This window comes from Hakea prostrata, chromosome 2 (genome assembly GCF_041222555.1).
Source record: "Hakea prostrata isolate BN-2017 chromosome 2, UWA_Hpros_2, whole genome shotgun sequence".
Taxonomy (NCBI): Eukaryota; Viridiplantae; Streptophyta; class Magnoliopsida; order Proteales; family Proteaceae; genus Hakea; species Hakea prostrata.
The window spans coordinates 48,344,389-48,488,567 of record NC_142601.1 but is presented as its reverse complement, the minus strand read 5'-3'; the positions used below and the strand labels follow the sequence as shown (position 1 = coordinate 48,488,567).

General features: G+C 38.2%; 7 protein-coding genes and 1 pseudogene across 12 annotated transcripts; 5 read left to right on the top strand and 3 right to left on the bottom strand.

The window, feature by feature from the left end:
• The first annotated feature begins 45,705 nt into the window (after positions 1–45,705).
• LOC149024595 (protein transport protein SEC24 A-like) lies at positions 45,706–61,470 on the top strand. Of its 5 annotated transcripts, none has more exons than XM_089144822.1 (15): positions 45,706–45,872; positions 45,997–46,053; positions 49,762–50,758; positions 50,862–51,000; positions 54,271–54,461; positions 55,088–55,195; positions 55,495–55,698; positions 55,863–56,094; positions 56,180–56,329; positions 56,446–56,602; positions 57,202–57,329; positions 57,430–57,752; positions 57,835–58,029; positions 58,244–58,480; positions 61,390–61,470. In XM_089144822.1, exons 3-14 carry the CDS (start codon positions 49,817–49,819, stop codon positions 58,475–58,477), a joined length of 3,003 nt encoding a protein of 1,000 aa, XP_089000948.1. In that variant the 5' UTR covers positions 45,706–45,872; positions 45,997–46,053; positions 49,762–49,816; the 3' UTR covers positions 58,478–58,480; positions 61,390–61,470. The 5 variants fall into 5 exon arrangements, with proteins under 5 accessions (XP_089000948.1, XP_089000946.1, XP_089000945.1 ...); XM_089144820.1 differs by having other exon boundaries at positions 58,244–58,484; positions 61,390–61,469; XM_089144819.1 differs by lacking the exon at positions 61,390–61,470 and adding an exon at positions 60,158–60,809.
• A 51-nt stretch (positions 61,471–61,521) lies between these two features.
• On the bottom strand, positions 61,522–63,474 carry ANNAT4 (annexin 4). The gene is made up of 6 exons (XM_089144823.1): positions 63,313–63,474; positions 63,028–63,206; positions 62,420–62,638; positions 62,099–62,323; positions 61,957–62,028; positions 61,522–61,859 (listed from the first exon to the last, which is right to left on the bottom strand). The coding sequence occupies exons 1-6, from the start codon at positions 63,359–63,361 to the stop codon at positions 61,650–61,652; spliced, it is 954 nt and encodes a 317-aa protein (XP_089000949.1). The 5' UTR covers positions 63,362–63,474; the 3' UTR covers positions 61,522–61,649.
• A 7,767-nt stretch (positions 63,475–71,241) lies between these two features.
• On the top strand, positions 71,242–74,256 carry ANNAT3 (annexin 3). 2 transcript variants are annotated; one of them, XM_089144816.1, is made up of 7 exons: positions 71,242–71,435; positions 71,559–71,687; positions 71,842–71,987; positions 72,774–73,001; positions 73,215–73,427; positions 73,512–73,601; positions 73,716–74,256. In XM_089144816.1, the coding sequence occupies exons 2-7, from the start codon at positions 71,612–71,614 to the stop codon at positions 73,917–73,919; spliced, it is 957 nt and encodes a 318-aa protein (XP_089000942.1). In that variant the 5' UTR covers positions 71,242–71,435; positions 71,559–71,611; the 3' UTR covers positions 73,920–74,256. The 2 variants fall into 2 exon arrangements, with proteins under 2 accessions (XP_089000942.1, XP_089000941.1); XM_089144815.1 differs by having other exon boundaries at positions 71,554–71,687; positions 73,716–74,255.
• Positions 74,257–75,234: 978 nt separating this feature from the next.
• Positions 75,235–76,716, bottom strand: LOC149024592 (S-adenosyl-L-methionine-dependent methyltransferases superfamily protein). The gene is made up of 2 exons (XM_089144817.1): positions 76,284–76,716; positions 75,235–76,114 (listed from the first exon to the last, which is right to left on the bottom strand). Exons 1-2 carry the CDS (start codon positions 76,431–76,433, stop codon positions 75,476–75,478), a joined length of 789 nt encoding a protein of 262 aa, XP_089000943.1. The 5' UTR covers positions 76,434–76,716; the 3' UTR covers positions 75,235–75,475.
• Positions 76,717–84,345: 7,629 nt separating this feature from the next.
• Positions 84,346–103,744, top strand: LOC149024591 (pyrroline-5-carboxylate reductase-like). Its single transcript, XM_089144814.1, has 8 exons — positions 84,346–84,610; positions 86,528–86,742; positions 87,481–87,529; positions 92,564–92,655; positions 97,845–97,917; positions 102,629–102,749; positions 103,021–103,126; positions 103,281–103,744. The coding sequence occupies exons 2-8, from the start codon at positions 86,545–86,547 to the stop codon at positions 103,467–103,469; spliced, it is 828 nt and encodes a 275-aa protein (XP_089000940.1). The 5' UTR covers positions 84,346–84,610; positions 86,528–86,544; the 3' UTR covers positions 103,470–103,744.
• A 2,067-nt stretch (positions 103,745–105,811) lies between these two features.
• On the top strand, positions 105,812–107,314 carry LOC149024590 (UPF0481 protein At3g47200-like). The gene has a single exon (XM_089142968.1). It carries the CDS (start codon positions 105,895–105,897, stop codon positions 107,251–107,253), a length of 1,359 nt encoding a protein of 452 aa, XP_088999094.1. The 5' UTR covers positions 105,812–105,894; the 3' UTR covers positions 107,254–107,314.
• Positions 107,315–125,659: 18,345 nt separating this feature from the next.
• LOC149024589 (UPF0481 protein At3g47200-like) lies at positions 125,660–127,135 on the top strand (annotated as a pseudogene).
• Positions 127,136–128,531: 1,396 nt separating this feature from the next.
• On the bottom strand, positions 128,532–138,352 carry LOC149024588 (uncharacterized). The gene is made up of 6 exons (XM_089143500.1): positions 138,088–138,352; positions 137,756–137,884; positions 136,442–136,764; positions 136,034–136,218; positions 135,642–135,980; positions 128,532–128,637 (listed from the first exon to the last, which is right to left on the bottom strand). Exons 1-6 carry the CDS (start codon positions 138,350–138,352, stop codon positions 128,532–128,534), a joined length of 1,347 nt encoding a protein of 448 aa, XP_088999626.1.
• Positions 138,353–144,179: the final 5,827 nt, after the last annotated feature.

The window sequence follows — 144,179 nt, the reverse complement described above, 5'->3', positions numbered from 1 at the left end:
AATTGAGGTAGTCCCAAAACATGCCAGGATCCATCCCTATGGATCTTAATCCCAATGACATAAGATGCTTCACCCATATCCTTCATTTCAAAGTGTTGAGATAGAAAGCTTGTCACCTCGTGTAGCAACCCTAAGTCGCTGGTTGCAAGCAGAATATCATCTACATATAACACAAGAAAGATGGTTTTTCTCCCACTAACCTTGTAGCATATACAATGATCCATAAAATTCTCTTTAAAACCAAGTCTTGATAGAATGTGGAAATTAAGACAAAGACTTGAATGCCCAGTAATGAATCCTAGAAGAGTTACAGAGAAGATCAATAAATGCTTAGAAATCAAAAGTGCCAGCTCTACTGATGTAGAGAAAGAGTTTGAACCTTCTACACAACACAAACTATAGCACTAGACCAGGAAAACATGATTCAACAAATTGAAGGAACTAACACAACCTAGTGCCGCCCCTTAGTCCCTTCCAAAGTCATCAGGAAAGCCTTGTAGTCCCTTGAAAGTTGCCTTTCCTATGGCATGCTCAAGAGGTGCGCTGTTTCTTTTGTAATAAAGCTCTTTGATATCCTTCAAATCCTTCTCCGTAAGTGTAACAATCACGCGCGTGATATCACCTTCATCAGCCCCTGTCTTGTTAATTCCACGGCGTAACACCTGAATCATAACACCAAGAGTCCCAATAAGAGCTTCAAATTAAACTAATGATGCCTTTGTCTTAGTTTAATAGAAACTCACCTTCGCCAAGTACCTTTGAGGGGCATAAATGCACCTGATAGTTGTGGGTAGTACGCTTAAAAATTCTTCTTTGGAATCCCCTAACATGTTCTTAATACGAAACCAGAATTCAACTTAATTCATTAGATCAAAGATAGTGTTTGAGCTGCATTTGTCATTCATGGCTTGATAAATCAATACCTTGGTGATCAAAATGCCATGCTCATCCCTGTAGTGGTTGAAGGTTGCATTGAGCTGTGCTTTACTCCTTGTGCTCAGGATTCTAATTATCTCTTCATGGTTAAAAGCTGTTCCTCGAATGGCTTTGTGAAGGAAACTCGCCTCTGACTCTGCTAAACTTGTGTTTATCTCACCTCCATCATACCTATAAGTGCCCACTAACGCAACCAAAAGCTGTTAACACAAATGATCACAAATTGAAGGGAACTAGTGATCCACATAAAATAACTACATGAACCACTGTAAATAAAGTTTGTCTCCAATGTATAGAGGCATTTTCCTTTCAGAAATCTCCTTTGGTATGTGATGTGTCCAAAATCTGTTTAGCCCTTAGATCTCCTGTGGATGACCTGCAAAAACGAATGTTAGATGTGGCCCGACCACTGGGATCGGAAGTCCACCTCCAAAGGCTAAGTTAGTTGATGAACTTAATCAAAAACGGCTCTGCTTGAGTACAGAGCTAAAGAATGAATAACAAGAATACGATTCAGATTGTATGTGTCCTTCTACCTTGTGGGCAGGTGATGTCTTATATAGTGAATACCTTTCAATCTCCTTCGTTGGATGTATTTGAGCCTTCTTCGGTTATCCGTCAGATCTTAACAGATAAATCCGTTTAGTGATAGATCCGTACTAGGTTGGACTAGTAGATGACTCTTCTGATAATACGATCCTTATATGGTAGTTATCCATATAATAGCGATAAGCACCAGCCGCAAAAGCTGCTACCCGTTTCTTTGATGATTAGTCCATTCCAATCGTAGCGGATTAGGGCGTGCTTGTGACTGAGTTAATTTACTTTCTCAGCAAGCTACCTTTTGGACCCGGCCCACTTGGGAGCGAGTTGATTCCTTTCATCCCGACCGGGGTCGAGGATCGAACCAAGGTTGAACTGGGTTCAATTATATTTTCTCCATATCAGTATGAGAAGCAATGTCTTCTTCTAGGGAATGCCTGTATAGAGATTGGTAGACCCGCTCACTTGCCAAGAGCTCATCGGAGAGTGAATGCATGCGATTTCGATAATCACTCGGTAATCCTTGGTTACATGCCTTAATGCCACACTAGCTAACACTGCATCTCTGCTGGGTGGATCTAGCATCCACCTGTATTCTGCTTTCTGTTTTCAAATAAATTAAGTTGTTCATTAATGTTGATTACAAAGCACAGAACATGTTTTTTATGTGGTTGGATGTATAAATATCAACCTCAAAGTTCCCAGATAGCTCAGATTCAAGCCGCTTGATAAGATCCTCATGATGGATCTCTTCGTAAGCTTGCCTGATTTGCTTTCGTTGAACTGCATTTCTGTGGCCAAGTATTGAGATTGTAGCTTTCTCATTGGTTCCCCATCCTGATAAAATGAAGTTGGAACAATAAACTCAACTTGAAGCTAAAACCCATAAACATAATTACAGTTCTGCTTTGGAAAAAAGGTTGAGTGATGAGTGAAAAGAAAACTAGAATTAGCTTACAATCTGATGGAATGACAAGAACCCTTCTCCTTTACTTCTTATATGGAACTACAAAAACTCAAAAATATGGATTTATTGATGCAGGGAAAGAAAAAAGGGAAGAGAGATGATGCGTCCAAAATCTACTCAGCCCTTGGATCTCCACGTGATGTCCTGCAAAATGAAAGCGTCAGATGTGGCCCGACCACTGGGGTCGGGAGTCCACCTCCGAAGGCTAAGTCAGTTGATGAACTTAATCACAAACGGCTCTGCTAGAAGCACAGAGCTAAGGAATGAAGAACTGGGAAAGGTGATCTAGATAGCAGATCGCTGATAGTTTAGGTCTATTAGTATGTATATGAATCGAGTCTCCAGATAGTATTCTTTTTGATCGATTGATCCGTCCCTCACCTTGTATGGTAGTGAGGTTTATATAGAGTGTACCTTCGAATCTCCTTCGTTGGATGCACTTGAGCCTTCTTCGGGTAGTCGTTGGATCTTATTAGTTAGATCCGTTGAGCGATAGACTTCTACTAGTTTGGGCTAGTAGAGGACTCCTGAGATAACCTTTATGTTATGCGATGGTTATCCCTTCGATAATGATTATCCGCAGCCGTTAGTTTGAGTCTGCCATCATTAGGGTGATTACCCTAATCCATAAGTAAGATTAGGGCACGCTTGCAGCCGAATAAGCTTTCTTCTTCAGCAAGCCATCTTCCGGATCCGGTTCGCTCGGGAGCGATTCGGTTTTCTCCGTCTCGACCGGGGTCGAGGGTCGGACCAGGTATGAACCCGGTCTGATCATAAACTCTCCATATCACGAGCCCCCCGACCAAGCGTTCGGTCGATCCCGAGGGCTTGGTTTTTAACTCGGGTTCGTCGTCAGGTGATGATCTCTGCGTGCTTCATTAAATGTCATATCACATTTAATGCGGTGGTCACTTTTCCTCGAGCGTTGTGAGTGTAAGGCCACATATCTCGTTGCAGTTGATCTGTCGTGGCTCACGTCATCCAAGCGACGGTTTCCGAACGCCTATTTCGGATTCGTGAGTTCAAACTTTCAAAACGTCTTTCAATCTTGATCGTTGATTTTGAATCAATCTCGATCGTTCAGATTCCCAAACACTCGTGCGGGAGTTTTAAAAGCGGTTCGTTGTCTTCATAGGTTTCATTCTTCCCGCTCGGAATTTGAACCTTTGTTGTCCGCTTCGTGCCTTCCTCGCTCTCAAGCTTCCGTCTCACCTGAATCGGTAAGTTTACCGGTCTTTTTCTTTTTGTAGTTTACTAAAACGAGTAATGGCGGACGATAGGGCTTCTTTAGTACCCCATGTTGGTAATAGCAGTGATGCTTTTGCTTCTCCTGCTCCCGAACAATCGGATAGTGATAACAAAACCCTAATCGTCCTCCTGGCGGGAGTTCGCTGAAGTTTCTCAAAAAGGTTTTGAAAGAAAAACCGAAACTTCTCCTATCCTTCTCGAGTCTGGATCTTCCAAGATTGTCGAGTCTTCTAGGCAGCCTCAAACCTCCGGGTCCAATGGTGGACCCGGCTCACTCTGCTCCCTCCATTTACAATGAGGAAACTCTTCTTTCAGCTGTCCAAGATTTTGATCTTCCTTCCTCATATCGAGTTAGGGCTCCCCACCCCGATGAGAGGGTTGATTCATCCCTTTCGGGTGAATTTTCTCGTATATAGATGCACCTGGAAAGCGGGATTCGCTTTCCCTTTTTTAATCCTTTGTTCTCCGCAGTTTTTGAATCAACTGGAACATTTGTCCCGGAATGCTCCTCCCCAATAGCTGGCGTCTCATCGTCGGCTTCTTGGGTTTGTGTTTTGAGCTTGGCATTACGCCATCTCTTTCTCTTTTTGTACATTTTCATGTTCTTTCTATCTCCCATCCTCCCGGATGGGTTTTTCTTTCCAAACGCAATAAGGCTGAACTTGATTGGAGGGGCAGCATCCTTGTCAAAGGAACTTACCCTTCTAACCACAAAAGATGGCGCGAACGATACTTTTTCTATCGAGCGCCTCCATCAGATCTTAACTTCCCAACCACCTGGAGGAGGTTTACTTCTTCGTCCGAGAGTAACCGGGGCCTTCCCTTATCCGGAGAAGACGAGGCGGCCATCGGGAAGATCAAATCCATTCCGTGGTATCAAGAGATACATGGATATGAAGTGGAGTATAACTCCATCCTTCGATCTGGGGGCTTGGCTCATTGTGAGCTTCTAACCATCATCCTTTGATTTGACTGAAATGATATGTTTTGAATTCGACTCTTGTCCTTCTTCTTTGCGGTGCCTCCCGAATGAACCCCAAAGCCTGCGGGTGAAGGCCACTAGAGCCGTTGTGACAAGCGAGCAACGATCGCCCGGGGTCTTGACCGTAGATCAAGAGGCTTCTCTTCCCTCTCCCGACCCCTCTTATAGGGGTATCAGGAATATCAGGCCTATAGCTGATGCTTCGGGTAAAGGGAAGAAACCAATGGTGGAGAGGTCTAATGTCTCTTCCTCCGCCAGAACCAAGAGGAGGCATGACACAATTGATGCTCCCTCCAATAAAAAATCCAAAACTTTGACGGATGGTGAGGAGGTCTTCACCCCCGAGTGGACCCTGAAGATGACCGACAGGGTTATTCGGGATCCCGAGAAAGCTGCAGAATGGAGCTCCCTCAGTCTTGCTCCTTCTGATCACCAGGAGTTTGAAGCCCTGGATGACACCTCCCTTGTTAGTCAATCTACAAGGTACCGGTCTTCTTGGTTACTTATGTTTTCATAATTTCTTATGACTTCTCCTGATATCTTCCGCCTTCCCAGGAATGATGTGTTGAGCTTTTATCAACAAATGGAAGCATTGAGCCGGGTTGGTCGCACCAGCTCCTTGCTGCAAACTTGTGAAGAGAAATTGGCCAAGGCCAATTCTGAAATAGACCAGCTGACTGCAGCTACCGTGGAGCTGCAGAAAAAGCATGAGGAAGAAGTGATCTCCCTCAAGGAAGCCCTCGAAGCTTCGAAAATTCGTGTCACTGCTGCCGAGCGCGAGGCCAGGAAGCAAAAGGCAGCTGCCACGTTGTTTGGTGACAGCCTTGAAATCAAAAGTAGGGAGCTCAAAGAACATCTGAAGTTGGCGATCCCTAGCAAGCCTGAGCACATAAAGCCAGAACTTCGGAAGGAGTGCATTCGGAAATACCTGAACAGCGTACCTTTCTCCGAGTTGCTAGGTCTCTACAACATTCAAGCTTATCGCATGGGGCAGAACAACGTTTGGGAGCGAATCCTTGGATCGATCCCTAACTTCGACACTGCTCCTTTTCGTGAGGTATGCCACCAAGAGGTCTTCGGGAAAGTTGGTATGGATCTCCCGGACTAGGCCCAGGAAGAAGATGATCCTTTTCCAGCTGACCCTCAATATGAGGCATACCTGAATGATGAGCCGGCACTTCCAGAGGAGAAATCACAAGCCGAGTCTCAAGTTGTTGTTGTAGAGGATTCAGCCGATGCCACTCTTGAGGAAGGCTCTTCTCATGGTCCTGAGAAAAGTCCTCCTGACCAGGGTCCCTCGGGCAACAAAGAAGAAAAGGCTTAGGGAGTTGTCCTTTTGTAAAGATTTACCCTCAATTTATTGAATAGACATTTCTTTTTTCATGTTGGCCTCTAAGTTTCCCCGTCTCCTGCCGGAATCTTGCCTTGAGTATCAAAGTATTAATGATAAAACTTATCACTTAACTTTTCATTCCTCGCCGAATAATAATCTTGTAGAAATATTGTGAAGATGCGTTTCGGGAAGATGCATTAATCTTCCCCACTACTTCATTTATTGCAAAGTCCGCACGTTTCCCTTCTGCGAAATTCAAACGTTTTCCTGCTTTTGTATACCATTCACTGTTTCCGATGAATCGGAAATACATCCGTTATTTTAATGGCAGTGCGACGATTGGAGGTATCTCTGCATCAGGTGCTTGCTTCCACATGTTTCCATGTGGCATCCCTTCGACCGTTGATCTTGCTTTTTGCGGATTTCGAAGCGTCATTTCGATCTAGGTCTTCGGTTGTCCTTAGCCTTCAACCGTCGTCTTATACCTGAGGCTATTTACAGCCTTCGTGGGTACTCTCCATCTATCCTGACTTCTGCAAGTTAGATTTGCTAAAGTGCCAAAGTGACCTTTCGTCCTTCGGCCTGCTTCCGTATTCCTCGTACTCCAACAACAGCTCTATCAACTTCTGAACAAGTGAGTTTTTTGATTACTCATCTCTTTCCCCACTTCCCCCCTGAGTAAACTGCACAGTAGTTATACTTGGGGTTTAGTTTGTTGGTTTGTCAGAAGTTTTAGAAAACTAGGGTTTCCCCGTTGTTGCTTTGTTTATTTCTGTACTGATACGGCTGGTTTTTTTGTTGTTTTGCATAGTGGCTCCCAAGATCAACCCGAACTTTATCAAAGCAAAATGTTGCAAGAAAATCGTTCCGTCGGTGGTGGTTGGGGCCAGTGCAGTGGTTTCAGCTAGTGAATCCTCCAAGCGTAAGGCGACTGCTGGCGGTGAATCTTCAAGTCAGATTCCCGCAGTTTCTATTGATGCCGTCCCTGCGCCTTCTTTGCCCGAAGTGATCGCTCGTCTTTCCCAGGAAGATCTTGATCACTCCATTGCCGATGGTGCTGCTGGTGAGCCTGTTGGTGCACCCCCGAAGGAGACTCTTCGGGCATCTGAGGCAACTATGTTGGCGTCTGATGAAGGTGTGGTCCCAGCAGGTGCTGCTCCTATTTCTAACTCTAGTGCTTGTTTGGCATCCTCGTCCTCTCCTTCTGAGTTGGAGGATTTTGCCACTAGGAAGCGCCGTCGGGTGACAAGTGATGAAGCTCATCCTTCTCTTGGTGTAGTTCATCCTTCTCATCCTTCGCCTGAATTAGTGTCAAACGAGTTTGACAGAGCGTTGGAATGGTGTCTGCTGCTCGAATGACTTCGAGAGCGCAGCTTCTTTCCAAACTTCCAGATGAAGTCTTTACTGAAGTCACTTGGTGATGTAAGTCTTTCTTCATTATCCTCCGATTTTGAAAAATTACTTTTCTGCTCCTCGCTAACTCGGAAGTTGTTTGCGGGAGTCTTGCTGGTAACTTCCACAACCAAGTGGAAGCAAGTTACTAGACTCGATAGGTTGAGCAATGAGGTTTCTAGGCTTCGGGAAATCTCTCGAAGCTAAAGATGTTGAGATTGCTCGCCTTCGGAATCTAGCTTGGGAGGTGGCGGGAGAAAAAAATTCGATGATTGGTCGTCTTCGGTTGGACTTGGATGATGCCGGGAGAAGATCCAGCGATTGGAGCGAACAGTTGGAAAGTCGGGAGCCAAAGGATCTCAAACGTTACCCGAAAGGCAAGCTGTCGTTCCTTTGCCCGAATCCCTTCCAACCGATGTTCGCAGAGCCTGCGTCTTCAAGTATTTACACAGTAAGCCTTTTGTTGATATGCTGAATGCTTATAACTTGCAGGCGTACCGGGATGGTGAGAACAAAGTATGGGAATCAATATTAAGGAAGGATCTTCATTTTGATACGACTCCCTACAGTGCTGTTTGCCATCCTGAAGTATTTGCTGACCTAGGTATTCCTCCTCCCGACTGGACCAAGGATAAGATTGATCCTCCACCTTCCGATCCAGATATTATGCAATATCTGGAAGATTCTCCTGTTTATTCTCCGCTAGAAGAAGTCAATTATGACGAGCTTGTACTGAATGCGAGTTTGGTCGAGGACCATTCTTCTCCTGGACAAGCTGGACAAGAGTATGAAATTGCGGAGGATTTTATGCATACCGAAATATTTTTGTAATCCTCATTTCTTCTCTTCTTTTCCTTGAATCCCCACCAATGGTTGACTCATATGTTTGTTCTAGCAAAGTCGCGTCGATCTTGTATAACTTGTTAACAGTCACCTATACTTACTTTCTTCTTTGATCGAAGATTGTATCCAGCTCTTGTAATTGTTTTGATACTGGCCTCTTTGGATCTTTTGAAGAAATAAGAAATTACTTTATCTTGAACTTTGCTAGCCACTTGAATCGCCGTTGTATTAGGTCTTAGTTGTCTGAAACAATGCCTTTACTTAAGGATTTCCGGAGAAATACAATAAGTCTGAGAAGGAACTCACTCGGGTTTTAAACCGATGCCTTTACTTAAGGATTTCCGGAGAAATACAATAAGTCTGAGAAGGAACTCACTCGGGTTTTAAACCGATGCCTTTACTTAAGGATAATTCAATAAGTCTCGAAGGAACTCACTCGGGTTTCAAACCGACGCCTTGCAAAAGGAAATCACTCGGATTTTCATCCGATGCCCCAACTTAAGAAAGTTCGAAAAATTTCCATAAGTGTTGAAGGACCCATACGAATTTTCATCCGATGCCTTATAGTTGGATCTTGTTATTGAATGTGGTGTATGATGCCCCCCAATCAAAAGATAGTTTGTTGAAAGCCACAAATTGCATTGATTGAGTTGAAAATGATTACATCGCGAACAAAATTGAAATCATCCTCAAGGATAAAACTTTTTGAGATGCCTAGCATTCCACGAACGATCCAACTCTTTCTGGGAATCGATGTTCTTCAGCCTGTAAGCTCCTGAACCGACCGGTTTCACAACCATATAAGGTCCTTCCCAGGAAGGGTCCAACTTTCTTTGGTGAAGTGGGTCGGAAGCTAGGGTTTTTCTCAACATCAAATCTCCGGCTAAGTACCGACGATTCTTCACTCGAGTATTATAATGAGACGCTATCCTTCTTTGATAATGTTGAGTTCTTGCTATTGCCTTTGCCCGAACTTCGTCCAACAAATCAAGACTATCAAGCAGTCCTTGTTCATTTGCTTTTTCCTCGAACTCACGATCCCGTAATGTCCCCGCCATTATCTCCACTGGTGCCAATGCTTCGGATCCATATGCCAACCTGAATGGAGTTTCTCCTGTAGGTGTTCGAACCGTAGTTCTATAAGCCCACAGTACATTATGTAGTTCTTCGACCCAAGAAGCTTTGTCAGCTTCGAGTCTTCTCTTTATTCCTTCCAGTAGCGTTCGGTTAGTAACCTCTACCTGGCCATTGCTTTGGGGGTATGCCACCGAGGACATACGATGCTCGATCATATATGTTCCACGAAATTGCTCAAATTGTGGACGATCGAACCGAGTACCATGGTCGATGACAATAATCTGTGGAATTCCAAAGCGATATATGATTGATTCAAGCACAAATCTCTCCACTTTTTCTCGCTAATTGTCGCCGATGCACTAGCTTCTACCCATTTTGTGAAGTAATCAATTGCTACTATCGGATATTCCCGTCCGCTGGGATGCCTTGGTGAATTTGCCCATGATATCAATTCCCCACATTGCAAAGGGAATGGGATTTAGAATTGAAGTCATAGTTTCCGCCGGGCGCTTCGATCTTGTAGCATGAATTTGACAGTTACTACATCGACGAACGTAGTCCATAGCAGCCTCTTGGACCTTAGGCCAATATAACCCAAGTCTTAGAATTTTGTGGGCCGGGGCTCGGCCACCCATGTGAGCTCCACAAATTCCTTCATGAACTTCAGCCAAAGCTGATTTTGCTCCTTCGGGGCCTATACATCTCATAAGGGGTCCAGCATAAGATCTTTTGTATAGTCTCCCATTCCGAATGACAAATCTAACGATCGAATCTTGATCAACCTTGCCTCTCTTTGGATCCTCGGGTAATTTGTCATCCCTTAGATACTCGATTATTGGATCCATCCAAACGCGTTCGCTTCAATATAAGAAATTTCTTTCTCATGATAACTTGGAAAAGTTATCTCTTCAATGTAGAACGAAGGGTCTAGATTCTTTTCCTTGGCATTGGCTAGTCGGGATAGCTCATCTGCCACTGAATTTTCATTCCTCGAAATCTGAGATATCTTCAAATTCCGAAATTGGTTTTGAAATGCCTGCACTATCTCCCAATATTTTTGCAAGCGTGGTTCTTTAATGCCATACTCCCCCTGGACTTGGTTGACTATAAGTCGAGAGTCACTATAAATAGTAACATCTGCAATAGCTAATGCTTTTGACAACCGAAGTCCTGCTATCAGGGCCTCATATTCCGCTTCGTTATTACTTGCATCAAATGCGAATCTCAAAGCATACCAAATAATAAATCCCGCTGGACTTTTTAATAGAATTCCAGCGCCTGCTCCATCTTTATTACTCGAACCATCCACATATACCTCCCAAGTGGTTGGTATAATGGGATCCTCAATGGTGGGCTCCACTGGTGCAGTAGTTTCTACTACAAAGTTGGCTAATGCCTGAGCTTTGATTGCAGTTCTGGGCTTAAAGCACACTTGGAACTCACTGAGCTCAACCGACCAGGACCCCATTCTTCCAGACAAATCAGGTTTGTTAAGAACTTTACTAAGAGGAAAAGTTGTAAATACCTCAATTGGGTGAGCACTGAAAATATGGCCTTAGCTTCCCGGCGGCCATCATGAGAGCCGAGCACTGCTTCTCAATCTGCGAATATCTCGTCTCCGCATCTAGCAACACGTGGCTTACATAGTAAATCGGCCACTGTTTCTTATCTTTCTCCTGAACAAGTACTGCATTGACCGCCGAAAGGGACGTCGCTAGATATAGCTGTAATATTTCCCCCTTCTCGGCCTTGGACAGGATCGGTGGTTGTCCAAGTGCTTCTTTTAATTCCTCGAAAGCTTTCCGGCACTCTTCAGTCCACTTTGCTTCCTTACTTGCCCTTCAGGTCTTTAAGTGCCTTGAAGAAAGGCAAACATTTTTCTCCGGACTTGGAGATAAATCGATTCAAAGCGAAGAACTCTCCTGTCAAACATTGTACATCCCGAACGGTTTTGGGAGCCTCCATATCAATCAGAGCTTGTATTTTGGCAGGATTAGCCTCAATTCCCCTCTGTGATACCATGAAACCCAAAAATTTGCCCGAGGAAACTCCAAAGGCACATTTTTCTGGGTTTAACTTCATTTGATGTTTCCAAAGATCTTGAGAAAACCTCGATCAAATCTGCAATATGATTTGCTTTTGTAAAGCTTTTCACTAGCATGTCGTCAACATAAGCTTCAACATTCTTTCCAATCAGCTCTTTGAAAATCTTGTTGACGGCCCTCGATATGTTGCTCCTGCATTCTTCGAGGCCAAAAGGCATGACCTTGTAATAATAGCTCTCACGATCAGTCATGAAAGCCGTATACTTCTCATCCTCCTTATTCATAAGGATCCGATTATACCCCGAGTAGGCATCCATGAAACTTAAAGTTTCGTATCCTGCAGTCGCATCTATCAAGAGGTCAATCCGAGGCAACGGGTAGCAATCTTTTGGGCAAGCTTTGTTTAGATCTGTGTAGTCTGTACACATCCTCCACTTCCCATTCGCCTTTTTCACCATCACCACGTTGGCCAACCAAGTTGGGCACTCGATTGGTTCTATGAAACCAGAATTCTTAAGTTTTTCAACTTTGCTTTGAACGGCTTCATACTTTTCAATAGAGAAATTTCTTCTTTTACGTATCACTTTGGTTGGTTTCGCCTTAGGGTCTATCCGAGTTTGTGCTCTGCAATGGCCGATCGATCCCGGGCATGTCCTCAGCGAGACCATGCGAATACATCTTTATTCCGTTGAAGAAATAACTTCAACTCATCTTTAAACTCTTCCAGCTGTTCAAACCCGATATAAGTAATCTTTTTCTCGTCTTCGGTACACAGCTGGATTTGCTCCAGTTTCTCCACTGCTTCGGGCCTTTGCATCTCTGTCTCTTCCCGATCATCTCGAACTTCTATGGGGAGGGCAGTTACCTTTTTCGGACCCTCCTTGTCTTTTAAATAGGCAACATAACACTGCCGAGAGATCTTCCGGTCGGAGGAGACTTGACCAATTCCCATATCAGTCAGGAATTTTATCTTCAGGTGTTTTGTCGAAACAATAGCACCTATCTTGGATAAAGATGGTCGCCCGAGAATCATATTATAGGCTGGTAGTTCCCGAACCACCAAAAAATTGATTCGGACAGTTGTTTCCTTAGGAAAACTTCCAATGGATAAATCCAACTGAACCGATCCTTCCGCTCTGCAGATGACCCCCGCAAAGCCATATAGGTGTGTAGATGAAGGTTTCATCAAGTCCCGATCCACCTTCAATTTTTGATACACTTCGTAGGAAATTAGGTCAGCTGCAGACCCTGTATCAATCAAAACTCTATGCACTTCCCGCCGTGCAATCTCTACCTTGATGACTATAGCATCATCATAAGGTAGACATACGTCTCTTTCGTCTTCCTCGCTAAAGGTGATAGAATCTTCACCATTCAGCTTCTTCCGCTTCTGCGCCTCTCCGGCTCCAACAAATTTGGATTTTGTTTTCAGACTCTGGAATGATTCGGGCTCTGGTCCCCCGAAGATGGTAAGGATCGGCGACCGAGTAGCAGCTTCAATCACCTCCTTGCCTTTTTTAGACTTCGGGGCCTCCCTCGATCTTTCTGAACTAACCGAACGATCCCTCTTTGGAGCAGCCGCACGTGGCCCACGTGGCTCCTCCCTTCTCCTGCTAACAAAACTGGACAGATGTCCCTGAGATATCAATCTCTCAATATCTGCCTTCAGATAACGACAGTCATTAGTATAATGACTATAGTCCTTGTGGAATCGGCAATACTTTTCCCGATCCTGCTGCTCTCCGGGTTTCAAAAGAATTTTAGGCGGCCACTTTAAAATATTTTTTCTTTTGAGGATATTCAAAATATCAGCCCGAGGAGCATTCAATGGAGTGTACTCACTTTTACCGGGGGACCTTTGGCGCGAAGGCTGGGATTTTCCAACCCGATCGCGAACATTTTTCTTTGGCTTCTCGCTTCGCTCAGGAGCCTTTTGTTCCTTATTGGAGACTTTATTATCTCCTTGGCGCACATCTAGAATCTCCATGACTTCAGCCTGCTTCGGCATCTCTGTACCAACTCGGCATAAGTCGCAGGCATATCCCGTAGTAATAACTCCGGGAGTTTCCGATTAGTGAGTCCCTGTGAATAGAGCGATTCGGCTACTTGTTCATCCAAGTTTTCTATCTCCATCGTCACTTTGTTGAATCTTTTCGAGAAACTCTCGATCGATTCGCTCTTTCCTTGTTTGACAATAAACAAGGTTTCTTCCGTTTTCTTGACCTGTATCCCACTCTGGAATCGCCCTATGAATTGGCATGCCAATTCGTCAAAGTTTACAATCCTTCCGAGAGGGGAGGTTCGAAAACCACTTTTGTGCTTGCTCCGGTTAGAGATGAACCAAAAACCCGCATAAAATTTCATCGAATTACACGAAACTGCCATGGTCCGTTGGTAATAGCCGATGTGAGCTGTTGGATCTCCGGAGCCATCGAATGTTGAGAAGGTAGGCAAACGGAAGTTATGGGGAAACCGATATCCCGCAATTGGCTCAGCAAAAGGAGTCTTCCGAATGACTGAGTAAATATCCTCAGTTATTCTTCCCTTAGCCAACTGCCCTAATTTCTTATTGATGTTGGCCAATTCTTGACCAATCTGGGTCGGATGATCTTCAGCAATATGATCATGACCTCGATTAACACGATCATCCCGTGCTACTCGATCATCACGAACAGCCCGTCCTTCCCGAGCATTCCTCTCGTCACGAACTGCTCGATCATCACGAACGGTTCTTCTGACAGTGGGTGAGTGAGTTCTTACCCCTGTATCCAACCTTGTATTTGAATCAGTTGTACTCTCTTGTGGTCTGTCGAACCGATCGCCTCACCTCGGTTGATCATCGATCCTCCGAAGTCCTCGGTCTCCTTCAACGAAATTCCGATCAACATTCCGGTCTTCAGCCATTCTCTCGGTCACGTGGCAATGCACGTCTCCACGAATCGCGTTGATCGGGCTCTTGTGGTAAAACCACTCGTCTGGTGAGCATGCGGAGTGCTTGGCTCACCTCCAAGAGTTGAATCTCTACCTGATCCAATTGATCTTGGATTGTATCAGGAGGAGGATTACGTCCTCCCTGGCCATCATCCCCCTCGATAGGATTTTGGCTTTCCTGGGGAATATCCGGATTATTCACTCCAGGTATCTGAACACCGGAATTGCGTTGTGCAGCGGCTGCTGATCTAGTCACCATGGCTTTTCAAGTCGTTTCCCACAGACTGCGCCAAATGATGCGTCCAAAATCTGCTCAGCCCTTGGATCTCCACGTGATGTCCTCGCAAAACGAAAGCGTCGGATGTGGCCCGACCGGCTGGGGTCGGAGTCCACCTCCGAAGGCTAAGTCGGTTGATGAACTTAATCACAAACGGCTCTGCTAGAAGCACGAGCTAAGGAATGAAGAAGCGGGAAAGGTGATCTAGATAGCGGATCGGCGATAGTTTAGGTCTATCAGTATGTATATGAACCTGAGTCTCAGATAGTATTCTTTTTGATCGATTGATCCGTCCCTCACCTTGTATGGTAGTGAGGTTTATATAGAGTGTACCTTCGAATCTCCTTCGTTGGATGCACTTGAGCCTTCTTTGGGTTGTCGTTGGATCTTATTAGTTAGATCCGTTGAGCGATAGACTTCTACTAGTTTGGGCTAGTAGAAGACTCCTGAGATAACCTTTAGGTTATGCGATGGTTATCCCTTCGATAATGATTATCCGCAGCCGTCAGTTTGAGTCTGCCATCATCAGGGTGATTACCCTAATCCATAAGTAAGATTAGGGCACGCTTGCAGCCGAATAAGCTTTCTTCTTCAGCAAGCCATCTTTCGGATCCGGTTCGCTCGGGAGCGATTCGGTTTTCTCCGTCTCGACCGGGGTCGAGGGTCGGACCAGGTATGAACCCGGTCTGATCATAAACTCTCCATATCAAGAGATGACCTTCACAAGCTTTTCTGAGACTCAGCATCTTCAACTGGAGTAGTGTGGTCCGGAGCTTTAAGGGTAGCCATTGCTGAGTTCTTCCTACTCTTGAGAGCTTCTTTTCTTCCTCTGTGTGATCAGTTTCTACTGAAGCAATCTGAACTGTACTGCTACATCTTTTATAACACGATATTCATAGAAACCAATGATCATCTATCCATATTTTATGTTCCTAGTCTTTACTTTTGGGAAAAGTAGCATTTGATTCTCTCACTTCACTGTTTGAAATCTTATTTTATTAAGCAATTGCATTCAAACATCTCACTGCCTTCAACCTACGTCCCCACTTTCTGCAAAGGTGGTGAGAGGTAATGTCCTAAGAGGGTATGCATTTAGATATTGGAAAGCCATGCATGTAAGAGGGTTACAGGGGCGGACCTACTAAGGGGCCAGCCCCCCCATCCGATTTTTCAAAATTTTTATTAATTCCCTTAAATTTTGAATTTTTTATATTAATTTTCTTCATTTTTCCACTTTTTTCTCTTGTCACATGTGAAATGTCACTATTTGGCCCCCTCCAAATATTGAGAACAACTTTTAAATGTAAAATAATGGGTATAAAAGTTATCTCTAGTTAAAACTAACTCCTCAATTCCTATTTATTCTCCCCACTTCTCTCTCACATCTTTTCTTCCTATTTATTTGGAAAAAAATCATCTGCTGAGCACATCTCTCTGCTGTGCACATCTCTCTCCTGTGCACAGCAGTGCGGCACCACAAATCGACACGTGGCTTATTCCTATTAAATGGTTCAGATTAGAAGGAGGAATTTAAGTGAAATTGACCTATCTTCTGACCCATTTTAACAAAAAAGAAAAAATCAACCCGTTTTGTGACCCGTCTAAATATAGATGCCAATATACCTTTCCATTTTAGTTGCAATATTTTCCCTGCATGTTCCCTCTCCTCCGTCTCTCTCGCCCTCTCCTTCGTCAGATTAGTTTTAGTGTGAACGATTGCACGTTAGTTTGAAATTTCAAACACAATCGATCCTCCCTGGTTTTTTTCTTAGGGTTTCTCAATCTTCTTCAGTCTCTCCTTTGGTTTACATCCTTTTAGAAATGGCATCAACCGTGAAATGGTGAATGATATTTGATAGATTTTCCTTCCGTCTTCGTTGTACCTTGTCTGTGAAGGACTGCTTCGCTGTTGTTTGGCTTCATTTTTCTCTATAGGTTTCTTTTTCCCTGTCATCGTCGATCCCAAAAGCAAGGAAAATATGGACTTAAGCAAGCTCCACGAGCTTGATATGAAAGATTAAGCAAATTCCTAGTCCAAAAGAGATTCTTAATGGGTAAGATAGCCACTACTTTATTTGTAAAGTATAAAAATAATGATATTATTATTGTACAAATATATGTGAATGATATCATTTTTTGTGCTACAAATGAATCTTTATGTCGTGATTTTAGTACTTGTATGAAAAATGAATTTGAAATGAGTATGATGGGTGAATTAAATGTATTTCTTGCTTTGCAAATTAAACAATGTAGAAATGGCATCTTCATTAGTCAAACCAAGTATATCAAAGAACTCCTAAAGAAACTTGATGCGACTTCTCAAAAAACTAATGGAACACCTATGTGCACATCTTTGAAATTATCAAAAGATGAAGATGGGAAGCCCTTTGATGCCATTAAATATAGAGGTATGAATGGAAGCCTCCTATACTTAACAGTTAGTAGATCGGATATAATGTTTAGTGTTTGTGCTTGTGTAAGATATCAAGCAAATCCTAAACAATCCCATGATTGTGCCATAAAAAGATTATTCAAACATTTGAAGGGCACATCAAACTTAGGTTTATGGTACCCTAAGGGTAAAAAATTTAACCTCCTAAGCTTTTCGGATGCTGACTTTGCTCATTGTCATGTTGACCGAAAGAACACAAGTGGAACATGCCACTTGCTAAACCATGCTTAGTATCATGGTTTAGCAAGAAACAAAACTGTGTTGTTCTTTCAATGACTGAGGCAGAATATATAGCAGCTGAGAAGTGTTGTGCTCAAGTGATATGGATGAAACAAACCTTATTAGACTATAAGGTTCATCTTGAGAAATGCCCTAACAAGTGTAACTAGTTCCATAAACCTTAGCAAGAACCCTGTGCTTCACTCAAGAGCCAAGCACATTGATATAAGGCATCATTTCCTTAGGGATTGTATTCAAAAGAGTGAAGTTGTCCTTGAATTCATTGATACAACACACCAATTGGCGGGACATATTCACCAAACCCTTAAGTGAGGATCGTTTTGTTGAACCAAGGAGGGAACTAGTGCTCATTGATATCTTAGAATAAGTGTATTTCTCAAAATTCCCACATTTAGACTCATTTCAAAGTCTAAGTGTAATTCAGAAATCAGACGGTCGTTCGTCTGATTCCAGAGACCCATATAGATTTTCCGTTGGATACATACGGTTGTTCGTCTGGTTAAGTGAGCCTTTTTTAAAAAAAGAGGTTCATTCGAACAAAGTAACCACTTCGTTCAAACCTCCTTGCTCACTCTTTCTCTTTCTCTCCTTTGCTCTCTGAAACTAGGGTTCTTCACTCCTCTGAGTACTCTTGTTCAACATGCGTGGTGACTCTGGTGCTTCTTGAAGACTTCGATTCTCTTCTGAAAGGTAAGATTCCTCTCTCTCCTTTCTCTCTCCTATTGGTGCATTTCTCTTTGTTATTGATTGTTGGTGTTTTGCTCACCCAACTGAGATATCGTTTTTTCACCATCTGCCTAAGACTTGAGAACAACATCCCAATATGTTTGTTTTTCTCTCTTTTATAGTTGCTGCTCTTCAATCTTGCAAGACCATAAACAAACATTTTTTTTTTCTCTTTCAAGCAAATCAAATTATTTTGGTTTTTAGGTTCAAAACCCTGAAATTCCCAGTTGATTAAAAGCTCATCATATGGATTGGTTTCTCCAATATCCATTTTGATCACCTTTTTTTTTTTTTTTTTTGGTTATTCACATTGCATTTTAGTCCTCACCAATGCATGATCCAATACCTATTCTCTGATTTCAAATGACCACTTGATCTCTTATGATTTCAAAATAAGACTTAGGAATCACTTGGTTTCTTGAGACTTCAAATTTCTTAAAATCTCACCATTCCTGTCCTATTCTAAACTTGATATTTGTAACTTTACAAATTACTTATACCCTCAATATGCGACTTTTTGTCTCTTGACATGTTAAAATGAACACCTCATGGAGAAAAAATCCATCTGTTAGAGGGGGTTCTTCACAGGCCTCGTCATCTCAGGCTCCTCCACTGCCTCCTGAATCACCTGAAAATTCTCCACCTAGAATAGACAAATGGTTTAGGGATGACCTTGCCAGGGAATTACATCCCTGAACCCTTGGGAGGCATATTGAACAAGGGAAAATCGTCGATCATGTTGCCCTTGGTCGATTTCCCATTGTACCCCTCTTTAGAGACATGGGTTGGGGTCCCATGCTTAAAGCTGATGAGCCTACTTTCCCCACCCTTGTCACACACTTCTATGCTAACCTAAGGCATGAGCATGAAGGAGAGGACCTAAAATACACCTCCTATGTCAAAGGGAAGGACATTCAACTCTCTACTTGTCCTCTCCATCCTACTTGGGATCAGCACAGAGGGTGACCTCTAGTTTTGGACCTATAAAGACCCCATACCCGAGGACATTAACATAGATGAAATCTATAGTCGTCTTTTGATACCCGAAGATTGGCCCCAATACTACCGATCTATTAAACAAACCATGTTTCAGGACCAAGCTAGAGCCATCAGCCACATCACCCAGTTAAACATTCTGCCTAGGAAGGGACGCTGGATTGACCTCATCGCCTTCCAGGTCTATGTAGTCTATTATGTTCTCTTTCATCAACCCCTGTGTCTTCCATTCATCATTCTTTCATATATGGTTCAAAATGCCTAGACTGGGAATATGAGCTTACCCTATGGTAGCCTTCTTACTCGGATCTTTCGACATTTTGGAGTCAACTTCACACATGAAGTCTCCCTTCCTTCACCTCCTTCCCTTGACAAAATTGGAGCCCATCCTTCCTGCAAAAGGCCACCACAGATGCAGCCCGACATAAAAAACCAGCACCTGCAGCACCTGCCCCATAAGACATGGATGTGGAAGATGCACAGGCCGGACTATAGTTTCAGCAGTTTGACACTCGCATCTCCAGCCTTCAATAGCATTTCGATCATTAGTTTAATGCACTAGAGAACCTCGCGCATCACATGATGACTCATCTCAACATTCCCCCCCATGCCTAAACCAACTCACGACGATGCTAGTAATGAAGTGGTTGGTGATGATGACGACAATGAGGATGTTGAGAATACTGAAGCCGATGAGAGGATGATATTGAAGATGATGCCGAGTAGTCTTGACAGTCTAGTCTAAGTGTCATTTTTTGTGTGTGGTTTTCTATGTAAAGACTGAATGTTCTTTTTGAATCACTTTAATGGCTTAAATGAACTTGTCTACACATATTGTGCATGATTTCTTTATCTGATTTACTGCACATACTCTCTTACCAATGCAAATCAGTTTTCTATATTATCTCCTTGCTTCCTATTGTCATTTTCTCATGCTTGTGTTAAGGGGGAGGCCTATAATAAGGGGGGAGCATTCCATGCTTCTTCTTTCTTTTTTTTTCCCTGTTGATGACAAAGGGGGAGAAATTTGTGAAGCATGTGATGTTTAACATAATGATCTATGTTTGGGGGTATTTAAGGTACTTCATAGTATTATATTTTTTCCGGGGGCATATGAGGTACTTCATGGCGAAAATTCAAAATGATGCATACAAGGGCGGACCCAGGATTCAATATCGAGGGGGGGGGGGCGAACAATAATTACGAAATTTTTAGTACTAATATTTAGAAACGAAAGCGTACTGATAATCCTTCAAAATCTATATTAAATTCTTAAAAATACAATAATAAGTGAAAAGCCACAAAACAAGTATCTCATAATGGAACTCGACGATCTTTGAGATCGCGAAAATCCTCAATAATTGATTCTGTAATGATTTTTTCTGCAATTTCTCTTTCATTATATAACATCATAGAATCTGTGAGATAATCATCCTCCACCCTGTTCCGCAAATCAGTCTTAATAATCTTCATGACAGAAAATGCTCATTCTGAAGTTGCAGTAGAAATGGGAAGAGTAATCAATAGTTTGATTAACCGATGAATAAGTGGGTAGATGTTAGATTTTGTTGACCTCACCAACCACTGACACAAACTGCTAATGGTTGACATGCTTGGATAATCTGAACCTTTGACTACATCAATCTCATAGTGTTGTAGCTGTACTTTCAAGTGATCTCTCTCATGCTCAGTAAAATCTTGAGGATAATATTTAGCCACAAGTTTGCAAATATCATCAATTTTAAAATTCTTGCATCCGCTTCTAGGATTCAAAGAAGAACTAAGAGTAAGCAACTCTATAACGTGCTCATTGAATCTACTATTTAGCTCATTCAACTGGCTATCAATTGTAGCACAAAAAATATTTGCTCGATAATGTTGTTCAACTGTAAAATCATTATGTTGCTGGCAAGCTTGACCCTTCCTTCCAACAAACTGAACACTCATGTTAGGGACATCAATATTACGATTTTCACAAAAGTATATCACATTAGTCAAAAGCTCTTCCCATCCAACATCTCTCATTTCTTGAATAAGTTTTTTTGTAGTGGACACAAGTTGAATAGCATTTAAAATGTCTTCAGACTTCTGTTGCAAAGCTTGACAAAGCAAATCGGTGATGTTCATAATTTTTTGCATTAGATGCAAAATCATAACAAAATCAAAGGAGGCCAATGTATCGTATGCCGAATCTGCTTCAACTCTCTGCGATGAAGTAGTCCCATTAACACTGATGGCGATCAAGACCTCACATGTAGCACCATACATACTTATCAAACTTGAAATAGATCTCAAATGAGAACCCCAACGAGTATCCCCAAGACGTTGTAAAGTTCCAATCTGATTCAGCCCACTTCCAGTTTCAAGTTCATCAATGGAGATCAAGTATGCAATTTCAGAAGCATGAGCAACTTTTAACTCATCATTTCGCTTATTGGAGGCACTAGCAAGATTGATAATAGACACCAATTTGGAGAAAGATTTCTCAATTGGATCAACACTTCTAGAAGTTGCAACTAATGCCAATTGCAACCGATGAGCAAAACAGTGGATATAATAGGCATGTGGACAGTCGGTAACTACTAAGGCTTGTAACCCATTCCACTCACCTTGCATGTTACTTGTTCCATCATATACTTGGCCTCGAATATTGTGAATGTTAAGCCCATGATGAGAAAGGGTAGAAAAGATAGCGGTCTTCAAAGTCAAGGCCTTTGTATCTAAAACATGAACAAGATCAAAAAAACGCTCTTGTACAAATCCTGCTTTGTCAACAAAACTTAAAACGATAGCCATCTGCTCTCTTTTAGATTCATTGCGAGATTCATCCACTATTAAGCAAAATTTGCATCACCAATCTCTTTACAAATTTCCTTCTTCACTCTATTTGCTATAATATGTAAAATCTCCTTTTGTATCCTAGGTGATGTGTACGATGCATTTTGAGGAGCATTATCCAACACAACTGCTGCAACTTTATCATTGTAAGAAGCTATCAACTTTAAGAATTCAATAAAAATCTTCCCTATTAGACGAATATTTGCTCTCATCATGACCTCTAAGAGCACAACCTTGAGACACAAGCAATTTGATCACATCAATTGAGGCTTTCAAACGTAGTCGATTGTTTTCAATTTCTTGAGATGTATAATTTCCAATCATCAAATCAATATGTTGATCTTGTTTCATTAAGTTTACACAATCTTTTTGAGCAATGTCGTGGCATGAGTTGATTTGCCTTCCCACATGATTTATTAAACCACACTCTTTTCCACCCACTTTCTTCCAATTTTTAAATCCATCAATGGTGAATGTCCCTTGTCCAGAGTTCGCTCCAGGCTTATTGAAAAGAAAACATGGCAAACAAAATATTGCATCTTTAAAAGGAGAATACTCTAACCAAAAAGGATGAACCTTATACCATGAAGATTGAAAACGTCGAGGATGACTTGATGGCCCAGATTTTGGATACTCTTGAAGAATAGGCTGATATGGTCCAGCTTTAAGGTAACGACGCCTAATTTCATCATGTTGATTAACTGGATAATCCAAATTTGTTTTCTCAACCCTGGATCACGCTCAAAATCATTATTTTGCTCGATTTCAGGTATTGGAGACTGTTTAGGACGTTTTTCACGAGTTGAGGTCTCAGGAATAGAGGTAGGCAATGATGCATCAACCATGTCATTCTCAACGCCTTTTCTTTTGAAGAAAGAATCAATGGTAGACTTCTTTCCCATGGTTAAACAAATCCTTCTACTTTTGACGACTGCACCACTCGATTCACTCCCAAGGAAGCCGTAGAAGTAGCTCGTTCTCCTATATCCATTTGATTTGATTAATTGTTAAATTTGAAAAGTTAAATAAAAACCTTCTCCTAAACTTGTAATCAACCACGAAATAAGTAAACATAAAGAAGATTCATTGATCTACTATTAAAAAAAGAAAAAGAAAAATTCAAATCTCTTTGAATTTTTTTATTTTCCTCTCCTATAGCTATAGGTCTCTCAAGTTTTTCTAAAAATTTCATTGTATTCCAAAATTAACCAATATTACTAATAAGTGTATATAATTAATTTATGCCTAAAACTGTAAATTTTTTTTTTTTTTACAATAATGGCATAATATTATTTAATACATAATAAACTTAATAAATTCAAATCAACCACAAATAAAAATAATTAATTTAATTAAAAAAAACAGCAATAATGAAATATTATTGCTAAGTTTTCCTAGTTAGTTTTTAATTATTTTTTTTATCAAATATTATCTCTACATTCTAAGTTTTAAATACATTATTTATGAACCTTTCTCAAGTTTTGTGAGGATTTACATATGTTAATGAAAGATAAAGAAGCGAGCATAAGATTTTTCGTTTAAAGTTATTCTTGTCTTTTTCAAAAGTTTATCTTGCTTGTATTAGTATTTAATTATGATTCCTAACCACAACCAGTGTCATCGATATCTTTTCACCAGATTTCCTATAATTATTCTTATTTCCTATAATTATTCTTTGTTTGATTATGAAATCGATCAGAATCAGATTAATCTAATTTTATCATTCACGATTGTTTACCTATTTCTAGTTGAAGAAGGTAAATTTAATTTTCACTAATTATTCTTTATATATTTCAGTTTAATGTAGATTTAATCTTTAGCAAAAAAGGGGGGAAAATAAAAATAAAACACTCGAATAGTGTAAATAGTGTATTAATGGTAGGCAGACTTAGCAGAAGGAAAGCAAAGCCTAAGAATCTACTGGAGTTTATAAGAATCCAAATGAGTTTATGTAGTTGTGTTTCTAAGTTTCTAACATGGTGGAGATAATATTCAACATTAAAAAAAATAAAAAAATAAAAAAAAAGAAGCATCAAAGAAAATAAATCAAGTATGAAACCGAGAAAGGGAAAAAAAATTAAACCGAAAAAAGAGAGAGACATTAATTAAAAATACCTGGTTGAGTGGAGTGGTTGTAATCGTGTGGAGAAGATCCGGATTCTAGGAAAAAAGAAGTTGTAAAACTTTAGTCGTTAGAGAAGATGAGAGAATGAATAGGAAGAAATGAGAATAAGTAGAGAGAAATTCCAGGGAGAAATTTAGTTTCCAATTGGGAGAAATTTTATGGAGAAATTTAGTTTTCAATTTGGGAGAGAAATTCCAGGGAGAAATTTAGTTTCCAATTGGGAGAAATTTTATGGAGAAATTTAGTTTTCAATTTGGGAGAAATTTTAGGGAGAAATTTAGTTTCCAATTGAGAATTAATACTTTCCTCCTTAAAACTTGGGTTTTAAATATAACCCTTAGATAGAAAACTAAACTGACAAATAAATTCTTCATCTTAACGGTTAAATTTGTTTCCACTATTGGGGGGGGGGGGGGGGCAAATACAGGTATTTTACAAGAAAAGGAGAAAAACAAGGAGATATTACATGCATTCAAATATTTTTTTTTAAAATGGGGGGGGCCATGCCCCCCCCTCGGCCCTTGGTGCGTCCGCCACTGGATGCATAAGTGATGTAAAACTTGCATGAGTGATGATTTTACTCTCTATAATGATTATTTATATGCTATATCACTTATGTATTTGTCATCATAAAAAAGGGGGAGATTGATGGGAAATGCGATGTCAGCATTGCCACATCAGCCTTCATTAGTTTTGATGATAACAAACACAAATTACTAATGTCTATATTAAGTTGTGGACCAAACCAACTCATTGGACCAAACTCACTGGATGCTCAACCCAATTTAGGATCAAGAAAACTTGGACAAGGAACCAAAGTCAAGATGAGCATCAAGATCAAAGCACAAGAAGATGCGAAAGTCAAGTCAAGTTCAAGACTTAGAAGAATTCAAGATTTAGGACACCTCCACACGCACTCATATGAAATTGTACTTAATTATACACATATCATGTCATTAGACTGACCTAGGACATGTTAGGAAGGTGTATGAGGTTTAGGGTTGGCTAGAAATCCCTTAAAGTCCCTGAATTCCCACTATGCTTCTATGCTACAAACAAACGTCTGTTTGGTACAGCCTAAACCAAACGACTAGTTTTAAAGGCTAATTTTTAGATGGATTTTTGACTGATTCAGACGGACATCCATTTGGACTAAAAACTAGGAGAAAAATTCTATTTGTTAGGTGGTTGGGCCAAGCAATTGAATGCATCTTTGTAAACCCAACCAACCCCATTTGAGAGCATCTGCCTTGCCTATTGAGTATTTATTACTGCACAACTCTTAAATTGGTGAACAAGCATTGATGACTTGCCTTCTAACTTCACTCAACTTTGAAGGACACCCCAAAGTTGTCAAGAAAGCTCATTGGAGTAAAGCTTGAAGTGATTGAAGGCTATTGATACTTCATTAGTGGTGCATACCTTCCTTTGAGCATTCATTCATCATTGCATCACACTCACACAAGGGGTAAAGTGTCACACCCCTTGTTAGGTAATATTTTTCATTTCTTCTAATTGTATTATTGTTTAATCTTAGTCTAGGTTGATTAGAATTGATAGAGGGTGCTCTTGCCTTATTTAGATCAAAGATTGTAAAGGGTACTCTTGCCCTATTTAGAACAAAGATTGTAAAGGGTGCTCTTGCCCTATTGAACATAGACTGTAAAGGGTTTGATCTCTACCCATTGTATTGAAAGAGAATCACTAGTGGAATACTCTCTTGAGGCCAAGAAAGCAGTGGACGTAGACATGCAAAGTCGAACCACTATAAAATATTTGTCTTGTGGTTGATTGCATTATCTTAATATCATTGAAATTTACAATTTAACTTGTATTTGCAATTAAACCGAAAATTAGGCAAATCCACTAGTTGCAACCTATTCACCCCCCCCCTCTAAGTTGCTTTAACACTTACAAACTTTCAAAAACTTTACCTTCCTTGCTTGAGATGCTTTCACATAGATTACACTAGATCACACTTACTTTACAGACACATTAATACATTTCAATCCATCTTGCACAATTAAATTAAGAATGTGTGCACAACACTTATTGTAGAAAACTTCATGATTAAATAGAAGAGCATTCTTGAAATTTCAATTCCTCCTCAACATTTCAACAAAACTGAAATTAGAAGTAACATTATCCAAAGTATTTGAGAACAATTTTTCGTTCAATGCTCCAGTCATTCATAATTTGAGAAACCATGGTACAAATATGCATACCAGTATGAGGAGGTGGCATTATACAAAAATTCAATAATTTCTTATGCAACACCCAATCCTTATCAATGTAATGTACCCATCATTGGATATGGGTGTTCAAATATCCCTTGTCAAAGAGATTTTACCATTAAAATAGTAAAGTAAAGACTTGATTCTATTATTCTTTGATCGGGAAAGCTTCAAAATCTCAGTCATCTTTGTGTTTCTACTTATATGTGTGTAACCCGAAAAAAAGTAAGAAATCAATTCCTTAAACTCTTCATACTCAACAAAAGCTAATGGTGACTCATGTCTAACCACAAGCCTAGTGGCTTTGTCACGTACAAAGTCTTGATCCTTCTTTTTGTCTCTTACCATCAATTGTCATTCATTTCTAACTGTAAGCATTTTCCCTCTTTGGACAAGTTTGAAGATGTCTTCAAAAAGTTATAGTTTCATTTGTAGTACTATTAGCCTTGGATACCTTTCCACATTTTTTGCATTTAGTTCTTTCTATTTCATCCTCAAATTTTTTTACATCAAGTACATTGAAGTCATCCCATATTGTACTTCTCCTACCCCTCTTTAAAGTTATTGTAGTAGTTATAGTAGCTTGACTAGATTGAGATGCCATGGATGGAACTTTAGGATATTCCAATGCATCATCAGAAATCTCATCAACATCAGACCTAACATCAGGTTCATCTACATTGATAGGTCTTCTTGACGTTTTCCTAACCAACTAAAATATATGTGATATACTATTCAACAAAATTGATAAAATCCAATATTAATTAATAACAAAATGAAATGGAAACGTTTTAATGGTAATTTATAATTGTCACCATAATGAACACCCTCATACACGCATATTTAGAATATGATATGAAAATATTTGATAGATCATGAATACAAGGCAAAATGAAAAGAAAATGCTTTATATGGTAATGTAAATCACAAATTGGGATAACCAAGAGGTATATTCATTTCAAACACTTAGATTCTAAGAGGCATAAAGTGATTAGACAAAGTTATAGAAAAAAATTTATTAACACAACTGCTAGAAACAGGCCAGTCGATTAAGGCGGTTGGTTGGTTGATCGACTGCTCTAAGCGACCGCTCCACTCTCTGACAGAATTCCAAATTTAGACTTTTGATCACCCATCCTTGATTTGATTTTGGGTTGATCTAAATCTAAATCACGTCCTTAGAACTCCAGATAGGTCACTTAGACTGCAAATCTCAGAGAATGAGGAATTCAAATCTAAACCATCTTCTTCACTAAGATCCGCCATTGGTTTGGATATAAATTCCACTCTTCTTGCATGATCCAATCAAGATCATCGATGGTGTTGGAAAATGCCATGTCAGCATTTTGCCACATCAGCTTCCATTGGTTTTGATGATAACAAACATGAAACTTGAATTCACCATGTTTTAATAACAAACATGAATTAGAATTCACCATGGAAAAACATGTAAAAAAACATGCATATGAATGAGTGTCTATTTGTTGTTAATTATCATTCATATCTTCCAATCATTCATGTGTTTATCATCATCAAAAAGGGGGAGATTGTTGGGAAATGCCATGTCAGCATTTGCCACATCAGCCTCTATTGGTTTTGATGATAATAAGCATGAATTACTAATGGCTATATTGAGTTATGATGTTTTAGTTCAAGATGAGAACAAGTGGACCAACTCCAAGTCAAGGCCATATGCTCAAGTCAAAGCCAAGATCATGCCAAGATAGACATGAAGATGGACATGAAGTCTAAGTCAAGATGACCATGCCAAGATGGACATGAAGATCGTTGCACAAAATCAAGTCGAAGATCAAGACTTAGGCTGAATTAGGGCTTAGGACACTCTCGCATACATATTCATGTAAATGCATCAATTATATGTAATTCATATTACTAGAGTGACCTAGGATGTGTTAATGAGGTGTACAATGCTTAGGGTTGACCAAAAAGTCCAAAAACCCAAGCCATGTCCCAGCCCAAACTTAATTCAGCAAAACAGGGCTCAGACGGTCGACCGTCTGGTTTGCTGTGACTGATTCCAAGTCACAAAAGCTCAAATGGAATTTCCATCTGAGACGGATGATTGTCTGGTAGACGGCTGACATTCTGAAACGGTATGACCGTCTGGTGTAAAAACAGCCTATAACGGCTAGTTTAACGGCTCTTTTCAGACAGATGACCGTCTGACCAGACGGACGTCCGTCTGGGCTGAAAAGTGGACTTAAAATGTGTCCATTTTTTATCCGTTGGGGATTGGGTTTTGGCACTCAAAGGTGCTCTATATAAACCCAATTCACCTCATTTGAGAGATATAACACTCACACTTGATCACCCATTCTTGATCACCCATTCCCCAAGTGATCCTAAGCTCTCAAATTGCAAGAAAGCCTTGTGCTTTGCCTTTCACCTTCTCCCCAACCTTAAAGAAACATACCAAGGTGTTACTAAGCTTGTGGAAGCCAAGCTTGAGGTGATTAAAGGCGTCGGTGGTACATACATTTCCATTTAAATATACAACTCACATTGCATCACATTCACACAAGAGGTAAAGTGTCACACCTATTGTAAGGTAACATCCTTCCTTTGTAACTATTTCAATTCTAGTCTAGGTTGGTAGATTAGAATTGGTCATTGGGTGCTCTTGCCCGTGAACAAAGATCGCTTGGGTGCTCTTGCCCGTGAACAAAGATTGCTTGGGTGCTCTTGCCCGTAAACAAAGATTGTGAAGGGGTGCTCTTGCCCTACTTGCTAAACAAAGATTGTAAAGGGTTCTCTTGCCCCGTAACAAAGATTATTATAAGGGTTTGATCTCTACCCATTGTATTGAAAGAGAATCAATAGTGGAATACTCTCTTGAGGCCAAGAGAGGAGTGGACGTAGACTTGCAAAGTCAAACCACTATAAAATATTTGTCTTGTGGTTGATTGTATTGTTTAATTTCATTTGAATTTTCAATTTACCTTGTATTTCCGCACAAACCGAAAAATTGAGACAATCCACTAGTTGCAACCTAATCACCCCCCTCTAGGTTGAACCAACAGATGGAAAGAGATAAACTCTACTAAGACCACCACAACAAAACAAGGAAAGAAATAACTACTCTCTAAAAGACAAAAACTCAATAGATTAGGAGGGTACGTGGTTAAACTTATCTCCACTTGGATACAAATAGTCAAAGGAAATTCCAAAGATTTTCCATGAATAGAGGTTCTTTTCCACCCACCACATGTGCTCTGCCTTTACTCATTCCACAATAGCCTCCATGAATAAAATAACGTGAAATTAGGCCGTGGAAGGCTTTAAATAGTGACGGGGGAAAATTAGGGTTTTTAGGCATGGTTTTCCAATCAATCATCAGGCTGGCCGATCGCTTGGTCAATCGACCCGCTAGGGTGGCCAATCACTTGGTCAATCGACCGCTAGGGTGGCCAGTCACTTGGTCAATCGACCGCCTTAAGCAACCGCCCCCTGGTACTTTTCAGTATATGGGCGTTTTGCTCTCAATTGATCCCTAGCATTGCTGCAACCTTAACCCAACATGTGGAGGGGTCTTACCTTGTTTGTGGACATCTTCCAATTTGACCTTTCTCCCATTGGATATCCATCTGTCTAATCCATCCAGGGTTCCCACTGGGTCTCCTTCTTGTTCCTAGTAAGGCAGGTTCTTCAATAACAATATCCAGATCCATGGACTCTAGGGCCTAAACATGGGCCTCAATTGGAATAGCCTACAACTTATTATGGCTAGAGCTTCGAGTATTCATACCTGCAATTCGGGTTTTGGGGGTTATTACATTTGACATTGAACTTCTAAGGTTGTTTCTAACTTTTAACCAGCGTTTAAATAGGATTATTTGGGATGTGTTAGATCACCTTTTGATTACTTTGAAGAAATTCAATTTGTTTGTAAGGTGAGGCAATTCATTTATCTATGCTTATCTTCTTATTCATTCTAAACTCAAGGCGTTGGTTCAATTGGTAAAGACCAACCCCTAATATTAAGTAAAGTACCATATTTATTTTAAAGCAAATTGTTGCGACTCCCCAAAACAAAGGTCTTAATGCATTGACACCCCCCTTATATGTTTAATAACCATAGACAACCCCAAAGTGGGACTTGCGTCGAATATTAGCCCAGTCCTTTAATGTGTTCCATTAAATTATAGCTTAAATTATTTTCATTCCACAACTACCCTAGTTATATATGAAGTGAAACGAGATAGGTTATCTTAATGGCCTCCTCCTTCTTGTTGTTCCTCCCAATGTCTTCATTCTCCACCTTGGACACTACAAGAATTTGATTTCCTCCTTGACCATCATTTCCACTTGCAGTTGCACCAGGTATCCAGATTAGGGTTTTTTTGTTTTCTTCTTCTGCTTTAACTTTTCTAGCTTCTCGGCCCTCATCAAATATACTCTCGCATGTTGTGATATCAATGTCAATATCTCCTCCTCACTTTTGCATCTCCGAATCAAACACTTTGTCCACCCGTTGATTCATCTTCAGGAAATGTTAGTTCCAACTGAGCGTTAAAGAATGTGTAAGGGGAGAGAAGATGAAAAAGCAATGCCAAAAGAGGCATCATATGGGAATGCAATGAAGATGCGAATCGATGCACCCCAACTATTCGATAATAATTAGAGTAATGGTGAATTGTGAGCTGTGAATTGCAACCTCTCCCCCCTCTACGATCACATTTAGATGAAAGGTTTCAATTATGCGTCCTTTTTGGCAGTGGGCTCTACTTATCATCTTCACCGATTAATCCTTTCTCGAAGTTCATACGTCAGGTAGACATATTACATTTCTTCCCTCCTTACTCCTGTTCGATGTTTTTTCTTTTTTCTTTTTCCCCTTTCTAGTTTCTTTGCGTCATTTTCTCTTACCTTCTCTCTTCATGGAAGGATGTCACCAATTGTAGGATTGTTAGGTGTTTATTTTTTGTTTTGATGCACATAAATCCTCCTTGATGATGTAAAACCCCAGGGATCCCTTCTCAAAGGGAGGTTAAGAGGGAGAGAAGGCATGAAAACTAACCAAGAAGATAGGTTTGCCCATGGATAGGCATAACAGTTGGCACAAGATTTCTCCAGCTATTTGACTGATCGAAGGCTTTGCCTCTTGTCTCTTGTGCTTCTTCAATTTTGTGAAGTTTCTCTCTTCCCATTTCTTGTTCTTCTCTTAGTCTCTAGTCTTCAACAAGTTATCTTCGATGGAGTTGATTGCAACATTGAAACTGTTGGTAGGGTTTGCCAGAGGAATGGGTTATTGTGGTTAGGTTGGCTAGTCGGCCCAAATGAGCTCTGTAACATCCCCCATATTTCTAACCCATAATCCGTATTGCAAGTCTGATAACCCGAAGGTCTAGCCAGGTAAAGTTGTGGAGTGTCCGGATAGAAGTCCATAATCCATACCCTGAACCCATGGATATGGGTTGTCTTGTTGAAGAACCTGCCTTACTGGGAAGTTGGATCTCTAATAGAAGGCAAGTGGTGTTTGGAGATGTCTAGAATGAAGGTAAGACCTCTTCCATGTGTTGATTAGGGTTAGGTTGAGGTTGGGAGTCAACCCCTTGAGCGAAGCACCCAAGTACAACAATGTACTAGGGGGCGGTTGTTTAAGGTGGTTGATTGAACCAATTAACTACTCCAAGCGACCGCCAGGTCCTGCTTGCGGGATTTTGCCCTAATTTTGCCCCTGGTCTCTCAGTATTGCTGTTTTGGATGGTTAGGTGGCAATAGAGACATGCTGGAAGGTGAGCAAAATGCGGATTGAGATCTGGAATCTTTCCCCCTATGTTCTAGCTAATGTGGTTGAGGTAAGTGAATTCCCATTCACCTTTTCTCTTTCTTCATCTATTGAATAGTGTAGATCTATCCTCATGTTGTTTGTGGTTACCAATCTTGTTAGTGGTATTCCCTCTTCAATGTTCTAAATTGGATCCTGTCTGAAAACGAATCCTTGCATTCAAATAAAGGATGGATCTAATCAAGGGGAAGGAATTGGGTGATTGATCTGTGTTAATTTTAGGGTTTTGTTTTGCTCCTTGGTTATAGACTTGTTAAGTTTGAAATCCGGATTGAGATCATCCCAAAACCGGATTGAAATCGGATGATCAAAAGCCTGAGTTTCGGATTTGAAACTGTCTGTTTGGGGTGGTTGCTCAAGGCGGTCAAGCGACTGGTTGGGTCACAGTAGCTATGTGACTTTTGGTTTTTACTCGATTTGACTCATTTATCTTATGTTATCTTGTAACCCTATATTTAGGAGGATTCTATCTTTGTTGAAAGTCTTATAATTGTGTTTGGGTTGCATTCTAGATAACTTCTACTCAATTTCAAGTAAAGACATACATTCTTATCTATATGATATAATATGTACATGATGAATCAGTTGCTTGCTTTACTATTTATTAATCATGTACCTTCTTGTAACTGTATAAAGCATGATGATACTATTGTATACTTGTTGTTTGGGATGTTCTTTTATGTACTTTATTAATTATGATATTGAACAACTGGTTGTGGTGTGATAAGGAATGGTGTAGTGTAGTTGTGATGGAAAGGATATTCCATTGGGATATCTTGGCTTGAGATATCAGAGGGTTGTGGTATGGAACACATGTTCACTGATGCCTCCAGCACTATCACGACTACTGGATGACATACTTAGGGAGTCTAGAATTGCTTGGCTAGGTACCCCACATACTACTACCCTTTCGGTAGGAGAATTGAAGCCGGATGACCTGTGACGATGGTGACGTGACTTTGTTTCATCCTATAGCGGTAACCAGTCCGTGCAGAGATTCAGTGGTCCACTGTTGTTCAAGTATTGGTAGGGTTGCATAGGTTAGGGTTGGGCTCATAGATGTCCAAGGAGCCGATCGGGTGTCGTGAGGAGTCATAAGAGCATCCGCCCCAACAATATGTGGATGACCATAGGGTTAGGGAGTAGATTCCAATAGTGGTAGCCAGTCTGTGAGGGTTTTCATTCCTAGGTTGCGAAGGATACAGAACCGAGTTGGTTGGTGCCATAGGGAAAGTATCTGGACTTCATGTAGTGTGTTACCAGTAGGATTTGAATTGGATTAGAAACCCCGACATGGGCCAGTACTCATTGCCAATGGTCGTGGTAAGAGAGTGTTGACTTAATCCCTAGCCATGAATGCTTGATGAAGACTTTACCCCTTTACCCAGGATCCCAACAGAGGCCTCCAGTCCGTGAGGGATCAGAATGACTAGACCTTGTTAGAATATTAATTGAATATTCCACATAAGGTGGGCTTCATTGATTGTGTTACACCTTTGATTTGGTTTCTTATTGGTCTGATATGGGTAATATACGGTTACTAGAACTCTTATATGGACTGGCTAGTGTGGGCTAATAGGAACCGTTAGATCTTGATGGACAATCTAACGGATTTGCCTATATAAAGGATGCTAGGTCCCTCCTTTAACCCTAATCATAATCACAATCACATCTGCTTAGTCAGAAAGGATATACCATCAAGCCAGTGAATAGGGAGGAGTCTAGAGGAGAAGATCAAACATCAAGTTGATCATAGAATCAACTTCCACCTCAAGTTCGTTCCTAGTGGGAGACATAAAGAAGATATTCCGCTGCGCTTTGTCTCCAATAGAACCATAAAAAGGTATGCTCATCATCATCTTGTGTCATTATCATACTAAGGTGTTTTTAGTCGATCTATGCGATCTTGGATAGAAATATTCTTACATGTGGTATCAGAGCCTATATAGAATCGATTAAAGACCCATAGGATTGTTGAATGATGAACTTAGGGTTCTAGAATGGAACCTATGAAACTTGTGAATTTTTTCTCCTGATTTTTTCATCGAAACCGTGGGGTTTTTGGTCAATAACTTTTTTTTCTAGAAAGAATTTTGAAAATCTGAAAATACTACGGCGTAGATCTCGGAAAAACGAAGAAATTGATATATTATGGGTCACCATCGGACTTCGGACGCGCCGGCAATCGCTGCCGGAATCCTGAAGCAGTTTTTTGATTTTTTAAATTTGTGCAATGCTGACGTGGCAGTTTGACCGGGTCAACCCGACGCATGACCCGCCAGGGCGACCCGTTTTTGAACCCGTCAGGTCAAACGGGTCGACCCGGTTGACCGTCATCGGTCCAACCGAATGGATTAACTTGGGTGAACCGAATTTATTGTTTGAACCATTTTGGACAAAACTCGTTTTTTGACTCAGCGAGTCAACTCGCTGATTTCGATTCGATTTCTGATTTCGATTCTTCGGTTCAATTTTGATTCGATTCGATTTCTAATTTAGTTTCTTGGTTCAATTTTGATTTCGATTCGGTTTTAATTTAGATTCGATTCAATTGCTGATTTCAATTCGGTCCGGTTCGGCATAAAAAGATTCTGATTCTATTGGACCGTTTTTTATTTGCTAGTTGAACCGGTTTAATAAATAAATAAATAAAAACCAGAATACTATATGTTTAGTATTTGTTTATTTCTGACCAAACCGTAAGGAATTTTAAAGCGTTCTTCTGGGGTTTTATATTTTGGATCATTTCGAACGCAATGGAACCATTTTCAAGACCCAATTCTACCCCTATATATGTGAAATATTATATATCATGTTTTGGTTGAGCCGATAATTGGAATGCTATTTATTTAGTATTTTTTTTATTTCTGGCTAAACCGTAAGGAACTTTAAAGCGTTCTCTTGGGGATTTATGTTTTGGACCCTTCCGGACATAATGGAATTATTTTCAGGACCAAATTTCACTTCTATATATATGAAACATGATATGACATATTTATGTTGTATATGTAACTTCACCGTTGGGTGAATTTTTTAATATGGATTTTTTTATCAAATGGCTTTGTATTGTAAGCATGTTTTATATGATATTATACAATTGTAAAATATATATCATGCATGCCTTATAAAGGGTTTGATTACTTCTGGTAATTCGGAATTTTATGCAAATGTATGATGTATTTTATACATGCTTCGATTGCCTTTTGGTAATCCGGAATTTTATGCAAATGTATGATGTATTTTATACATGCTTCAATTGCCTTTTGGTAATCCGGAATTTTTTTCCCAAACAATGTATTAGCATTATTTGTGGGTAACATAAAGTATATCCCAATATGAGAATTTCATGAGCTTGATTGTGAGTGACTACCAAAGTGGCATTCATGGTTGGGTTTATAGAATGTCAGTCATATATAGTAATGTGATGTCTCTTGATGTTAATGCATTTTTATACGCCCAAAGGTGGTAATTATGTGTTAGCATTAAGAGGGAGACATGTACAACATTTGGTTAGGAATTGATCAATCTAAAAAGTTTATACACCCAAAGGTGGTAAAATTTTCGAAGGTTGGAATACTCTTATGGCCACTGACGTGTAAAGGAGTATCACAACTGTATGTCATGAATTCTGTCCAAAAGGTGTTTTCATGATGATATATGTGTACTCTTTAAAGTGATGCACTTATAAGTTATATGTTACCCACATTGTGATAATAAAGTGATGTACTTATAAGTTACATATTAAAGTGCTAATAAAGTGATGGAGTATCACAACTGTATGTCATGAATTCTGCCAAAAAGTATTTTCATGATAATATATGTGGGCTCTTTCTAGTGATGTACTTATAAGTTACATATGAAAGTGATAATAAAGTGATTGAGTATCACAACTGTATGTCATGAATTCTGCCCAAAGGTGTTTTCATGATGATATATGTGTGCTTTTTCTAGTGATGTACTAATAAGTTACATATTAAAGTACTAATAAAGTGAGGGAGTATCACAACTGTATGTCATGAATTCTGTCCAAAGGTGTTTTCATGATGATATATGTGTGCTCTTCTGTTAGTCACATTTTTTGTCTATAATAATATGATTGTTATTAAGATTCTTATAAAGTCAAACTTCAAGAAATTGTAGATGATGTGTTGTTAACCACACATTCTTTGTTACTGAGTAACTGATGGATATGACTCATAAGAGTATAGAAGACATAAGTTGATTTTTTGCAGAGGTGAAAAGTAGTTATGTCCTTTTCTGCCCCATTAAGAAGTCCATCAAGGAACACTTGATGAATTGTTTACCCACTGAATGCACTGTTTTGAAATTGTTGAATGTAGTAGCGTAAAGATACTAAGTCTCATCTAGTGTTGAAATAAGTATATTTCTGTAAGAGTTTTTTATCATAAGGTGTGATGGTTTTGGAGGAGTTAGGGATTATTTCATCAGGATGATTACTTTTTAAGATAAAACTCATGATTCCTAATGTTTCTTTTATTACCCTTGCTATTATCCATCAATGCCCTTTGCATCTTCTACTGAGTTTGGAATTATAAAGACCAATACCTTTTTCCAAGAAGAAACTTTGTTCTTATGAGCATCAATACTCATAAAAATGTTCAAGGTAAAGACAAAGAGTCCAGTCAGACTAACAATTTGGGACCTGTGAAAACTTCCTTATAAATAGAGATGATTGTTGTAAGTAAAAGTTGCATTGAGTATAAGGTTTGGTTAACTAAGTGCGAAAATGAAAGTTATGATTATTTGGTTCTTGTTTGAAGATTTGATTTTCTTTTGTCCCATTCAATCCTGGTGTCTAGATAGTGGTCCTTATTTCGCCACCTTGCGTATAAATTATTATTTCATCATATTTGTTGATGACCACTATTTGTTGATGATCACTCTTAATATGGTTTTTGTATTCAATTAAAAAATAATCTAAATCTCTAAGATCTTCAAGAATTTTTTTAGACTGAAGTTAAGAAATTGTTAGATCTGACCAGGGAGGAGAGTATTATGGCTGATATGAGGATGCTGGACAGCTTAAGGGCCCATTCACCAAATACTCGGAAGATTCGGATATAGTTGGTCTGTTCACTATGTTTGATAGTCCCGAGCAAAATTGTGTAACCGGAAGTCTTAATCACACTCTTGTGGACATAGTGAACAGTATGGTAGGAAAACTATTTTGTCTGAATTATTTTTTATAAGGTGAAGCCCTGATAACAGCCTCTTATATCCTTGATCATGTTCCTTTCCAAATATGTTCTTTTTTACTCCCTTTTCCATTGCAAATTATTCATAAATCTAACTTAAACCATTTAAGCGTTTGAGTTGTTCTGCAAATCTAATGTTGAATAATCAAGTATTGCAGAAGTTGGAACATAAAAGTTTTTCATTGTTAATTTGTTTCTTATTCAGATCTTGTTTTACCATCATTGTTAAGACAACAAAATTGTGAATTCTTAAATAGTTTTCTGAAGTTTGATATAGCCAAGAAATGTAGCTTGTTCCCAGACTACTTGATATAATGAATATGAATATAACATTCGCATTATGGTTGATCCAGTTACTAAAAAATTGTCTTTAATTAGATTTGTGATTGGGTGCAACGAGATATATGATGTAGTTGATGAGACATAATGATGTTTGGGAAGCTTGTTAAGTTGTCCAAAGGCTTTAAACCCATTTATTTTAAGTGGGTGTATAAGACTAATAAATATTCATGAAGAAAGATTGTAAGGTTTAAAACTAGACTGGCAGATAAAGAGTTTACTCATAAAGAGGAAGTTGACTAGTGAAATTTTCTCACCTATCTCTTCTAAGGACTCTTTTAGAGTTATACCAAATAGATGTGAAGATTGCCTTTCTAATTGAAAACCTTAATAAAGAAGTCCATGTCATTTATCCTGAGGATTTTGTGGTTGATAATCCTGAGGATTTTGCGGTTGATGATTTTAATCATCTTGGTGTAGACTCAAGAAGTCTAATTTGTGGTTTTAAGTAAGCCTCCAACTATGGTGTTTAAAGATTGATAATGTTGTGACTTCATTCGATTTTGTTGAGAAACTTGTAAATCAATATATCATACTACTATAATAAAAGCATGTACTCTACCTTTTTCGTAAATCTTTTTCTGTCCTTTTCTGTCCCTATCATTGTTCTAAATACCAATAATGTTGTACTATTTGTTATTTCTTTACTTATTTTTATAAGGATAATTTAGACATTTTAGTCATTAATTATTATTAATTTATCATTAATTTTAATCCCTCTCTTAATTTCTCTCTCGACCTCTTTCAATCTCGCTCAAAGTCTGTCACTCTCTATATCCCTCTCCTTCTCAAACTCTCTTTGAATCTCTCTCTAAATCTTTCTACGACCTCTATCAATCTCTCTCAAGGTCTGTCGCTCTCTATATCCCTCTCCCTCTCAAACTCTCTCTGAATCTCTCTTTAAATCCCTCTCAATCTCTCTGAATCTTTCTTAAATCCCTCTCAATCTCTCTGAATCTTTCTTTTCCCGTTCGTCTAATTTTTCTCTTTCATCAAATTTTTCCAAATTCCCAACTTTCTATTATTGCAGAATTTACCTCTGCAGAAGTTCAGTTAAAATAATAACTGAAGAGATATTCTGCACCTTCCGTTGAATCGAAGGTAAGAGCTTCCTGAAGTAAACCCACAGTTCAAGTTCTTCTTTTGGTATATTATTGTTAACGCATGTTCACAGAAAAGCAAGCTATAATGGGTAAGGTGGGTTGCCTTCTACTTCTCTCTTCCTCTCAATTTTGAAATTTGAATTTGATGTTCAGTTATATTCGAGGAATTTATTTGGTTTCTATGTATTTGTTCTCTCATTGCAGAAAAATAATCAGAAACCGAACGATGGTGAGATGGGGGAAGAAAGAAGATGGATCGATAATGGCGGTTTTGAAGGTCGACATGCATATTGCAAAGGATGTGCCAAGAAAAAAAAGCGGGTTGTCAAGGGTTTTCAAGGTATTAATCCACTCTCTGTACCATTTGTAGTGTTCGTCTTCTACATTTTTTTTGAATTTCAATTCCGTTGAAATTCAACAATTTGCTGAAAAGTTTCTTATTAGCTCTTCGAATTTGTTATAGAACTCGAAATTTGGATTCTGATTTATTGACTTCTGGATTCGCAAAACCGAGAATTAACATTATCTTATCTTCTGATACGGCACATTATTTGTTAACATTATCACTGATACGGTTAACATTATTTGTTAACATTGTTACGTTAACATTGGAAATTTGGATTCTTTTGATACGGTTTTCACTGATTTATTGACTCCTACATGTGAAATATTACTGTTTTTCCCCCCCCCCCCCAATATTGAGAACAAATTTTAAAGGTAAAATAATAGCATAAATGTCATTCCAAATTATCTTCTATAAACGTGGATTAAGGAAATTTTTGAAAGAAAAAAAAAATCTTATTTGGTATTCAAAATTTTATTCCTAATTAGAAACTAACTTCTCAATCCCTATTTATTCTCTCCTCTCTTCTCTCTCTTCTTTTCTTCCTAATTATTCTCTTCTCTTTCGATAAAAGTGGGTTAAGGAAATTTAAAAAAAAAAAAAAAAAAAAAAAAAAAAAAGAATCTTATTATGTATTCAAAATTTCATTCATAATTAAAAACTAACTCCTCAATCCCTATTTTTTCTCTCTTATCTCATTTCTCCTTATTTCTTCCTATTTATTCTCTTCCCTTTCTATATGCGTGGGTTAAGAAAATTTGGAAACCAATATACTCTACAATTGTGTACTTTTTCTCAATTTATTTATCTTTCTCTTTTTCTCCTTTTATTTTTTATTTTTTTATTATTCTTTGTATATGATTTTATATTCTATGCTTCTTTATTTCTTCACTGCCCATAGTTGGGATTGAGGATATACTCTATGGTTTTATATTCAAAATTTATTGATGACGAGATTGGTATTGAGGATATAATCTTGATATTCTAGCTCAGATTAAAACCATGGCTTCCATAAGACTGGAATGATTACAAGAGGAGAATTTGTAGTTACAGATTTCAGAACTCTCTCATGATGTTAGCCTCAACACATTGATTTACTGGTATAGTCCAATCTCCTTCATTGCGACCAAAATAAGTTTCTTCTTTTTTCCACTCTTTATATAAATCTATTGGATGTTTTGAACTTTGAAGGATTTCAAGCGTTGAGAGTAAATCAAGTCACCCAATGGCAGCTGCTCTTGTTGACTATGCAAGGTCTAATTCCATTCAACCAAAACCAGAAAATGTCACAGAATTTGAAAATTTTTCAGGAGAAGGGATATTTGGAGAAATTGATGAGAAAATCATTTTTGTTGGGAACAAAAAAATTGCAAGGAGAGCTAGTAGTGAGACAGGTAAGAACATCGATCCACTCTTGTTTTTAATTTTTAAAATTTCAAGCAAATCATATATGCACTCCTTAAGTTTACAAACTATAACATTTGTAACATTCAAATTTGCAAACTATTATGTTTGTAACATTCAAGTTGATTATAATATGGCCAGCTATGGAAATTTCCAGTTCCAGTAGGAGAATGTGATACCATTAATGGAGGGGCAACACAGTTGGATATATTTACTTACATTGATGAGAGCTTTTGATGTTATGATTGCTGGAAAGATCGCAGTTGTGGCAAGGTATGGAGATGTCGGCAAGGGATGTGCTTCCGCTCTCAAGCAGGCTGGTGCACGTGTCACTGTGACTGAGATTGACCCCATCTATGCCCTTCAAGCTTTGATGGAAGGCTTCAATGTCCTGACCCTTGAAGATGTGCTTTCAGAAGCTGACATCTTTGTTACCACTATACTGGGCACGGGGATATACTCTATGATTTTATATCAAGCTCTAGATATTTTATAAATCACGTGCCCAGTATTTGGGATTAGCCTTATGTATAACTACATAACTACATGCCCAAATGCAGCTGAAAGTTATGATTACCTTGTTTCGTGGAATGCGTTTTATACTACTATTTTAAAAGCATGTACTCTACCTTTTTTTGCAAATCTTTTTTTATCCTTTTTTTTTTCTTTTCAAATTTATAGTTGCTTCAATTTTTTTCTTTCAATTTTTCCCCCATATATCACTACGTGCATTTGCACGTATGTTTTTTACTAGTATATATATATATGGTAAGGTCAGTAGGAGAAATTTTATCTTTCTCATTATTTATGTTGATAATATTTTGCTCACTAATAGTGACGTTGGCCTACTGCATAAAGACCGAGCAATTGTTATTTGAGAATTATGATATAAAAGACATTGGTAAGGCATCTTTGTCTTGGGCATTGAGATCCATAGGGATTGTTCATGCTATTTATTGGATCTTTCTCAGAGGGCATATATAATTTATATTTAAAGAAGTTCAATATGCTATATTGTATACTTGAGAATGGTTTTGATTCTCAAGGGAGATACACTGAGCTTATTACAGTTGTCCTATAAAGGATACTGAGAGAGAACAATTGAAGAAAGTATCTTATCTTGAGATACTTGAAGAAGACAATTGATGATAAGATAATCTACAAGCTTGTTCCAGACCTATAGCATTAAGGTATATATATATAGATTTGACCTCGCTAATTGTCCGAATAATAAGAAGTCCATTTTAAATTTTTTTCCTTGATGGCAGGTGGGATAATATCGTGAAAAGTGTGAAATAAGGTAAATTTACTTATTTCATCATATAAGTTGAGTTTGCTACATGTTATGTGGCAGTTACTCAAATTGTTTGACTAAAGAATCTCATCAGATAATTGACAGTTTTATTTTAACATTCTGGATAGACCCATCCAGTTGTACTATGATCACAATTCAATTGTGTTGTTTATTAACAACAAGAAATGTGTGATCATAGGGTCTAAATACATGATGGTCGAGTATTTGACCACTAAAGAAAAAGCTGTTTGGTTAAGGAACCTCATTAGACAGTTGACATTTTTTTTATTGTGGATAGATCTATCCAGTTGTACTGTGATAACAATTCTACTGTGTTGTTTGTTAACAACAATAAGGGTATCATAGGGTCTAAACACATGGAAATTAAGTATTTGACTATTAAAGAAAATGTTAAAGAATGTGACACCACAGTGGAGCATATTTGTACAGATAATATGGTTATAGATCCCCTAACTAAGGGTCCCTGCCTTGATAGACATGCGGTAACTATGGGTTTAGGAGGAACCTTAGATGCGGTTGTTTAGTGGGAGTTTGAGAATTTTGCTCTATTGTGTAATAAGGTATTCTATCTGTACTTATCTCTTGTATGCACTGATAATTTATTTGAATTTAATAAAGTTATTTGGTGACATATTAATCTTCACATTATTATCATGTTGCATGTTATGAAAGTCTTAAGGTATGTGTTAACCTTAAGCAAAAGCTAAGGCATTCATGTACTAGCCTTAAGGTGTATCATGTAACACATAAAGTTAAAACTCGAGTTATAAAGATGACACAGGTTCGTGGGAACCATAATGTACATATAATCTCATTTTTTGTGGCATTGAGTCACAGGTTCGAACCAATGTACATGCTTTCGTGGCATTGAGTCACAGGTTCGTAGGAACCGTAAAGTATATTCTTTTGTGGCATTGAGTCACAGGTTCGTGGGAACCATAAAGTATATTCTCTCGTGGCATTGAGTCAGGTTCATGGGAACCATAAAGTGAGAGATTTGGATTGACAACAGAATGACACATGAGGATTTCTATAAAGTGTCATTAGTTGCCACACTACCATATTGCATCCATTTTCAGTAAAGTTAAGAGTATTTGTGACCATGGATGGTCCTGTGTTGCATAAAAGATGCAGTCACTGCCATGATTCGGTACTTAAGGCTCTCTGTAAAGGGATTGAGCTCTAGGATTATCCTCAGACCAATATAAAGTTGTGCACATAAAGGTCAAAATGTTTTCAATGTATCTTTTTCAAATGTTTTCTTAAAACAAAGGAGATGTTTTGTTTTACTCGACTGTGTCACAATCAATATGGCCCAAGTGGGAGAATGTTAGAATATTAATTGAATATTCCACATAAGGTGGGCTTCATTGATTGTGTTACACTTTGATTTGGTTTCTTATTGGTCTGATATGGGTAATATACAGTTACTAAAACTCTTATATGGACTGGCTAGTGTGGGCTAATAGGAACCGTTAGATCTTGATGGACGATCTAACGGATTTGCCTATATAAAGGATGCTAGGTCCCTCTCCTCTAACCCTAATCATAATCACAATCACATCTGCTTAGTCAGAAAGGATATACCATCAAGCCAGTGAATAGGGAGGAGTCTAGAGGAGAAGATCAAACATCAAGTTGATCATAGAATCAACTTCCACCTCAAGTTCGTTCCTAGTGGGAGACATAAAGAAGATATTCCGCTGCGCTTTGTCTCCAATAGAACCATAAAAAGGTATGCTCATCATCATCTTGTGTCATTATCATACTAAGGTGTTTTTAGTAGATCTATGCGATCTTGGATAGAAATATTCTTACAGACCCATCCAGAGGAGGGCTGGTGTTATATCTTAAAGCATGTAAGCTATCTAGAGACTTGCATAGTTAGATCTTGGTAGCATTCATACTATTGCATATCATTCATATCATATACGCATTACTGATTGTGTTGACATGTGGATGAGAATTATGTTATCCTTTATGGAATTCGTCGAACTCATTCATTTCTTTGTATATATATTATATAAACTGTACAGATGGTTGCACGTCATCGGAAATTGGAATGGATTCGTATGAAAGATCCCTCCCGTATGAAGAAGATGTGGCATCGTCAGTGGGAGATGGACATAGCGTGCACGAAGCCTCCTGCAGATGCTTGGAGTGTGCTTATAGTACTTATTGATGGCCGAAGGAGGCAGATTGCCTGTCATTTTGTTGATCGTATGGAGAAGAATTGGAGAACCCCCTTCCTTGTCAAGCATGAACAATATTTTTTAGCTTTAGAAAAAGAAATTGGAAAGAAGATAATTTAGTTTATTTTGTTTGCTTCCGCTAAATTTGTTATTCTTTTTGAACATTGATTCTTTCCTTTATCATTTTATTGGAGTATTTGGACTCTTGTAATCCTTTTGTTAATTATTGAACTTGCTTGTGCTCTTGATTTCTATATTTATATTTATTATTATTGATTGGTAAGACCGTGGATCCTGTGATGGATCGCACCCAAGAGTTGTCAGGCGGGTAACCGAGACCGGCGGGTGGGGTGTGACAAGCTCTCTTTCTCAACTCATGTCCTTTGGTCAAATGAAGATGCCAATGGATATAATGATCTTTTTAACTTTTGATCTTAACCCTCTTGTGAAGGTTATAGTTGTCTTTTTATCCCTAATGTTAACCATTCTAACATAAAAGGAGATGGAGCAATTTCAAATTCAAAGTGAGGTGTCATTGCATTAAGGCCTCTCTTTTGGGGTGTATGAGATATTTTCTCTATTCTTTTTGTTGAAAAGGCCAATATATATAAGATAGGCCAGTCATACAAAGTCACCCCTTCACCTCAATACCCCACCTAATGGAGATCCTCTCCACCCAGTCTACTCCTTTGCTCGTGCTTCTATACTCATATGAATATGGGACCCACACTACCCCAAGGTTGGATATGTTGGTGAAATGTTGCATGTCGTTGCTTGTCGACAGCAGTGATACGGCAACATTTCGCCGATATTTCGGTGACTTTTGGTAGGGTATCAATGAAAATTCGACCCCCATTTTCGAGGGGTATTTAGGGTTGCTTTGGCTTCAATTTTGTTGTGTATCCTAATTTGAGGCTAATAAACACATTGAGAGCATTATTTTAGCCTAAAACATCACTTAATCTGAAGTTCTGATTGGCACATGCCCGGCTATGTGCAGGTAAAATTGGAAGTCTAGAAAACTCATATAAACTAATGTAAAAATGCAAAGAGAACACAAGTACACAACTAGTGAAGAGAAGTACAAAAGTCTACAATTCATTATGCAATTATGTTGAGTATGACTCATGCTTCACATTCTATTACCGACGGACATGGGGTCCCGCTTCCTGATGAGCGGGTGGGATCCAGGAAGGCCGCCCCTGCGGCGATGTGGGGGCAGCGCCCTCGGAGCCTATAGAGTCCTACGTTACTCTAGCAAAAAACCGAATGAAAACCTGAATGAAATTTTGCTAAATATAGTGAATTTGGTGATATATCGCCGAAAATTGAATGTTGACGATATATCGCCGATTTGATCAACTTATTGCTTATGTCATTTAGGGTGGGGGATTTGTGTCACCCATCAGCTACATGGGGATATATCCTCTGTGTTGGCGATATATCGTCAATACATTGAACCATGCACTACCCTGCCTGACAAGGGTAGACTTTGTGAGTGTGGGTTCCACTACCTCACATAAGCGTGAGAGGATGGGTGGAGGGGCAGATTGGGAGAAGAGGATCTGAACTCCTCCGTCCCCCAATGCTTATTGAAGACCCTCTCTACCCAATCTGTCCCTCCACCCACATGAGGGTGGCTGGTTGGTTGGAGGGGATCCGAACTCTCCCATGCTTCCCCCCCCCCCCCCCCCCAACCCGAAATAAAAAAAATAAAAAACCGGCGATTCCGGTCTAAATCTGAAATTGCCTGTCTGATTCGCCGATTCAAGGACCTGGCAACGTTTTTGCACGTTCACGTTTGTAAAGCAGCGATTATCTGGAAACGTTACAAAAGGGGGTGGTTCAGTATTTACAGTAATCTGGGACTCTTCCCAAGATTTAAATCTCGCGAAAAAGGAAAGCAAGAAAAATAAAATCGTTCGGTTACACTCCAGCTCCTAGCTCCGCATTGATCTCTTGAAAGGTTGGTTCGATCTGTTTTCTCTTCTTATCATCTTCTCTTCGTTCTCTCAAAGACGAGGTCTTCTGCTTCAAATTCAGTTTTTTTTTGCTCTTTAGATTTACTTCTTGAACTGCCGTCGATACAGGGTAAAGGATCTCTTCTGGTTCTACTGAATTCGCCACTACTAGTGCCCTTGATCCGGGTAAGAGCCCTTCGTCTGCCTCTCTTTCTTATTTGTTTATCGTTTCTCTTTGTGTTGAATTTTGTTTTTGTTTTTGTTTTGTTCCCCCCCCCCCCCCGGTTTTAACCAAACAATCTTGCTGGATTATATTACAAACAAGTAGGGTTTTGGAAAATTGAGCAAAATTATCCTGGTCAAAATTTCAGTTTATGGAATACTGGATTTTGGTGAATTATTGACGTGCGTTTGTGATGTAACGAGTTACTGTTATAACAAGTAAAGAATTTTCTTATGAACATAAGGAAAAGTGATTAAATGATGGAGGGCGCATGATTCAATATTTCAATGAGGCTTTCTGCGGATGTATCTCCCTTTGAACTGTAAATGCGACGCATTGCAATATGAGGATGGTATTGATTCTTGATGGACCTTCTAAAAATATTAAGTCTTTAAACATGACTGTTTTGGGCAACATATTGGTAATTATCTTGCACAACCCCTTCCCTCCTTTTCCTTTGAGATCAATTAGAGAAATAAAATTATTCAAATGGCCAAAGCGAAAAGGAAAAAGGCAGTGTCAAGAACAGAAACAACAACAGCAGCCTAAACTACATCAACATATTCAGGACCATAAATTGGGGGGAAAAAAGGAACCTGGATGACAGATGAAATAGTGCATTTGATTGGTATCTTTTGAGGCTTTATTAGGTTTCTAACTAGTTTGGGACTTAGTATGAAAAACCTACCGAGGCACTCAGCAACTGCAGTAAGCCCTACAAAATCATGGTTGTTGGCATGCCTCTTGTGGTTTTGAGTTTGACTAGAAAAAATCTCTGAGCTTTTGTTAAGACTATAACCTTATATTTGCTGTCCAATCACATAAAGTAATCAATAATCAGAAACATAACTACAAATTCTACCAAGAAAAGAATTTGGAAATAAAAACTGGACTGTTATTTAAGCATGGAGGAAAAAACTAATATAGTATCTACTAATTGTTCTCCTTCAATGCAACTTTTTTTTTTTGTTGGGAAATTGAAGGACCACCAAAATAGAGGCTGTCGTGGAAAAAATAAAATGGAATCAATATAGCATTGATTATTCACAGGGGCACCTCTTTGTTTTTTGGATCAATATGTAATATATTACCCAAAGAGAGAAAATAGGTGGGAGGATATACAACGGGAGGATTTTTTTTTTTTTTTTTTTTTTTTTTTGGGGGGGGCCTGAGTGAGTAGGATAAATCTAAGCGCTGGGTAATAACAATGTATTTGTTCCTTGGGAAGTCTAGCATGGGTTTGTGGGGGGAACTAAAAAAGCTTAGAGCAGACATCCTTGCAGTGACCTTCAAAATTTAATCTGGGGATCTGAATTCTGAATTTCATTGTCCTTCTACTGAGATTCCTCTTGAACCAGATAAGGGAGACAAGTACCAGGAACCAGCTTCCCAACTGTGTCTCCAATAGAGGTGCTCTGAAGTGTGGATGATAGCCACCAGGTTTTGTGATCTAGGGGAGGGTGTCTGCACTAGTGCCAGATGGAGGCAAGAGCAAAGCGCTAGATGGATTCGGTAAAGGTGCAGGCGAAGAAGAGATTGGGGGGGGGGGGGGTTCAAAATTAGTGAATGGAAAATGGTAGAAAGGAGCAGTGATGTGAGTTATCATGCCTTCGAAATATCCTGACAGTGTGAAAGGGAAGAATATGACTAGATGAGAATTTCGAGAGCATTTACACACTATTTAGAGAAATTAAAAGCCCTGCTACTAGTACTGTAATATCTAGCATTACTGTTTCTAGGTGAGTAGGAATGAGTCAGAATACATGAAAATTGTCACACAAGACAAGTATCATGCCCAGCAGTAACTTCTTGATTTCTAGAGAATGAACCTGAATACAAATCTACCAAGTAAAAAATAAAAGAGAAAGAACAAGTAAAAAGGAAAAACAACTACATGGGCTACAATAAATATGGATGTACATTCACCAACCAGAAGAGTAATTGGCTCCACTTTTACTACTAAAGCAAAGTAGCACACAGTGAATCTGTTTGGATGTTGTTCCTCGCCTTCATACAGTTTATTATGCTTTAGGAATTTTAAATAATCTAATTAGATTTTGTATTCTTTCTGCACACTAAATCTTTCATTTTATCCAACTCATCTAAAAGAATTAAAATAGAGAACAATTCAGAATTCATCAAAGACCAATTTGAGAGATCTCTTTCTGATTTTGAACCAGGATTTGAACTTACTAATTTTCACTCCTTTATACAACTTTAGCTACTCATATGAGTTTATAGCTTCCTCCATAGACAAACAAAATTGCAACACAAATAAACTGTACATCAATTCTTAGTTGAACTAAAATTTTTCCAAAGAAACCCTGTCACATTTCAACACCCAATTAGTAAATTGGTCAAAAGTCAATACTTGGTGAAAACATATGAAGATCATATGATCTTGTTAGTATGGCAACTGAAATACTGAATGAGCATTTGATGGCTCAAATACGCTAAAAAGGATAATTTGACGTGTCTACACCATCCGATATGGTAGTGATGCAGTATCCTGCTAAAAAGAAGGAAAACTGGTTCTTAGTTTAAACTTGGCGTGCATATTGTTCATGCCAGATTCTGTCTGGATTTTGTTTCCCTGCTCTTATTACTATATTGTGATAGTTGGGATGGAGCAGGTTACTGTAAGTATAGTCATGGTTGGTTTTCCTTTTTTGTTTGTTTTTGTTCTGATCAGTATGTATTTTCAATTTTGTAGTTAGGGAGAACTCCATAAAGTTTGGGATTGGAGGTGGTCAACCTTTGTTTCTACCTTTACTTTCTGCTTTATATATTTATAAAGTGGTCTAGGCCTTTGGCCAAATCTAATGATTTGATACTAGAATGAGTTAATGTTTAGTTTTAGTTTCAACTAATGGTTGGTACCTCTCTTTCCTCTCTTTACCCTCAGTGATTGGGTTTTCTGGTCCTCATATTTCTTCTCTCTTTTCCATTGATCTGGTCCCTCCACCAATAGATGCTCTGATTAATCTGTGTCAACTTGGTTCAGAGCCTAACCTGACCATGCATAACTTACTTCAGTTACAAGACATCATCAGCTTCTAAAATGATGTATGAGTTACTGATTCTCATCGAGATTGACTTGAGTTTACCATCACCTATGCAATGTAAAAAGAAAAACTACTGCTTACAGTGTTCACACAGAAAGTAAATATTCTCAACTAGACTACTAAGGACTCAAAAGAACAGAAGACTAAAACAACCCAGGTATGCAAAATTGTTGTTGCTGATCTGGCCACCCAAAATCGTTCCTGCAGCTTCAGCTAGCCAACTGATCTCTTCTTCTTCCTTGAATGTACTTTCAGATCTGCTTCGGTCTGACATATTAAATGTATGTTCTTGTAATTATTTTAAGTACTTCTTGATGCTGTATTCTTGATAATTCTAGGATGATTCGACACGAAGACGAAAATCTCCATTATCTATGGAAAATGATGGCAGATCCTCTTGGAAATGCTGCAATTTAACAACAATTTAAAAGGCTACAAAGCTTTTAGCCTTTTGTCTGATCATATTTCCTGTGTTGCTTCTAGACACATATCATGATACTTTCTCCTTCAACCATTCATGAGCACAACTCTTTCATATGTTTCTTTCATGTGTTGTGTTTCGATTTCTTTTCACTAATAATTAAATTTATACATTTTTTGTGGCAGGTTCGGTGCTTTGAACTCTTGTCTCATTACCGGGGGATCAAGTGAGTAAAATAAAATGCAGCCCATGGCAAATGAAAAGAATGGACCACCAAATTTCCCCGGAAAACCTGCTGCCTCTCCCTTTGCGGCTGCTCCTCCGACAGTGACACCATTTTCCTCTTCCCCGGTGGTCGGATCTGAGGCTTCTGGTTACAGAGCTTCACCACCAGCTAGGCCAAATGTTCCATCTATGTCTTCTCCACCATCTTCTTATGTCCCAAAGGATGTTGGTTCATATCAGAATTTCCAAACTTCACATTTTCCTCCATCTCAACCTGCATTCCCCTCACGTGGTACATCTGTTGGGCAACCAGGCTTATTCCCATCAGTTCTTCATTCATCCAGTCAACAAATTTTATCTCCACCCCCACCTGTTTCTTTTCGTCCACAACCTCAGATCCCTTCAGTGCCTATGGGGCCTCCTCAAAATGCACCTTATACTCTGCCAAGAGGGAATATACCTCACTCTTCATTAGAGTCCTCGCTTCCTGCTTCGAGATCAACTATACAGCCATATCAGCATGGATATCCCAATGTGCAAGCTAGTCCAGGTTCACACATTCCATCTGCTCCTCCATATTTTGGTCAACAAGGAGGTTATGTACCACCACCGCCTGTAGCAGCAGCTTCGATGGGTCTTAATCCAAGGGAACAAATGCAACATCCTGGTGCAGTACCTCCTGCAGGTCCCTTTCCAGGATTGGTAGAGGACTTCCAATCCCTTTCCTTTGGTACTGTACCGGGAGCAATTGACCCAGGACTCGATCCTAAAGCATTGCCGAGGCCTTTGGATGGTGATGTAGAGCCAAAGTCCTTTGTTGAGAAGTATCCTTTGAATTGCCATCCCAGGTACATAAGGCTTACAACAAGTGCTATACCAAACTCTCAGTCATTGTTTTCTAGGTGGCACTTACCTCTAGGTGCCGTGATTCATCCTCTTGCTGAAGCTCCTGATGGGGTCAGTAACAATCACCAGATCAAGATTTGTGATTCAAAGACATGATACAATTCCTTGTGTATACGTTACTTACTTATCCATTATTGGTTTGTATTTTTTTCAGGATGAAGTGCCTACAGTTAATTTTGGATCAATGGGCATTATTCGATGTAGAAGATGTCGCACATATATCAATCCCCATGTTACATTTACTGACGGGGGTAGAAAATGGAGTTGCAACATCTGTGCTTTGCTCAATGATGGTATATTAAAAATGAACACTCTACCTTGAAAAAAGATCACTCATAATGAAAGACATGTTTCTAGTATTGTATAGTTTCCCTTGCTTTTTGTGTTCGGGACCCCTCCAACTTTTGTAGGCAATAGCTTTCTATAGAATATGATATACTAGAATTATGCCGCTTTCATTGAACATTTTATAACATACCATATTTTTATTTTTGTGCATGGTCTATCTGTTATTTTCCTTGCATTATCAATGATTTTTGAAGCTATGTTTTTTCTATCCTCTATGCTAGTGTATCATTTCTATCTAGCCATTAGTTTGTCTATCTACATTTTTTGACTGTACAGCATGTATATTTGCTTAAATACATTGCACTTACATGCATACATACATTGGTGGAATAGACATGGGTACTTCTTCAAGCATAGCTGTGCAAATCATAAAAACATTAGCATCTCATTTTCACATTGTGCTCCATTAGAGTAATTCCTTTCAAACTGTCTTGGCACAGAACTCATCAGCGAATAACTTCCTTACTACTTGGAGGGTGGTGCAATGGCAAAATGCTCCTTGTAGTCCTCCATGCCACAGCGCCTAAAAAAAGTTCTCTCTCATAAAACTATATCTAATGATCCAAAGTGAAAATAATTTCCCTTAACAATGGTGAATTGGTGATTGAAATTGAATATTTAAATGAAAGCTCGAAATGGGGAAATTCAAAATGTATAAACTTTTATATATGTGTTGAGTCATTTATTGGAAGGGGAACAACACCCAAGATGGTATTTTGGATCCAAACCTTGTGGCTTATGATTTCCCTGCCATTCTGTTTGACAAACCTCTAAAGTTCGTCACAATCGCAGTTGTTAACTCATCACTATGGTTTATGGTGTTGCTTATGCGTCCTAGTTGTAAGGTGAATTTTATAACTTGATACGGGTTAGTGTTGATTTTGATGACTTGATGTGACTTAATGTTGATTTTTGATGACTTAAGGTGACTTGATGTGGCTTAGTGTTGATTTTTAATTGTATAAGATGCATATTGTAGCACACTGAATATTGTCAGATTTTTTTTTTCTTTTTTCTTGGGGGGGGGGGGGGGGGGGTTTGGAATAACATTGGGCACTTTGGTTGCCTAGGCAGGTGCCTTGTTGCTAAGTGCTTAGGAACCTTTTCACCACCTTGGGTTACTTGTTGCCTTCATAATCCATGACTGTGACAACCTTAAAGGTGGACGTCTGGCCAAATGCTGCATTCAAACACATGCAAATTCAATGTTCCAAAGTTGACTGATAACCCTTGATTCCACAGAAAAATGAAAGAAATTTACTAAAAGATTGAGGTTTTCTAGATGTTCAGTATTGAAGGACAGAAACTTGGTATTTCGACAAGATAAGTAAATGTATGGTGAAATTTTACTTTTATACGTGGGATCGTGTTCAAAATTTTCCCGAGTGGGTTGAAATTAGTAAAATTTCATGAAATCCGGAGTTCTAGTGTTTCCTAAAATTTCATTCTGACTAGTGTCAAAACCAAATTATTTTGCTGAAGAAGATTCTGATATTTTAATATTTATCCATTCTATGTTTTTTCTTTTGGTGGGAACATGTTATTGCCTCTCTTTATTTTTAAGCGCAATTAACTGTTATTGCCTCTTTTTATTTTTAAGTGCAATTAGCTGTTATTGTCCACAATATTAATGATCCAGAAATGGTCACAGGACTCAAATAGGTTGCTTTGGGCCACCTAAGTGTTAAACAACTCAGATAGGAAGTGTTATGTATTCTGTAAAGTATGGAAGTATGGACATTGAAATATGAGAAGAACAAAATCTGGACCTAATGTGAAGTAAATTTTGAAAAGGAGTGTTCTGAAAATTGAAATAAATATAGGAGAAAATAGAACTGATGTATCAAAGCAAAGGGAACTCTAACAGATATCAAAGGATCTGGCCTTTTAATCTCAAAGAAAACACCTTGATGGTAAATAGAGTAAGGTGATGTCACCATGAGAGAGTAGCAGTAGACCATGCTGCACTTGGAAGGGGAAATCTCAGTCACAAGGCAGTACTCAACTTGGGGGTACCCTTGGAGATTGTGTAGAGGTAAGATCTGATATCCCTGACTTGTGGAGAGAGAGAGAAAGGGTAGGTAATTAGGAACTTGAGAGTTGCCACAAATGGTAAGCATGAATGCTGGACAGGGCGGGGAGAGAAATGAGAAATCAAAGGAAGTTGATAATAACTGGGGATAATTCTAGTATGAAGAAATAACAGAAGTGAAGTAAGCAGTAGTCAGATCAAATAGAAAGAAGAGTATGGGAGATGGGAGAGGGGTGGATTGAAAGAGAGGAGAGAATGGAGTGAGAAAACCAGCCACAGGCGGTTGCACCAAAGTATGGTAACCCTATAATTCTGAAATTGGCGTCAAATCTTAATATAAAATGGTTTCTCAATAAATTCATAATTCTAAAGGAAATCTAGGACAGAGTTTTTCTCTATCTTAGAAAAACAAACTTTGAACTCAACTCTACTTGCTATTAACGACTATTAGATACAATAAAACAACAAAATCAGACCCATCCCAATTTGACAGGGTTGAGACAAAAGTAGGGAAAACAGACACCAAAAGGCAAAGAAAAGCCAAGTGAAAGAGGATAAGGGAAATAAATCTGAAATGAAACATAAGAGAAACACTATTCTGCCCTTATAACTTGAGTTGGGCAGATTTTACCTGATTGGGCTAATTAAACCATTAAATAAACTATTTTCCTACTTAGCCTAGACACTCAACTTTTAGGCCCATAGAATAAGCCGATGACCCACATACACCTGAGGGACAAAGGCCCTACAGACATATCCATCAACCCTAGGTCGGGTTAAAGAAAAAAGTTCTTTCAATGCTAGATCTGCATCAACGCATTTCAACTCAAGCGAAACAAAGTTCACAACAAATGTTGCAAAGTTCTTGGTTCTTAATACACTTTTTCTGGAGGAGCTGGTTTCATGGATGTCCCTTTTTCTCTTCAACTTCTCTAAGAGGATTTTTTTTGGGGGGTTCTCTATGTTTTTGTTTTTTTGTGAGCTTGACTAGTTAGAATGGTCCTGTTGTACTTTATTTAATGCTAAATCAAAGCGTACTTTGTTGATGTGCACCTCTGGGTTAGACCCTGAACTTATTCATGGCATCGTTGAAAGAGGCTTGATTCTCTTAATAGTTTCATTTATTTATTTAAATTTCCATGTAAAGACATACAGGCTAACCTGTTTCACACTTCCATTCCAGTTCCTGGTGAATATTTCTGCTATTTGGACGCAAATGGTCGACGAACTGATTTAGATCAAAGGCCTGAACTTTCAAGGGGTAGTGTGGAATTTGTTGCTCCAACTGAGTATATGGTGCGACCTCCAATGCCACCACAATATTTTTTCCTCATTGATGTGTCAGTGTCGGCTGTTAGAAGTGGTATGCTTGAGGTAAGCACTAATTTCTAAGGATGATCCTCATATGTAGAAAAGTCTTTTTGGGGTGCAGTTATATCAAATACATATTGTAGTTAATATGTGTACAATTCATGATAAATGGCAGAATATTCAATTTAATATAAGAATGAATTTGGTTGTGGTATTCATGCTTTTCATTTACCTTGATTAATAGCCATTTGGGAATAGAAGGGCATCTTTCATTTGCCCCCTAGACTCTGACGGGTTTGCCCTCTTTTCTTATATTTCCTTAAAAGGCTGGTGCAGCCTATTTAATTACTTTTCACTGTGGCAGTGTAAAGTCGGTCCACTGTGACCTGGTGGTTGAAGTTAAGAAACAGCCTCTCCATGAAGTGGAGCAAGGCTTGCATACGCTGTGACCCTCCCTAGACCCTTCAGTGGTGGCAGCCTTGTGTACTCGGTACACATTTTCTTTATGGTAGTGCACTTGTGTATCAGTTGGTCATTGGAAAGCCTTTAAGACTTTATCTTGGTATTAAAGGAAGAGTGGGGGGGAGGGGTGGAATTTTTATTCTTCTTTTGGCTCTTATAGATGTGTTTCATTTGATATTCTTTGAAGATCTTTGAAAATGTCTTGCCCTTGAACTTTTATTTGGCAGGTTGTGGCAAATACAATTAAGTCTTGCTTGGATGAGTTGGCTGGCTTCCCCAGAACACAGATAGGGTTTTTGACTTTTGACAGTACCTTACATTTTTATAATATGAAGGTAAGTAAATTTTCACTCTGCTACTCATCCACCCCCCCCCCTTCCATTAAAAGAAGGAAAAAAAAAAAAACACTCACAAAAAAACACCATCACCAACAACAAAACAATAAATTAATAATCACTCTGCTGATTATGTAGGAAGAATCATCGATAATTGATTCTGGTTAATTTGAATTTTGAACTATCAATTTCTATTTAAGAGTCTACTAGTCATATTGATGGTTTTCCTTGGGTTGTTGATAATATATCTTCATCTAGAAAACCATATTAATATGTTGTTTTTTTTCGGCATGTTCCAGTCAACTTTGACGCAGCCTCAAATGATGGTGGTGTCCGATTTGGAAGAAATATTTGTACCATTGCCAGATGATCTGTTGGTCAACTTGTCAGAATCAAAAAGTGTTGTAGATGCATTTCTAGATAGCTTGCCATCCATGTTCCAGGACAATGCAAATGTGGAATCTGCTTTTGGTCCTGCTCTTAAGGCAGCTTTCATGGTTATGGTGTGTTACCTTTCCAATGCTATCACCATTCTTAATTTCTCTTCCCTACTGGAATCTTGTCAAATGTATTAATATATTAGCTACTTAATAGGTTTTATTGGTGCCTCTGAGGGTAGCACTTGAGGAACAACTTGACACTAACTTGGGCTGTTCTTGCACGACAGAACCAACTTGGGGGTAAATTGTTGATCTTCCAGAGCACGCTACCATCACTTGGCATTGGCCGCTTAAGGTTGCGAGGAGATGATCATCGTGTTTATGGGACAGATAAAGAAAATGCAATAAGAATACCTGAGGATTCTTTCTATAAGCAAATGGCGGCTGATCTTACCAAGTACCAGATAGGGGTAAATGTATATGCATTCAGCGACAAGTACACTGACATTGCATCATTAGGTACATCTTGCATTAAAACGATATATTTTTTTTATCTATGAATGCTCTCCTTATTTCACATGCCATGAACTATTTCCTGTGATAGGAACTCTGGCAAAATATACTGGTGGGCAAGTATATTACTTTCCTAGTTTCAAATCGATTATTCATGGAGAGAAGCTGAGATATGAGCTTGCCAGGGACCTTACAAGGGAAACTGCTTGGGAAGCGGTGATGCGTATAAGATGTGGAAAAGGTTGATTCCATACATTTCTTTCTAAGAAACTGTGAAACTCAAGATCTATTGTTTCCACAAATTATTTGTTTACTGTGTTAATATTAATAAAAGAATACTTTTACATTGCTTTTCAGGGGGCCGGGTTACAAATTATCATGGACACTTTATGTTAAGATCTACAGACTTATTGGCACTTCCAGCTGTTGACTGTGATAAGGCCTTTGCAATGCAGTTTTCTCTGGAAGAAACATTATTAACGACTCAGACTGTATATTTTCAAGTTGCTTTGCTGTATCCTTTGATCTCTGAGTAGATGATTGCAGTTTGCAGCAGTACATGATGTATTGAATGCAAAACTTTATTCCCAACTGGATCTAACATCTTTCCCTCTTGGGTGACTACGGAATTGGAGTATGGACTACTATATGCTGGAAAAATACGCTTACTTGGTTCTGCTTCATCATCTAGATGTTTTTTTTGTTCTCAAAATATTTTATAGCTGATCCATATGCTTAATTTCTCCCAATTGCAAACATCTATTGTGTGAAAAAATCAATTTCCAACCCATTATTTGTTCCTTCAGATTTTACATTTGATGTGCTTGTATTTACCCTGTCTTGTTGATGAAAGGTGATGCTATTAGCCTGGAGAAGGGCAGGATTGGTTTGTTGGCTATTTGATCTCCTATAGACTTTGAGCCATTATTGTCATGCATTCTATTTGTCGTCTTCAATTCTTGAACTACTTTATATCTTAATTTATGGAAGGTGCTTTCAATGGTTTCACTCTTTTAACTTGTTTGCAATCATCATCCCTTTAGGGGCTAATTTGTAAAGTTGTTTTTGTTGCCTTTCTTTAATAGTTGTCAAGAGTTCCTTAACAATGGCTAGATACACATCATCTTCAGGTGAAAGGCGTATTAGAGTCCATACAGCAGCAGCACCCGTGGTGTCAGATCTTGGAGAAATGTACCGCCAGGCTGATACCGGTGCCATAATTTCTTTGGTATCTAGGCTTGGTAAGATTAAATTCCCCAGTTGCTAGTCTGCGTCTATTTGTGAAACTACATGTGTTTTAGTTTACTACAGTGATTCAAGTCCTGAAAACTTGTGCAACAGCAATTGAGAAGACTCTGACCAATAAATTGGAAGATGCACGGCACTCTGTGCTGTTGAGGATTGTTAAAGCTCTTAGAGAATATCGAAATCTCCATACTGTGCAGCACCGCTTGGGAGCCAGGTTGATATATCCAGAATCACTGAAATTTTTGCCTTTGTATGGATTGGCATTATGTAAATCTACACCTCTCCGAGGGGGACTTGCTGATGCTCAACTTGATGAGCGCTGTGTGGCGGGTTTCACTATGATGACTTTATCTGTTGCAAAGTTACTGAAGCTTCTCTATCCAAGCTTGATTCGCATTGATGAATATCTTGAAAAGGTTAGGGAATCCAGTGCATGTGTAGCCTGCAAGATGTTTAACTTTTCAGATCTCATAAACTGATGCTCTACTTTGTTTTTAGGGATCTGCTAAGCCTGATGATTTTAAGAATTTCTCAAAAAGGTTACCTTTAACCACAGAGAGCTTGGATCCAAGAGGTCTCTATATGTATGATGACGGGTTTCGCTTCATTATTTGGTTTGGCAGAATGCTTTCGCCTGCTATAGCTTCCAATTTACTTGGAATAGACTTGTCTGGTCTCCCTGATCTTTCTCAGGTATGGTATTCTTCCTTCACTGTATTCTTGCCAGTTTCTCAGCATTTTCCAAATACCATAGACCACATTGAGGTAATAACAAATGGAGCTATGGGTATTGATATTGTGTACCTAGGTCAGTTTTCTTATTTCTTTGAATCATTTGTTCCAGATTTTTATTGTTACCATAGTTGACTTCTTAATGCGATTTTGCTCTTTGGTTCTTCATATTTAGGTTATCCTATGTGAGCGAGACAATGAGATGTCAAGAAAGCTAATGGGGTTGCTGAACAGATTTAGGGAAAGTGACCCATCGTATTACCAGTTAGTCCATGTTATTAAACAAGGAGAACAACCAAGAGAGAGCAGGTTGCTACTTGCAAACCTTGTGGAGGATCAAAGTGGGGGAACTAGTAGCCATGTTGACTGGATACTACAAATACACCGGCAAGTGCAGCAAAGTGCATAATGTGTAGGTACATGAATTCAAATTTTTTGTTTTTTCCATTTTGGAGTTTGATGTAGTCCCTTCACATTATTCAACATTGGATGAAACTTAAGTTTTAATGAGAGAAATAACAGAAGTTTTTGGGAATAAGTTTTCCATCTTTGGTCAATTTAGCATATGTTTTTGCGAGTCAGGTTTTTCAATCAAGAAACAATACACTGGTTTTCCATTATTAGTTGCCCTAGGCTATTTTTTTTTCTTTCTATGTTCATTTTTTCCTCGCATTTTCTTGTTCAATTAGACTGCCCCCTGTGTTTATATCCATTTTTACTGGCATGCTATATGCATAATCATTTTATATGGGTATATAAGCTAATATGTTAAATAGCTTTTTCGTTTTTGGGTTGCGGGATAGCCGGGGCTAATGGATACACTTATTGATACACACTTATACATAAAGCAGTGAGTAAAACGAGGGATGGAAATATCAGAGAGACAATATGGCTTAATGTTAGCCATTTAGATGGTTGATACTAGTTGGGGGATGCAAAAAACAAGAATCTCCATGGGTTTTATTAGAAAGGAGTTTTTGACTCTCTTATCTAGGAAGGTTGCATTTGGGTTTGCTCAATAGGATGATGAATGGCTTATGATGGTGGTATGGGTAAAAGGGTGAGGGTTGCAATGGAGGAAAGAATTTAGAATTGGTACTGGATCTGTGTAGTGAGAAAATTAGGATGTAATGGAGGGAAGAATTTAGATTTGCTTCCACCTTTCTCCATTACTAAATATGGGCCAGTATTTCACATTTTCTGTTGTCTTTTCATGTCTTTCTATTCCAACGGAAATATGCATTATGATTGGATTAGCACTACTCATTGGGATTCTTTTGTTTGAGTCTCTCACTTTCCTGAGTTTCCTCTCTAAAATTATGATCCTTAATGCATAGTGGGAGAGACGATTTCATCTAATAAGGTTAGCACAACTTTGTAGAAACTTACTCCTTCATCTTTTTTCTCTTATCATGCTCATATATGATGCTTCAATACATGATTAAATGCTTCTTGTCATTCAATTGTGGTCAGAGAGGGGTGCCACTCCTGGTCCAGTGGTGAATGCCTCCACAAGAAACCAATCCCCTCAAGTCAGAATAGTTATCCATGTTCCAGAATTAATAAATAAATGATCAGAATGATACATTAAAGTTAATGTATCAAGAAGCAGCTTGAGTTGTAAGAAAATGAAATGAACTAATATTGTTTGCTTCATACACTTCTATATCTGGGTGATCTTTCCCTTAATAAAACCTTTGCTATCATCATCTCTGCTTCTGGCTTGAAATCTTGTCTTGTTTTATTTATTTTCCTTGTTAATTTGTGCTTTCACATCATTTAGCAAAATTCAAATTGCATCTTCTGGTTCATTCTTTTGACATCCATCTGGCTACAAGTTTAAAATTGGATAAAAATGTTGCAGCTTGCAAAACTAGTTGTTACTTTTGCTTCTTTTACATTTTTTGGTCCTCTTATCTCCTCACATGGCTCATTGTGGTCTGTGTAGGGCTGTATTTCATTGGCTTGGTATAATTGGGGTGGACTGGGTTTTGGGGGGTTTGTCATATATCCTGTGTTGTATTATGGCCTGTAATTCTGGTGCTTAAGAAATATTTTTTAGTAAAATACTTCTGTAACATGCATCCAGCTGAAGTTGGTGATGGCAGTGCTCAATAGGGCAGCAACTGGATAAGCTGATCTATGCTACAATTCTTCAGAAAAGCTTGAGGGTGGATGATTGAGAGCTTCGGCATAGTTGATGCACGGAAGATCAAACTATTTTGTTGTTGTTGGTCGTCAAATTTTGTTGTTGTTGGTGATACTAGTAATAATAGTTATTAGGAGAAGAGTTGCTCTTTACATTATCATAATGTGCCAGTGTTTTGAGATGAATAGGAAAAAATGATAATAGTTTTGTATTTTTTTCTTCTTTGGGGGTAGTGTAAACTGCCCATGTAATAGCAGTGTGGTTTAATTGATTCGTGATTCTTAAAAATGAAAACAGGGAGATGATTCATTATCGCATGAGTATATTTTGTGCATTGAAATGCCAAGTACTGTTTGCAAAACCAACTTGTCTGCAATTCTGGTGGTGAATATGTCTGTTTTAGAAATGAGCATAACTGAAAGTCAGCGAGAATTTGCATTTTATGGGATCTTTACCACAGCTTCAACCGCATCCTTAGGAATGGTAGCACATAACAAGTTTACATTCAATGCCCTTCCAGAAATTAGCTACAATGTGAGCATATAATTGTGTTCTATATTGTTGTATAAAAAATTTTAAATGGCTTTCGTCAGTTTCATTTGGCAACTGGAATTTCTAACAGTCCCTTGTCCCTGTATTTGAGAGGCGCTTCTTGTTGCAGTTATGTTTTGTACGTTTGTAGTGATAATGATTGATGTCTATCAATATGATTGACTATACACTGGCTGCTTAGTGTATAAGATATGAATGATAATAGAGGTGACAGTAAGGTTTCAAATATCTCTTTCAGAACATTCAGGTAAAAGATTTGTCATTCTGGGCTGGTTGCTTTTCTGCTAAAGTTTGTGTAAAATGTAGTGCATATTCGAACATCAAGTAATGATGAATCATCTATGGAGTGCAAGAAACCCATGTTACGGTTTTTAAGGAGTAATATATCCCAATTCCTTCCAATGGTAACAGCAGATTTTGCATAAGTCTCTCCGTTTCAGAGGCAGAAAAGCCCAGGTGGAATCTGCAAAGAAGTTTTGGTTAACTGGATACGGTGAAGAAGAGAACTGATTTATTTAGTAAATGATAGTGAAACATTTTAATAAAATTTTATCTTTGTGTTGGTGTATTTGATTTTGTTTTTCCCCAGTTTTATAATTTTACTTGGTCATCCATAACAGGTTCGATGTGACATGTTCAGATTGGCAACTGGGCTATTTGTGAAACAATTTTTGAGGTTAAACCATGAAGAAATATATCCGCTCAACACAGATATCAACCCTGCTGCTGTGATCCTCAAGGGTTTTAAGAAAGAAAGAAAGGCTTTTATTTTGTAGTAACACAGGAAGTAAGTTTGATATAGAGAAAGAACACAGCTGCAATGACAAGGCAACGTATGTGATTTAACTCTAGAAATACCAAAACACATGACAGTACACGTTTAGTCTATCCTTCCAATCAAGTTGAGCAAGAAGTCCTTGTAGTTCCCATGAATTGTCTCATTGATTTTCTGGGAGAGGGAGACTCCATTTTCCTTCTGGTACTCCTCTTTGATTTCTTTCATGTTAGAATCAGCTGTGGTTACAATTACTCGAGAAAGTGCAACCTTTGTTTTCTCATCTGCACCACTCTTCATCGCAGCATTCAGTAGCTGAAACCCAGAATAAGAGATTAAATGATTTAGTTAATTCCATCCTTTCAAGGTTAGGATATTTGCAGCAGTCTGGTTGATGGGTTAATTCTCTCACCTTGCTGAAATATGCTTCAGGAAAGCAAAGGCACTGAAGTGCTTCTTTCAAGCTTGATCCATCCTCCAAACACTAGCAAAATCAGCAGATCATCAGCAACAGAACCAAGTTGATTTTGAAAGGTTCACCAATGGTAATTTACCTCATCAAGTGTCTTTCCACACAGTTGAAAGTAGTGTTTATGGATTGCTTTAAGATGAAGCTTGCTTCTGGTTGATAGTATCCTTACCACCTCTTCATCTTCAACAGGGTTTTTCTTTTCAGCATTCAGGATGGCATCACAGAGCATCTTGGCCTCTAATTTTGCTATTTCATCATTCACTTTTGAACCCTCATACCTGTAAGCACTAACCAATGCTACTAAGAGCTGGCCCAGAAACAAGGAGCTCCATATTAGAATGGCAGCAGCAGATCGAACCTTAAAATAGATTAAACATGAACTCAAGGAGGCACAAATACTGACCATGCGATTGCTGCCATGGATTTGTGAAGCAACATCTTCCTCGATTGAGTGATCAAAGAGGGAGTGGTAGGCCTTCCTCGCGCCCAATAGCTCTTCAGATGATCGGGTGCAAGCAATCTCAATGATAACATCATATAAGCTGTTCTCCTCGATCAAAGCTTCATTTAGCATACGAGCATCTCTTTCCCATGGGTGCATTGTCCATGATATCACTGCATTCTAGACATCAGAAACCAAAAAGGAAAAAGAATGATTAAAAAAATCAAGCAAATTAGTGAGATCCACAAGAGTCAAATTTGTCTTGCAAAGATGTCAACCAAGAGGCTTGAATGGAAAATCTGTGTCAAAGGACTTTTAAGCACCATAACCTATCAAGTACACTAGATCGATTTACGCTCATCTCATGGATATAGGTAGGATCAGATCCCTCTTGAATCTTACTTGGACCATGAAATGAATAGCTACCGCTACGTATCAGACGATCTTATCACTTAATTAGAATCCAGAACAGAAGAAAACCAGCATTAATTCCAAGTTTCCAACAAGAGAGGAAGAGGAAGAGGAAGAGGAAGAGGGAGAGAAGTTAAAATTCCCTGAACTTGTGTTACCTTAAAGCGAGAGAATTCACGTTCGAGGATGGCAATATGGTCAGCGTTCCATTTCTCAAAGAAATGACGATCATCTTGCGTGAAGAACATAGAGCATTCCTGCTTCCTGAAGGCTTCCTTTTCCTCCGCTTTCCATTTCCCCAATACCTCAACAATCGATTTCTCATCAACTCCAAATCCTACACCAACAGAGATCGAAATGGAGAGATTCAGATCGAATTCTAAAACCAAATTAAGAAAGAAAAAATTGATCAACAAAAGCAGGAAAAAAAAAAAAGATGGAACCTGCAGAGAATGAGTTCGTGAGAGCTTCGATTTCCTGTGGAAGAGACATTCTTCTCCTCTTCTTTGATTGATTGATTGATTTCAAGGTTCCAGTCTACTAATGCGAGGAGGAGAGAAGCTAGGGAATAGTGATCGGGGTGAGTAACAACTAACAAGTGAGTGAGTCAATGAGTCATTGAAAACTAACACTAGACTTAATTTCTTTATATCCAATCCCCAAGGGCATTTCCGACATTTGGAGTCAAATTAAAGGTTGGTTTTTCTTGTTTATAAATTTTCTTAATAATAATAATTAATAAAAAAATAAATGTGGTTTGTGTGGGTCCCCTTCAATGAATGGATAGCTTCAAAACGGACAACATGCCAGCTTGACAGATCCCACGTGTTTATACGTTTTCAATTCCTTCGATGTTATTTTTTTTTTCCAAAAATCTCTAGCCCCGTGTAACACGTGGGTTTTCTTTACCCGTAAAAGTAAAACTAAAGGCGACATATTTTTATTAATTGTAAATTAATAATTAAAATGTATTCATGAATATTAATTTATAAAAATACAACTCCAATCAAGACTGAATAGGGTGGTTGAGAGGTCAACTTAAAGGCTACTCACCTCCTTCGTCTATTAATTTGAGGGGTCTTATTTGGGTCCCGCACATTAAATGTATGGGACCATCAAGCCATACATTTTGGATTGTCGGATCGAGATTTTGATCTCGACCGTTGAACTCAATCGAGATTTCAAATCTAACGACCAAAATCTCGGCTTAATGCACATGACCCAAACTTTTTCCTAATTTAAGAAAAGGAAAGCTACTCACCTCTTTCGTGTATTAATTTGAAAAAAGGAATATTAATTAGAATCTCTTAACACTTTTTCATCACATTTTATTCAAAAAAAACACTTATTTTAAAAAAAATTAATCATAGAATAGCACGCGGTTCCTTACTTGAAGGGGGGGGGGGGGGGGGGTTTTTTTTTTTTTTTTTTTTTAAATTTTTTTTTAAAGGGGGGGGGGGGGTGAAATTACTGTTTGTGTTTTTAGGGGTGGGGTGGGGTCCTTTTTTGTGGGGGCGGGTTTGTTTTTTTTTAGTTTCCATGATATGGTGGAGTCCACCTATAAATATCGATAAAATTTGATCCTACCGCTATTATGTAATGATAAAGTATCAGAAGAGCACATGTTCTCCCTTGACGAAAAAGCGATCCGAACTCCACTAATTACTTTGGAGTTTAGTTTGGGCAGAAGTTGACATTCTTTTTTCACTAAAACAGAAATCTAACATTAGCTTTGTCTTTGTTAATACTAATAATAATTGATTGTTATATCATTATATTAGGATTCAATTGCGAGTGGTATTGGAATCCTATAAACATTGGGAGAAGGGATTAAGGTATATCACACCTAATATTTGTGGCTAAAGAGACAATTGGAAGGGGAAGACAATGAAAGAAGGTGTCTCTTAATCATTTAATATAATAAAATTTATCATTTTGTTGGCCAAAACAGAAACTTCATATTTGTAAGTCGTATAATATTGTTTACAAAAATCTCAGTGAGAAAAATGGGATATTTATATCCGTTTGGTTGTGTGAATTCTTAGATTTATGAAATTCATAGATTGAATCTATAGAATTATGGGTATGAGGTGAAATCCAGAGATTTCATCTGTACTATAAAAACGCTAAATATTTGAACAATGACTCTATAAATGTTTTTTCAAAATGAATTTACAGATTTCATTCCAAAAGTTTAGAATAACCAAACAGGCCCTAAATAAATTTTATGATGAGTTTGAAATACAAGTAAGCAAAACAAGAACTAATATTTAGCCATTTTGGATGTGATATGCGTTAATTTGATCCATAGATGTTACGTTTGAAAATTTCGAAATCTTTAATGTCATATAAACTGCCAAGAAATAAATAAATATAAGATACTGTTTTTTTATTAAAAGAATTCCTAATAACTATTTCACTATTTGATGTTTCAATATTTATTTCCCTATGAATAATGTTACTGAATTTTTATGTCAAATAAAAAATTGATTGATAGTAAATTTCACGATTTTTAATTTAGAGTATTTTACATGAACCCCCTCCATTTTCATGGGAAACAAACCGCACCCCCTCTAAAATCAAAACTTTGCAAATACCCCCTCCACCATTAACCCCGTTACTTAGGACTGTTAACTAATTTTAATATGACCATATTACTCTCAAATATGGTACGTTTGAACTTTTTATTTTCAAGAGTTTTTTACATGAGCCCCCTCCATTTGTAGGAAAACAAGGTGCACCCCTCTAAAATAAAAAAACCTTGCAAACACCCCCCTCCATATTTAGAACCACCATATTTATATGACATGCACTCTACATTTTTAGTAGAGTTGATATTTATATATTGTCATTCGTGATCCTGCAAAAGTGTTTAATTCAGTAGTGTGAAAGCAAGAGTTTGGATTTTCTAACTGTAGAGTGCAGAGATAGAAGATGATGCTTGTCTCACACTTCTTCATCGCATTTTAGAGTAAAGCTCATTTCTAAGCACCGACAATATGGACAATGGGCGAATCTCCCTCTAAAAAATGTGATCATGGAGGAGTGGAGGGGGTATGCGCCTTGTTTTCCATGAAAATGGTGGGGGCTCATGTAAAAAACTCTAGAAAATAAAAAGTTCAAACGTTACCATATTTGAAGGTAATATAGTCATATTAAAATTAGTTAACAATCCTAAGTAACGGAGTTAATAGGGGGTATTTGCAAGGTTTTGATTTTGGAGGGGGTATGCGGTTTGTTTCCCATGAAAATGGAGGGGTTCATGTAAAAAACTCTTTTATCCCATCCATTGGAATGGAACGTAGAACTTCCATACACCAATCATGATATGGACGAAGCAACCGCTGCTTAACGTAATTACCTATGGCAAACACTCTTCTCTTACCGGCCCCTTCAAGGGTGAATGACAGCCTACCAGGAATGGTAGGGCATGCAACCTGAGAGTTGGAGGGTAAATACTGACCGCAACATTTCTCAAACCAATCTAAATCACGATTGGCGAAGAATGTATTGTTGTCGTCGAAAGCATACCAAATACGGTGAGGCCAGATCACTCCCGCAGAGAAGTGATCTTGACCTGAATGTATGAAGGTTAGTAAGTCGCCAAAGGCGAACAGCTCATAATGAAGAGCTGCGCGCTTCTTTCCTTGCAGGATCCATTGTTCTAACACTTCTCAAAAAGTAGTTTAGCACTCTACGGTGCTCTTGAATTTCATTTTGCAGTTGCACCATTTCGGCAGCAATTGCAGAAAGCTATTTGATATCAGCATCCATAGCCATACGTGCTAGTACTAAATTTCTTTGATTTGGTTGTCCACTTCATTTTGAAATTAAATTTATTTAAATAGTATAAAATTTTCAATTTGAAATTATAGTGTTTTTTTTTTTTTTTTTTCATTTTGAAGACAAGAAGAGGGAGGGGGCGTTTGGGGCAAGAGGAACAAGAGGGCACATGACAAACCTCAGGAGCTCTGGAGAGACAAAAACTCCTTAGTTTTAATGTTTATATATTAGAGGTTGCTACCACCGTGATAGAAGTTTGACAACCAGAAAAAAATTGTCAACATATACCAATATGTGTATTTACTTTCATATTTCATGTCCTCTATAATTAGGAAACCATTTTTTTCGAAGAGAAAAAAAGAGTGAAATAATAAAAAATTAAAAAAAAATACAAGACTTCTATGAAGAGGAGTAAAAAAGTTTCTTTTTTATAAAGAGAGAGAGATAGTAAAAAGATAGAAAAAATAAAGAAAAGAAAATTGAGAAAAAGAAAATACAATTACTTCATATTTTTCATAAAATTCCATAAAAAATTATAGAATTTAGGGATAATTCCTGTTGCCCCCTGTAGTTTGATTTTATTACTAAAAAAACCCTGTTATTTACGAAATTACTGTTGCCCCCTTCCTTATAACGGTGTTAAGTTGTCGTTAAGTTTGAATATGTAATGTCTAATATGCCCTTCATTAAAATTAAAAAATCAAAAGATGATTCTACCTCATTTATAAAACCAGATTAAATGTCAATATTACCCTAAACTTCATTTATTTTGAATTAATGAAATGGGCAAAATCCAAATCCAATTTGGTTTTTCACCCTCACAAAACTTCATCTATTTTGAATTAAAGAAATGAGCAAAATCCAAATCCAATTTGGTTTCCCACCTTCACTAAACTTCATTTATTTTGATAAAATTTTAAGTGATATTTAGTTTCCAATTTGACTTAGAATTCGATTTTTCTTTCTCTTTGGTTTCTATTTGAGTTCTATTCAATCATTATTTCTTTATTTTGTGGGTTTTTTTTTTTTTTTTTTTGAGAATAAAACGAATTATAGTTATTTTTAAGGGTACTACTGTAACTTGACAAAAGGGTAAATAAGTAAAGAGATAAATATAAGGGTATTTTGGGATTTTTGAGAAAATATAAAAATGCCACATCATCAGTTAACTAACGGAACTTAACAGTAGAGGGCAATAGTAATTATAGACAAAGTTGAAGGTTGGATTAATAATTTTGAAAAATACAAAGGATATAGTAGTAATAAAATCAAAGTACAGGGGACCAATAATAATTATCCCTAAAATTTATAAGATTGGGTGGTCAAATTCCTTTGTTTATAGCTTTTGGTAGAAGGCGTCTATCATATCCATAAATTATTTTATTTTTTGCCATAAATTTCTTAGTGGAAGGTCCATTCCTTCTATCACATCCATAATTCAGACTTGCATTTTTTTAAATTTTTTTTGTTTATTTGGTTATCTCCAGAAATGATTGGTTACACTGACACCTCCATTCCTTTCATATCTAGTTTTCCTAATTTGTATTTTACTTCACACCAGGAGAAGGTTTCAGAATATGGATGTGCAGGGTTTTTTTTTCTTTCACGTTAATATACTACAATTATTTATTCTCTAGTCATAAAAAGTTATTATATTTATCACTCAAAAATACAAAATTGACCAAAGTTTCGGCATGGATTCTGATATGGAGAAAATATGATCGAACCGGGTTCATACTTGGTTTGATCCTCGACCCCAGTCGAGACAGAAGGAATCGACTCGCTCCCGAGCGAACCGGCTCTGTAAGATGGCTTGCTGAGGAAGAAAATTTATTCAGCTACAAGCACGCCTAATCCAACTTATGGATTAGGTTAATTACCCTAATGATGGCAGATTCAAATTGACGGCTATTGCTAATCATTATCGAAGGGATAATCATCGCATAACCTGGAGGTTATCTCAGGAGTCCTCTACTAGTAGAAGTCTATCGCTCAACGGATCTAACTGTTAAGATCCAACGACTACCCGAGGAAGGCTCAAGTGCATCTAATGAAGGAGATTCGAATGTACACTCTATATAAACCTCACTGCCATACGAGGTAAAAGAAAAAAAAAAGAGACTCAGACTCTGATTCATATACAAACTAGTAGACGTAAACTATCAGGGGCTTACAATCTAGATCACCTTTCCCAGTTCTTCATTCCTTAGCTCTGTGCTTCTAGCAGAGCCGTTTGTGATGAAGTTCATCAACTGACTTAGCCTTCGGAGGTGGACTCCCGACCCCCGCGGTCGGGCCACATCTGACGCTTTCGTTTTGCAGGTCATCACGAGGAGATTTAAAGGCTGAGCAGATTTTGGACGCATCAAATTCATTCAACCAGGTTCATAATCTTCGACCAGTAAATCAATTGGAGGGCTGGATTTGTGTCATCGGGCTAGCACAATGCGAGTATAAGACAAGAGGTTGAGATTACTCTAATCTGATAACGGGAGAAGTTGAGGAAGATCAAATTTCAGAAAAGTTTACAGCCGTATTTGAAAAGAACTTTGAATCTAGAATACAGTCCTATTAAGTGAGATATTCGAGAATAAATCAACATGGATGACATACCCACAATGAAATTAGTAAAACGATTATGAGAACTGAATATTAGGCTAAGTGGTACGTCAATTAGACTTCGACGTGTCAAATTGAAAGGGAATTAGAGTTAATGTGAAAAGATACAACAGACATTCACTGGCATATTACCTTATACAAACCACATACCTACCCTTAGTAGAGGTAATTGAAATTACATTTTTTTTATATGAATAAAAAAGTTTATATTACTTAAAAGCAGTTACATAGGTAGGATTGTAGGTTAATATTTTCATAGCCTACATCTGTCGCCATAAATGCGATTTTGGTGAAGCATTGTTAGAGCTTAGGGGATGGGAATACATCAAACCTGATTGCTAATGTTATGTTAGCTAGATTTAATAACCTATCTATTACAAACAAGGGCCAAAATGTTATGGTTGGTTTAGGTAGTAGTTGTGCTAGTATCCCCAGGTTACTCTAGACGAGTTTTACTTGAATTCCAAGATCATGCGTAGCTTTGATTTCATTAAGCAGTCCCACAAGTATTCCTTCAAGTGTATCGTTAGAATTAATCTTGCTAAAATTGATGTAGATTATATGTCCATCGACTACTACCCCCATGCTCCATCCCACGACGTTCACCCGTTTGTTAAGAACCCCTGCACACATTAAAACTACATTAGGCAAACGTGGCATATGGTTACATATGTTATCTGCCACCCATGTTGATTCAAACGTATTATTAGTTGAACTAACAGAAGGGTCGTGTGTTTCATCATGACATGTTATTTTTTGTGAAGATCTGACCCACATATTAATACTAGACATAATTATGATTGGGTCTGGCATTTTATGTGAGAATATCATTGAGTTCCTCGCTTGCCATATGAAAAGCAAGTGATTATGAAATTAGAGAAAAACCACTTTGCTGTTGCCCCATTAAATTGACGCTGAGTATTTTGACACATACTCAATATATACTCAATATCGAAGTATCACTCTAATATTCCGTTCTCAAACCTAATGGCTCTGCTGCATGGATTCTCTTTGACCAATCACATGAAACTAAACTATGCCAGCTAGTTTCAATTTTTTGTCCACACATCGCACACTCAGGTTTGATGTTGTTCCAGTGAGCTATCTTAGCTCTAACGGGTAGTCCATCATGTAATACCCGCCAAGAAAAATGCCGAAATTTAGGGTGGATTGGGATTTTCCACATAAACTTCCACCATGCCTCGTTCAATCGAGTCATTGGTGTTGATCTAGCATTCACAATTACGTGAATTGCGGATTTGACTGTAAATTCTCCATTTTGGGATAATCTGGATATCCAGATATCATCCCGGTTAGACACAGGAAGTAGTTGATGAGATTACATTTTAAGAGGGGTTTTAATTACATTTCTCCATATCATATATTTAAGAGGAATCTCATTTATATCCCTTTGTTATATATTTAGAAAATGGTCTAGAGGTTTCAAGTTCACTCCCAAGTGGATTAGTAAAACTCATGTTCTACGTTCGAATTTCTTTTCCCCTTGCTCCCTGTTTCTTGCATTGGACAGTTGTGTATTCTTTGACCTAGGCATGAGTGCTACCGGCTTCTGCGCCACTGCATCCCCTCTTTTAAACAGAAGAAAAGAAAATGTTTCACATTAGTCCGGCGTATCTGAGGTGAATCCTCCTAAATGAGTGGAGGGCAGACGTGCAGAGCTCAATTCTATGGTTTGACAGAACAGAAGTGAGAATATCAAGGCTGTCATTTTGCAGTACCCATAATTAATTTTAGTTTCATGATGAAATTAATATTCTTCGGTGATGGATAAATGTCACGTGTTTCTCGCGATACACTTTAACTTCATAAAATTATTGATGTGACGACAAGAACAATGATGTCAGAAGAATGAATGAAATTGCTCCACGCCTCCGAGAAAGTAGAAAGGACCACTCCCATTGATGTCATTATGTCAATTAGTTACAGTCGTTACCTTTCCATTTTCGTAACATCTTTTAGTTTATTTCTTGTCTTCGCTGCTTAACGTGTTTCACGGTTTCCTCCAGAAGGAAGGTTGTTTAGACAGATCAATCAATTCGTAGATTTCATTTAATCATTTCTCCGCTCCTTCCGCTTGAGCAAAATCCATGGAAACGCCTAGGCTGGAGCCTGGAAGCATATGGGGAGAAGGCTAATACAGAAGGTTTTTATTTTTTTTTTTAATTTTTTGGGCCCAAAAACTAGTACAGAAGATAATAAATAATTCCCTTTCAACCCTACCCAAATTAATTTAATTTCTAAATTTCATTCTTTCTTTACAGTTCAGATAAGTTTCATTCAGGAAGAAGAGAAGAGAAGGAGTAGAAGAAGAAGAAGAAAATGGCTACAATTAGAGTACCAAATGTGGTTCCTTCACCAGCCCAAGACAGTGAAAGGCTCAGAAAAGCTTTCGAAGGTTTCTCCTTCTCCAATTCTCTTTAAATTTTGGACTTTTCCTTTTGTTTCTGCCTTTTCTGGGTTTTGATAATTTTTTCCCTGTTGATCATGAGGGAGACGAGAATAGTTGAGAATGACGATGATGGGTTTTGTTTTATGGATGATGGATGCAGGATGGGGAACGGATGAGGAGGGAGTGATATGGGTTTTGGGTCACAGAAACGCGCAGCAGCGGAAGAAGATCAGAGAGGCGTATCAAGAGCTCTATAAGGAGTCGCTTATTGATCGTCTAACTTCTGAGCTCTCTGGCGATTTCAGGGTTTGTTCTTCTCTGGATTCTCCCTCTTAAACCAAACTCCTCTTTCTATTCTGAAAAACAAAGAATGGATTTCCATTTAAAATTTTCCATTGGGTTGCAATGATCTGTCAAGTTTGTCTGAAATTGTGGTATGACCTTTTTCAAAGTTCACCTGCTTCGACATTTTCAGTGGTGACTTGAAGAAATTTAATGAGGTCTGTACTGGAAGAGGAGGGCTTGAGTCAATCGTATTGACTTGACTTAGAGTACTGTTACTTGTTTTATGTCCTGTTGTCTAACCAAAATTGAGAAGTGAGATTTGGGTTCAATTTCATGTTAGGGTTTTCTGGGGAAGAGTTGACCCTTGATGTTTTTTGATAAAATTCTGTAGTTCCTTTTTCTTCCACCGCAAGTGAATTATCTTGAGCTTCTCCAGAAAATGTAGAACATCTAATTGATGTGTGAACCATATTGACTTAAAATAAGTTCCTCAGAAACCTGGAGGAGGCAAACAATCACAGTCAGATATTTGAGGAAAAAGATCAACAGGGTTATATACTGAACTGAACATGAATCGATGTGGAAGCTATAAGTACGTGTAGCTAGCTAACTTAAATGAAAAGCTTGTGGTTCATTCAAGGTGTAGTATCAGTGACAGAAAAGCTCCCATCTATCTGACCTGTTTGTGAATTTGAGATTCATGATAGTTGATGGTTTCTTTATAATGTATATCCACTGTATTATGATTTTATACATGTGAGGTATGTCTTTGCTTCAATCCAAACACTAACCTCTTTATGAGAACAGAATGCAGTCATCTTGTGGGTACTAGATCCTTCAGAAAGGGATGCGAAGTTGGCCAATGAAGCCTTGAAGAACAAGAAGAAAGGAAATAAACATCTCCAAGTGATCATAGAGATTGCATGTGCATCATCCCCACATCATCTGATGGCTGTGAGACAAGCCTATTGTTCTTCCTTCAATTGCTCCCTCGAAGAACACATCACATCCAGTGTTGACCTGCCTCTGAGAAAGGTATACCAAATTCCACTGGAAGTAAAATCTATAGAGACCCTTCCCTCTCAGGAAACTCTTGAGATATGATCTACAGGAACTCTGGCCAACCCAGCTACGTTCTAGTGTCACAAAAATCCTATTCGACTGAGTTGATCAATCTACTTGCTAGTAAGGCCACGGATTTGCCAATTCAATAAGTCTAATTGAATTGGTTTTTCTTTTCCCTTGCAGCTTCTTTTGGGGCTAGTGAGTTCCTACAGGTATGACAGAGAATTAGTGGACGCAAATGTTGCAGGTTCAGAGGCTTCTGTGCTTCACAATGCCATCGAAAAGAAGCAATTGGATCATGATGAAGTGGTATGCATACTTAGTACCAGGAATATGTTTCAGCTCAAGGCAACATTTGAGTGTTATAAGCAGAAGTATGGAAATCACATTGACGAGGTATTCCATTCAGGATCTACATCCATTTAGTTGTCATTCTTCTTTACACTTTTGACTGATAACTTTAAATTTATATGTTTATAGGACATGAAAACCAGTGGCTCTAGTGATCTGAATTCCATCTTAAGAATGGTAATTCGTTGCATTGCCTCCCCTGAGAAGCACTACGCAGAGGTGAGCATAAACACAAGTTTCTTCACAAATTATTAAATATGGTTTCTCTCGTTAATCATTTGTTAAGATGAAGCTTCTTGTTACAACTAATATCCTCCTATTGCCCTGAACCAGGTTGTAAGAACTTCAATTGTTGGGTTTGGAACAGATGAGGATTCACTAAACAGAGCTATTGTGACTCGGGCTGAAATTGATATGATGAAGATCAGGGAAGAGTACTCCAACATGTACAAAACTAGCCTCGACAGTGATGTCATTGGGGATACATCTGGAGATTACCAAAAATTCTTAGTCACTTTGCTTGGGGGAAGACTCTGATGCTCCTTAGATCTACCTATATATTGTCATGATATTGACTACCTTGCTAATTTCTTGTTCATATTTAATCTCTTTGGTATTGGGTGCTCACTTGTGGTTTGTAAACTTTGTCATCAGCTAGCCATTTTAAACTTGTTTCTTGTGGATATGTAGGCTTTAATGAAGTTCTGGACTAGAAAACTGGATTTGCTATACCAAGCCATCCATGGAAAATCACCAAATTGTTGATTGTCATGTATTTTAATGTGAAAATGTCCTAGTTTGTTTGGATTTGTTGATCTGCAAGCTTCTTTTAGCCTACCCCTGTTGAGATCCAACTGCAGTCTACAGGTTACTGATTTATTCTCAAGGAACTATTGCAGTAAAATGGGAACTTTTCAAAATTTATTGTCATGGATTTTAATGTGAATTGTCTACTTTGTTTTGCTCTGTTGATTTGCAAGCTTGTTTTACCCTACTACTATTGAAACCAACCAGAGTCTGCAGGGATAATTATTCATTCATGGAAGGGGGAAAAGGGGAAGCCTTGGAGGATAGAACTCATCTTTAAAAGTCTCTTGTTAAACCCCAAGGGGTTGGTTCAGCTGGCAGAGACCAACACCTCATAGTTCTCCTCGGGTTTGTGTGATTGAAATATGTCTAAGGTCTCAACTGTCACCCACAACTCTGGAACCTTAATCCACGTTAATGGTTGTAATCGACTGAAGCCCTATTCAAGCTCAGGGCAGGATTTGGATACAGGCCAAATCTACACCCTTGGTTCTATTTTTCCTCTTCTTCTTGTAGTCCCCTCTACTTTCTTTTAGCTCAAGTGTAATCTTCTTCCTTGCTTCCTTGTTTTTATCCTCATTTTTCCTAATCCTTTGTTCCGTTTTGTTGGTTTTCTGCTGTTTGTGTTACAGTTGTCTGAGAAAGAAATCATTAGAATGCTTGATTCTTCATGTTCTGGGCTGATATTTGTTGGTTTGCCTCTACTCTTGGTGTAACCTGAACCGCAGTAAACCACACCTGAAAATTCCTTCAAACCAAAGATTCAAACCAGAAAGCACTGCTAGTTCGCAGAACCTAACTTGCAGAAAATTCTCTGCTTTGATTTTTGATTCTTGGTCCTGTTCTTGGCGTGGGTTAAGAATTTCGAATCTGCTCTAAAATTTCCTGCAATTTGGCGCAGTGATCGAGAGATTTTATCTTGACGAAAATATTCTGATCTGAAACGGTAGCATCGGAATTGATTCTGAGTAGCCGGCCATTTCTGATACGACCCTATTCAATTCAATGATTTCTGAAACCTGCTCAGCTCCTCTGTGCTTATGAAAGTAATAGATTTAGGGTCAATGCTTCATGGTAGAAAATACAAAGCAAAACAGTAGTAAGAACACAGAAAAATGTGTAGGTTGGTTAATAATTCGTAGGAATTACAGAGGAAAACAAAGAACTGTAGATTAATAAGACCCGGAATTGAATCAAATTCCTGAAAAACATAAAAGGGAAAGCAAATATTTTCAATTTCTTACTAGTATTTTTGGTCGTGATGATCCTTCTTCACTCACGTATCATCAGTTACTTCCAACCCTCCCAATCCTCAGATAAATTGGGAAACGCACTATCTTCTGGTTTGTCCAATCATCTTCCCAAGCTCTCTCAAAATCTTTGACCACATCTTCAGTCAGCAACTCGACACCTTTACCACGAGCCGTCTGATAAGCTGACCATGACCTGATGTACATAAAATAGGAATCCAAATCCATTGACCTCGTGGCTTCAAATCGAAACGGACCGGTGTGGTCTTCGCCTTCAACCGGTTCGAGCGGGAAATCGATGGTCCTAAACCTATAGTCCACGAATTTCCTCTGTGGGGCCCAGTAAGGTTGGGACTCTTTGTAAATCCGCGAGTAGACGGCATCCATGGCATCGTTAACTTCCGGCTCAGAATAGCACCATGCAGCGACAACTCCATTGGGCTTCTTGAGGATCCATTTCACTTGTTGGTAGAAGGTTGAGTGGTCAAACCAATGGAGGGCTTGGGCAACTGTCACCAGATCAACGGTGCCTTCCGGCGCCACGTGTCGCTCGAGTTCGTCCATGGACATCGTGGATGGAGTGCGTTGGTAACGAACGTTGGGGAGATCAGGGGCAAGAGCGAGTTGCTGCTCGCTGGTGTCTGTGGCCACCACGTGTTTGAATATCTCCGCCAACTGAAAAGTGACAACGCGGGAGATATATAGTTAATAAATATAATTTACTGTAATTCCCATTAAGTCCTTTTACGAAAATTGAAAAGAAAAGAAAATTCTCAATAAGTCCATGAAAGAAAGAAAGAGAATCAATCATCCATCGGAGGAGGACTGAAGGAGGGAGACTCACAGAGGATGATGCCTGGCCGTTGCCGGCGCCGACGTCCCAGGCGAGATGGGTGCCTGGGGTTTTAGAGGCTATGAATCGGAACAACTCCGGCGGGTAACTCGGCCGAGTCTCTACGTACATCTTCGCTTGCTTGATGAACAGATTTGCCATATCTCTTTTTCTCTCTCTGTCTTTCTATGTTTCTGTGTGTTGGGCTCCAAGTCTACAACTGGATTTATAGTTTCGAAATTTCCCATGCGGTCGTCGAGCATCGTTGAATTCAGACCCTGTAAAGTTGAAAGCAGTAAAGAGGGAGGCGCGTTCCTTGCGAAAAAGCTAGCTAGGACTGGGGACCAATGATGCGTGTGCTTGTGTTCTGGGGAAGGTGAGATGAACCATGAAACGCATGGAAACCAGAAAAGTCGGGGAACATGCATTAGCAGAAAGAAGTTCAGGATTTATATGTGGGCATCCAGCACTTGCGTCATGGATGATAGATCATAGGCGTCTCCTCAAGCAATTTCTTGTAACTAAATCATTACTGACATGTGGCTTTTAAATATTCAATGGTCAACATTGGATTCCATATTAGAAAAAAATTGGTCACTTATACAAGTTCTCCACTACTACTGGTAACCAGATAAAGAAAGATACAATTTCTCCACTACTATCTTCTCTTCACCCCACCGTGACTCTCTGTTTTTTCAGTATTTGCCCTCCTCCTTTTTAAATTTGGTCATTAGAAAAGAGTTTTTTTTTTTTTTCTGAGGAAGACGATGAGGATGGGAATAGAAAGAGAATAAATTTGGAAACAACGACAACACAAGTGTAAAAGCAGAGGAAATCGAGATACATATATATATATATGACTCTGGTTCTAGCTTTCAATTTCAGGAAGAAAATCTCGTCTAAGGTAATGCTTTGAATTTAGGGTTTTGAGCCAGAGAGACCTAGGAATTGTGTTACTTTAATGAATGAGAAGGCATTTTAATAATTTAACTAATAGAGGGATATTTTAATTAGTTGATCTATAAAATTTAAAAAATTAATGGTCAAACCTTTAATTTCTATGTGCGGATAACTTGAAATTTTACAAAAAATGAAAAGTTAACATTTTAGTATTTTGTCCGCTTCAAGAATTAAGGCCCACTTAAGTAGGCGCAATGAAAAAATTCTAGGGTAATTTTCATCTAAACCCTTGATGTTTGGTCTATGTCATTTTTAATCCAAAAAAGACAGAGAGTTTGCATCTGCCTCCCTTGTACTATAGAAAAAGTCAATTTAAAGACAAATTATCACTTCTATGACGAATTTGCCCTTATTATTATTATTATTATTATTATACATTTTAAGGGGTTAATGTTTATTAATTTACAAAATCAAACCCTCCTTCATTACCCAATTCCCAAATCCGTGATTCTACCATTCTAAATCTTTATTTTTCAAATCCTAGTTGAAGATTAGAAAATGAAAATTAATGAGTGAAACATAATCCGAAGAAATTAAGATTTGCCTAAATCAAAGGAGATTGGATTTAAGAACGCTGATGGTATATTACATTTTGTTTGGGATTCCTAACGCTGATAGGGTTAAATAGGATTTGAGTTCAGATCCTTAAAAGTCACAACGGCAATTTTAATCTACACAACAACCTTCAAAGCACAACAACCCAATGAAACAAAGCACAAGGACAACATTTTTATTTCAGACCGTTGTTCGTCAAACCCTAATCAACAATCTCTCAATGAGTATAACCACCACCAGTTCCCTGTTCCCTGGTTGTAGCCACCACCCATGGTGGGGTTTGTAGTATGCCCGGTAGTGGTAGTGGTGGTCCTAGTGCCGGTGCCGTGCATTGGGTTCATCACAGTTGCTGTGGTGTTACCGGTGGTGGCAGAATGTTGTTGTCTCGCCGCCGTGTTATGATCATGCGCCGCTTGCTTGTTCAACTTAGCTTGATCGATCTTCTCTTGTTTACGATGGGTTGCCATATCTTTCTCTGTTGGGGTTATGAGATGTATTCTTCTCTACCTTCTCTTGCACCGTGGCCTTCGTCTTGTCCATGCCGGACTTCGCCGATGCTGCCATGTTTGACGCTGCTTACTTCGCCGACTGCATCTTTATCTTCTCCAATTAAAACAAGTTTCACAAAACACGAATTGACAAATCTTAAATGCCCTTTGAATTGGTTTTACCAATTCTACATCTTTATTTTCCATAGTTGATTCCTCCTAAATGCCGTGTGAAATGATGCAAGGCGGTACTCCAAGATGAAGAACTCAAAGACATATGCGAACCAGAAATTGGTCTTCCGAAGGATGCAAACCATAGTTGGAGATTACGTTTCACGCATTAATTTTCATGGATTTGCGAATAGGGTATTGAAGGGTCTGATTTTGTAAATTAATAAACTTTAACTCCTTAAAATGTAAAAAAAAAAAAAAAGAAAGAAAAAGGGCAAATTCGTCAGAGAAGTGATAATTTGTCCTTAAATTGACTTTTTCTATAGTATAGGGGAGGCAGATGCAAACTCTCAGTTTTTTTGAACTAAAAATGACATAGACCAAACCTCGGGGGTCCCAGATGAAAATTACCAAAGCTTTCAACAGATTAGAGAAATAGAGATCTGGTGTGGAGAGATTTTGACATAGTTTAAATCTCATTGCTAACATATAGAGATTCCGTATATAAACGGTTGAAAAAATCCACACAATATTTTTAGCCAAAAGACTGCGGCCTCTTCTTCCCAATTTCATTTCACCAAATTAGGGGGCCTTTGTGGCTAACAAACAAATCATTGATAATATTATTGTGGCTCATGAAATTTTCATTAGATGAAGAAGACTCGTAGTAGAATTGGTTTTATTGCCCTAAAATTAGATATGTTCAAAGCTTATGATAGGGTGGATAGTGGAATCATCATCAAACTCTTTCAATTCCTTGGATTTGACGGTCACTGGTGCCAGCTCATTAAAGCCCTTATCTCTTCCCCCACATTTTCTGTTAAAACTCAAGGTTCCCCTTACCTATGGTTCTTGGGATCAATAGGGTTATGACAAGGGTGTCCCCTCAGTCCTTACCTTTTTTCTCTTAATTATGGAAGTGCTATCTCGTCTACTTGATGAGTATAGGTCCCTCAACCTATTAAAAAGAATCAAAGTGGGACGAGAGGCACCAGAGATCACTCATCTCTTTTTTGCAGATGATACTTTTCTTCTGTAGAGCTGATACTAAAGAAGTTTTGGCACTAAAGGCAGTACTTGAACTATTCTCAAACTTGACAGTAGGAAATCAATTTTGAGGAAAGTGGAGTTTTCTTTAGCCACAATGTGCCAAGAGATACCAAGAACCTGATACTCTCGATACTGAAAGCTTCAGAGATTAAGGGGGAGACTATATACTTGGGAATGAAATTGCTGGTTGGATGGGGGAAGGCAAAGAACTTACAAGCAATATTGGATAGAATAACAAGAAAGTTGGCCTATTGGAAAGTAACAAATTTATCATATGCAAAAAGATGTGTCTTGATGCAGGCTGCACTTTAATCAATGACACTTTTTCAAATGCAATGTTTTAGGTTCCCTAAGACAATCTCCACAAAGATAGATGCTATTTGTCAGAGGTTCTAGAATGGACAACCACACAAGAATAGGCAATTGAACTTAATATCTTGGGGAAAATGTTGCCAACCAAAAGATTAGGCATGATGAGATTCAAGAAAATGGAGGACTACAACTCAACATTGCTATTGAAACAAGGTTGGAGGATAATCACTCAACCAGAAGCAATGTGGGTTTGAGTATTTAGATAAAGATACTTTAAGGGTCAATCTCTTTTTTATCTCTTTTTAATTCTAAAGTATCTACAAAAAAATGATCATGGATATGGAATAGTATTACTAGCATACTACCTCAATTACAGACAACGGTGCTTCACAAAATGGGGGATGAAACATTTGACTTTCTTTTGTTTTAATCCTTGGTCCCCATCTAGAAGGACTCGTCTGACATCTCTACAAGACTTTTCTCTTTGGCCGTGAAGGGCAACGGCGGTCGAGGTCTTCAATGACCTTCAAAGTTTGAACAGGGAGTTATCTCCACCCTCCTCTACTTCCCGCCCCTAATCACATTTCCAATTACACTTTTGGACCAATGTGATTCATGGCCTTCCTTACTTTCCCCAAATGGGAAATTCTCAATTAAATTAGCTTTTCATGCACTATTAAAAGAGTGCTTCCCATCCCAAAGACATGGATTCTCGAACTGGTGGAAGTATATATGGAAGTTATTGATCCACTCAAAATTTAAAGCTTTCTTTTGGCATGTCTTGAATGCAGGAATATCGATACGATCAATAATAGCTCAATGGACAAATGTTCAAGCATATTGTGTTTTGTGCGAGGAGAACGAAACAATATGACATATCTTTATTTCCTGTGATTGGGTGAAAAGAATTCATGTAGCAGGACCACTGGGGCTGAGGACGGAAAACGGGAGCAACACTTCTCACTTGCATTTGTGTCATACCCTTCTCTCACGCTTACAAATGGATAAGCTAACCCTAACATATTTTCAGTTTTTATAATTACTTGCTATTTTATATGAAAAGAGAGAAACTCCAGACTAGTCACACGAAAAATACCCAATCCATCGGCATTGCTTTCTTAAATAAACCACTGGATTGTAGCTTTAAAGCTATAGCATAATGCGAATAACAGTCTTAATCCCCATGCAACCCCTATACAAAATCATTTGGTGCTACCCCGACAATTTGTCGACAATATTTGTTACTATTACAACAGACTACTAATATTGTTTTATTGTGTGCAGGGGTATCTAAGCAGATAGGAAACACGTGATGGAGTATGGGTGAATATGTGGGTGAACACATCCGGTTCATCAATTTTGGAAGATTAAATATAGTAGATGAGTTGGAGGCGATACTTTTTGGTCTACAAGTAAGCATTGACAAGGCAACAGTAAAAGGGCTAGAATGTTTCTTTTTTCATCATGCACACCATCTTTCTTACCAAAGCTGACATCAAGGACATGGCCTCTTAATGTAATAACTATGATAATGAATGTTTCAAAGGCAACACAAAACAATTACTATGGGCTGTTCCCTTCCCCCATGCTCCAACAATGGATTGTTGATCTACTTATAGAAGCATTTACTAATGTGATGGGAACCTATGGATTTAAGTAGGGGTGTCAATTTGTAGCCCAAACTGTTAAAACCGAACCGCACCGGCCCGTTATTGATAAGCATGCAGAAAGTACGGGGGTGCCTATATTCCCTTTAATCTTTAGTGGCGTGTCTTTGTCTTGGAATCTATCTTTCTACTCTTACTACTGCCAGAATAATTAGAAGAGCACTTAAGAATTTTGTGTGTATATTCTTTGCAAACACTCACGAGACACAACTCGTCCACTAGGGTAACCTAGGGGTTTAAAGGCTTGTTGCACATGCTAAGTGCAACCGTTATTCCTACGAAAGTGAGTTAGGTTTTTCTTTCTTTATTTTCTGTATTAGTTTTATTTTTTTGTTTTGCTCGAGGACTAGCAAATACTCAAGTGTGGGGGTATTTGATAAGCATGCATTTACCATTATTTATTTGATTTAATTCCCCATACTTATTTAATTAAAGAGATCTAATTGAGTATTTTTGTGTATTTTTCAGGAATAAGGAGATTTTGGATATTAGAAATAATATGGAGTAAAGTTGTCAAATATATTAGATATTGGTGGATTTTAAATCATGGCATTCAATCTTGCTGCTCAAGAAATCATGAAAAGTGAGATCTTAGCCAAATTGGAAATAGGTGGAGGTCTAAGGAACAAAATTGGTAATAAATCTGAAAATCGGGTAAACAGACCTACCTTCAATATTTTGGGCATATCTCTCTTGTATGAGCTTGGATTTCGATGATTCAAGATGCTATAAAACGATATTGAAAATATCTACAACTTTCCAGTTTTGAGTTTTTCCAAATTCCTAAAGAATAAATGTCAAATCGACGGGTAAAGAGAGGGGATTCATTGTGTGCGGGAGACATAAAAGAGAAGCCAACCACAGAAAAGAGGACTGCGAATGCGGCTCTCATCTCTCTCATTGCTGAAGAAGAAGACCACATCTCTCTCTCTCTCCCTATGTTTCATTTTTATTTTTCTTATGAACTTTGTAATAATGAGTAGCTAGTTCCTTTGCTTTGGAATGTAGATGAACCATGCTTATTTCATTAAGTTGATTGTTCTATATCTTCTAGTTGATTGTGTTTGAGTTTGGCCAAAGATGTTCTATAACTCAGCGAACTAAGCGTGCCAAGCTTCCGCGAAGGACAATAGTCTTGCGAAGATAGGGCATATCTAGGAAGACCATCCCTAATTTACTTTGAAGTGTAGAGTTATATCGATTAGGGAAAAGCATTGGGGATTCGAAATCCCAAAGATCTTCACATATTCACAGTTAACGTTTTACATTAGTTAATAGATTTAGTTTAAATTTAGTTTTGTTAAATTCAATCTTAGTACTTAGCCTTTTAGTTCCCCATAGTTCGACCCCGTACTTTCTGCTTGCTAGATTAGTATAGGATTTTATTTTTGATTGGTTAGCGACACGATCAGTTATAGTTTGAACCGGCCTAAATCAAACCTTAATGGGCTGTAATTGGGCTGAGGGTGGTGGAGCCCGCACCAACCCGAAACCGAACCGCAACCCGTTATAATCCGTTTTGTAATTTTACATTAAATAATATTTGAATGGGTAAATATCACTTACCTCCCCTCTTAGCTGGACAAATAACACTTACATCCCCTCTTAGTTGGATAATATCACTTACCTCCCCTCTTACCTAGCAAATATATCAAACACCTCCCCTCTATTAACTTTATCCGTTAAATTTAACTTTTATTGTTAAATATTTTTCTAAAACTCAAATTACCCTTGGTTAAAAATATTTTTTTATTTCAAATCTTAAATTACCGTAATTACACTAATAGTCAAAATACTCAATCACCCAATTAAAACAATTGTTAAAAAACCAAAACACCATACTTAAAATCCAAATTATCTTTAATTATTAAAAATTCAGCATAAGCTTCTTCTTTTTTTTTTTATTTTTAATTTTTAATAATTGATCAAACAATTAAAAAATCCCAACATAGTAGTACGTGTTTAATTTTTTCAACATACCCTTGCTTTTTTTAATTGCATTTTTTAGTTTACTTGATAGTAGAATGTGTTTTTTAAATTGTTTTTTTTTTTTGTTTGCTGTTTTTTAAATTGTTATGTTGGGCTTTTAATAATTAAAGATAATTTAGGTTTTAACTATGGTGTTTTGGTTTTTAATAGTTATTTTAATTGAGAGTAATTTAGTAGTTCAACTCTTAGAGTGATTACGAAAATTTAGGATTAAAAAAATATATTTTTAGCCAACAGTAGATTGGGGTTTAAAAAAAAATATTTTGATATATTTGCTAGGTAAAATGGGAAGTAAGTGATATTATCCAACTAAGAGGAGGTGTAAGTGCTATTTGTCCAGCTAAGAGAGGAGGTAAGTGATATTTACCCTATTTGAATTGTTATATTACCATTAGGTAGTTGGTATAGACAATTGAAAAAAGTAAGCATGAATTCAAAGATCAAATAGTCATTTTACTACTTAATATCTAGGTTCTTGATTTCTATAGAATGGGTGGTTTTTTTTAATGAAAATTGACAAATAGCAACTTAGTTTTTCATATAATTTTTGCTTTTGTTGTAGGATACTCAATTGTTTCTTCTTGTTCTTTTTCTTACACACCATAAACCGTTAGTCAACTCGAGTCTAAACCGTTAACCCAAACCGTTAGTTAGCCCGAACTCAAAGCGCACCAAACCAAACCTGGCCCGAAACCGTTATTTTGCTAATGGGCCGTGTTTGGGCAGTCAACCCGAGTCTAAACCGTTAACCCAAACCGTTAGTTAGCCCGAACTCAAAGCGCACCAAACCAAAACTGGCCCGGAACCGTTATTTTGCTAATGGGCCGTGTTTGGGCTATATGTTTTTCAGTCCGAACCATTAAGCTCAGGCCGAAACCACTCCAAACCGTTTGTAACAAATCACGCCATTCACGGCTCTGCAAACTTAACGTCTTGACTGAAAACCTCGTAGTCACAACTCGCAACCCACAACCCACAACCCATTCCGTTTAGCCTCTAGTCCGTGTAGTCTCTACACTCCGCTCACCGTCCTTCTTTCAGTGTTTCAGTTGAACGACTGCCGGCGAGTTACTGCGCGCATACTCAGTTCCTTCTTAATCTTCAGTCGGCTACAAATAACAGCGAATCTTTCTTCTTTTGTTACTTTGTAAGTGTTCTTCTCAACTAATGCGAAAATATGCATTGTTTTGCATCGACTTGCTTGCACTGTAGTTTTTGGATTCAACATTATTGTTGATTCTAAATGTCTAAGAAATGAACCGTGAGATGTTCCTTGTTTCAATCCTCATAGTTAATGACGATGCATTTTTAGTGCCACCAGCTTCTTTTTTTTCTTTCTTTTTCTTCTCTCTTTCCAATCTTGCAGTCTTTTTGAGAACTGCAGTCTGCTAGACGCTGATAATTTGATGTAGAATTGCGGTCCCTAAGAAAATAATTAGGATATGTAAATATAATTTAATTTGACTTCAAGAAAATGGCATGTGAAAATTGGTTGAGAGGAGGAGGATCAAATGATTATTAATTGGTTGTCCTGAATCGCGTTGATGGGTTTAATAGACTTAAATGCTGGATTGCAGTATGGCTGGGAAACTTGGAAGGATTGATTTATTAATGAACGAGGTGTTTGTTGAGAAAGAGTGTTCACTAATGTGATCTAATTGGGGTTGTTGCTGGGAAAATTATTCAACGGAAGGCTTGACTGAAGAACTTCAAATTGTTGGCCGTGTTGTTGCTATAATGGTAGGAATTTAAGAGAGTGAGATCTTTCCTTCGTATTTATGATATATTTGAAAATATGTGTTGAAATAATGCTTGTTGGTGGCATGTACATAGTGCAAACACGGCTGGGGCTTCCATTGCTGGGAAGCCAATTTAAGATTCCAAATTTTTTTGTATGACAACTAAATGAATGGTAGTGCTTTTCTTCTTTTTTATTCTCAGCTGCTAAGGAAATGTATTCTATCTTAAGCTTTCATAGTTACGTCTTTCTTATCTTTTCCCCCCTGGTTGTAGATAATTCCTACTTGGTATTTTCATCAGTTCTTAGAGGTTTTACTTTTATTTTTGATTTTTTATGCCATCTCAACTTAGTTTACTGTTTTCTCTTGGGTGGGTGGGGCGGGGGGGGGGGGGGGGGGGGGTTGAGTCAAGTGCTAGTTGCTACCAGAATATTGAGGATTTTGTGAACTTAATTTCTCATGAGACGGTGGATTATCATAGGAGGGATACTTTCTTTTAATTCCTTTATATTCTCATAAGCTTTACAAGGTTCAATACCCTTTTGATTTTCTTAAAAATACTGTTCAATGCATTGGAACAGACTGTGGTTTGAATATTTTGATTTGAATCTGCTGCTAATTATTGGACGGATTAATCTTAGGCACTATGAATTGCACCCTTATAGGAACCTGCAAAATGGGACTTGCAGCAGCTTATGCCCTTTTATCCAAACATACTTCCTCTCTCTCTCTCTCTGCCCTCCCTCTTTTTTCTTTGCATTTTGATCAATTGTATCAGGGTCTGCAAAACAGGCTCAATGCCAACCTTGGCAGGCTTGGTTGGGCCCACGAGGATCAATGCTTGGGTTGAAGTTTCTTAGATTTGAGTCAGGGTTAGCGTGGGGCTGGGCGTCCTTTTGAATATTCAGGGTCGGGCTAGGTGTAAAAACCTCATTCCAACCGGACCTTGTTGCAAAATCCCTAGTTACAACCCAATGCATGAGTCTTGGTCCTCAGCCTTACAAAAGAAAAAAAGTTCTTCACCCTCGAGCCCAAAGCAGAAAGATTGTCATGCTATTTTTCGATGCCTTTCTTGAGTGGTGGACATTTGGTTTTCAAAATGTATAGTTATTAAACCATTCAAGCTAAAAAGGCAAAAACTGATTTTCAAAAGCTTCATTATCGCAGTCTAACAGTAAACCCACTTCCTTAAAACCATAAAACCTGAGGTGCCGATTCACAGGCTCTCATGTTTAACTTACACAACGGGGTCTTTCTTGTTGGGGAAAATTCTCTTTATTTGCCACCTTTACATAAGCTGCTGATGTTGAATTTTGGTAATGCAGTCTCAAGAAAGGCAGCCATGGGAACTCCGATTCCTCTTGAAACATACAATTTGGGATTCATTGGGGCTGGGAAAATGGCCGAGAGTATTGCAAAAGGAGTGGTGAAGTCGGGCGTCTTGCCTGCGTCTAGGATTCGAACTGCTGTTCATAAGGATGCTAGTCGCAAGGAAGCCTTCTCTTCGCTTGGTATCAAGGTCTTCAGTAGCAATCAGGAGGTATAATTTGACTCTACTCTTAGATCTTCCTCTTCTCCCCCTGCTCTCTCTCCTGTGTTTATTTTGAGGGTCTGGTTTCATGTCTGAGGGTTTTGCATCTGTTTATCATCTTTATACTGATCGTTCATTTCTGTATGAGTTTGTTTTCTGATTCAGTATTTACTTTTCAGATCTTTTCTCAGCCAATTGTTGTGTTCCTTTTACTTAGTTTTATTCATATATGTTGCTTTTTCCTTACATATGGACTGACTTAATTGCAAGATTTATTTTAGTTTCAATTCACCTCCTTGTTACTCCAAGTCCTCCCTCAATTGATGACTCAGTGTTGGTTTATATTCTTCTGCCTTTCTGGTTTGTTGAGGCACATGTAAGCTTGTGTAAATGTGCAGCTCTAAATGCGGTCAATTTTGTCATCATTCTAATTTCTTTATTATAATTAGATAAGAACTTCCTTTGAATGTATATTTTTTAAACTTTTATCTCTCTCTCTCTCTCTCTCTCTCTCTCTCTCTCTCTCTCTCTCTCTCTCTCTCTCTCTCTCTCTCTCTCTCTCCTTTTTTTGGGGGTGGGGGTGGGGGTGGGGGTTGAATGCCTTTCCATTGCATTTTTTTTAATCCATGTTCGACTTTGTGGTATTTTGGGATTTGGTAGTTCTTAAGATTTTAAAGTTCTGACAGTAATTCTTTTTGGTTCCATGACTTTCCAGCCATCTAATATCACTTTATAATAACCATGCAGGTAGTTGAAGACAGTGATGTGATTGTTTTCTCTGTGAAACCTCAAGTTGGTACTCCACTGCCAAAACTTTTGCCCATCAGATAACCATTTAATTTCCTTGTTTATCTACATGTAACTTCTTTCTACCCTAGAATTGTCTCAAAACATCCTACTTTGTGTCTTGCTTATGATTTTAATGCTAAAAGCAAATAGACAAAATTTTATACTTCTGTCATGGATCTGTTTCTTTTAGCTATGTGGATCTTCTGCATTAATGTTTCAATCCAAATTGCATGTTTCATGGAATAGATTAAGATCATTGGATGTACATGGTGATGACTAAGATGTATTGATAAAATTTCCTCCCTTAACTTAACCCTTAATAACAGTGCCTGACTAACTGGCAATATGCAGTTGGACAAGGAGGTGGGTTTTTTGTCATCTTCTAATTATTCTTCCTTTCATGCATGCGGCTTCCATGTATGAAAATATTTCTTGGTACCACTTCGTTCTTTCAATTTGCAAGCATTTTCATGATTTCTTTGTAGTTTGTTGGACAGTTAGTATTGCTGAAGTGTTTTTTTTTTTGGAGGAATGAACAAATAATATAGTAAGGACAAGGACTAGTTAGAATGGCCTAATAAAAAAAATTCAGTATTCTCTTTTAGTTTTCATCAGTGCTGGATTGGATAAGCTTCCTGTGGACCTAGAAACTACTCCTAGTTTTTTATTTTTTCAAAATATTGACCAATCATGAAACTAATGCAAAAGTCGACCTCGACTCAGAAAACCTATAGGAAATCGATTACGACCAGGATAATACAATAATGAAGAATATAATAATTCAATCTTTCTTTGTTTTTTTTTTTAAAGAAGAACATCAAAAGAGAAGAAGGATAGATAGAACAAGAAATGGGAGCAATCTCAGCTATTGAACATGGATTATACTCCATAACTGAGGCTACTTAGCCACAGATCACTTTCTCCAAAAGTATCTGATAAGAACCTACTAATCACTCTAAAAATCAATACGAAAATACAAGAATTAACAAGATAGAACTGGTTTTAATGGTGCCAGTCACCCCCAACACCTCATGGTGCCCCTCAGCCTACAGCTGCCCTAACTCACTCACATAACCATTCATAATCCCCCCCTTTCCTCTCCCTTTCCCCTCTATTCATAACCCCCAATCCCCTGTCTCTTTCCTCAATGTAGCTTAATACTGTGATCCTGGGGCCCTATCACTACTGGCCCCTCAAAAATCACCTTGTCCTCAAGGTGATGGAAATTTGAAGTTTAGTCTTCACATGTTTGCCACACAACCAGGCCATTTCAGCAACATTCTCCAAGATCCAACAGCAAACCCATTTCCAAGGATGCAAATGACCAATGGCGTGCAGCTTTTGATGCTTTTGCATTCTCCACTGCCACCTCAACAAAAAAGCAGAGATGCTGCACTTCAGTCCCTCTCGAGCAATTTGCCAAACACTAGAGATGGGTAGATGGGAGCCTAGGAGGTGCAATGCTGCTGTTACCAAAATGTGGTCGCGGAGAAGACCAAGAAGCGACACTTTGGAAGTTATACCCGCCATAAAGAAGAAAAAGTGAATGGAATCCACTGTAGGACAGACCCCCAAGCAAATCGAGAAAAACTTTCGGTGAAAAACCGAGGGAACGATGCCAGCAGTGATTTTCTCCGGTAGAAATTCCAATCCAAGTGTTGTTGGTGCAAATCGCACCCCTGCAAATATTGCCGGTGTTGGGAGAGGAACCCCAAAGATCTTGTTCCTCTGTGCTAGAGCCCCTAAAAAGATCTGTGAGACAACTGGGGAAATAGCATCAAAACCAGGGGTGATCCACTCGGTCTCGAAGGTTTTGTTGCTGGTAACGAAAACAGCACCCAGCTCAATCGCTGCAGCCCCATTCTCAATGCCTCCCTGTCCGTCTCGACTTTGAGAGGTTGAAGACGATGGTTCCCCAATTGGTTGGTTTAATCGGACCGCTTCTTGGGTAAGTCCTTGGTTCGTACTAGTCTTGGGGTTGGGTCTTGGCCCAACTGAGATATTTGGGTCCAATTTATAAATGAGAGATACTGGGTTTTGTTGTGATGAAATGGGCTAGGTCCATAGTGGGTCTTTTGAATTGGTGGGGTTCACACACTTAAACCCATGAGAAGAAAAGGATAGGCTGGGTATTGGGTGAACGGAATGGGCTGGGCCCGAGGTGGGTCTTTTAAATGGGTGGTGTCCAAATACAAACCATGGGTTAAGAGAAATGGGTTGGGCATTGGTTTGATGGAATGGATTGGGCTTTGGATCATGAAAATGGAATGGGCCCAAGATAATTCTTTTGAATGGGTTAGGCATAAGCACTTAAAATCGTGGGTTAAGAAATATGGGTTAATGAAATAAGATGGGCTTGGGGTTAATGGAATGGGTTGGGCCCAAGGGGGTTTCTTGGGGAATCTGATGGCCCAATCTTTGAATCTGGTTCTCTTTGGGCCTAAATTTGATACTTTGCATACCTGAGTTGGGCCCAAATATAAGAATCTTGGCTCTTAATGTGTGAACTAAACCCATAAACCGGTTTGAGTTAAGCCAAACCAACCCTAAAAACCCTCAAAAGCCAGCATCATCTTCTCCATTTTCTGCAAATAGGAACCTTAGCCGCCGTCTGGAATTTTCCACCGAGTTCCTCTGGCCTCCTTTGATTCTCCTTCTTCTTGTAGACCTTTGAACTAGTGGCTTGATTTCTCACTACTGAAACCTTAATCCAGTAGGTTTCGACATCCAAACTTCTCACTCTCTTCTTCTCTCTTCTCCAAGTATGACATGGGACCACCGTAACAAGCGATCGATCTCTTCTAGAGATTTCACTCGGTGTTCTTTCCATCGGTTTTGCTTGGTCTCCTAGTTCCATCACTCCATTAGCACCCATAATTTCTTCCTGGTTGTTGTCCAAAATCACGTTCACCTTTGTCTCTTGGCCATTGCCGAACTCAGTTTGCAGGGCTTCTCTGAAAGTCATCCAATCAAACACCGGCCAAGATCTTGCGTATACCCAATCCAGTGCATTTCCTTCCAAGTGTTGGAGAGCTATGCCCAACCGTTGGTCATCCTCAATGTGGCGTTCCTAGCAAAACAACAGGATCTCTAGAAGCCATCTTTGCACATCCTCCTCACCTGAAAACAATGGCAATACCATCGCTTCCCTGGGATCGAACTACTCTGATACCAGTTGATAAGAACCTACTAATCACTCTTAAAATCAATACGAAAATACAAGAATTAACAAGATAGAACTGGTTTTAATGGTGCCAGTCACCCCCAACACCTCACGGTGCCCCTCAGCCTACGGCTGCCCTAACTCACTCACATAACCATTCATAATCCCCCCCTTTCCTCTCCCTTTCCCCTCTATTTATAACCCCCAATCCCTTGTCTCTTTCCTCAATGTGGCTTGATACCGTGATCCCAGGGCCCTATCAGTATCCTTTCTATTGCAAAGAAGGGCCTATTCAAGCTTGGCTAAAGCTTTTACAAGAAATAGTATATTTTTAAATTGAAAAAGAAACTTTTAACCTGATAATTAGAGACAATAAAATTGTATGGAAAATAAAAGCTAACTGGAATCAGAAACTATTAGGCTTTATAATTCAGCTACATGCATGATGCATAAATAACTAATGGAAACTAATTTATGCTTTCAAGTTTTCCAAAGTAATATCTTCATGCAATCTGATCTTTGTCCCAGACATCTTCTATGAATATTACCACTTGGATCAGTTATGGGTCTGTGACACTGCTCACGTGAACAATAACATTATAATGTGATGAGTGTTTCTGTTTTTTTTTGGTTCTTCATCTAAGCTTCTAGTTGGAGGTAGGACTGCCTTATGTGATGCTCCATTGAACCCAAAAAAAAAAAAAGAAAAAAAAAAAAGAATAGCTGCCACAACATCAAACCAGGCCGCCTCTCACAGTACCTGGGTTGATTAATTGAACAGCTCATTCTTAGGGAAATCAAACAATACAGGCCTTCTTTTTCTTCTTCCCTTTTTTTTGGGTGGGGGTGGTGGGTGGGTTTAACAGATGGTTTTAGACATAGGACAAGCTTTTAATTGCTGAAAATAAAGTCATTAGCATTGGTCCACTTACACCTTTAGGCCATGAAAGGATCTGGAATTCTGGTAAGAAAAGTTAGGCACAGTAGAACCCGAGGCATGATTCAATGCTTCTACTGACGCTGTCTCTCATGGCTTGATTTGGCAAAAGCATAACTGCCAAATGTTAATTGATTGTGCTCCTATCTGTTTGGTAATGGATTGTGGATCAACTAAGGATTAAGTTCGGAAAACCTCATGCAATCTAAAATTGCAGGGATTAGGGATGGAATAAGAATCTGAAGAAATTCAAGCAAAATATAGACAGTTCAGATGGGCAGATAACTTGTTGGTTGGTCTTTATCAAAGAGAACAAACCATCAAAGGCTTAAAAGAAATCAGATTGGTGATCAAAGTTTTGAAACCCTTTCTGTATTAGGAAACTCAAGTAGAAATTCAAATACAGAATTAGTATGTACCAATTTACCAGTATTACTAGCTTCAAAATTGTTAATTATTAAAAATTTAAAATAGAAACTACTAAGAAAATGAGAGACAATGGAAATGGTATTTATCAGATTTAGAAATTGAAAGATGATACCCTTCAATAAAATAGAAATCATATTTAGAAACTAATGAACAACAGAAAATAGAAACTGAAACAGAGAAACAGAATTAGAAGTCCAATCAGCTTGGGTAATAATAGATCTATCAATTCCTGTTTTTCATTTCTCGTGTCCTAGAGAATCTGATTCATTTTCCTCCAGGCAGAGCCCCCCCCCCCCGGCCAGAAACAAGAGCTTCCAAAGAATCTTCCTCATTTCCCTAGTTTAGTGACATAGCCATAATTTGATGCCACCTCCTAGAACAACCCAATTCAGTCCATGAATTATAAAAGATCTTATTTAAATTTATAATAATTTTTAAGGTGAAGCTGTCCTACAGAGCACCTTTTGCCCTTTCCTTTGCCTACTTATAATATGAATATTTTTCTATTGCAGTTAAGGAGGTGGTTTTGCAGTTGAAGCCAATGCTTTCAAAGAAGAAACTTTTGGTTTCAGTCGCAGCAGGAACCAACCTGAGTGATTTGCAGGTGTTCATTGCTTTAATTTTTTGTTTCTCGCTTGTTTTATGAGGTTTCTAAATTATTGTGATAACTGTTACCCTATTTAACTTTCCTGTCAACCCTTGTTATGCCTCTCGCTCAAATAGTATAAGGGTTCCATAAATATCCTAAACATACATTATATCAAATGTCAGAAAAGATATCTCCACGGTCTTTACTGGCATCTCAAACCTTATTCTTGTAGATGAGAGTAGATATGCAATGTTTATGCTTTTCCTCTATTTGAGCCTTTGAGGTTTCACCTGATAGCATGGTAGAAGATCTCGACCATCTCGGTGAGATCTCGGTCGAGATATACAACTTTTTGGCGTCAACTTGGTGGCCCATCTCGGTGGGTTTTAGGGTCCCAATTGAGTTGAAACTTGGTATTTAGCTTATTTAAGGCCTTTTGAACACGTTGGTGGCCTTGGATTTGTTATAAACAACCCTATGTATGATTTCTAAGTCTACCCAGAGTGTGAAACCGAAATGTAGTAGGATTAGGGAATGCAATGTTATACAACATGTAATATAGAACCTTTAAGGCATATAAATGAAAAGAAAGTATATCAAATGCATCAACTAACTTAAATCTTATCAAAATTCCATCCATATGAGTATCAAAATCTCAATTTTCAAGAATAAAATAATTATACAACTATTAGAAGTTCTATATATTAGTCATTAAATCATAAATTCATAAGACATGTAAAGAATGATTGATCTTCCTTGTTGTAGATGTGCTAAGAGTAGTTGCAAGTGAAAATTCAGCCAAAATCCACAAAAAAAGGTGAAAATTGAGAGTTCCAGCGAGATCCAAGGCGAGATATGGTGAGATATGGCGAGATATGGCGAGATATCCCAACTTGCTTCTCTCGCCCTCCATCTCGTCTTGCCAAGCTGAAAAAACGAGATATCTCGCGAGATCTCCCACCATGCCTGATAGATTGCGGTGTGGGACTAATGTGTAGTCATTCATTGGGTAGTTGGGGTTATGTTTATTTGGGTTGAGTGTCACATTCCATCTAACAGTGAGAAGACCTTTACCGATGGCATTGAACTTTCTGTAAAAGGAACAAACTTTCATTAGAATAACAAAGTTTTTTTCTTGGGTGGATTTATACATATACTTGAATAAAGGCCCAACACCTACATCTGTCAACCCTAGGTTGATTTCGAAGGAAAATAGAACACAGTGTTGGATCTGCATCAACTCTCTTCATCTTGAAAAATTTCATCGTAGTATTTGGTAGTGATGTGGGGGGAGCAATATGTGTATGGCAGCAGCCTTAACCATTCCTAGGCAAAACAATAGCATTATGAAGACACAAGGAATGAAGTCTTTAACTTTGGGAACTTTCTTTTCAAAGAGCCACAGTGGCATAACAAATTCAATATGCTTATGTTCAAAATCTGCAGGCATTCTTTTGGGATTTTCTTTAAGGACAACTCTTGCTGGTGTTATCTCTTCGACCACGTCTTTGCAAGCTTTTGTACCACCATAATCAGCTTTGGCAACTCTCTCTTTTATAAATGGCTTGATCACCTCTTTGTCTGCACTGTTTTTGCTTTGTTGTCTTTAATGACTTTTCTGAATTTACTTTAGCAGACATGATTCCAGCTCTTCCATGTGCCTTCGGGGCTAGACTTCATGTTGTTTCTGCCATTGGAGCTCTAAGTGTTGCTTCTTTTTCCTTATCACAGTTTGCCTTGATTTGTTCAACTATCAGCTCCTATAGTCTTCCTATAAGAGCACAGGTTTCTTTTGCCTTGTTATCAAGACTCTACATGCGAGTATCCACCTTGCTTTTGTCTTTGCTGCCATTCTCATTTCTAGGAATTTGAATCTAAGAACTATTCTGATATTAATCTCCAACAATAGGGATGTTGATACCTCTAGATGGGAGGTATTCCTCTGTCTTTGATCATAACCTCCATCGGAGAAAGCTTGCATGTACTCCTTAAAGTTAGGTGGAGTTGTATTATGATGATGCCTTTCTCTATAGGGTGTTTTATCCTCATCATATCCATCAAAAATGATATTATGGTACCTGTATTCTCTATTATAAGGAATTCTGGCATAGGCATTCCTGCTAGCACCTTCCTTGTTCCTATCTTCCGCTTTGCAGAACCTTGGTGTCATCGTTGTTGGAAGGAGTTTAATTGATGTTGTCATCAAATTCCTTACTCCATGGGGAGGGGGGGGGGGGGGAGAATCTGTTCGGCTCTTCTTTTATTGCTGCCCAGGTAATAGTTTCATTGCCTTCATATTTCATATTCCATATCCCTTTAGCATTCCACCATTGACGGGCATCTCCCACTAGTTTAGTGGATGCTAATTTCATCTTGCTGTGCTCAGAGAAATCATTCCACTCAAAATAATCATCTAAAGTATCTACCCATTTATGAAATACCTGGGGATCATATGCCTTTGGAGGTTTACGCCATTTTCTTATGTCTTTGTACCTATGCTGATGAACTTGAGATTATACTTGACGTCTATCATATTCTGCCGTGGTTGGTTCTTCCTTGCTATGATACCTCTTGATGCAGTCCAATTTAATGAAGGCCACTTCTTCCAAGTTCTTTTAAGAGAAACACTCATTGGGACCAAGAAAGGGTTTCTTCAAATTTTGGTTATGGGATATGGAGGTTATTTGTGATATGGGCTAATGATGGGATGATTTTGCTAGTAAGGATGGATTGGTTAGTGACTCCGAATTCCTTGGTTGAATTAACTGGAATGGAATTATCAAGGATGATGGGGTTAGTTTTGCAGAAGTTCAGAATAATGGGGTGTATGGGTGAATGGTTAGGTTATTGAGATGTGGGATGAAAAATTATTGGAATGGATTGAAACTTGGAAGGGATGTAGGTAATGATATAGGGATATGATCCCCCAAGCTTGGATTGTTAAAGTACAAGAGATAAGGGTTTTGAGGGAGTGTAAAAAATTCAAGAAAATATTTATATCTTGAAATCAGACCATTAGAATGGGGTCAAACTAGGATTTAAGGTCACTAGGGTTTTTTTTTTTTTTTTTGGGGGGGGGGGGGGTGATGTATCTAAAGTTTGAGACAGTTCTAATGCTTTGATTGGTGTACTGTATACATATGACCTTGAATTTGGGTCTCTTGAAAAGTCTGAAAAAAAAAAAGGGAAATGGAGTGTAGGCTGCCAAATATCTAGATGGAGCGTTGAGGATGGAATACTCAGATGGAGAATGGATGAGCTCTGATCTTCAACCAGTTCCAAGTGTCTAGGATTGATTCACCTAGAACCTTCCTAGCTTTGGATCTTCAAACTAATTGACAGAACCAAAGTAAATACACACAAAGTGCTCGATTTCATTCAATATTCAAATCTGTTCTCTAACCTAATCAATGGGGGCTATTTATAGCCTTACAGAAGAAGTCCTAATAAAATTAGGACTTAGAAACTGATTTAAACTAGGAAAAATAAACTGACTGACTTAGACTTCTAAAACTGAAATACAACATAAGAAAAAAACTATTCTGCCCTTATAATTTAAATTGGGCAGAATTTTACACAATAAGACCAATTAAACTAACAAACTAACATATTTCGTACTTGACCTAGATGTAAACTTTTGGGCCCATTGAGTAGGCCTATGTCCACAAACGTATTAAACTAAGGCCCAACACCTGTATCTATCAACTCGAGGTTGATTTAAAGAAAAAAGAAGGCAATTCAGTGCTGGATCTGCATCACCACCACGGGCCATTTGATAATTGCCACCATTAAGGATAAAAATAGTAAGCTCTCCATAGGGCAAGAGAACTCTAATTTTGGATGCGAATCCATGGCTAGGTTTCTTTAATATACCAAAATCAGGCAATATGCAATGTGCAATGTGCAAGCAGATACAATGATCAACTCTATGATCAGATTTGAGATAAAAGAAAGAGCTGCATCACTGGAAGAAATTAGACAAATAGAAATGGTTGGAAAAGAGATGGAATTGATCTATTTGGGAAGAGGAAGATAGGAGGATAACAGAACTAGAGAAAAAAAAATCATGCCTGAGATACCAGTCCTCCAATCAACTCTCAGTAAACCCCAATACTCTGGAAAAAAGAAAGGAAAAGCAAAAACTCATATGGTTTACTTAAATCAAACTTTCAATTTAGGGCAATTTGCATTTATGAGGACCTAAAATTCCAGAATTGACTCATATGGACTCTTAATCACTCTAATACATTCAATTAGATAAATAAACTCAAGAGTCAAGACAGAGCCCTGTCTTCCTATTACGTATTCTAATCCAACTGAATCACTTAACCACTTATTCTATCTATTAACTTTATTTCCACTTTGTAGGCCTATATATTATGCCCTTTCCAATGAACAGAAGAAGCCTGAGCCTAAAAATTAAATAAATAAATGAACTCAAACAGAACTCTGTCTACATATTATGTAAAATCTAATTGAATCACTTAACCACTAATGCCATTTACTAAATTTATCCCCACTTTATACTCATATTAATAAAAGCTCGAACCTATGATATAATTTAACCAAAGTTCAATTTCTGCACTATCTAATAAGCCTTGCAAGCTTGCCTAGGCCTCCATGTGGGATTAATGTTTAATGCAACTGTGTCATCCTTCTGACTCTCATGAACTCTTTTTTAGGATGCCAACCATTTTCTTTCTGATTTTGTGACAGGCATATTTGAAATAATTTAAGAAAATGTTGTAAGGTTCTAATGTTAGTGCGTTAATTCTCCAAACAACCTCACATATGGGAAATGTGAGAGCATTGGAAAAATCCATCTTTCCCCATATTTTATCACTTACTCTCTCTTGACAACCATACATAGCCTTTGTACTTGTGTATCCTGCCATTTTCTGTGAGGAATACAATATTTTCTTTCCCAATTCAAGAAAAAATGAAAAAGTTGCACTTTTGAAAAAAGTTAAATTGCAGGTATCATAGATGTGAATTTTGTAAGCTCTTTCATGAACTTCCAATTCCCCATCTGTAAAGTTTCTTTTTCCTTCATCTGGTTTCTTCTCACATCTCTCATTTGCTTTATGTCATTTGTTTGCCTTTTGTTTACAATTCCAATTGAAGTTTGTCCATTTTGTATTTACTAAAACTTAATCTATTAGTGGTATCATTCTTATCAAAGAAATTGGCTGTGTTTTGCTTAGGAATGGGCTGGTCATAGCCGATTTATTAGGGTGATGCCAAATACTCCTGCTGCTGTTGGTGAGGCAGCATCAGGTAACAGTTCTTGTAATTAGATATCCGACTTCTTATTAAATTTCAAGCATTCTGCAATTTCCAGTTTCTTTACTAACATAACTGACTAGCAGAATATTGGGATGTTGTCGAATTTCTTTTTCTTTTTTTTTTTTGGTTTAATTATTGATTTCTCAATTGTATGTTCAGAAAAAAATATTATATTCTCTTGTTCAACCTAGATTAATTCTTTTGTTCAACCTAGATTACTTTTCTTTTCTATTATAAGAGAAGTGAAATTTTGATACTATTTGTATCAGTTCTGGACAAGGTAGCAGAAAACTTTAAAAACTTATTTATCAGTGATGTTAATGCAGAATAGATTACATGAACATACATCTCATATAAAGGGTTTTTTATTATTATTATTATTATTATTTTTTTAATTTCTTTTGATAGTACATCTACTTTTTGTACCAAAATCCCTTTTGCAATCCTTTTCTTTTCGTGTTTGTTAAACCCATCCGTGGGATTGGGTAACTTTATCCCTGTATTTGTTGAATAGTTTTTGGCACACCCTTCTATTTCCTGGATACCAATACTGCAAATTAAATATCTTTTTGAACATTGATTTTTCTTGGGGCAGGGGTTGTGATTAAAGTAACTACTGTCTGCGACTTGTCCCAACCACAAACATATTTGAAATAGTTCTTTTGTAGGTGGTTTCTCTTTCTAAATTTCCATTTCTCAAATGACCATTCACTTCCTTTTCTGTTGGAGAAATTCTCAGAAAGAAGAAAAGCCGCTCTATCCTAAGATGAGGCCGCACTATAATTATTTTCTTAAGATCCAACTTGTTTTTAATACGATGTTTTGGTCCACTAGGATTAATTAGGCATTATTTTTTCAACTTATTTTGTTCCTGTTACTAGTTCTTGGGTAACAATTAATGTTTCTTCCGAAATCCCATCCTTTTACAGGTTATGTAGGAAACTCTCTTTATTGTTCTTTTCTTATGTATGTAATTGAGCATTTGAGCCTATATGGTGATATTGAATATTGAAAAAAATTAGTAGTTGGGGCTTGCCTTTCACAGTTGTGGAACTGCATGTCTGTTCTGTTTTTTCTCCTCCTTCTCCCTTAGCTTAGGTATAATCTTCTTCCTTCTTGCTTTTGCCCTCCCTTCTTCCTGTTTCCTTAATCAGTTTTGTGGTCTTTTGTGCCACTGTTGCCTGAGAGACGAATTATTAGAATCCCTTGGTTCTTCATGTTATGGGCTGATAATTGTTGGTTTGCCTTTGCTCTTGAGGGCAACCTGAATCATGGGAAACCACACCTGAAAATTCCTTCCATACCAAGATTGGAACTAGAAAGTACTGCTGGTTTTGCTGAACTTAACTTAGAGAAGATTCTCTGCTTTGATTCTTGATCCTTGGTCCTATTCTTGGCATGGGCTTGATATGGGTAAGAATTTGAATCTGCTTTAAAATTTCCTGCAATTTGGTGCATTGGCTGAGAGTTTCTATCTTGATGAAAATATTCTGACCTGAAATAGTAGCATCGGGATTTGTTGGGATTGATTGTGAGTTCTGGACACAGCTGATTCGCGTTTGATTCATGGCTTATTGGAACCCTGCTCAGCCACCACAATCCTTCTACAAAACCCCTCCTGTGTTTTCAGTTAATGTTGTAGATTTGAAGTCACAAACAGGTCTAGGAAGTGAGTCTATCTGTGGATATATATATATATATTCCAAATATTTTTATGATCATCTAGAGTCCCAATTTCACTTTCCGACTCTCTAACTTAAGGTTAATAGTTGGTGGGAAATACAAAGGAAAATAGTAATAAAATACGGAAAACTTGTAGACTAAACAAATGGCTAGTGAATTTTTTTTTCCGGGTAGTGGGAGTAGGATGGCTGAAATTACCCTTTTTCAGATTGGTGATGAATTTGCAACCAGTCAAACTTAGTTTTTTAATCCATCAATTTTGTCCTTATTTATTTATTTTTTTTCTTTTCAGTTCGTTTATTGTCTATTCACTTGTGAGTACAAGGGTTAGTAGCAAGGTTATTAAAGCGGCAAAGTGACCAAAGCGATTGGGGCTCCGTCTTGGCGATTAGGCGATTAAGCGGCGCTTAGGCAACAATAAAGCGACCAAAGCGGTTTAGTCTATATTTTTAATATAACTACTTTTTAATACAAATACTTTTTATAATAAACTAAAGTACTAAACAAACATTCAACAATCACATTCATAAAAAAAAAAAAAAAAATCAAGAATCAAAATTATGAAAAATTATCCAAAAAAAGATTAAAAACATAACTTCATCTCATCAAGCATCATAAGATTCATAACAATAATTATGTAGTATGTACTATATCAGTAATCAATGTGAAAAATGAAAATGAAAGTAGTAATTTTACATTCTTACTTACCTCTATGATAGTGTGACGTCAAATAAGTGTCTTATACTCTTGTGCATAGATCAATAATCAGAATTGATGTATCCATTTTCCCTTTTTTAACCAAACAGTGCCGACATGATAAATTAATAGATCTTATTATTCCGATTTCCAAGTCATTGTTTATTTAATGGTTCATTGATTATCAATGTTGAATATGGCTCATGCTTCACATTCTGTTGCCGACAGGCACTTTGGGCCTCGGAGTTTATTTGCAAATTGGGCCTTGATTTCAAAATGGCTCACATATTTAAATTTATATACGGCATTGTAGAATAAATTATGATTAAAAAAAAAAAAATAATATGTACAAATTATAAAATGTAAAAAAAACGGTTACTTTAGCATCAAGGCGGCAATATGGCGCAAAATGTGGCAAAACGGTAGTGCCTAAGCAAAAAAGCGGCAAGTCAGCCTGTTAGTTAAGTGGCAACAATTTAAGCGGTTCAAAAACCGCTTTGCTGCCTAGGCGGCCGCTTTGATAACCATGGTTAGTAGTTGAACATGGATATGTGGTTGAATTGACTTGGATGGCTATTACCCCTAAAATGGTCATAAGTAGATTTCACTGCAACAATGGATACAGGGAGGTAGATTGATCAAGTTAGCCTACTGTTTTGGCTCTTGTTTGAGCCACAAGCATATCTAATGCAGTTGTATGTCTAAAACAAGCTTCAGGTGTAGGGATTCCTCTCTAGACCAGCAGGATTAGGTGCACAATAGGTGCAAGGATCCTCCCTACAGCAGCTCTAAAAATGATGGGCATAGTATAGGGTGTTTTAATTTTAAATTAGTTCTTCATTTAAGTCATGGTTGAAGTTGTACTTTCTATGACTTAAAAAGCTACTCTTCATACGAAGTGACACTATTTGTAGTCGATTGTTGAGCTCTATTTTGAGTTTGAAAGCTACGGTAGTCATTGCGGCTGTTGATATATATGTGCTTGCTCAGTTGAGCCAATAGTTTGAATAACGAAAGTTTTTATTGGTGAGAAAAGCTTAGCTTTTGACACAGAAGTTCTCCTTCCCAACCATCCATCAAAATTTTCAAGCTTCCTTATTTCTGCCCCAGTCAATCTCCATTGAAGAATCTTTCAATTTCTGCAAGTTCAAGGACATCATTACTCATTTACTCTTCTATTTTCTGTTCTTCAATCGACAGTAGGTTGAGTCAACCTTAATGCTTCATCCTCTTCTTTTAATCTTCCAAACATCACCAAGTCTAACACCAATTCCGTTCAGCCATTCATGTCATCATGAAAACCCAATTCTGGATCAAATACTCACCTGCAACCATAGTTGTCATGGCGTCTAAGCGAGCAAGGCATCTCCAGCAGTGTCCAAAATCTTTTCTTGTCATGTTGAATCAACAACACACCGAGATACCAAGATTTCGCTGAAATCTTGGCAAAACATGGTAGAATGATGCACCATGTCTCAGTTGAGTGTTTTGGTGGGTCTGGTTTTTTATGTCAACCTAATTTGAGACCAATAAATACAATGGCAACGTTATTTCTTACTGAAACCCAAAACTGGTCTTCTAGTTTCACACATGCCCAGCTGTATGCGGATGAAACTAGATCTTACTGGTTCAGATTGGCACTGTTTCACTCTTTCCAAGAAAGCACTTCTTTTGAGTACTCACTCCTCTATCTAAAAATGGTTCTCAGTCAATATTTTAATTTGACTGCAGTTCATTTGCATTTCAGTGTCCTAAAACACTTCTGTTATGATTTTTTTTCCTCATTCTATAGGTTAATCTTAGATGAATTTGAAGTTTCTGGTTTTCTTTGTAAGTTAAACTGCAGATACTGTGGTGCTTATGATTTAGCAATGGTTCCATAGAGAGAATGGCTGAACAGGATTCATATTAAGCCGAGCTCATGCAGTGTGGCTTGAGTTTTAGTCGAATGTGTTAAGCACAACAGCTTGGAAATTCTGCACCATTTCAGCATCTGATATTAAATTTGGGGTATGCCACATCTGGTAGAGGCCCTTATAGGCCCTTGTACGGAGAAGTGATAATCAAGATTGAAGGTATTAGAAGAACTAGGGGCAGACCTAAGATAGCCTTAGGAGAAGTGGTAAGGATATGCATAGCTTAAGCCCTATATCTAGTATGACCTCAAATAGAGTTTGATTGGAAGGCAAGGATCCATGTGATCGACCCATTTAGTTGGGATAAGGCTTATTGTTGTTATTATCTTGGTATTCTTAATTAGACTGTTTCCACCCCTGCTTTTTCTAGAAATTGGAGCTGTAATACAGTACTTGTATTTTTTCAGTTATGAGCTTGGGGGAAACTGCAACAAAAGAAGATGGAGAATTAGTTGCTACTCTCTTTGGAGCAATTGGCAAGATATGGACAGCCAATGAGAAATTGTTTGATGCAATCACCGGCCTGAGGTATATGATTTAAATAGTATTGGAAATGTCACTAAGATTCAGTACTGATTGCTGGACATCTTTTATTTCATTTATTTGTTTATTCTTTCTTTAGAAGTTGGATGTAAAGGAGCTTTATGAGTTTGCATATGTTTGATTGTGCATTTCTTTTGTATGTGCACTTGGGGGGGGGGGGGGGGTGCACAAATGTGTATTTATGTGAGAATACAAGAAAGGAAGATGCTAATTAAATTATATTGTAATAAACTCTTGTTTTCACCTAAATTTTCAGTGGTAGTGGCCCAGCATACATATTTCTAGCAATAGATGCTATGGCTGATGGAGGAGTAGCTGCTGGTCTACCACGTGATCTGGCACGGAGCTTGGCTTCTCAGACTGTAAGTTTAAGCCATTACATAAAAAGAGTCTTATCTTTTCAACAAGTAACATTCTGTACTTCTGACATCAACAGCACCCCTTTCTTGCATGTATTGTATCATGATGTGATAATTTATAGCAGTATAGGTCAACTGGTCTTGTATGTTTCTGTAGGTTCTGGGAGCAGCATCTATGGTCATCAATACAGGGAAGCATCCTGGTCAGCTAAAAGATGATGTTGCATCACCTGGGGGAACCACCATTGCTGGAATTCACGAGTTGGAGAAGGGTGGTTTTCGTGGGGTCTTGATGAGTGCCATTGTAGCTGCTGCAAAACGTGGCCGAGAACTCTCTCAGAACTAGTGCTATCTTTTTTTTTTCTTTATGCATAGATCATCCCTTTTGACTGGTATCATATGGATAGGTCTTATCAATTATTTAAAATGCAAATCATTTAGAGGGTAGGTTTGATCAAGTGTTTGAAATAACGTGTAATTTAGAGGTTAGTTTTGACCAGCTATTTGATTGCAAATCATTTAGATATTACCTGGAACTTCGTTGTTCTCAGTGTTCATTACTAATACTTTCATTTGGCAAATTAGAAACAAAATTTTGCTCAAGTCTTACAGCTGATCCACCAAGAATCGTTCGTCAAGGGTTGATCGTTTAATTATTTTTTACCTTTTTATTGGGTGCAAGGTGATTCATCAAGTTCATCATCAAGTTAATAACTGGCTAAGTTAACAAAACATTTACCCCCGTTTAGTGTCACTGGTGTAATAAATTTAGCTATTACCAAGCCTTTTGATGCTTCTACTGTAACCTAATATTTCATATCCTATTTCTATCTGGGTGAGGTCTCTTAACTCTGAAACTGAAAAGAGGTTGTTATCAAATATTCACAGCTACAGGAACATTAGATGTGTGGACCCCTTGGAGCTCTCTCATTGTAAGCATATCATGCCAGGAATAAATAAAGCCCATCACCAGCTTTTGGCTCTCTTAGCAAGTTGAGGTCTGAGTAAACCATGTGAACACCAATGGGCAAATGTGCATGAAACGATTGACTGGGAAAGCTTCCGGTTATGTGCTTTTGGAGATTCATGGTAGATGGTAGACATGAATAAACTGTCTGACTGTGCCTCATGTCCAGGTTATATTGAACGCTATTCATAAGCGAAAAGAAATTAAGTATAAATTAAGCATCGGCTATGAAGTGCAAGGGAAGTATCAGTTGCCCCAAAAATTAAAGACATAAAGAGCTCTAAATGGATTGGATTCTTAGGTACAGGTTACTGCTAATCTAAATGATCACAAGGAAACTGAAATGAAACAATGTGAATGGGTTACTAAGGGGATGCCATGGAAGCCCCACACTGAGGCCATACTGGAGTGCCGGTAGGGAAAGACAAAAAAGACTGTGGCAGTAAAGTACAAAATGGATTCGAATTTCGAGTAACTGAGATAATACTCAACTGGGTTCTCATTCTTTTCACTTGTCTGAGAGGACTAAAGTAGAGTTTGGTAGGGAAAAGGTGTCTTCTGTTTGAATACTGGTTAACAACTTGATGCCAAGTGTCTAATTTAAGACGACGTTTTCTCATGCCTAGGAAAGAAGTAATTCTTTTCAATCGGACCCACCATGCATGATGACTATCCTGGAATCGAGGATGACCTACTTTAAATCTTTAAATTCACAAATGGAAGATTTATACCTGTTTGGTTGTACATGTGAATCTTTAAATTCATGAAATTTAGGGATTCATCTCTTTACATTGAAAATGTGAATATATAGATTTATAAGTGGATTTCAACGCTACTATAAAAGCTCTAAACATTTGAACTATAACTCTATAGATGTTTTTTCAAGATGAATTTAGGGCCTTGTTGGTTACATGAGTCTAAAGATTTCAAATATCTAGAGATTTCAAATCCATGGAGTTATAATTTATAAAATTAGAAGTTTGGTTGTGGAATGAAATCTGTGGATTCATCCTAAAAAACTATTTGATCGACGTGATTTTTGTGAATATGCAAATGTATAGGTTTTTTGAAATCTCTAGATTTCACCCCTTACCCATAAATCTACAAATTCACGTTTTTAGTGTAAAAGGTGAATCTCTAGACTTCATGAATCTATAGATTTTTACAACCAAACGGGTATAATTCTCAGATTCATGAATCTAGAGACTTGAAATCTCTAGATTCATGTAACCAAACAGGCCCTTACAAATTTCATTTCAAATATTCAGGCTAGTTAAACAATTAATTTTATGAACCATAACTCCATAAATTTCAAATTTCTAGATTTTTGAAATCTCCAGACTCAAGTAACCAAACATGCCCTTAACCATTCGACTTCAAGTCTGTCGTAGAAAGACTGAAATGTTAATTTGGGGTCAAGGAACTCATGAATCTCATAACGGTTAAGCTTACAGTAGCCATGAACCCTTCAAACCCAGACTCCTATCCAATCTGTAAGCTTCTTTATAATATCCTGTCCTTAATTGAACTACTTCACATCCATACAGTTGAACAAAGAGAAAACTAGTTAAAACCTTAGACTCCCACCTATACGCTTCTTAATTTATACTTTCCTCTCCTTGGAACACTGCTTCACTTTCTTTCCAGTTAAATAAAGAGGAAAACAACTTAAAATCCTTATACACATCTGTAAGAGCTTCTTCAGACTGTCTCTCCTTGGAACTACTTCATTTACATTCAGTAAATCAAAGAGGAAAACTAGTTAAGGCACTTGTATGCAATATCAAGCCTTCAATCTGAAAGTATGGCTTCATCTGGTAGCTTAGAAAGATCGAGCTCTAGTTCAAGCTCCATCTTTGACCACCCACCAGAGTGGTTGCTATCAATACTGGAGGAGGGCAACCTACGAGAAAGACTACTTGGGTCTCAAATAAATCCAAGAATACATAAGGTTCCATCAATTCTTCGCGATATTGTAACACACGCAGATTCTTTTGATCCTATGGTGGTCTCTTTCGGTCCTTATCACCATGGCAAGGGAAAACTTGCAACGATAGAGAACCTCAAGCCCATAATAGCAAAACAGCTTGTCTCAGGGACAGACCAGCAAGATTACTTCCAATTCGTTCGAGTAGCCCGTGATGCAAGAGAGTATTATGATACGGAATCCACAAATCAATTCAGCGATGAAGAATTCAGGCGTATGATGTTCCTTGATGGTTGTCTTCTTCTCTATTCCCTTGATTGTATACTGAAAGGAAGCCTCACTGAAAATTCTAAGATCAAGAACAACCAAATGGCTTTTATCGCAAGAGACATTCTTTTGCTTGAGAATCAACTCCCCTATATAGTTCTCCAGACTTTGATGAGCTTCAATATTCCAAGGGATAAAGAAAAAAATATAGTCATCGAATTCATCGAAAGAAGCTATCCCTCATCACTGGTACTGGAGGATGATGAAGATCAACCCCCTCATCTCCTTCACCTTCTTCGAAAAGCGCTTGTGGGTAAAGCACCCCATCATGACTCAGACACCTCAGATGAAATAAATGATTGGCATACATTCCGGTCGGTCTCCGAGCTTAAGGCTGGTGGAATAGAATGCAAGAGAAGTAGTTCTACATTCTTGAAAGATGTTAGTTTCAATCGTAAGCGCTTTCACGGAGATCTATCTCTTCCTCAAATTGTTGTTGATGACAATACCAAGTCTATGCTTTTGAATTTAGTTGCCTATGAAGCATGCCATGATTTTCTCAATGACTATGCTGTCTCCTCTTATATATGCTTCATGGATGCACTCATCGATCAAGCTGAAGATGTGAAGCTGTTGAGATCAAAGGGAATAGTTCTTAACTTACTTGGAAATGATGAGAAGGTAGCTGATCTCTTCAATGATTTGGCCACCAATTTGGTTCCAAACCCAAATGAGTATCGCGAAGTTAAGGGAAACATTGAGAAATATTACAAGAAAAAGAGTGTCATTTGGATAACAGAAATGCTGGAAACTCATTTCAAAAGCCCATGGACTGCTATTGGTTTCCTTGTTGCTCTGGTTATTATTCTTCTCACCATTATTCAGTCCTATTTTTCAATCTTCCCTAGAGGTGGTGGTGGTGGAGAGCAACGTCCAAAAGCTGGAAAGAAATTTCCTTTCAACAACTAGTCATTATATTTGAAAGTATTGAGATGTTTTTTTCTTTATTATTATTGTTATTTTATTACTTTATGTTGGATTGTCAACCTATGGTAAGCTTTCCTTATTGTAGCATCAACTCTGTGTTCTTTATACAAATCATGTATGGCTGCACAATAGATTTATATATTTCAATCATTTTTATCTTTCTATACAAAGATATTTTGATTTAATTCCAAATGTTCGTTTTCCTTGATGTGGAAATCTTTAGTATTCAATACTGGGAATACCTGCATATCATGTTGATTAGATTTTCATTGAGTTTTCCGCAAAATTAATGCAGTCGTCCAACATGAGATAGATTCATCTCTTTTCAAAAATGAGAGATCGAGGTTTTACATATTCTAATGCAATCAAATGACCCATTTACTCATTGGAATTCATTTTTATGCCTTACTCCTCTTTGCAATGTCATAGTGAGATTTGGGGTTTTCTACTTTGGGTTTTGGCCGGGTGACAGCTTGTAATACCTTTTTCTTTAGTGTTTATAAGAGATCTCCATTTTAATTTTCTTCCATGCATAGTGACGGTACTGTTTACTTCGAGGGGATATTTTTAGATAGGTCCTCACAATGAATCCTCTGTCCTCCTGTGTCCCTCATGTAATTGAACATTGAAGGAAAAGTTTACCCAAAAAAAAAAAAAAAAAAAAAAAAAACTGAAGGAAAAGGTGATCTTGAGATGCTTCAGCTGCGAAGGACCTATTTCATTGTTTCTACATCCTTTTTGTTGCAGGACCTCTTAAAACGGAGGGTTTTTTTATACAATTACTTCTACAAGAAGTTGATAACTTTTTCGGGGCTAATGACAGGTGCCATAGTTGCAGCCAGAAAGTATGCTCTTTGTCTTGGCTTTCCTTATGGGCTGAAGCCACTGCAAATTCACTAGGAGACCTAATTTTACTTGAAAATTATCTGCAATTGCAGTTTGTATAAAAAAGAATATTTTCCCTTAATTTCAGACCTCTTTCTAACCTAGATGAACCCTAAAATCCTATCCAAGTCAACTCTAGACCTACCTGTACTAAGAACTAAGAGTTGGGAACCTAATCAACCTAGCTGGTGGATTGCTTGAGTGTTTTGAGTACAATACAGCTTCTAGCTGAACCCTAAAACCCTATTCAAGTCAACCCTAGACCTACCTGTACCTAGAACCAAGGAACGAAAGTTCGTTCGTTTTGCCCGATTCGCTGGGCGGCAAACCGGGCGAAACTAGTGAATTTCGGCGAAATATAGCCGAAATTCGCCATAAAAAAAATCCTTTATTATATATTATATATATAATACACCCACACGTTAACATCAATCTTTATGTAAAATTTTAAAAATATAAAATAATATTAGTCTGACTTTTTTTCTCGCAAATCATTAATGCAAATTTTGAAAAAACAACAAAAACACTTCAATGAGTCACATCATGTATTTGCAAACTGCAAAACATCGATTGAAAATTTAAAAAAATAATAAAATATTGAACTTGTGAAATCAATATACTAATGTTTATGTTTTGCTTTTTTTGTTTTTTATAATCTTGTGGTTTAACAACAGCCACGTGTGGTTCAAATATCAAATAGCACTCAAACACAAATTAAAAAACACGGAAAATGGCGAGAAATACCGATATTTTGCCGGTTCGGCGAGAAATCGCAGCGAAATCTCGGCGATATATTGAAAATATCTTTTCGCCCTTGGTATCCTTTCGCCAGGGGGCGAAACCACCGAATTTCGGCAAAATTTCACCGAAATTTGGAGAAATTAAGTTCTATGCCTAGAACTAAGAGTTGGGAACCTAATCAGACATAGCCGGGGGATTGCTTGAGTGTTTTGAGTACAATACAGCTTCTAGCTGAACCCTAAAACCCTACTCAAGTCAACCCTAGACCTACCTGTACCTAGAACGAAGAGTTTGGAATCTAATCAGACCTAGCCGGGGGGGGGGGGGGGGGGGGGTTTCCTTGAGTGTTTTGAGTACAATACTGCTTCTGTCCTTGAATTTCAGACTTGAACAGCAAGGTTTTAAGTCCTTCTGTCCTTTGAGGTCAAACAGTAAAAAACTAAACCCTATTTTATCTGCTACTTCTTAGAAAAGATCCTACATCAAAAGGCCACAAAAGTGAAGTTATTCAATAAGAAAAGTAAGATAAGAATAGGGTTTGGAGCCTGTTAAATCACCAATTAAATTTCAGTTTGTGAATCCAAATCCATAACAGTGACTAGCAGAATTTGTCTTCAACCAAAACAAAAAGCATAATTTCTCCTTGCCTTCAAGGTTTTTCAGCCATGCCATAGTTTATTTCAATGAACGAAAGTTCGTTCATCTCGCCCGGTTCGTTGCCTAGCAAATCGAGCGAAATGACAAAATATTGCTAAGATTTCGGCGATATTTCGCCTCCCCATTTGGAAAATTTCGCCCCCAGTTTTGGGTATTTTTGGTCAATAATTTTGGTAAATTTGATGCCTATCCTAATTTAATGCAAATATGTGATAAATTTGAATTATTTCTTATAAATTCTTCCATTTAAATTCTCCTACCTAGTCATATTTAGCATATTACCTTATGAGGCCTACATCATTCGGACATAATTGGAATGATTATCCATTCACTTTGAAGATTCTATTACAAAATTCATTCATAATTTAAATTGTTTCCATAAATTATTTCATGTATATATTCTTCCCTCACCACATTTGGCATGTTGACTTTTGATGACTAAATCACTAGAATATAGTTAGTAAGATTGCTCATTAATCTTTTGCTATAAAATGTCTTCCTATCTATAAATTATTCTATGTAGATTCTCCTTCTAATTACATTTAACACATTAACTTTTGAGTCTTGAGTAATTGGGATAGAATTGCGAGAGAAATCGCTTAAAAAGTACAAGAAATAACATAAAAATCGCAAAAAAAAAAAAAAAAAAAAAAGAGAAGAAGAAGATATTTTTCGATATATCGCAAGAAATGTCGCCGAAATTCGGTGAAAAATTGTTTCATGGTTTATTTTACTCTATTTGGCAAATGTTACATCATTGAGAGACCAAAATTTTTTTTAAAAAAAATCACAATTATTTAGGTCCTACATTACAGACTGTTAGAAAAGGATAGTTGAATAGATAAAGAGAGAAGAAGAAAGAAATGTTGAAGGAGGAGAAATAGCGAGAGTCGTGAGGGGAGAGAGGGAGAGTGCGTGAGAGAGAGAGAGAGAGAGAGAGAGAGAGAGAGAGAGAGAGAGAGAGAGAGAGAGAGAGAGAGAGAGAGAGAGAGAGAGAGAGAGAGAGAGGGGGGGGGGGGGGGGGGGGGGGGGGGGGGGGGGGGGGGGGGGGGGGGGGGGGGGGGGGGGGGGGGGGGGGGGGGGGGGGGGGGGGGGGGGGGGGGGAGAATTCACAAAAAACAACAGGAGTGTACAAGGCTTTATATAGAAATAGAGTTCTTCCCTCAGTGTTCTAAGACTTTGGTACTGTGGTTCTAAGACCCTTGAGTTACAGTGTTTTGGTTTACATGAATGTAGGTGTTATATATTACATAAAATATTGACTAGGGTTTTGTACCAATCAGTATCAAACTCTTCTTTAGGTTGACTAGAGTCTTTGTGAGTACCAATTGTAGAGTTCTTCTTGAATGTAGTAATCGATGTTTGATCAGCTGTGGAACTCATAATAGCAGTGGTACTCTTAGAAGCCTTGAATGTAGTAACTGGTGTTTGATCAGTTTTGGGACTTCTAATAGCGGTGGAACTCTTGGAAACAACCCTAGCCACATAAGCTTGAGATGAAGTGGTAGCTAGGGTATCCCTAATATGCCCCCATAAACTCAAGGGAGGTGAAGTGACCTTGAGGTTGGCCAACAAGGTGTTGAAATGTGTAGTAAATAACGGTTTGGTGAAGATGTCAGCCAGTTGATCCTTAGTAGATAAGAAACAAACATGAAGATATCATTTGGCAACTTTATCATGAACAAAGTGGAAGTCAATCTCCACATGTTTGGTACGAGCATGAAAGCTAGACATGATTTGTAGTGAGATAGGTGGCACCAATATTATCACACCAGAGTACAGGAGCAACACTTAGGAATGTATAAAGCTCGTGAAGTAGAGATTGTAGCCAAGTGATCTTAGCAGCATTAGCAATAGCTCCATATTCAGACTCTATACTGAAGCGAGCAATAGTGGATTGTTTTCGAGAACACCAAGAGATGATGTTGCAATTGGGCCCTGGGAAGATAGCATAACCATTGGTAGACTTATGATCATCTGGGCATCCAACCCAATGAGCATCGGAGAAGGTTGTTAAAGTCATATTACAAGATTTCTTGATGACTATGCCATGAGAGAGTGTACCCTTTAAGTACCACAAAATCCTTTTGACAGCAGACCAATGATCAAGAGTTGGACTTTGCATAAACTGATGGATTTTGTTAACTACAAACTATATGTCAGGACGAGTCATAGTAGCATAATGTAGGGCCCCCACAATACTTCTGTACAATGTAGGATTGGCCATGAGCTCCCCCGAAAATTTGCTCAACTGGGTAGAGGGAGAAAGAGGATTGGTAATAGGCTTGCAATCACTCATGTTGGCCCTGTAAAAAAGGTTAGTAATATATTGTTGTTAACAAAGGTGAAGACCATTAGGGAATAAAGATACAGACATTCCAAGAAAATAATGTAAGGACCAATCTTTGACAGCAAAGACAGAGGAAATAACAGTCATAAATTTTGATAGTAACACTTCAGAACTGCCATGACATCATTGTCATCCATATAAATTAAGCTAAAAAGTGTACCAGAAATACCATGATAAATGAAAAGAGAAGTTGTCAGTTTTAGATCCAACAAAACCAAATTTCAGTAAGAAGGAACTAAGACAATCAAACCAAGCTCGAGAGGCCTGTTTGAGACCATAAAGAGATCTATGAAGTCGACAAACATAGTCAGGATGAAGAGTGTTAGCAAACCCTGGTGGTTGTTTCATGTAGACTATTTCATTCAGAAAGCCATGGAGGAAGGCATTTTTTATGTCAAGTTGGCGAATAGGCCAAGAGTAGGAGATAGCTAGAGATAAAACCAGGCGGATAGTGGTGGGTTTGACAATAAGGCTAAAAGTTTCATTGTAGTCAAGACCCTCTTGTTGATTGAACCCTTTGGCCATTAAGCGGACTTTGTATCTTTCAATAGAACCATCGGCCTTCCTTTTAATTTGAAACACCCACTTGCAACCCATAACATTTGTCTGAGGAGGAGGAGGAGGGAGTAGAGACCAAGTGCCATTCTTTATTAGGGCATTAAATTCATGATCCATTGCCATTCACCAGGGAGGGTATTTGTTGGTAGTAGTGAAAGATGTGAAACCCAGCCCTAACTTTGACCCGGAAACCCTGTTGTTTGTAGGTCCGACAACCCGAAGTAAAGCAAGAAGTCAACTTTGGGCCATTTCAGTTGAAGACTTGGTGACTGGCTTTGAATCCATGAGTGTTGATGTCAGTGTTCCATTTATGGAAACTGCATCCTGATGAAGATCAAATTAGTTGATAAACTTGGAGTGCTCTCTGTCTTGGTTCGAAGGCATTTCTACCTACTAGGTAAGTCACTTGGTGTGTGTGCAAAACCCCTTTATGTTTGGATTTGATCTGAGCCTTCATTTCCCTGTTTTGGACTTGCTGTCCTGATTGGTTGACTGGACTAGTCGACCAATCCAATCGACCAATGGGTTCTATTTTGTTAATTAGGTATTTGCTTGCTCTATTTAAGTCCAATCTCGAGTCTACTTCTTATTTTTTGCCTCCAAACTCTTTGGAACGTACCAGAGCCCTCTGCAAGTCATCTCCCTTGCATCCTTGGTGATCATCTTGACGGATCTTCGTCAAAAATCGTGCTTTTACACAAAAAGGTATGTGATCATCATCTTCTGTGTTTCATCTTTGATTCTTCATTACTTTTCTTTCCTTTTCTGATTGAGGACAGTAGTAGTGATGTTGTATCTCTGTTGCAACCATCACTATACTCTTTTCCCTCTCTTTTCCTAAGGATCTAAAGCTTGGTGGATGATCTTCATCAAGATCATCACTCGCTTTTGAAGAAAAACTTGTATTCATTTTCTTTCCTTATTTAGATTAATGTTTTTCAGTCTTAGATCTAATTTTCTTGAAGATCTATGCATGTTATTCATGATTCCTTTGTCACAATCAGTTATCCATCATCCTATTGTTCTTGTCCATGATTTTTACTATGAATTCTTCAAGAACCATGATTGATCTAATTATGGTAACTTTTTGTTTCCTAATTTGTAACTTGAAGACTTGATTTGATTAGTGTTTTGAAGTCCTCTATATACTAGTATGCTGCCATTGTAGTTTACCCCTTGTTTAGTACCCTTTTGAACCACCAAATTCGGTTTCATATTCTAAAAACTCTGATTTTTGAAGGCCACTGTCTCTGTTGGTCGACTCATTGGTCGACTGAGGAAGTAGACCAAGTCGATCGACCAATGAGTACAGTAACCTCATATTTGGTTTGTTTTGGATGTTTTGATATCTTTCCTAATATGTTATATACACTTGTTTAGGACTTTCTTCCCAAGTTTAGTCAAGGTCTTACTTGATTCCCTAAGATTCCTTTGCGAGTTATATAAGGTAAGGATGGTTATTTCCTTAACTACATAGATTGCATATTTTAGTTTCTATATTTGAATCTTGTTAGTTTATTTCCTTAATTAGAATCTTACAATGATATACTACTGTTGCATAGTCTTGATTTCAATAGCATTACTTGTTTATGTTAACTTGATTCATGTATGATTTACTTACTAATTATATGCGAGTTATATATTATTATTGATTTCTTTCCATATATGAAGTTACCATATATGTGATGTTATGGAATTATGCTTGTGTGTGTTTAAGTATGGTTTGGAAAGGAGAGGTGTCCTTTTGACACTTCTGTCCTTGGACTACTACGGGAATATTATGGGATGTTTTCGGAGATGCCCTCTGGACACCTTCCTAAACTGTTGGATGACATATTTAGGACTGTCTAGTAGTGTTTGGCTAGGATGTCCTGTTATGTCAGACCCTAATCGGAGGGGTATTGAGACCGAATGACCCGTGGTAGCAATGGGGATTCATGGGCGCTCAAGACCGGTAACCAATCCGTGAGAGGACAGGAATCATATTGTGGGGACCATTTATCAGTAGGGTTGCATATAGATAGACTTGGGCTCATGGGCACTCAAGACCGGTAACCAACCCATGAGAGGACGTGAGAGCTTCCCGTTTACCATATGTGAATGACCTATAGGGTTGATGAGTCCGTAGTCAGGGACTATGAGGACTTTAGTGTAAAGGATACCAGAAAGGATCGCCAGGGGCGAGGAATGGACGTATCTGGATCTGACTTGATGTAACTGAGTAGAAGACTTGCATTTGGCTAGGCTTTGACCTTGACATGCGCCGGTACTTAGACCAATGGTGATGTGAGAGAGTGGTCATGACCTATACCCCCAGCCATGGAATGTCTCGAGGGATGCCGGACCCACTACCAAAAGGCGTTGTGTGATGAGACCTTCCTAAAGAAGTACGATGCTATGACTTAAAGCATGTCTGCCAATAAATACCAGCATACATAGAGTTAGTATCATATTGCATCATGTGTTTCATATCATATAGCATTTTACTTTGCTTTGAAATTCTGCCATTTGTGTTGTTATGGATTAACTGCCTTACTGAGTTTCTTTGAAACTCATTCCTTTTGTACAATGTTTTGTTAGATTTCTCTACAGGTTCTGAGTATCATGACTGCACGTATGAAGAAGCACATGGAGAAGAGGCATATCTCCAGGAAGGTGATTGTGTCACACCCCACCCATCCGGTTTTCAGATACGCCCGAATACCTGTGGGGCGATACTCTCCGCAGGATCTCGGTTCGCGGCCAATCCATAACAACAATATTATATAGCATACTCCAAGAGCAAGAATATAAAAGAAAGTAAATCTAAGGTTATTACAGGGAGTCTCAAAGTCAAACGACGCTCTAAAACGGAAAAAGGAGGAAACAACCTAAACCCAACCCAAGTAAAAGAAACTCCAAGCCTCAGAATGGTTGGACTCCAAAAGCACAATCTGCACAAGTCCATATCCCATCATGCATCTTCGTATTCTCGCTAGCCAGTCCCACATGGACTCTCCGCGCGACTCTCCAAGTAATACGAGTCGTCACAACCTGCCGAGTCTAAAGAAAAGACAATATTCACGGAGGATGAGTTCCACGGAACTCGGTGAGTCTAACATATCATACATCATGCATTCATCATGTACACACACACTATCAGCATACCGGTCGATGAATAAAAGAATGAATATGAAGATATGATTATAACTTCTACCATGCAGTCTCTCGGTGACACACTTTAAGATAACACACCAGCCTCCTCTGGGTAGTCTCATCACTCACCCTCCGGCACTTGCCCGTCTGTTGGGTTCCTGTGTTGGGTCTGTCACATCAACCATGGTGGGATTAGGTCAACACTCTCTCTCATCACTATTGGCCGGACGGCGCGTGTCAAGGTTTACCCTAGCCCAATGCAAAGTCACTATGTCTCGTGCTACATGTGATCCGGATACCTTTCCTCATGCCTAAGCGCCCTTTTGGTCCGTATTGTTCTCACCTATGAATGGAATCCTCAACGGGAGGCATCTATTGGATCTCATTCCTTAACCCTGTGGTCATCTACATATGCTAGGGTGGATGCCGTCATGTCCCCTCACGCCGCCTACCGCCTTCTTTTGGGCGATCACGAGGTCCGTTCTAACACATGTCACTATACCACCGCATGATACCGTGGGTCCGTTTGATGCACACGGACCCCATCCACCGATATCACGGGTCACTCGGCTTCAATACCCCTGCCGAAAGGGTAGTAGCACTCACGGGGTTCTTAACCACATGCATCTAGACAACCACACCGACTATGAAAAGTGCTCTGGACATCAGAGGACAGTGTCCCATACCACAGCCGCTGATAACCAAGCTAGGAATACCATATAGGTAAACCCCATTTCACCGTCACATACATTCATATGCATCAATCAAGTGAAGTAACCAATCACATAATCACATATGATTTACCTTTAATCATTCAATCATAAATACAGTATGATACGTAGGATTATCGAGATTATAGAAGGTAACAGAAGTTATCATGCAATACCACATTATTCACAGTCCAAATACATAATGATATTACATAATATATGCGATGTTATCCTCACCTGTTAATCGAGAATTCACGCGCAGAGTCCCACAAAATTAACGAATGCCCAAGACACAATTAACCTAGCAAATAAACAAGCCAAATTAGATTTAATTCGGGATTCAATTTGAACACAGATCAAATGTGGGTTAACCGGGTCTTAATTCCAATTCAACAAGGCGGGTCAACTCAGTTCCAAATCGACCCGGTTAACTCGGCGGGCAGCTCACCGAGTCAACTCGGTCAAAAATGCTCGGTTTCGCACGAGGTTCAAAGTAGACGTGCGCAACGGCCTTGCGAATCTTTCTCGGAGTCAGAAAATTATTTCCTCAACCTAAGCCCTCCAATATCACATTTAAATGAAGTTACCCATCAAAAACCTCATGAAATTTGGCCAAAATTAGGTATGTTGAAGCAGACTTACCTCTCTACGCGATCATACCTCCAAATCGCGATTCCGCACTATCAAACTACACAAACTCTTCCTCCCCAAGCTTCTTCTCCTCTTCTCTCTCCTCTCCCACGAGCTCTCTCCCTTTAGAAAACCAAAAATCCCGAATTTGGGTGATTGGGGTGGTTAAAAAGCTTTTAGGAGGTGAAATGACCATTTTGCCCTTCACTGAAAAAGGACCGGTCAGATAATTTATCTGACCGCCTCCATCCAACTGCCCCCATATCTTCTTCATCCGAAGGCCGATCGCGATGAGCTTCGGAGGGTAGGTACCTTACACAATTACCAACTCAATGGTATATTTTATTTGAGATTTGAAGTCCTCTTGCATAGCTTTTTGGGTACACCAAAATGTCACTTTAATGCCTTAAGGAGTAATTTTCTCTCTCCTGGTGAAGTCAAACAAAGTGCCTGGGTCTTCATCACTGTCATTCAAGTCTATAAGATCAATTTCTGAACTTTTGGGCTCAACTTGGATGGTCAAGAGTTGACATCATCCTGAACTTCGGGTACACATACCTGAAATGCCGAGTTATTAGGTTAGGATTTTTAGGGATCTCACAGATTGTGGTTACGAAAATTACACTGAATATTCCGTGGGTGGTTATGCTGCGTACAATGCTTAGTCCGACCATAGAGTGAAAGCACCCTTGCGCCATTTTTGAGATTTATACTTATAGAGATGTTGTCTATAAGATTGAGAACGATTTAGTTACTTATTGTACCTGCTATTGGGATTAGTTTTCATTCTTTTTCCTTTCCTTTTAGTACTACTTTCCGCTGGTTGTAGAGTGGGATTCCGCCTCACTTTACTTATTGATTTGGACATTCTGGTTGTCTTTCATACTCTGATGATATATGATTTAATCTTTCCTTATTTGGATCTTTGTTTATCTTTTGCACATTGATTAGTATTGTTCATGATTATGTTATTGTCTATGTGGGAGGTTGATTACCTCGATACTTGATCTTCGGGGCTGTGGATCACACACTCGGGTATGCCAGGTAGGGTACCGGTTGGGTGGATGTGACAGAGAGAGGTAGGTTCAAGTTGGATATCATCAGAGATGGATGTATGTAGGGCTCTAGGTGGATGGTGGGCTTTGGAGCGAGTTACCATCGGATGAGTGTTAAGAGAAGAGGTTGGAGGAGGTGGGGAAGGAGATGGGTGGCGAGGATCATATGGGAGATCAATAACTAGATCCAAAGAAGGAGAAGATGATAAGGATGAGGTGGAGGTGTGGGGCCTAGGGGAAGATTCGGGTGTGAGTTGGGGAGGGGAGGGGATTTGGCGAGGGGTGGGGATGGGGGTGGTGGGCCCATAGGTGGAGGAGATGGAATAGGGGAAGGGAGTACAGGAGGGGGACCAAGCAGTGAAGGTAAATGTGGTTGAGATGGATGGGTAACCTCAGTGCGTGATTGATGGTGAAAGGGAAATTGTTTTTCATAAAAAATAACGTGGTGGGAAATTAAGAGTTTACTTGTTTAAGAATTGAAGTAATGATAGCCACGATGACGAGGATATCCAAGAAAGATATGCATGCTAGAGCAAAACTCTAGCTTGTGTTTGTTGTAAGGGCGAAGGTAAGGATAGCATGCACAACAAAAAAACTCTTAAGGAGGCATAGTCTGAATGGACGTTGAAGAATTTGTAGTGTGGTGAAAAATTGCCAAAAGCAGGGGTAGGAATCCTATTTATAAGAAATACTACAGTTTCAAAAGTATAGTTCTAAATCTTTCTAGAGCAAGAAGAATAAGCTAACAAGGTAAGGCCAGTTTCAACAATATGGCAATGACGGCGCTCGACAATCCCATTTTGCTCATGAATGTGAGGACAAGGGAGGCGATGATCAATCCCACAAAAAGTGAGAAAGGTAGACACATGCATGCGATATTCGCCACCCTAATCACTCTGAAATTGTTTAATCCGCCTTGAAAATAAATTTTCAAAAAGTAATTTAAACCATTGAAGAATCCCAACAACCTTAGATTTCAAATGCAGAGGATACGACCAAGTGTATTTGCTAAAGGCAACCACAAAAATAACATAGTATCAAAAACTATCAATAGAAGCAATACGAGAGGGTCCTCTCACATCTAAATAAATCAAATCCAAAGGGGCTTTAGAAATTGAAGTAGAAGAGGAGAAGAGGAGTTTATGACTCTTTTCTTTTTGACAAGCATCACACAAAAAATGAATTTTCTCAGAAGTAATAGGTAATTTAAATTGAGAAACAAAACAATGGAATATTTTAAAAGCAGGATGGCCAAGTCTGGAGTGCCCTTGGGAGACAGAAGCGCGTTCACCAATGAAAGCTTGTGGATGAAAGTTGCCCATGGGCATATGGTAAAGCCCATTCCTAATGGTTCCCTAGAGAAGACAAGTCCCTGTTGCTCGATCCTTCACATAAAACATGTCAGGATGAAACTCAAATATAGCATTATTGTCACGAGTAAACTTGGAAACAGATAAAATGTTCTTTTGAATGGAGGGAACATGAAGAACTTTATTGAGAAAAATAGGAGAATGCTGGGAAGGGAGAGAAAGAGTACCAGTGTGAGTAATTGGCGAGCCTGTGTTGTTACCTACCAAAATCTTATCCGAACCAATGTAAGGTTGAGCTTGTTGAAGATTGTCAAGGGCATTGGTGATATGATGTGTAGCCCCAGAGTCAGGATACAAAGTGTTGTTTGTATATGGTCCTCCAAAGAGTTCGAAAACATGCACAGAGGGGGGGGGGGGAGCATTGGTTGTACCTTGAATAGCATGATTGTAGGGTTGATAACAATCATGAGCTTTATGGCTATGACGATTACAAATTTGGCTAGTAATGAGAGAGGGGTGTTGTTGTTTGTAACCATCAGTAGAGGGTGGAGTGGCAAGAAGTGGCGGATGATACCTAGAAGAATGTCCACGAAAAACTCTGCCCTGAGTCATAGGCTAAGTCATCATTGAGATGATTTTCGTGAGTGAGTAATATTCCTTTTAACTCAACAAAAGTGACAGGGATGCCACTAGTTGTAATAGAAGTAACAAATGCCGAATAATCAGGGCCAATCCATTGAGAACATGAAGACAAATATCATCATCTAAAATAGTCTTACTAGTAGCATGCTTAATACGAAGAAGATAATCATGAATGTACTATTACCACATTTCATGTTTTGTAACTAAAGCCAAAGTTGCATAATCTTTGCTGTAGAGAGTGTGGCATGGGTAGATTCAAGATGAAGTCCGACTGCTCTGGTGGTAGAACATCCAACAATTTGAGCATGAACGGATCCTGTGAGTGAGGCAATAAGCCAACACATGAGAACTTGGTCTTGACAAATCCATGAATTGTAGGCAGGATCGGTTTGCATATAGGAATGGAGTCTTCTTCAATGACTATGGTTGTAGGAGGATAGATGGAGGAGCTATCCACAAGAGGAAATAAGTCATAAGTTTTCAAGAGAGGAACAAGTTGTGACCTCCATAGTAAGTAATTGGTGTCTGTGAGCTTGATGGTAAGCAAATTGTTGAGGGAGGGAAGCAAAGCAGGGGGGAAGAAAAAACCTGGTGCTCTGATGCCATATTAGAAAAATATAGTTGAATAGAGAAAGAGAGAAGAAGAGAGAAACGTTGAAGCAAAGCAGGGGGGAAGAAAAAACCTGGTGCTCTGATGCCATATTAGAAAAATATAGTTGAATAGAGAAAGAGAGAAGAAGAGAGAAACGTTGAAGGAGGAGAGAGAGAGAGAGAGAGAGAGCACATAAAATTATAAGGAGTTAGTACAAGGCTTTATATAGAAATAGAGTCCTTCTTCCTCAGTGTTCTAGGACTCTTATAGTTGTGGTTCTAGAACTCTTGAGTTATAGTGTTTTGATTTATATGAAGGTAGGTTTTTTAGATTACATAAAATATTGACTAGGGTTTTGTCCAATCAATATCAAACTCTTTTTGGGTTGACTAGAGTCTTTATGAGTACCAATAGTAGAGTTCTTCTTGAATATAGTAACCGGAATTTGATCAGCTGTGGGACTTCTAACAGCACTGGAACTCTTGAAAGCCTTGAATATAATTTGGGACTTCTAACAACGGTGGAACTCTTGGAAGCAACCCTAGCCGCATAAGCTTGAGATAAAGTGGCTGCTAGGGTATCCCTAATATAGACCATCAACAAAATAAGGATTTAGGACTTATTTGTATCACTCTCCTATGCTTGGATTGTTAACCACTCAAGTCCCACTACTCACAACTTCTTTTCTCATATGCACTAAACAGTATATCTTTTTCTTGTATTACTTCAAGCCTCTGAATTAAACCTTTGCTCCATCACACTCATTTGCCATGTTGTCCCTAGTTGGCTGCATATCTAGGATTGATGGGTAAAACTGTACTTTGTTTGCTTCCATTAACTATACCTTCTAGAGAATTGATTGGTCTATCAAGATTCAAGCTGTCTTAAGATATTAATCACCACTAATAGAACCTTGTTAATACTCCGATCAAATGCATTGGGACTTTTTCCTTTTTATTTTTACTTTGATGTAACCAGAGCCTTGATAGAACCATTTCATTCACTAGTAGATGACATGCTTTGATCTGCACTTTCCTTGTTTGAAAGTCTGCATAATTCTCTATTATTTTGAGTCTTTTGGCCAACTTAAATTTTCTCCTCAATCATATATTTTGGATTTTGTATAAATTAATAACTTGTGCATTGACTTTCATTTCACCCTGTTAATTTTTATTTAAATTTATTTCACCTAGTTGACATAAGATTTGCTTATATCCTATAACAATGGGGGCTTGTTTCCAAATCATATCTGAATAAGGATTCCTAGTTTGCAGCACGATTAACTATGTTTAGGATTGGTAGCCTTTTTCATCAAGAAAACTCTAAGTTGATGAGATACCCATATTAGAGAAGTGTCAAATTTACAAATTACTGATGCTACCGTGATACTTTTAAATGTCGTCATCCCTTACTCTACCATTAAAAATAAAATTTACAATTCCTGACAAGTGCCATGCATCTTTCAGACAGATGGCTTTTTATTGCCCTACTAAAAAAATTCACTATCCTTGACCAGCTTTTATCTTTATGACAGATGGTTTTAGTGTCCTCACCCATCTATAACCATATGACATAATCAGATGCAAGAGATTCTTCATTGTTATCTAAATAAGCGGCCTAACACTCTACCTGCACCATACTTTGATGTTTGATCCAAATCAAAGCAAAAACTACTAATTGGTTAGGCATCTAGCATAGCACAGAGCCTCTTCTCAACTATGGAATTGTTTAGAACTAAGATGTTTCCTGGAGCGGACAACTTGTTAACAAGAAGTGTGATAACCATTCCATACTCAGAACATCATTATTGTACTGGACTTGCTAGTATTTTCTTAGGCAGATTGCAAAAATTCCTGCAATGTGACAAGTTGGATGAGAGAGGTGGATGGACAAACCTAGGACAAAATTTGACAAGTTCCAAGCCTAGATCATTCCCCATATGTAACCGACAAAACTGCCACTTCATTGTTAACATGGTACAGAGTTGTTTACCTAAAGAATTATGAACTCAAGTGCAAATCTTGTAGTTCAATATAGTGGGTTGGTTGGTGATAGCTAGAGCACAACTTTTGTATCCTCAAATAAAGTTTCATTGTTATTCCCAAATGGAACAACAATCATCATCCTTTTTATATCAATAGGTGATTACATATGCATTGCATTCTGTTTGATGATTTTGCATAAGCCTTAGGCTCACATGAAAAGGAGAACTACGACCTATCAATGATAAACTGCTTGCTAAAGAAAAACATACTGAGTTATAAAAACACGATTCAAATGCGAAAGTTATTCCATGTGGATAACTCTAGAATTTGAGATGTTTACAGATGAATTGGATACCTAGGAACTTTGTACTTGGGATTTAAATTCCGACACATTTGATTCTTGAAGCATAATAACAATATTGGAGGTCAGACCTTATGTGGTTTATGCCTTTACATTCATAGCAAAGAAGAAAAATGAATTTCAAGAAAGCCATGAGACAAACGACGAAACCCTTAATTTCTCCATCTCAGTTTTGGAGACAAAAGATTGGGCAACATTTTCCAAGTTGTCATTTAAAACTTCAATATAATGGCTGCTGTTATCACCTCAGCTTGTTTTGAGGGCACTCTCTATGTTTCCAGTCTCCTAATCTGGAAGCAAGACATCATGCTTAAATAGCATTTAAACAATCAAAAACCAAAGGATATAGAGAGCAATAGAACATTTCAATTCCTGACGATGGGCCTACAATCTCATCTTGAGAGTGTTAATCGAGGATCCAACAAAAGATCATCCATCGTTCAAATATCTTTAAGGGGATATGATGGAGGAGAGATTTGATTACTAGTGCTAGGGTATCTACCAGAAAGGCCCGGGAACCATTGGATATAACAAGCTGCCGCGATATCTTTTTTTATTGCATTGATCATAGCCTTTTTTACTGGTATCATATGGACATGTCTTATCAATTATTTAAAATAAAAATCATGTTGGGTTTGGATGTTTTGTATTTGTGGGCAAAATATGGTTTAGATGATGAGTGAACGGTGGGTCAATACAGTGGGTAAATTATAATATATTGGGATGGTAGGTTCTATATAAGTCTATGTTAAATGAGGAACCCATCGGTATGGGATTGGACACGCATGATAAAACTTTGTGGGTGTGGAGTGGGGGTTTTATTGTTTTTTCCCGGGGCGGTTTTGCCTTCCGTTATCTCTTTGTTTTTTGCTTGTGTTTTCTCTTGGGTGTGCTTCTTCCTCTCTTTAAGGGTATTTATCAAGTATTTGAAATAACATGTAATTTAGAGGTTACTTTTGACAATATTACCTGGAACATGGTTGTTCTAACTTCTAAGTGTTCATTACTAATACTTTCATTTGGCAAATTAGAAACAAAATTTTGCTTAAGTCTTACAGCTGATCCACCAAGAATCGTTCATCAAGGGTTGTTCATTATTATTTTTTTTACCTTTTTATTGGTGCAAGGTGATTCATCAAATCCATCATCAAGCTAATAACTGGCTAAGTGAGCGAAACATTTACCCCCGTTTCGTGTCCCTGGTGTAACCTAATATTTCATATCCTAATTCAATCTGCGTGAGGTCTTTTAACACTGAAACTGAAAAGAGTTTGTCATCACATATTCACAGGTCTTGGAACATTAGATGTGTGGACCCCTTGGAGCTCTCTCACTGTAAGCATATCATGCAAGGAATAAACCAAGCCCATCACTTATAGCTCGACATCATAGAAATTTGGTGCAGCAATGGTGATGTTCTTGATCTTAGATCTGCAACCACAGCTTGCGCATGGCCTTGGAATTTGGTTCTTACTTCATGACATATAATACATTATCCACATAGGACTCTCTTTATCTGAAGTACTAACTTTGTTTGAGCTTGGTCATCTTTTCTCTGTAGCACATTGCGTTTTTAAGGGAACAAGCTTCTTTGCAAGTGATCCTCCTCTTCAACAATGCCGTATTACTGCTTTTGATTGATTTCATTGGTCACCAGCTTTTGGCTGTCTTAGCAAGTTGAGGCCTGAGTAAACCATGTGAACATTAATCGGCAGATGTGCATGAAACGTTTGACTGGGAAAGCTTCAGGTTATGTGGTTTTGGAGATTCATAGTAGATGGAATTGCAGGGAATTGCAGGGAAATAAACTACAGAGGATGTGGACACTGTGCCTCATGTCCAGGTTATATTGAACACCATTCATAAGTGAAAAGAAATTATGTATAAATTAAGCATCAGTTATGAAATGCAAGAGAAGTATCAGATGCCCAAAAAATTAAAGATATACAAGTTCAGAAGTGACACCATCTGCTTCTTCATCTTATCATCATTGATGACTCAAATTAAAGACATAAAGAGCTCTAAATGGATTCTTAGGTACGGTTACTGCTAATCTAAATGGTCACAAGGAAACTGAAATGAAATAAAGTGATTGGGTTACTAAAGGGATGCCATAGAAGCCCCACGCTGAGGCCATACTGGAGTGCTGGTAGGGAAAGACAAAAAGACTGGTAGTTAAGTGCAAAATGGATTCGAATTCCAAGTAACTGAGATAATACTCAACTGGGTTCTCATTCTTTTCACTTGTTTAAGAATACTAAAGTAGAGTTTGGTAGGGAAAAGTTATCTTCAGTTTGAATACTGGTTAACAATTTGATGCCAAGTATCTAATTTTTAAGACCTTCAATTTCTCATGCCTAGGAAAGAAGTAATTCTTTTCGGACCCACCATGCATGATGACTACCCAGAAATCAAGGATGACCTCACTCATTTAAAGAAAGTGTTTCCATAAACATTCTACTTCAAGTCTATAGTTGAAAGAGTGAAATGTTAATTCGTGGTCAAGGAACTCATGAATCTCGTGACGGTTAAGGTTACAGTAGCCATGAACCCTTCAAACCCAGGCTACCATCTGTAAGCTTCTTTATAATTTCCTGTCCTTAATTGAACTACTTCACTTCCATACAGTTAAACAAAGAGGAAAACTAGTTAAAATCTTGACACCCACCTATACGCTTCTTTATACTTTCTTCTCCTTGGAATACTACTTCACTTTCTATCCAGTTAAATAAAGAGGAAAACAACTTAAAATCCTATACGCATCTGTAAGAGCTTCTTGAGACTTTGTCTCTCCTTGGAACTACTTCATTTACATCCAGTTAATCAAAGAGGAAAACTAGTTAAGGCACTTGTATCATTGTATGCAATATCAAGCCTCCAATCTGAAGGGATGGATTCAACTGGTAGCATAGAAAGATCGAGCTCTAGTTCAAGCTCCGTCTCTAACCACCAACCAGAGTGGTTGCTATCAATACTGGAGGAGAGCAACCGACGAGAAAGACAACTTGGGTCTCAAATAAATCAAAGAATACACAAGGTTCCATCAATTCTTCGTGATATCGACACACATGCAGATTCTTTTGATCCTATGGTGGCCTCTTTCGGTCCTTATCACCATGGCAAGCAAAAACTTGCAATGATAGAGAACCTCAAGCCCTCAATAGCAAAACAGCTTGTCTCAGGGAAAGACCAGCAAGATTACTTGCAATTCGATCGTGTGGCCCGTGATGCAAGGGAGTATTATGATAAAGACTCCACAACTCAATTCAGCGATGAAGAATTCAGGCGTATGATGTTCCTTGATGGTTGTCTTCTTCTCTATTCCCTTGATTGCATACTGAAAGGAAGCCTCATTGAAGATTCTAAGATCAAGAACAACCAAATGGCTTTTATCGCAAGAGACATTCTTTTGCTGGAGAATCAACTCCCCTATATAGTTCTCCAGACTTTGATGAGCTTCAATATTATTCCAAGGGATAAAGAAAACAAATTTAGTCATCGAATTCATCGAGAGAAGCTATCCCTCATCACTGGTACTGGAGGATCATGAAGATCAACCCCCTCATCTCCTTCACCTTCTTCGAAAAGCGCTTGTGGGTACAGAACCCCCTCATGACTCAGACACCTCAGATGAAATTGATGATTGGCATACATTCCGGTCGGTCTCCGAGCTTAAGGCTGGTGGAATAGAATGCAAGAAAAGTGGTACTACATTCTTGAAAGATATACGTTTCAATCCTATGCGCTTTCGCGGAGATCTATCTCTTCCTCAAATTGTTGCTGATGACAATACCAAGTCTATGCTTTTGAATTTAGTTGCCTATGAAGCATGCCCTGATTTTCTCAATGACTATGCTGTCACCTCTTATGTATGCTTCATGGATGCACTCATTGATCATGCTGAAGATGTGAAGCTGCTGAGATCGAAGGGTATACTCCTTAACTTACTTGGAAGTGATGAGAAGGTAGCTGATCTCTTCAATGATTTGGCCACCAATTTGGTTCCAAACCCAAATGAGTATCGCGAAGTTAAGGGAAACATTGAGAAATATTACAAGAAAAAGAGTGTCATTTGGATAACAGAAATGCTGGAAACTCATTTCAAAAGCCCATGGACTGCTATTGGTTTCCTTGTTGCTCTGGTTATTATTCTTCTCACCATTATTCAGTCCTATTTTTCAATCTTCCCTAGAGGTGGTGGTGGTGGAGAGCAACGTCCAAAAGCTGGAAAGAAATTTCCTTTCAACAACTAGTCATTATATTTGAAAGTATTGGATGTTTTTTTCTTTATCATTATTATTATTTTATTACTTTATGTTCTAGATCTTTGTATTGGATTGTCAACCTACGGTAAGCTTTCAAGTTTCCTTATTGTAACATCAACTTTGTGTACTATATACAAAATGTTAGTACTTCTCGGATGAATATTGGCTTAGAAGAACGTCTCTCGATGGATGCCACATGGCATTTGGACTTCTCGGATAACACCCTACCTGGTGCCTTGGGTGCTCATCTTTATTCATACGTCAATCAGGGCATTAAATTAGGCATTAGATGCTCTAAGATGCATTAAATGCCCAACGTTCATTTGGTAGCCTTTCATTCGTCCATGCTTTTTCAAGTGTTGTTCCCTTATGTTTTGTCTGCTGGATCAAGGGATAGCTGTCACGTCTGAGCCCATGTGATTTTAAGCTCCTGATCAGTTTAGGATAAGATGCGGCTGGCTTGAATCTTCTCTAGGAAGATTGAGCTCTTAACTTGGTGATCCATCGTGAGTAATCCAAACCCTTCATCATGATGTGGAAGATTGGATGGTTACAACGCATTCTTGCGACGTCAGAGGTATGAAATTGATATATAAGCAATACACGCATCATAAATTAGGGTAAGCATAAGCTACAACCTTTAGAGGCATCGGTATACACTGTCAAATCCAAATCGTGAGTAGGATAGTTATGCTCATAGTTCTTCAACTGCCTAGAAGCATAAGCTACAACCTTCCCAGGTTGCATTAGAACACAACCCAAACCAACTTTAGAGGCATCGGTATACACTGTCAGTCCTCCAGAGTCATCTAGTATCGTCAACCTAGGAGCGTTAGTCAACTTCTTCTTGAGTTATTAAAAACTCTCTTCATAGGCTTCATTTCGCTCAAACTTGATTCCTTTCCTGATATAAGCTTTGTCATAGGGGCTGATAATCTAGAGAAATTCTCAATAAAGCGCCTATAATAACCAGCCATACCAAGAAAACTTCGAATCTCGGTGACTGACTTGGGCCTGCCCAATCTGCCACAGCTTTAACCTACGCAGGATCAACTTTAATACCATCAGTAGAAACGATGTAACCCAAAAACATAACTTTGGATAACTAAAAGTCACATTTGCTGAACTTGGCATACAACTTCTTCAACTTTCTTCGAATTCTGTACTATTTGTGCATAACTCTCAATCCGCAAGAGAGTGAGATATGTCTTGATTGAGGGTTCTTTGCTTTAGCTTTATCCTCTTTTAAGGATTCAAGAGCAAAGAAAAACAATTCCTCAAATTTCTTTTGATACTCAAGTACAAAAGGGGACTTTGCGTGAGAGTCATGAACTCTGACTCTTTCGCATCCTTCACAGGAGAAATAATTCTTACAAAAAGCATCCTAAAATATTTCCCAAGAGATACCATCAGCAGGGACATCAACTTCAGGGACAACCCTACCTCTATTCCGACTAGAGGAGGCATCACGGTTCCTTCTTCCAACCATTCTAATAATCCAAAACAAAAGGTTGAAAAATCCACGAAAAATTTCATCCAATTTTAAACTCACACTTCCAACATGTCTAACACACTTAACTCAATTGCATAGGCCATTGAAAATCCAAACAAAGCTTCAAAAATCAAATTTTCTCAAAAATGGCCAAATCAACAAAATTTGCCTTGTTTGAAAAATATCTTAAAGGGCCCATTTTCTCTAATCCAAACTCATTTCTATTTTTACCAACTTCGAGTTTGGCTCTAGGGAAAAGGTTTTCTAGGGTTCCTAAGGTTTCCAAGAGGCTTCAACAACATCGCACAACTTCTTTTGGTCATCAAACACAAGGTAGTCTTCATTCTCACTTCTCTTTCTTTTCAATTTCCATTTACCTACAACATGGTTTTCTTCAAAAATGAGAAATGCTTGTCGTTCTTGGTTAGAAATATGACTAGAGATGTTTAGAAACATGCTCCAACAAATTTCCAAACAAAACCATGCTCCAACAACAAGATTTCCCACACTTTGCACCAATTTCACTATTCACCTTAATAGAAATCCAACTTTGCAAACACTTGTCCCATTTTCAAACCAAATAGAAATTTGATACCAAACCACTTCCTACATGTCTGATTCACTAAGAAGAACGTGCCTCCACACTTCGTTTGGCTAAATTCCAACTTTTGAAAAATCACAAACCCTAGCCCAAAATAGGGTTTTTTCTTCCAAAGTTGCTGAATTTTCATTCCCACACTGCAATTTAATAGATTTTCATCAAACAAACCATCCTAGCATGTTTATCCAAGTCTTGTGCACATGCTAGTATGTTTGAATCGCAATTTCACCAAAATCAATATTTTCCAAAAATTACCAAAATGCCATTCTTCACCAAATATTGCACTGCTTAACTTCCTTTACTCATGCAATGCAAAACTCAACTTATCTCTTCAGATTTCCAACAAACCACCATGAAGAAGATGCCTAGGGGGCTAAGAGAGGTAGGCAAAGTGCTAATGCTATGACACAACCAGAGATTATATAAGGATAAGGAGACAACAGTCCAAACTCCATATGAGGTTTAGGATCAAGATGAAGATGATGATGAAGAGGATCAAGAGGTTCAGGAAGACGAGGAGGAAACTATTTCAGCTCGACAGTTTGAGGTTGGCGGTCCTTCGCATTCAACTTCCGAGGCACCGGGTGTGGTTTCTCAGTTGTTAGCAATAACTTTCCACACAAGAGAGGATAAAGACACTCATATATACTAAAGGAGATCGATTGACATGACCGGAAGAGGAGTCTTAGGCTATGAGAGATCATCTCAATTCCTAGGAACGATCACCTAGACAGACAGTTCTAGGAATTCCTTTTATGTCATCACAGATGTATTCACTTTCAGACTTGTAAACCTAAATGATTAGTGAAGTTAAATTTGTATCACTTGTGTTATTGTATATTATGCTTTTCTTTTGTTGCATTAATAATTGTTCAATGTTTAGTTTTGACTCATAACTCGTAATGACCACTCACAACCATTACTCCCAACGACAACTTAAAACAATTCCCGACTTAGACTCGTATGACAACACATGACGACAACACGACTCAGACTCATATGACAACTTACTCCCGACAACCTCTCACAACAAAAACTTACTCACAAAGACAACTCATGACTCGACACACATACACAATAACTTAAAACTGACAACTCAACTTTAAGCCATGACTACAACCCAAGTACAAGTCATAAATTTTAATTATTGTGCATTATTCAAACTTGTGTATTATGCTTCATTTATTCAAATTTCTAATATAAGGTTCTCTATTATTCACTTCTAAGAAAGTTTTGAGTCACTTCTGGATCTATGACTCAGATTATTCATCTAATACTTGTATTAACTATTATTGACTTCGTAAAAACCGGAGCTCGATACCACTCTGTCACACCCCACCCGCCGGTCTCGGTTATCCGCCCGACAACCCGTGGGAGGTGAACGTTCACAGAATCTACGATCTTACATATTAATAATAGTAAACACAAGTATAGACAATCAAAAGCAAAAATAAGTGCAATAATTAATAAAAAGGTTACAAGAGTCCAAATACTCTAATAAATATCTAAGAAAGAATCAAATGAAAGAATCAAGAATCAAATGTAATATCGAGTTCAGCGGAAGCAAAATAAATAAAATAAATAAGGGATAATTACTATTGCCCCCCTGTACTTTGATTTTATTACTAATGTATCCCCTGTATTTTGAAAAATTACTAATCCAACCTTTAACTTTGTCTATAATTACTAATGCCCCCTCGTTAGTCCGTTAGTTCGTGATGTGCATCTCCATTTTTTGAAATCCCAATACCCTTTTACTTATCTCTTTCTTTTTGCCCTTTTGTCGTTCGTTCCCTTATTATTGTGGAAAATTCTATCTGTTTATTCTTAAAAATCCCAAATAAAGAATAATAATTTAATTAAATAGAACCGGGGGAGTATTACTCAATTTGGATTATATCCCTCTTCGTTTTCCTTCTCGCGTTTTGTGGTTTCGTTGGTGGGTTGTGCGGTTAGTCTACTCTCTGGGGGTGTTCGTTTTGTTTCCTTTAAGCCCGTCCCCTTTATTGTGTTTCCTTCCCTCGTTGCTGGGGGGTGGGCCTTTTTTTTTGCCTTTCTTTAATTCAAAATAAATAGTTTAGTGGGTGGCTATATTTTTTAATTCTATGGTTAGGGTTTGCATTTAATCTGGTTTTTTGGGGTGTTCGTCTTTTGATTTCTTAATTTTAATGAGGACGTGGCATTCATATTCAACTTCGGTTCTTACACCGTTATGGGGGGCCGTTTTTGTGCGGGGTTTTTTAGTTTCGTCGGGGGCTGTTTTCCTTATTTTTTCTTTTTTCCGGTTTTCTTTTCTAAATCTAAAAACTGGTTTTCTAAATTAGCAAGTAAAAAGGTCCTCCAAGCTTTCTCCATACGATCATCAAAATCCTAGCAATTTGCCTCCGTCGGTCACCAATGGGTGCTAAAACCGCACACCAGGCATCTTCAAGAGGCTTCATGCTTTGCAAGTTCATGTACCACTGTCTGTGCCACATCAGCTTCATATGAGAAGACTCTTTCACACGAATCATCTCCAACTTTTGATGTTGTGCCACCATCTATACAACTCATATAATATATACAATGAAAGGAATGAGTTCTAACGAATTCAGTAAGGAACAGACAATTCTCATATATATGTCAATACAATCCACGAATGCACATATGAAATGATATGGATGTAGAAATGTGAATGCTACTAAGATCTAACTATGCAAGTGTCTAACAGTTGACATGCTTTAAGATATACACCAGCCCTCCTCTGGGTATGTCTAGTCACTTTGATCCGGCAAAGATTGGTTACCTCTGTAGGGATCCTGGGCAAAAGGGTAAGTCCACACCTGGCTCTCAAACCATGGCTGGGGTTAAGTCAACACTCTCTCACCACGGCCATTGGCATGAGTACTGGCGCATGTCGGGGTTTTTAATCCAATGCAAGTCATACTGGTAATATACTATATGGAGTCCAGATACTTCCCCTATGGCACCAACCAACTTGGTTCAGTATCCTTCGCAACCTAGGAGTGAGAACCCTCACGGATTGGCTACCGCTGTTGGACTCCACTCCTTAACCCTATGGTCATCCACATATTGTTGGGGCGGAATGCTCTCATGACTCCTCAAGACACCCGGTCCGTTCCTTGGACGTCCATGAGCTCAACCCTAACATATGCAACCCTACCATTGCATGACCAACAGTGGACCACTAAGTCTCCGCACGGGACTGGTTACCACTGTAGGATGAAATAGAGTCACGTCACCATTGTCACGGGTCATCCGGCTTCAATTCCCCTGCCGAAAGGATAATAACATGTGGGGTACCTAGCCATGCAATTCTACACTCTCCTAAGTATGCCATCCAGTAATCATGATAGTACCAAAGGCATCAGTGAGCATGTGTCCCATACCACAGCCCTTTGATATCTCCAGCTAAGATATCCCAATGGAATATCCCTTCCATCACAACTACACTAAATCACTCATCATCATGCCAAAACAGTTGTGCAATATCATAAAAGATGAAGTATATCAAGGAACACCACAAACAACAAGTATACAATAAGATTCACATGCTTTATACAATTACAACAAAATACATGGTCAAAGAATAGTAAATAAAACAATTGAATCATCATGTATATGTAATTGCATATAAATAAGAATGCATGTCCTTACTTGTAATTTAGTAGAAGTCCTTTAAATTGCAATCCAAACACAATTATAAAACTTTAAATAGAAACAAAGGACACCTATATATAAGGTTACAAGAATATATAAGAGTCAAAAGTCAAATCAAAGCCAAAATCAAACTTACACAGTCACTAGAAACCAGCTGGTTGCTTGTGGCAGTTGCTTAGGTCAAGCGACCTCCACAAGCGACCACCCTGTTTCAGACAGTTTCCAACTCCGAAAATCAGACTTTTGATCATCTGATTTCAATCCATTTTGGGATGATCTTAGTCCGAATTTCAATCTTAATAGGTCTATAACAAAGGGGAGAAATGAAACCCTAAAATTAACAAAGATCAACCACCCAAAATTCTCCCCTTGATTAGATCCATCCATTAGCAAATGCAGGGATTCATTTTTGGACAGGATCTCATCAAGAACATTGGAAAGGGAGCTACAAATAATCAATTGGGTAACCACTAATAAAATAGGGGATGTGTTCATATCAATTAGAGGTTAAAAAGAAGAGAATAGCAAATGGAGATTCATTACCTTAACTAGAATCACCAAGAATAGAAAGGAAAATGGTTCCAGATCACTAACAGCACTTTGCCCACCTTCTAGCACGTTTCCACTGCCGCCTAATCACCCAAAATAGCAATCCCGAACATAATAATGCGTTAATAGGGCGAGGATTGCTATTTATAACGAATATGAGGACAAAATATGAGCATTTTCCCACAAGCAGAACCTGACGGTCGCTTGGTTCAATCAACCGCCACTAGCGAAATCCCCCTAGTATATTACTATACAAGGGTGCTTTGCTTAGCGGGTTGAAACCCAAACACAACCTAACCCTAATCAACACATGGAGGAGGTCTTACCTTCATTCCGAACATCTCCAAACACCACTTGCCTTCTACCAGAGATCCAACTTCCCAGTGAGGCATGTTCTTCATCAAGAGAATCCAGATCCATGGGTTATGGATATGGATCATGGGCTTCTATTCGGACACTTCACAAATTAACCTAACTAGACCTTCGGGTTCTCGGACCTGTAATATGGATTTCGGGTTAGAAATACGAGGGTTGTTACAATCACACTTGATAGCTATAGGTTTATCACATTGGATGCCAAATTCAGAAATTTGTCTCTTCATCCAAATCACTTGAGTACAACTGGTTGCAGTTGCTATATATTCAACTTCTACTATAGACAAAGATATAGAATCTTGCTTCTTACTATGCCAAGCAACCAAACTTCTCCCCAAGTAGAATGCACCTCCACTAGTGCTCTTTCTGTCATCAATGCTTCCAGCCCAATCTGCATCTGAGAAGGCTACAAGTGTGAAGTCTTTAGACTTAGGATACCATAACCCATATTCCATAGACCCTTTTAAGTACCTAAAAATCCTTTTCACTGCTTGTTGATGAGTCTCCTTTGGGTTTGCTTGAAACCTTGACACTAGACACGTTGCTTGTAAAATGTCTGGTCTTGATGCTGTTAGATATAAGAGACTCCCAATCATAGATCTATAGTGAGTTTGATCAACTGAAGGGGACTTATCGCTTGAGCTCAACTTGCATCCAACCACCATAGGAGTTCCCACTGGTTTGCAATCTTCCATCATGAATTTCTTTAACATTTTCTTGACATACTTTATTTGAGATATGAATATGCCACTTGCCATTTGATTTACTTGTAAACCCAAGAAGTAGGATAACTCTCCAAGCATGGACATTTCAAATTCTATCCTCATCTTCCTTGCAAAACCTTGATAGACTTCATCACAATGACTTCCAAAGATGATGTCGTCCACATACACAACAACTACCAAAGTACTACAATCTTCAGCCATGACATAGAGGTTGTTGTCCACGGTTCCTTTCCTTAAACCTAATTGTAGCAAGTAAGTGTCAAGTCTTGAATACCAAGCTCTTGGGGCTTGTTTCAAACCATATAATGCTTTCTTGAGTTTGCATATCATATTTGGATTATCACCTATTTCAAATCCATCCGGCTGCTCAATGTAGACTTGTTCTTCTAAATCACCATTTAAAAAGGTTGATTTAACATCCATTTGATAAACTTTAAACTCCTTAAAAAAGCTAGGAACATTCTAATGGATTCCAACCTTGCCATTGGAGTAAAAGTTTCATCAAAATCTATCCCTTCTACTTGAGCATATCCCTTACACACCAATCTGGCCTTGTTTTTGACAACTTGCCTTTCTTCATTCATTTTATTTCTAAATACCCACTTGGTGCCAATAACATTCTTATCAGTTGGTCTAGGAACTAGTTCCCAAGTGTTGTTCTTTTCTATTTGGCAAGCTCTTCATTCATTGCTTTCACCCAATTTTCATCTTTACAAGCTTCATAGACTGACTTGGGCTCTTGTTGAGATACCAGTGAGAAAGCAGTCTTCTTCTTTTTTAACTTTCTTGTTTGTATCCCTTCATCTAATGTGCCAATGATTTGATCAGGAGGATGCATTTTTTTTCCATTTGTTATCCTTGGGTGATCCATCTCTTTTTAGTTTAACATCCGACTCATGTTCATTGGACTCTACTCCATGTGGAGTCTCATTTTCAAACTCTTCATTATCTTCAACATTGTCCAAGGTCGGGTCCTTAGTCACAACAAATTTGGGCTGAGGTAGATTTTCATCTATCTTCACATTTGAGCTTTCTACAACTTTTTGAAGTCTTTTGTTGAAGCACCTGTATGCCTTGCTCTTAGAAGAATACCTTAGAAAGATACCTTCATCAGCCTTATCATCAAACTTTCCCAAATTTTCTTCCTTTCTCTTGATGAAACATTTGGACCCAAAAACTCTAAAATGCTTCACAGTTGGCTTCCTGCTGTACCACATTTCATATGGAGTTTTTGGTTTATTTGGTCCCATCATGCACCTGTTTAAGATGTAGACTGAACTGTAGACTCCTTCTCTCCAAAACCTTTTTGATACATTACTTTCAGAGAGCATTGTTCTTGCCATCTCTTGAACAGTTCGATTATTTCTTTCCACTACTCCATTTTGTTGTGGAGTCCTAGCAGCTAAATATTGGATCTTTATGCCATGCTCACTACAATATTCTGAAAAAAAAAATTCCATGTATATTCCTTACCTTGATCTGACCTTAGGCATTTTATAGTCTTCCCTGTTTCATTGTCAACTAGTTTCTTGAAAGCTATAAAGCTATCCAATGCCTGTGTCTTCTCTTTTTGAAAGGATATCCAAGTCATTCTTGTGCATTCATCAATGAAAAGCATGAAGTACCTTTCTCCTCCAATAGCTTCTATTCTCATAGGAACCACATAAGTCTGTGTGAATTAAATCAAGGGGGCTGCATATGTGATACTCCTTGGGCTTGTAAATGGCTCTAGTTTGCTTCCCTTTTTGACATGGATCACATAAATGATTTGAAGGCCTCTTAATCTTTGGAAGATCTCTCATAACTTCCCTCTTACTAAGCTTGGCAAGATTTTTGAAATTTATATGCCCCAATCTCCTATGCCATAACAAACTTTCATCCTCTTGACTCACCATGCACTTGTCTTCACTAGTATTTGATAAGACATATAAGTTTCCTATAGTTCTGGTTCCTAGAGCCACTGCTTTACCATTTTTTGGCTTCTTGATTTCACAACCTTCTTTAGTGAAAAGAACTTCATACCCACCATCACAGATTTGGCTCACACTAAGAAGATTGTATTTGAGCCCACTCACATATAGGACATTATTGGATTTTAACTTTCCTTCATCTAGCTTAACTGAGCTTCTACCTTCAATCTTGGCTCCATCATTGTTGCCAAATCTCACTAAACCACCTTTCACTACATCTAGGCTTAAGAATCTATTATTGTCACCTGTCATATGTGTGGAAAACCCACTATCAAGAATCCAAGGTGCCTCACTACTATGAGCCTTGAAAGCTATTTGAACTACCAAGGAATTTGTCATTTTTTATTTTTGTCCTTTCTCAACCCAAATTGCTTTATCTGATATAGTAATAGGTTCCCTCGGTTTTCTTTGAATTGTTTGTGCATGTCTTTGAGCTAGCATTTGGGAAAAGGTTTCTCTCCTTCTGTGAAGCAAGAACAGTCCTACAATATCTTGTAATATGTCCCAACTTGAAACACTTGAAGCATTCTATTTTAACCTTAGCCAATGGAGCAAATCTATTTATGTTGTTGAATGCCACATCCATGTTTTGTCTTCTGTAGTTTGCCACTTTGTGTCCAAAGTTGTTCCATCCATAACAATACCCATTAAAGCCTTAACCATTAAATGTTTTATGATAGGCTCTAGTATAGCCTTCTTTACTCATCTTTGGCTTGGTCTTCCCAATATATGGATTCTTTTGTTGCTCCTCATCAAAACTCATTGGATGTGTTGTAGTTCCATTTCCATTGGTCTTATCTACATTTGAACATTCCCCCTTTGAGTATCCAACCCCAGTTTTAATATGAGGTGACCTCTGAACCTTCAAAATCTCATCTAGTACATTATCTCTTCCCCAACTAGAAGTAGAATGAGTAGTCCCTGTCACTTGATTTTCAACTGTCTTGTCCTTAAAGTTCAATATAACTAGAGTGGATGATGTGGCAGCTTCTAAATAACTCCTCTTTTGTTCTTCCTTTAAGTTTTGATCTTAACCTTTCAACTTCTTCCTCAAGTTCTTCACACTCTTTACACTTAAGAGAGAGGTAAGATGATGAGTCATTTATAACATGCTCCAATTCACTATTGTGATATTCAACTCCTTGATTGTTGTCTCAGAATTTTCAAGTTGATTCTTCATTTCTCTATTTTTCTTCTTTTCCTTTTTGAGATTAAGCAAGGCAGAGTATGACTCACCAACATAATCAATTTCACCTTCAGTGTTTTCATTATCATCAGCCTTTTCTTTAGTTTGAAGTGATTCACCATCTTCAATAGCCATAAATAAAGCTTCATCAGTTGAGTCATTGTCTTCATCTGATTCTTCTTCAGAAGAGTAGCATTCATTCATAGTCAAAAGACTTATTTTTTTTAAATGGTTTTTCTTTTTCTTTGGTAAGAATTTTTTCCCTTCCTATCATTTCTCTCTTCCTTTTCATCTATGTTTCCTCTCTTAGGACATTTAGAGGCAAAGTGTCCTATTCCACCACAACTGAAGCACTTAAAAGGTGATTTTCCTTTGTGTTTACCTATTCCTTTCTTGAACTTTCTAGCTAAGTAAGCTATTAGTTCATCATCGGAGTCTTTAGATTCTTTTTCTTCTTTGACCCTTAGCTTCTTCATTGCTTTGGCTACTTTCTTCTCTATGAACTTGCCCTCTTCAGCTCTCATCTCATAGGTTTTAAGTGTTCCATGTACTTCATCAAGAGTGATTGTATCCAAGTCTTTGGCTTCTTCAATGGTCAAGACTTTGGAATCATATTTGGGAACAGAGATCAAAGAATCTTTTGACATATTATAGAATTTTCAATTTTTTCTCCAACTCCTCTGATGGAATTTACAATTTCATTACTTTGACCATTTAGTTGTCTATGTCTTCTTCTTCAATCATCTTAAGATTTTTAAATTGTGCTCTGAAGATTTGCAGTTTGACTTTCTTAACTTTGATGTCCCCTTCATAGATGCTTATTAACCTGTCCCAGACTTCTTTAGCTATATCACAGTCCATAACTTTAGCCATGACTTCTTCATTCAGTCCAGACATAATAGCATTTAATGCCTTGAGATTGTGTGCATAAGTCTTTTTTGCCTCATTGTCTATAAGTGGAGCTATTGGTTCCTCATAGCCATTAATCACAGAATGCCATTCATCATACCCTAGAGATCCAACGTATATCTGCATTATTCTTTTCCAAAAAACATATCCTACACCATAAAAAACATGAACTTTCCCAAAGTCTTTGGAGTTGCCTTCACTTGTGGCCATTCTTACAAACTCTTTGATCAAATCCCGAAGTGGTTAAACTTCTCTTCATGGAAACCTTGCTCTGATACTAATTGTTATTTCTAGGTTGACACTGGGGGGGGGGGGGGTGAATCAGTGTCTTCAAAAAATTCACTTTGATGTGAAAGTTTCTTTAATCTCAAAACAATATTGATTAGAACAATCTTGTAGCTATCAACGACACACACACGTCCACCACACACCACAATGTGGCTGGGTCTACCAGACAGTGTACCACCACTCTACAATCAAGGCCCTCCAATATGTGCAAAAAAAAAAAAAAAAAAAAAAAAAAAAAGAAGAAAAGAAAGAAACAAAGCACAATGCACCAGAGTTTACGTGGTTTGGCCAAACTGCCTACATCCATGGAGTAATACCTTACCTAGGGTTTCGTATATTACTCAATGCACTCCTAGATATTTTGATTGCTACAAATAGTCCAGGAACACCAATCCCTGCTTTAGTCTATAATGCAATTCAGACAAGGGCACCAACCCCAACCCCCTAGACGAGCTCCAACTTGCTAGGTTACAATGTAAAACAATAATTCAAGTTCCCCAAATTACATTCATGATCTAGGATTTTCATCAATAAACATAGCCTAGAAAGTAATAGACAAGAACTTGTGAATACAAGTTACCTCAACTTGTGTAAGATGCATGGTAATAAGATTTTTTTTTTTTTTGTCTCCAATTCTTCTTTCTCTTTTCAATCTTTCTCAATTTTCCTCTTTTTGAAAAAACAAACTTGCTGCACCTCTGTTCTCTATTTCAAACACAGCCTTGCTGCATTTTTTTTAGACACAAGATAACAACAACCCTTTTTCTTTATTGAATATAGGTAACAACAATCATTTTCCCTTCTTTTCTTCTTCTTAAAAATCAGACAGCAACAACATCTTCTTCCTGTTTTCTTTCTTCTTCTTTTTTTCTCATTCTCTGTTTTTCAACAATATTACTCAACCATAGAATGCTTGTTTTCTCTGAAAAATGATATTTCAAATACCTGTTGCTTCTTCTTCCTTCTCTTTTCACTTTCTTTCTTATTTAGCAAAACAAAAGACTCAATTCCAAATCCCTAGCACAACATGTCCTTCTTGTCTTTCTTTCACTTCTTTCTTTCTCCCGTTCTGTTTTTTCAGAAATAGAACTCAACCATAAACCACTTGTTTTCTATAAAAAAAAGATATTTCGAATACTTGACTACATTTTCATCTTCCTTCTCTTTTCATTTTCTCTCTTGTTCAGTAAAAGAAAAACCAACTAAAAAAATGCCTAGCACATCATCTTTTTCTTCTTGTTCAAAACTCAAACCTTCTAGCAGCAACTTCTTCTTCTTCTTCTTGTTCAAAACGTAGAACAACAACTTCTTCTTCTTGTTCAAAACGCAGACCTTCCAACAACAGCTTCTTCTTCTTGTTCAAAACACAGACCTTCCAACATCAGCTTCTTCTCTTTCAAAATTTGAGCAATAGAAGATATATAGAGGAAGAATGATTCAAAACCGTTTCAACAACATCTTCTTGTTTTTCTCAAATCTTCTTTCTCCCACACTTTGATTTTTGGCTCTATAGAAGACAAGTTTTTCTATCTCTCACAAAAAAATCCTCTTTCTTTGAATCTTAAAAAAATGATTGCAAAAGAATACCTACCTTTTTGTGTGTTGTTGTACCATATCAAACCCAATTGTGTGTTGTACCATATCAAAAACCCGTATCAAAAAACCATTGGTTGAATTAGCTCCAATAATTGGCTGAGCCAACTTGATTTGACCCCAACTAATGAACCACTCAAACATCTCAATATTTTCACTTAAGTTGCCAACAATGACAACACCTTCATTTTCAGCCAATGGAACAACACTATATTAACAAAAAAAGATAGAAGCCTATAACAATGGAGCCTCCTTTTCTACGTTTATTAAAGTTTCCAAGTTTCTGCTTTGTCTTCCCCTTCTCCCTTTGGGATTTGCACAGGAAAGAGAAGCAGTGATATGTGCATACTTTTTCCAATAAGTAAACTAAATCAGTAAAGTGTAACCCCACCATTGGAGGGGTGGACGAGCACTACTCATGGGAAGAATTCCCCCCCCCCCCCCCCCTTTTGGTAGAACTCATGGGAAGAAATTTGGTAGAAGCAATTAGAGTAGGTCAAAGGAAGGAAGAATTCATAGGAAGAATCAGTGTTTAAATTTGTCAGAAGTACACAATTGTTTCTCTTTTTCCTTTTTCAAGCGTTTTCATCTGTAAAGGCGCTCATGAACAAACCTTTGAGAAAGAAGAGGGAGGCCTGATGATTCCTGGATATGAAGTATGCAACAGTTATTGTTCCGGGATGACTAACTCAATTGATTCTACAGGTATGGGAATTAAAAAGCAGCAGTTTGAGAATAAATATTAGCAGGAAATTTCATCCACAATCGGTCTTGTGGCATGAATTTTCAGGACAGAAAAACAGCAAAACAGAAAATTCAGCTCTCCTACAACAAAATCCAATTTCCATAATTACTAGGAAAAAGGGGATTAGATGGTAGATCAACTCAGCAGAATAACCTATTAAAAGATCAATTAAACTTCATTCTAATACACCATAACCACAAAGGGAATATATGAAACATCCAAGGAAAACCAAATTTACAGCCCTATTTTTCAATCTTAAAAGTGAAAATTTTAGAGCCCTATTTTCAGGAATAATTAAGAACAAACAGATAAGTGTTAAGTCAGCTGGCAAGATATAAGTGGGTCTGTTATTGTTGATGTAATCCTACTGTGTATAAATACAAGAGTTATCTTCAGATTAGCTAATCTGGAGAATCATAACAGATAAGAGAGGATCAAATGCATATGTTATATAAGCCTAATTTGATGGGTGGGGAAGGCCTTGCAACAGTGTTCAAACTGAACGATAATATTTCAAAGTTTAACATATTAATCCTGCATATTCTCAGGAATAATCTAGTGGGCAACATTGCTGCCCATGCTAGTTTCAAGTAACGTCAAGAAAGAAACCAATCATCATGAAATCCCCAAAACACATTGCATATGATAATACAATCTATGAAAGAAACCCAAATAGACCACAAAGAATTGAAGTGCAGCAGGATGTTGGTTGAAGCCTTTGGATTAACTGGTGCACCTGGTTATGTATGTTAATTGAATCATTCCACTCTTATGGATCCATCAGATTTGCACAAGTTCCTGGTCATTGGACAGTGAAGGAAAAGGTGATCCTGAGATGCTTCAGCTGCGTTAGACAGCACCCATTTCATTGTTTCTACATCCTTTTTGTTGCAGGACCTCTTGGACGGAGGTTTTTTATTCGATAACTTATTCAAGAAGTTGATAACTTTTTTGGGGCTAATGAAAGGTGCCATTGTTGCAGCCAGAAAGTATGCTCTTTGTCTTGGCTTTCATCATAGGCTGAAGCCACTGCAAATTCACGAGTCCGGATCAGCGACCCGTACGGGAAGCACTTTGTGCTCCCCCCACGCTTCCTGACCACACACATCAGTGGGGCCCACGGTAAAAAACACTTTTTGGAAAAAATAAAAAAAAGTTTTTTTTTTCACCAGTGGGACCCACTGATGTTTGTGGTCAAGAAGCCATGGGGAATACAGCTCCCCCGACGGGGAGAAGATCCGGATTCCAAATTCACTAGGAGACCTAATTTTATTTGAAAATTATCTGTAATTGGAGTCTGTATAGAAAAGAATACTTTCCCTTAATTTCAGACCACTTTCTAACCCAGCTGAACCCTAAAACCCTATCCTAGTCAACCCCTAGACCTACTTGTACTTAGAACTAAGAGTTGGGAACCTGATCAGACCTAGCCGGGGGATTTCTTGAGTGTTTTGAGTACAATACAGCTTCTAACTGAACCGTAAAACCCTATCCAATCAACCCTAGACCTACCTGTACCTAGAACTAAGAGTTTGGAATCTAATCAGACCTAGCCGTGGGTTCCTTGAGTGTTTTGAGTACAATACTGCTTCTGTCCTTGAATTCCAGACTTGAACAGTAAGGTTTCAAGTCCTTAATTGTTAGTCTTTTGAGATCTAACTGTAAGAAACTGAACCCTATTTTATCTGCAACTTCTTAGAAAAGATCCTATATCAAAAAGTCACAAAAGTCAAGTTATTCAATGAGAAAAGTAAGATAAGAATAGGGTTCGGAGCCTGTTAAATCACCAATTAAATTTCAGTAGGCCAACTCCATAACAGTGACAACAGGATTGTTCGCCGCCAAAACAAAAAGCATAATTTCTCCCTGTCTTCAAGGTTTCTCAGCCATGCCATAGTTTGTTTGGCTCTATTTGGCAAATGTTACATCGCTGAGAGACTAAATATATATATATAGAGGTCCTACATTACAGACCATCAACAAATAAGGATTTAAGACTTCTTTATATCACTATCTAATGCTTGGACTATTAACCACTCAAATTCCCTTACAACTTCTTTTCTTATATGCTTAGAACAGTATATGTTTTTCCCATATTACTTCAAACCTCTATTATTAAACCTTTGCTCCATGACACTCAGTCGGCATGTTGTCCCTAGTTGGTTGCATATCTAGGATTGATGGGTAAAACTGTACTTTGTTTGTTTCCATTAACTATCCCCTTCTAGAGAACTGATTGGTGTATCAAGATTCAAGTCTTATGACATTAATCACCACTAATAGAATCTTGTTAGTACTCCAATAAATTGCATTGGGACTTTTTCCTTTTTATTCTATTTTACTTTAGTTAATAACTTGTGCATTGACTTTCATTTCCCCCTGTTAATTTTTATTTAAATTTATTTCACCTAGTTATAAGATTTGCTTATATCCTATTACAATGGGGACTTGTTTCCAAATCATATCTGAATAAGGATTCTTAGTTTGCAGCACAGCTAGGTTTATGATTGGTAGCCTTTTTCATAAAAAAAAAAAAACTCTTTTAAGTTGATGGGATGCCCAAATTAGAAAAGCTTCAAATATACAAATTATTGATGCTACTGTGATACTTTTAAAATGTCTTCATCCCTTACTCTACCATCAAATAAATTTTACAATCCCTGACGAGTGCTATCTTTCAGACAGATGGCTTTTTAGTGCCCTACTAAAAAATTTCACTATCCCTGACCTGCTTTATCTTTCTAACAGATGGTTTTAGTGTCTTTACTCATCTATAACCATATGACATAATCAGACGGAAGAGATTCTTCACTGTCATCTAAATAAACGGCCTATAAACCTTAAGTTTATGGTCTGCCAGACTAACACTATACCTGCACCATACTTTGCCGTTTGGTCCAAGTCAAAGCAAAAACTACTAATCAGTTAGGCATCTAGCA

Excerpts from the sequence above, each read along its gene's own strand:
- LOC149024591 (XM_089144814.1), top strand. The coding sequence starts at position 86,545 with ATGGGAACTCCGATTCCTCTTGAAACATACAATTTGGGATTCATTGGG. Across the intron at positions 87,530-92,563 it reads CTCTGTGAAACCTCAAGTTG|TTAAGGAGGTGGTTTTGCAG; the intron begins GTACTCCACTGC and ends TTTCTATTGCAG. Across the intron at positions 103,127-103,280 it reads GGAGCTTGGCTTCTCAGACT|GTTCTGGGAGCAGCATCTAT; the intron begins GTAAGTTTAAGC and ends ATGTTTCTGTAG.
- LOC149024595 (XM_089144822.1), top strand. The coding sequence starts at position 49,817 with ATGCAGCCCATGGCAAATGAAAAGAATGGACCACCAAATTTCCCCGGA. Across the intron at positions 51,001-54,270 it reads CTGTGCTTTGCTCAATGATG|TTCCTGGTGAATATTTCTGC; the intron begins GTATATTAAAAA and ends CTTCCATTCCAG. Across the intron at positions 55,699-55,862 it reads AGGCAGCTTTCATGGTTATG|AACCAACTTGGGGGTAAATT; the intron begins GTGTGTTACCTT and ends CTTGCACGACAG.
- ANNAT4 (XM_089144823.1), bottom strand. The coding sequence starts at position 63,361 with ATGTCTCTTCCACAGGAAATCGAAGCTCTCACGAACTCATTCTCTGCA. Across the intron at positions 63,207-63,312 it reads CACGAACTCATTCTCTGCAG|GATTTGGAGTTGATGAGAAA; the intron begins GTTCCATCTTTT and ends CTGTTGGTGTAG. Across the intron at positions 61,860-61,956 it reads CTGAAGCATATTTCAGCAAG|CTACTGAATGCTGCGATGAA; the intron begins GTGAGAGAATTA and ends TCTGGGTTTCAG.
- ANNAT3 (XM_089144816.1), top strand. The coding sequence starts at position 71,612 with ATGGCTACAATTAGAGTACCAAATGTGGTTCCTTCACCAGCCCAAGAC. Across the intron at positions 71,988-72,773 it reads AGCTCTCTGGCGATTTCAGG|AATGCAGTCATCTTGTGGGT; the intron begins GTTTGTTCTTCT and ends TTATGAGAACAG. Across the intron at positions 73,428-73,511 it reads ATGGAAATCACATTGACGAG|GACATGAAAACCAGTGGCTC; the intron begins GTATTCCATTCA and ends ATATGTTTATAG.
- LOC149024588 (XM_089143500.1), bottom strand. The coding sequence starts at position 138,352 with ATGTCAAAAGATTCTTTGATCTCTGTTCCCAAATATGATTCCAAAGTC. Across the intron at positions 136,765-137,755 it reads AGGTGAAATTGATTATGTTG|GTGACAATAATAGATTCTTA; the intron begins GTGAGTCATACT and ends CACATATGACAG. Across the intron at positions 135,981-136,033 it reads AAGACTATAAAATGCCTAAG|TGAGCATGGCATAAAGATCC; the intron begins GTCAGATCAAGG and ends AGAATATTGTAG.
- LOC149024592 (XM_089144817.1), bottom strand. The coding sequence starts at position 76,433 with ATGGCAAATCTGTTCATCAAGCAAGCGAAGATGTACGTAGAGACTCGG. Across the intron at positions 76,115-76,283 it reads ACGGCCAGGCATCATCCTCT|TTGGCGGAGATATTCAAACA; the intron begins GTGAGTCTCCCT and ends GTCACTTTTCAG.
- LOC149024590 (XM_089142968.1), top strand. The coding sequence starts at position 105,895 with ATGGCTTCATCTGGTAGCTTAGAAAGATCGAGCTCTAGTTCAAGCTCC.